Below are 144,179 nucleotides of genomic sequence, written 5' to 3' on the forward strand. Positions count from 1 at the left end.
TGGAAACTACTGCAAGCAGTGCCATCCCCATGATCGATGCAGTCAGCGATTTGATTAGAAGAAGAGAAAACGAGCAGCCAACACCCTTGCCTACCAAAGGGGCGACAATGAAGCCTGATGCACTCCCCCAAAGAAAGCAGAAGAAAGAGGACAGTAAGCTGGCTCACGACAGAAAGAGCACATCCAAGGAAGATACGAGTCCTGCCAGAGCCGGACGCACCCATGCTAACAAGGGAACAGGGTCATCTCAACTACCACCTCTTAGCTCCAGAGCTAAGCCCGTACCATCCACATTCCTGAAGGGCCTGTTCGTGGAGACGAAAGTAAATGGGAAGGAGGTGATGTTTCTCATAGACAGTGGCTCATCTCAGTCATATATCTCAGAAGCGGTGTACCTTCAGATGAGACCGGAGCGAAGAACGCCACTTGAAGCAGTAACAAACATTGTCTGCCAAGCAGATGGGTCTCAGCTAAAGACAAAAGGGCACGCAACAATGGAATTACAGCTGGGCTCCTACATCTTCCATGTGAACTTGGTGGTGGCTGATATTAAAGCTGATGGTATACTAGGCCTAGATCTGTTGATGGGTCTGCGAACCACGTTGGACTTCCACGCCATGCAACTGCACACACCATGGGTATCCCTCCCGTGTGTAAGCGAGGAGAGCCAGCACCACAGCTTCTGTTGTCGCATTGCTGTCAGCGAGACAAGCACCATACCCCCCTGTCACGAAGCAATACTCTTAGGGTTCCCAGCAAAACACAACAAAAGTATCCCCGAGGGCTTCGCATTATTGGAGCCACCAGACAACCCAACTGAGTTACTGCAAAAAGGCTTATTGGTTGCTCGGGCAGTTATCTCGACTGACTCGGGAATTCTACCAGTCCGGGTGTACAACCCAACAACGACGGCACTGACGTTGCCAACAGGAACAGTGGTTGCCAACCTAACCAGCATTGCCGCGAATGACGTGGAGGCCAATCCTTCCAAAGAAGGCATATCCCAGGGTTGTGTTCCCACACATTTGGAAGACTTGTGCCAACGCAGTCTGGTGGAGATACCTCCAGAAAAACATCACTCGGTATGTGAGCTTCTGAGGGAATACTCAGATGTGTTCTCTACAGGCCCAGCAGATCTAGGAAGGACAACCTTCGTGCAGCATACCATCAACACAGGTGATGCTAGGCCAATCCGCCAGGCTTCAAGACGCCATGCTCCCGGACAACGAGAAGAGATAGCCAGACAGGTTGACGACATGCTGACACAAGGTATCATCGAACCCACTGCCAGTCCCTGGGCATCAAATGTTGTTCTGGTCACGAAGAAGGATGGTAGTAAACGGTTCTGTGTAGACTACCGGCAGTTAAATGCAGTAACCGTAAAGGATGTATATCCTCTGCCACGCATCGACGACACGTTGGACGCCCTGAGCGAAGCCAAATGGTTTTCCACATTGGATTTAGCTAGTGGATACTGGCAAGTCCAGTTAGATGAAGATGCCAAGCAGAAATCGGCCTTCATTGCCAACGGTGGGTTATATGCCTGGCGAGTGATGCCCTTCGGACTTACAAACGCCCCGGCAACCTTCGAGCGACTGATGGATCGGGTTCTGGCAGGGCTGACTTGGGAGGTCCTTCTCGTGTACCTAGATGACGTTATCGTCTATGGAAGAACTGTCGACGAGGAGGTGGCAAGGCTTAGGATTGTTTTCGAACGACTACAAAAGGCAGGCCTGAAGTTAAAGCCATCAAAATGTCATCTGTTTCAGAGAAGTGTCAACTACCTCGGCCATGTCGTGTCAGCTGACGGAGTTAGCACCGACTCCAACAAGACGAAGGTCATAAAGGAGTGGCCTACCCCTACGACGACAAAGGAGGTGAGGAGTTTCATCGGCCTGGTGTCTTACTATCGTCGCTTCGTCCAAGGATTCGCAACCATTGCCAAGCCTCTGCATGAGCTAATGCAGAAAAACAGACAGTTTCACTGGACCGATGCATGCCAGTCTGCATTCGAAGAACTGAAGATGAGACTGACATCTCCACCAGTCTTGGCATACCCTAACCCAGATGGTCCCTACATACTTGACACGGATGCAAGTGACACCGGTGTCGGAGCCATACTTTCCCAGGTACAAGGGGGCGTAGAAAAGGTCATTGCCTACGCGAGTCGCAGCCTACACAAAGAAGAAAAGAATTACTGTGTAACAAGAAAGGAACTACTGGCGGTAGTATACTCCCTGCGACAATTTAGGCAATACCTCTATGGACGACATGTAACCATCCGGACAGACCACGGTTCCCTCCAATGGCTGGTTCACTTTAAGGATCCACGGGGCCAGCTTGCTCGCTGGCTTGAACAAATTTCAGAGTATGACATTGACATCCAGCATCGACAGGGCCGCAGCCATGGGAACGCAGACAGTTTGTCCCGTCGCCCATGCAAGCAATGTGGGCGTGTAGAACCAGATGGACAACCTGAAGTAAGGGTGCTTACTGCTAGGCCGACGGACAAACCTGTTGGTAACTTACAACAAGAGGACTGTGACATTGCCCCAATATACAAGGCAAAGCAGGCGGGCCTCCTTCCTACTTCTCAGGAGGCTGCAGCATGGTCGGAACCAGCAAGAAGACTACTGGATCATTGGGAGGCCCTAGAGATCCATGATGATACTCTCTATCGCCGCTGGGAATCATCGGACGGAAAGGAAACAACCAAACAATTGATCCTTCCAAAGCCCTTGAAGGCCGAGGTAGTGTCCACTATCCACTCAAGTGGCCACTTTGGGTTGTCCAAGTGTCTGGGGAAAGCAAAACAGAAATACTACTGGGTTGGCATGGCTGCTGACTTCAGATCAGAACTGAGAGAGTGCAATATTTGTGCCAGAAGGAAGTCCCCTGCAAAAAGTGTCAAGGCCCCATTGCAGCAACGCATCAGTGGTTCACCTATGGAGAGGATTGCATTAGACATACTCGGACCACTGCCAGTCACCACCAATGGAAACAAGTATGTCCTCGTCATCGGGGATTATTTTACCAAATGGTGTGAAGCCTACGCCATCCCAGACGAAAAGGCAGAAACAGTAGCAGAACGCATGGTGACAGAGTTCATCTGTCGGTATGGCGTACCAAGGCACATTCATTCTGACCAAGGAAGGAATTTCATTTCTGAAGTCTTTACCGAAGTCTGCCGGCTGCTAGGAGTAAAAAAAACTCGTACAACAGCATATAACCCGAAGTCAGACGGACTGGTGGAGAGGTTTAACCGTACACTCCTTGGCGTGCTGGCAACTCTCCTCGATGCAGAAAACCACGAACGGGACTGGGACCAACTCCTTCCTTTTGCAACTGCGGCATACAGGAGCTGTCCTCAAGCATCGACCGGCGAAACCCCAAATATGTTGATGCTGGGACGAGAGGTTCTCTCCTTGCTGGATGTAGCGTTGCTTTCCCCCGGAGAAGTGGCTCCAGAAAAGACAGAGTATGCTTCTGCGTTACGGAGACGCATGGATCAGACACATGAACGTGTGAGACTGAAGCTGAGCACAGCGGGACGACACCAGAAACGTTATTATGACAGGAAGGCTGTGCCCGCCAGTCCTGAAGTAGGGACCTTTGTGTGGTTACGGAAGAAAACACGTCAGAAAGGACAATGCCCAAAGCTGCAAGTCCGTTGGCTAGGACCATACCTTGTCGTATCACGACTTTCTGCAGTGACATTCCGCGTCCAACGTTCCCCCCGTGCCAAGTGTGTGGTAGTACATGTAGACAGACTTAAGCCTTACATAGGAAAACAGCTAGAAACCTGGACATATCCTGAGTCACACGATAATACTGAACAATAGTAATGCGTCCTTCATGTGAACTTGAAATACAACATATCTGATGAAACTAATGAACTGTTAATATTTATGTTTTTCAGGCATTCAGGATGTCTCAGAGAGAAGCATATCAGTGCGGACTGTGTGACAAAGCATACAGCAAAATAGCCTCGCTCAAAAGACACGTGACTGAGGCACATGAGAAAAAGTTCCGGTGTGACCAGTGTAGTTTTACGACGGGTAGGAAGACTACTCTTGAGAAGCATGCCGGGACCCACGCCACAGCGCCATCACGGGTCTACAACCACACACCCGTGTTCTCGGGAAACGCTAATGGCCCACGGTATCCACGTCCTTTCAATAATTCGCACAACCGTTCCCCTCCGAGATGCTCCCGGGACCCAAGGAGGTCTGCCAGTCCTCCTCGCTCTTCTCCAAGACCACCTGCCAGTCCTTCTCGTCCTTCTCCCCGACCGCCTATCAGCTCCTCGAAATATACATCTCCTCGTACCCAGAGCCCCTCACCAGTGCGACGTACCCGGTCTCCGGAGAGACCATCCAACCACCAACCTCGATCCCGGAGCCGCTCCCCTTCGAGGCATGATCGTCCCCCGCGTACTCGGAATCATTCGGGCACTCCGTGTCTGGATGAGAGGGAAGACTTTCCCCATGTCAGCTTCTCTGCATCCAAGGGGCAGCCCGGACCGAGTAGCAGCAGGGAAGAAGCACCATCCACCGCTATTACACCGGCGTTGGAGGTGATAGACCTTTGCACATCGGCCCGACCGCGTCGCCCGCAGAGTCCACCGCCTGTCCAGAAGCATTGCACCGTGGCCACACAGACCCCTCCGGAGGGAATGCTGCGGCACTACATAAACGGAGTCCGCAAAGATTGCAGGGAGGATATGCAGGAGACGAGAGCAGAAGTATTCACCCTTCGACCAGGCTACCGGCTCCTCCGCACGACAGAGAGACTGTTCGCTCCACATGGGGAGATTGTGGAGGTCATCAAAGAGGAATTCGTTATGGACAAGTAGTCATATTGGACAGCTTGACAAAGAAAAACTGTAGCTGTAACATTGTCATATGACTGTACCTAGACTTGTAGTTACCAAACCCACAATTGATCTCGTAGTTATACGTTCCTGATATCTGTTCTATATTTCTCTTAAATTCGGCTCCAGGGACGAAGCCTGCATGGGGAGGGCAGCCATGTAACAAAATTTGGTTGAATCGATTGTTATTAATTGCTTCCAACTACAACTTGTTAAAATCGATTGTAATTAATTGTTTCCAATTACAACTTGTTAAAATCGATTGTACGTTTAACAGTAAAAGAGGGCGTCCTATTTATTTCAACAGTAGTGCCGTATACCGTACTCTCAATAGTCGTTGTTATGGGATAATTAATTATCATGATTTAAACATTGATGTTAAATAATTAGTTATACTGTTGGAAATTTATGAGTTGGCACCATCGTAGTATTTACATGTTTGTTTTAGCCGTCGGTACATACCGTTAGATGGAACGATGAACCCCAAATATGTTTAGAATCAATAATTATGTCGAATTTACTAACCATGACATGATAATAGGTTATTTGATCGATATCCGGAGGATTCGCTCTGCACTATAAGGCCGTGCGGGATTGCATCCTCTATCCTTCTTCTTAAGGAAAGGAAGCATATAAACTGGCCGCTGTCCGACTACGTCGCCAGCAAGTAGCCCGTAGCACTAACAGTACAGTAAGTGTTTGCATGAGTTCATTTGCTTTTGTTTCATTGCTGCTTGGAAGCACCAAGTAAACTGTTTATACATTCATTCAACGTTTGACTCTTTAGACTCTTTCTTTGAGTTTGACTTATAAAGCAAGTAGTACTTAGTGGTGGCACAAGCAGTGGAGTTCTACCAGCAAGCAGCATTGGATTTCGGGTAGTGGTAATGTGACTTGTCGCATAGTCCGTACCCAATCCAAGTGCCAGTCGTCGCCGTTGGATTTCGGGTATAATGGTAATGTGACTTGTCGCATAGTCCGTACCCAATCCAAGTTCCAGTCGTCGCTATTGGATTTCGGGAATAGTGGTAATGTGACTTGTCGCATATGCCCGTGCCCAATCCAAGGTCCAGTCATCACATTACCTTGTGCCACCACATAGTTGTGAAATGTGTTCCACGAGTTGGTAGCAGAACATGGTAGCACAACATGGTAGCAGAACTTGGTAGCAAACTTTGGTAGTAGAACTTGGTAGCAAATGTTGGTAACAAAAATAGGTGTACCAATTTAACATCCTCAACAAGAGACGCTTGGGAGTGAGATACGTTAAGTGATGATGAACTTGTATGTATGCCGCTTGTGTTGGTGAACTGCTTCTGACCCAACATGTTACATGGTAGACATAGACTAGTAGTTTTAGTAATTTAAAAGGGATCGTTGTAAACTGCAACAAAACGAACCCCGCCTACTCGGCCATCCTGACACGGCTCGCGGAGACATTTGTACAAACAGGCAAATACACTCTCTTAATTCACGACAAGAAGGCGAGTTCGTCACAATATATATATATATATATATATATATATATACATATAATCATGATTTCTTGAATGTATTGCACTAGATTTTTGTTCTTTTTTTTCATTTCAAATGCACGGAAGAGTTTGTGCCATTTTTATTAGTAAGTGTATTTATACAATAACATCGAGTTGTCGTTGTTTTGGCTATACAGGGGGTTTTCCGTGGAAGAATTAAAGAGCATGGTTCACGACTGTGAACTACAGTGTATAGTTAACTCAGTGATTGTCACGTGGTGCCTATGCGAGAAATCTTGCTGTAAAATCAAAAATACACAATTTACTATAATAACGTTTGTGTTTAAATGTGATTCAGCGTTAAACATTTCCATTCTTCAACTCACCTCTAATAGCAATAGTATAATTATGATTTATTGAAAATTCGTTTACAGCCATGCAGATGGCTATATTGCAGAATTTTATACATTCCCATTGAGTGTATAACATACATCATACATCTTCGTCAATCTTTCTTTATTCGTTATCGTATTATGTCATACACAGCCTGAACTTACATCGGACGTCTCTGATGACCACGCCATGAGCGGAGTTTTTCGTCCCACCACATCAGTGTGTTATGGCGGTGAGTTTCATAATTATACACCCCGACCCGTTCGTGTAGTTCAGTCTCTCTTTCCTGGTGAATGCTCTGCTATTCTACAGGAGGACAATCCACAGGGCGTAGGGGTCATACAAGACTCGATTTACTTGTCGTTGGCTCACAGCCGTGACATTTGACGACCTTGGCGAAAGGAAGTACCCCTGATTTCCCACAGAGCTGGTCACGAGCTTTCAGTTCGATGAATAAAAGAATATAGACAAATTAACGTATGAATACACAAGCACACTCTGACCCATGTGGCGAAACGGGCAAGTGTAATCAAACGTGATCCCACATGTGACAGATCGTGAAATATATACAGGAACGACGAGTATAATATAAGAGGACTGCTTGTATCAAAATACATGTATTCAGTAAAACAGACATGCGAACGAATTTCGGAAAATGTCTCAGACATCACCGACGCACAGGACTCTGCCTAATTTGCCTCAATATTCGATTCATGGGTCATAAAGGTAAGACATTCTGTCTGGCCGACAAAGTCAACAGTGGCGATCTTTATTTCCACCCTCGCAGTTGAATGAAACTTTTATATTGTAATGAATTTGGAATTTCTTTTTTAAATGCGTAATTTCAAGAATGCAACCTCTGTTTTCTTGAAATGTTAATTTAAAAAAAAATAGACATTATGCCTTGTCATGCGCTTGCTGGACTAGCAGGGGCAGAGCACAATACGTTTGCTTGAGTGTGAGGAGTGGTGTGCATGTATGTACGGCTATCTGAAAGATGACAATGTGAACATAATATAAGTCAATCTACATTCATTCATTCCTGTTATATTTTCATTTTCAAAAAATATGGGTAACACAAACGTCAAAATTATTGTATATACTTATAACATAGTATCACATAAGTACTGAGTACAGATATCTGTCAAAAAAATGCTAGCTGAGTTAAAACTTTTCAAGTTCATGATGATGATGATGATGATGATGACAGCAATAAGAACGACAATGATGGTAATGATAATGATGATGGTAATAAATATGGTAATCTTATCGATAATGATAATGATAACAATAATCATCAATATTGACAGTGATAACAATAATGATAGAATAGTGGTTATTTTGAGCTCTTTAAACTGCTGGGGCATAGGACAGTAAGACAGTAAGAACAAGCAGTATAGGTTATGACACTAAAGGGCTTTTTAAAGTTTTCCATTGAGGGCCCATACTGCATTGGTTAATATACGTCAAATCTTTATATGACAACCCCTCTGTTACGCCCAGTAGGTATATGAATTGAACCCAGCATTACAGTAGGCCTATAAAAGATATCTGAGTGCATAAAGAAACGTTTTGTGATAATGATAATGATAATGATAATGATTACAGCGGGTATTTACAACGAACTGATTTATCTCGTTCACATTGCACATTCCTTTTTATGGACGGCAAAGCTCAGCATTATAGCTGCAAGGTCGCACAGTATTGTCTAACCTGCATTGACCCCCACTTTGGTTGGTTGGGCACTGTAAGAATATACGAGTGGTCAAAACAATCACTATAACGTTAGGATTTATGGGGCACATCTAATGACTAGTTGACTGTTTAATTAACTGTACGATCGGTTGGTTATAGGGTTGTCCTTGCTCATGATTGCAAAGGGTTTAGTCTTTCATATTAACAATCATGACATTTAGTCACTATACTTTATAATCTGTTGAGAAGATAAACACTTTGTGCATCATGTTTGCGTAAAAGAAGTACATGTAGTAGGAATTACCATCAACTTTCCTTTTCTTAATTGTCTTTGAGTGTGCTTATGCGCGGTTTCCAGTTAGGTCTATCAGATGGTGCAATAATTCATAAAACTTTTGTGAAGACAATATGCGATAAAATAATAACCAAGTAAACTCTTGGTTATTAAAATCCATCGGTGAGACTCAACGTGGGGTTTTTTTTTTCAATCTTTATACGCAAGACACGAAGGCCCTTAGAAGGCTTTCCGCTTAATGAAATCGGTGCTTTGTCGTCTCTTCCTCGGCGTAGTGTCGGGGAAACTTACTCTGAGCAATCCCAGGGGCTGGCCTTGAAACGACAGCCACAGAAATTAGTATTCCATCAATCGATTCAGAGCAGTGCGTTTCAACTCTTCAGGCATATAACGCACATACACAGAAACACACGGGTGGGGCACTGATGTATTGTCGGGTTGTGTCTGCCTATATTATACGACCTACACGTTCTCATTAGCCGGGACTGGTTTCGTGTGACAAATTCATCTGTGCGTGTTATAGAAGAGTTCCAGCGCCATGCCGCTTGCACGTCTGCAACCCTGGCGCGAGAGAAACTTTAATTTTGCAAAGGAGACAACAATATTCTCCATCTGAGACTTGGGAAAAGAGAGAAATATGCCCCTCCTTAAAGGGAGAAATCACTCTTTTATCAAGTTGATTTGTAATGGAAATAGAAAAATGTCAAACAAATTTTGGTAGACGTTTTCGTCAAAACGAGAAATGTAATGAGGAACATATGGAATATCAAAATTTCAAAGGCAACATTGTTGGTCTCAACTTAAAAATCACGCCAAGCACATGAGGTAATGGTATCATTGGCCCACAACTTCTACTTTGTTTGTAAACAGACGATATCATAAAACAAATTTGTGTCTTTTAATATGACAACTATTCAAATTAAAGTGTGACGTCATCACACATCTAGAATAATTTGATGAGTGATTTTTTTCTTTTTTTATTCATTCAAAAGAGGATTTGTATGGAAGATTTTTGTGCAGGTCAGTGAGAGGCGACGAATAAATAATGTTTAACTCATCTGATTTCCAAGTTTGTTTGTGACCGATGTTACTGTTCACTGAAAACAGGTGCAACTTTGATATTTCTGAATTTTATTAGGGCTTATATTTTTGCATCTATTCAAGGGCATTTTCGTTGTGCTAACTGATTGCTTATGGGCCTACTCAGTTTCGTATAAGTCAGCTAGAACAAGGCGCAGGGTTGTAGTCAAAGCGAAGCAAATGGCCAAGAACACAACTGTACGAAGTAAATTTTAACCATGCCGCGCTTGAAAGTAGGTGCTTGCATTGCTCTTTGACATGTTTGTTAGACGAATTATTTCGCCGGTCCGGCCATAACGCCCCCGTCAAGCCCCCCGCCTAAAAATGTCCCAGTGGTTAACTCCCGAAGCGCCTCGTTAGACGGGAAAAATCGAATCGCATTTCTTCGTGCGGCTCTCGAATCCTCGCTGTGTTCATGTTACAGCACGCACAAGCAGGGGGCATTCTTGCACATGGTCCCTGAGGGCGCCACTTAAGGCTGCTTTTTATAGCGCGTGTAAACAGTCATCATTTTCTTAGGCGGCAAAAAGTTCACACTGCTCCGGGTGAAGAGTCTTGTCCGTGGAGTCCAACCCCGCCTTGAAGCCTTCCAGCTAACATTAATGCCAACTGAAGTGACATTCGGGTAAGGAGGGCGAGGAGAGGTCAAGCAAGGGGGCCGGAGCCAGGCTGGTTTTCAGAAGGCGTCACCGAGATATAGTAGTATTCTCTCCAGTCCACGTACGCTCCAACATTTCGTGCAACGGTCATGGCGGTATAAAGTTGTTTGTGAGTTGTTTCACAAACCACTTGACGGCCTATGCATACATACATTGTAAACGTTATTTGCTGATGGATATGATATTATTTTCTTTGAGTGTAATCCTGTTCAGATGAGTGTCTGGCACTGATTACAGTTTGGTACAAATCTTTTGACATTATTGACTCACATTATAGGCCTATATCCATGAATCATCAGCTGGTCGAGCATGATATTCAATTCCACTTTTCATATCAATATGGCATCATGGCAGTGGAGATAATATTGCCTGATGGTATAAAGGGAAGTTGAGCAGAAGATAGATAGATGATAGATAGATAGATATATAGATAGAGATAGATAGATAGATAGATAGTTAGAGATAGATAGATAGATAGATAGATAGATAGATAGATAGATAGATAGATAGATAGAGATAGATAGATAGATAGATAGATAGATAGATAGATAGATAGAGATAGATAGATAGATAGGCCTGGATAGATAGATAGATGGAAATCGAGAGGGACAAAGTGAGATATATATTTCAATAAAGCGAGATTGTTTGTGGGCAACATATCAACAGTCAATACCTCTATCGATGCTGACAAAAGGACAGGAAGACGAAGAGCTGCTATTTGAATGTTTGAGAGATGCCTTCAGCCTGTGACGTCACTTGCTGCGGAAGTAATGTGTCTTTCTTAGGGCTGGAGGTCATACGTAATGTCACTGTCCTGTGTAGAGTCAGGATGAAATTTGTTTTCCTTATACCTGAGTCTTCCCTTTGCGGCTTCAAATTCGATGAACAATATGAGTGACATTACAGACACATGTTTTTGTGTTTTGCTGTTGTCATTGTTGTTGCTGTCGAAGTGGCCTCAGTAAAATTTGTAAGAAGACTGTCTTGTTGACATTCATGACTTTTCTTACTAGTTGTGCGTATATTTTGATTGTTCCATCGCTATCAGGGGATGCGTGTATTCAAACTCTCCTTCCTGTTTGTTATTATGGCACCTCATTTTTTCTTTGTGTGTGTGTGTGTGTGTGTGTGTGTGTGTGTGTGTGTGTACTGCGCTGCGTGACGTAAACCAAACATTGAATGTTGACAGGCACCATCAGGCTTAGGCTGCGTTCATGCGAAACTAGAATTGCGTTTCTAAACACGTTTAGTCGCTAAACGTGTTTAGTTGCGTTGCGTTCATGCGATTTTTTCCATTTAAACGCGTTTCAAAACGCCGATCTGAAACGCGGAAAATAGGGCGTTTTGAATCATGATTCAGCCAGAATCACGATCGCAGAAACCGCATGAACGCAACCGTGATTTCAATCATGATTCTATGACGTCATTGTGCGTTGTGCGCATGCGTGTCTCGAGGGGTATCCCACAGCTTCTTGCTCTGTTCGCGTGCTTGTGTACGTCTTATGAATCGTGTGTTTCGGTACCATACTTGCACTTATTTGTTTACATCAACGCCATACACCGATTCTATGCTAGTATCTAACGTTAGCTGTTTAATATGATAATACATGTAATTACTCTCCGATTGAGTTGATAAAAGTAATGCCTGCAGCGCTGTGTCTACCTAGGGAAACGATTGGAGAGACGAAGAATTAGGATTATTCCCTTCTGTGGGCAGAGCCTGAATGCCACACCTTAGTATCGGAAAGTATTCACTGAAATTAAAACGTAAAGGCCTATAATAACTGACTGATCAGTTGGCATAAGGAGGTCTGGCTCGAGTTGCAGAAACTGCGCAGTGCGCTGCGCAATGGCAAAGGATGAGCAGAGCCAGAATCAGCATTGCGAAAGCCCGCATGAACGCTCTTCCGCTGAGACCGTGATTTGAAACGCCGTTTTGAATCATGATTCATGTTTGTGATTCTGGCTACGAAATTCGCATGAACGCGGCCTTAGTGTTTGGCGAATATCTACTGCGTTGTTGTATCAGTGCTAAACAGAGCTCCAAAGGGATTCGTGTTATGTGCGTCTCGAGGTATAAATAGCACTTCAGCCAATACATCGCGTAAAATGTCTCTATATACTACGTATTAAAGCCCACACAAAACCGCGTAGATATGATAGCAAACAAGTGACTGCCTTAATGAAGTTGACTACACAGCCATACACACACAAACACAAACAAACAAACAAACAAACAAACAAACAAACAAACAAACAAACAAACAAAAAGAAAGGTAGACAAAGTAAAGGGGATAAGGGGAATAGATCTAAGCAAAAGTCCCCCCCCCCCCAATTAGGATATGTAGCATTGTATACAATATCGCAAAATGTAAATGAAAAGCAATGAACTGTCGTGACTCATAACATCGTTAAGAGTCAAGACAGTGACAAAAGATGCGTAATACAACAAAAGTTGTTTAATAACACGAAAAACAGAGAAATGAGGCCAGGAAAAAAAAAGGATCAAATAAAGTCTATTCAAGTGACCTTAATAGAATTTTTGCATAGTCTTGGAAACATTGTGGAAGATGTATATAAAAATGATAGAAACATGTGCAGAAGAATGTGATTTGATGATTTCATGTTGGTTCGTGAAGAAGGGCATGCTACAGAAAAAAAAAGAAAGGATTATATCCCATGTTTGTCGATACGTCATTCCAGCATTGCCATGGGAAGCTAGCTACCTCCAGCGAACACATTTAATCAGATTACAGCCCTTGTTTATACGTAATAGCATTATGGAAAACCGAGAACTAGCATTTTTACTATTGTGTTATCTTAAGGAGGGCACGAAGCATGTTTCCTCTTGGCCTTTGAAAACTGAAGAAAAAAAAACACGCGGAAATTTCTACTAGTATGTAATTTGCATTCCTAGAGTAATTTCCCTAGTATCGCGGGAAGTATATTAGGAGAAATGCTGCTCCTTTGGAATAATTGTTATTTTCTCCTACGTAATTTGCGTCGCTTTGCAGCGGTGCCGGCGGCGGAATCATGTACTGAGTATGATGATTCAGCTGCAGCGAAATGATACAAGATGAGGGAGAAAAGAGGGGGGAGGGATGAAAGACAAGCAGACAGGCAGACAGAAAGGACAAGAAAAAGATAACAACCACTGACAGTAGAAAAGACAAAAGGACCAAACTGTGAGTGTGCAAAAGCATTGTGCAACCAACAAAAATGATCGTTTTTGTTTTACCAAGTATGTATAACAACATCAATTTTCGTATCTTTTAACGAATATGACGCCCTTTTGATACAAACACTGCGATTTTTGAAATCTCACGTTTTATAGCTTGTTAAACTGGCATTGGTCGTTTAATTTTGCGTGTTATCATTGTGACCGTATAATTCTATTATCACCATTATCTTTATTACCACCATCATCATTCTTTTCATTATCAGAATTATTATGTACTTACTCATTTTTTTTTTCTGAATTTGTTTTTTAATAGGCCCGACGTTCTCCGGATGCTCAGAGCGTCCTTGGGTTTGTATTACAAATATGAGAATGCTAAACTTAAGTAAAGTTATTTTTAAAGAAATCATCATTATCATCATCATCTAACAATGATAATAACAACAACAACAACGACGACGACAACAACAACAACAGCAGCAACAGCAGCAGCAGCAACAACAACAACAGCAAAGACTTTTGCATACACCATTGGAACGCACGACGAGTGGAGCCGGCGACACCACCAGTGCCCAGGCATATCGTCCGCTGTGGTCTCCGTCCGGTGGGAGCTGTTGACCTACAATCTCTGACCTGTCAGCCAACGTTCAGGCACTGAGTCTAATCACAATCACTTTGCTCAGTATAAGCCGAGAAACAATTGTCTCACATCAACATTTGGATATCATCTTTTCCTTGGCGTTTTTACCTCGTAAAGGCATAATATTGTGTGCAAGAATTTGAGACTTAAAGAAGCACGTAAGCGTGTATTCACATACTGCTTTGTAAGGACTCAAGGAAGCATGCAGCTGTATGGTATGTCTTAGTACTCATCTTTATCCCTCAACCTCCTCGATTTTGATAAATGACGATGATGACGATGATGATAACCGTAAGTAAAAAACAAGTAATAACAATGAGCTTGGTATGTATACATAAATATATATATATATATATATATATATATATATATATATATATACATATATATATTATATATATATATATATATATTATATATAGCGCATATCACCCCTTTGAAGTCTCCATGTGCAAGGACAACTTGGAAAATATTTTAAATTAATCCAATTATCTCTGGTTAACAACAATGATAATTATGGGAATAAATCCCCGATATATCTACACTGATTTGTTTGTATTCAATCGTGATGTGTCTCTTTCTCTCTACCAGTGATGACGTGGTATAGAAGAATGTCGGTCGACGTGCGACCCGCAGAGAGGAAACCATCATGTGTGGGCACATCAAATTAAATTTTCGTCTCCCACAAACTTCTTAATTCAATAGCAAACTTCATCGATTGGCCCTCACACGTGATTGGGGATATTGCTCAAACAGAAAAAGGAAAGGAAAAAGGTGGGGTTTTTCCAAATTAATGATTATTATGTCGAGTTGTTTTCCATTGCAACTGATTTACAATTGCCCTTCATCGACGTAAATAAACACCGATTATTCAGTGTTTGAGTAATGGCCATGATCAAAAAATCATGGGCTCGCGTAGGACCCAATCCACGACCTCCTGATTTTTAGACTTGCGTCATATCCACTAAATAGACTATAGGTTCTTTCCTGAGCTCCCGCCCGATATAGCTAGCCAGTGATGAATCTAATTTCTTATAGCAGCAGGCAATGTGTGATTTATTCAAATTAATGATTTTTGCATCGAGTCGAGTTGTTTTTTGCCATGGAGATTTGGCAGGCGACGTCAATGGTGACGGATATTTATGTCAGTCTTATATAGCATCTAAACAAGAACGATAATTGATTCCATTTTTTGTATGAGCAACCTTTTTGTATCTAGAAAATAATTCAACACCAACGATATTTAAAAAAAAAGAAAGCTAATTATATCAACTTAATTACAAAAAGATTTTGATCTGAATGGAGAAATATGGTGGAATTAAAAGCGTGCTGATTCATTGTTTTATACTAAATCCCCCATTGGTTGATACATAAGTATATGGAACAGTGTTATACAAGTCACGTTTATGGTCGAAAACACTCCCTCTCCTATACGTAAAGACGATGATTGTTATAAAAATGCTACAATGAATAAAAATAGGAAGCATGCATATTTTTCTATATCGTCCGAAAAGAAATAAAAAAAAAAAAAAAACATTCACTGGCCAATGATATCACCACATCATCTAATGTGAAAAGACGGTTTCAACTAGTATAACGCAACTTTTTGAAAATATTCTTAAGTCCGATATCTCATTGAAACTTTTACGATTCGGTTTATTTGATTTCACTCTTATACAGTCAACTTCAACTTCAACAAACACACAAACAAACAAACAAACAAACCAAAGAGGGCTTTTCTGCAGTTTAAGGGGCGATAAATGAGACAATTACGTCGTCATCACATTTTATTTGCATGTGGGATTCGACCTGTTGTTTTACTCTCTCCATCATATGAAATTGCGAAATTTCTTATTTTTGCGTTAAATCTTCATCCGATTTAAGTAGATATTTTTAGGTCCTTGATTTTTGTTTTGATATTATTCGTAAAAGTCTATACTTAAGGGAGTTTCTGTTGATTTTTATTGTGGCGAAGTGAAATAGAACCAAAAAATCTATACCCATGAGTACTAGTACTCATAATAAATGCATTTAGTGTAACGTAATATCACAATGACGAACAATACTGTATGCCTATCACATATACGGACTTCAAAGCTCCCCTCAATCACAAAAGATATCGTGCAATTCGAAAAACGAGTTCAAAAAAGTGAAATGACCCCATGCTTAAAAGATCATATTCCTGTTTTCTCTAAAAGGTGTTATGGGGCTTTCTGTGTGTAGTTCCTCGTAAACATATACCTGTTGACGCACTGAGCAATGCTCAGCAAAGCTTCCCGCAGTGATTACTTGTAATCTTCTGACGAATCATTTGAAGCGAAATTGGGAGACTGAGTTTCAGGAAGAGAAGAAGGGGATGAAAACTCAGGGGAGAGTGAAAAAGCAGCACAGAAAAAAAAATATGGAAGAAAGAAAGGGTGGGGGACGGAGGGGAGAATGGGTATTATAGAACTTTTCAAAAGAAAAGTGCGATACCAAAAACTATCCTACACTTGGAATGAAGTCGTAATCCTCCTAAGGTTCACTGGGTAGCTTTCAAATACTTAATCCAGTTTCCTAAGTAGTTAAAGCGATCTTGATTTCGTGTAAAAAAAATCAAAAAACAAACAAACAAAAATAGCCACGGGATAAAAGACTGTAAGAAGGGCCGAGGGAGAAGCGTAAGTTCATTAAAGGGCGACTTTTTGATGGTAAATGACAATACGTATAAAGTGCCTCTAGGCCGATTTTCCTCCAAAGCGAGAGTACTTCAAGGCATGGAGGGTCAATTATGTATGTCGGGCAGGAAACGTGTAGGACTTCGAACACTCCTCTCTCTCTCTCTCTCTCTCTCTCTCTCTCTCCATTCATGCCCATTTTTCAATTTAATCTCTCTTAATGGGTCAAAATTGGGCATAAACAACACACATAAGCACACACAGTCCACTGCAAAACAATAAGGAGATGCGGAAATCTCAGGTAGCCTTTAAACAAATGCGTTAATAATGATTATACATATATATATATATATATATATATATATATATATATATATAAGTATATATATATATATGTATATATATATGTGTATGTATATATATATAAATATATACATATATATATATATATATAATCATTATATATATATATACATAATACGGAATGACACAATATAGAAATGCATTGATTGCCAGTTGGTATTCATCAAAATTCCAAATTTTTGGGGGCTTCCCCTTTGGTCAGGGATGAAAATGCTATCTTCACAGCGATATTAACAATGACATTAACATCATTCTTTCTACTACTAGTACTGCCGATACGCGGATCAAATGAAATGTTAAATGTATATACAACGTACATACATATATATATATATATGTATATATATATATATAAATATATATATATAATGATACTTGTAGTCCGCGTGTTGGTACCAGTATAGAAAAGATGACGAAGTAGAGTGGTAATGCATTTTGACATTCCAAAAGTGCTATTTATTCAGACCTAATTTTCGACGAATACATTCGTCTTCCTCAGGGTCATTGTCATTGTCATTGTCATTGTCATTGTCGACCCCGAGGAAGACGAAGGTATTCGTCGAAAATTTGGTCTGAATACATAGCACTGTTGGGCTGTCAAAATGCATTACCACTCTACTTCGTCATCTTATATATATATATATATATATATATATATATATATATATATATATATATATATATTTGTGTGTGTGTGTGTGTGTAGGGAGAGAGAAAGAGAGAAATTAAAGTAAAACCATCCGCTGGATGAATTTCATATTAGTTGACAATGTTTCGTCTACCACCCCTTTCTATCTCAATACTGAATATTGAATGTCAACGTTGAAATTAACACAAACATTATAAAAGAATGTGGTTCGCAGACTAAAATGATAGAACATTGATTCACCAAGCATATTACTTCACGAAAATACTCTATATTCTTGTCCATGCTCACTGATTTCTCATTTTAGAGATGAAGTGTACGGATGTTCTTTTTCTTCGAAATACTAAATTTGAGTGATGCACGATTAGAATTATTGTATAAGCAGACTCTTACTGCCCTGGAATTGATAGAAAGTCAAAGAAGTGAAGACACGCTTTGTGAAATGATAACGATGTGTAAAAGCGAGACAGAGACAGACATTGATAAAGACGTGAGAAGGGAGAGAAGGGGAGACGGTGAATGATAATGAACCTGGTGAACCTGATTATTCTTGATTGTTGGATTTGGATTGCAATGACGCGCGTGTTTCTAACCACAGGATCGCATACAGATCTCGATAATTCATGAGCAAAATATATATATTATATATATGCAGCGATCTATGACGATTATAGCTGCCTCGTTACTAACCCGCCTGCGCCGACTGGACGCAACGTTTAAGTTGGCCGCGCTGCGTCGCACATGCTGATGTTGTCTAGTTCGGGGGGGGGGGGGGGTAAGAAAGCTTGCCTGTTTAACCCCATCTATGCGAGTTCTGTCAGCTCTGGTCCCCAAGTCACCTCTGCGGGCTGTTCGAAAATCCCCCAGTGGGACAGGAGCGAGGAGGCGAGCGAGAATATTAAGAGCTCTATAGTCGAGGCTTGCGCGATGCTCCACTGGGTTAATTTACGGCGCCGTGCGCAGATGGTGCTCGGTACCGCTTGCTACGATACTCTCCGTAAGCCTCCCGCGATTCGCTGCAAAGGACGGTGTCACTGGCTTTACAGAAGGTCGATATTTGTTTGAGGGTGTGTGTGTACAGTCTGTGTCTCTCACAAGAGTATCAAGTATCATACGTGCATCATACACATAACTATATCTAGCGAAAGAGAGGGACATATCCTCTCTACAAGTATAATACATATAGCATGCATGTATGTTTCAAAATAACTTTTATTTTTGGATGATCCTATCGCCTGTGGACATTTGCTTTATATCGGGATTGTATGCATTTCACTACAATTTGCTCCTTGAAATAAGACGGCCAAGGGAGATTTCGTGCTGCGTGTGTTCAAATCCAGTCGCATCGAGGTCGCCAGCGGGAGAGCGGGGTAACCCCAGGGCGGTGGTGCAGGACCGGACGGGAGGTCGACGGCAGATGTTGAACGGTAGGCTTAATGAACTTTCTAATTGGCGTGTACATACATGATGAGGTTTGCAGCATGTACCTCGGCCGTCAAAGTTACGGCTCCAGTGGCTTCGTTATTGCATGCCACCTACGGACGCATGATTGATGATGTGCATTGGTGTCTCTTTGAAGCAAAACCAATCTTCGGCCGACCGATCGGCTTTCATGATCGACTTAAATTACAAAAATAGTAACGATATAAAAAAATACACGAGCAAATGGTATTTATAGATAAGTAGAAGAGAGAGGAGAAAATGGGCGAGCTAAAAAGAAAGAAATGACTGTCAGACGTACGTTTAAATGTAACAGATTGTACTACAGTGTATATCGAAAAGATTTAATTGGCGTGTCCTCATCACAAACGCCTGGCAGGTGAATCCCCCGGTTTCGTTGGCGTTTAATTATGATGAACTCACCTGTCTCAACTGTGACTGTAGCTCTTGTGGGAATACTGGTGGGAATATTATAGTGTTATCTCGTTCTGCATCCGTTCATATCAGTGCTGTCAATAACTCGATAGCGTGGCGACACGTGGAATCTGTGCACAAATTTCACCGCAAAGCTCGTTATGAAACAAAATTTCACCCCCAGTTTCTATTTATAAACGTAACCCCCCTTCCGTTTCTTATTCTATAATGACGTCGCGCCATATAGGTTGATCGGGAGACGATATCCAACATAACCAAAGAGCTAGATTATTATATATATATATATATATATATATATATATATATATATACATATATAGCAATAATAATGTCACACCAGAGGAATGCATTAAATGCCAATCTTGATTTTAATCAAAAATCCGAATTTTCGGGGGTCCTCCCCCTTCGTTAGGGATGACAGTGCGAATGAATTTTCACGACAATATTTGTTAGTTATATATGTATGTTTTTTTTTGTGAAGAGTATCAGCAGATTTCTACATAAACCGAATAACATACAATCTATATTTGGGTTGCCGTAAGAGGGCTGTTTGCTACGGTATTAGAAATAATATTTGTTTTTATCAAATGGTAATATGAGGCTCAGGCTCCGTGTCCCTTCTTACCCTAGTTTCGTTTTCTTCCACAAGAATATTCTTACCTTAATCCTATTGCATTTTTTCTGTCATTTGATATCATGTCTTTATATAATTATTAGTAATATATATGAAATATATACGTACATACATATATACAAAGATGTAATATATATACTTATGCATTATGTATCCATTTATGTTTGATACCAGCATAAATCATGAAAACATACAAGTCACTACAGCCTAAAAGACCACCAAACATGTACGTTTGTGTGAGTCTATTGACACACTAGAAATTTCAGCACAACAAAATTTAGTATGAAATTGCGATTGCATATGATATGCATATTGTCCTTTAACCTTGACTGACCATTATTGAATATTACACACACACAACTGAGATAATTATTATAAACATGCAGTATACGTACACAGATCTACCTAATGTTAATGTGAGCAAACACACATATTGTACTAGTATGCGTGCTTCGATCTGGGTTTCCAACCCCTTATAATGCGGCCTCATGCTGTCGTTCAGTACTTATTAATTCGATCATATCCATTAGGCGGGAAACGATACGGGATTATATTGCAGTCCTCGCGCTTGCTTCGCGGCAGCCTATGGGATTTTCTGGTAAGCCCTTATTGTTAAGCCTTAAATATTACAAGCAGTCGCGGAACGTGTAGCCTCTGTAAAGCTTTCAAATTATTTGTCCATTCTTTTTTTTTCTCTCTCTCTCTCTGCACGAAGCGCGTTTTTGTCTCTGTCAACCATTAAGGATTATTGTGCCAGGTCAAGTTTGCATCTTTTAGCTTCCCTGTTCGTGCTTACCAGAGGATTTTCAAATTTTCGTGAGAACGTGAAAGGCGATTTTTTTCAAAACATTAAACGACACTCGCCATGTTGTGCCTTAGGAACACAGTTCCTTGCTATGCATAACGATGCTAAGTTTGGCAGGCGTGATATGTAGGCCTATGACGGGACCTTGGAATGTTGAAATTCTACAATAATAACTTCAAATGAATGTGATACCAAAGCGATAGCTCATCAGGTTTAAGAGTGCTGTTGCATTTTAGCTTCAATCATAATTTTGTAACAATGATAATGCTGATAATATCAATAACTATTAATGATGATTGAAATTATAATAAATGTATTTCCAAAGGGCATAATGTATAGTGTTCCTTAGCAACAACTTACGTAAAAGAAACGCATACGCAGTACTTCGGGCAATTAATTTGAACGATATAGTGAAAAAGAAGGTCACAATTTGTATGAGTTTATAATAAAAACAGCAAGTCATTTTGTAGGATTTTACTGGCTCCAATATCGAATTATTGAAAGAAAAAAAAAAACAACTGTTCGTTGTTTCGGTCAGTTGCACATAACTAGCTAACAACATGGCTAACGGATAAGGTACATGTACATGGTCGTATATATGAGTGTGGAACATTGTGTGTGTGTGTGTGTGTGTGTGTATGTGTGTGTGTGTGTGTGTGTGTGTGTGTGTGTGTGTTTCCTTTCGTTTCGTTTCGTTTACTCATTTAAGCACGGCAACAAGATTCAGCCAAAGGATATTTTTAAACATGTCCTTGCACGGATATAAACATATTGTAATATACAATACAAAAAAAAAAAAAGAGTGAGAAGAATAAAAAAAAACCTAATCAGATAAAACAAACAAATTCAGGAAATGGTGTGCGTGGCAGCATTATACATTGTGATGATTAAAAAAAGAGACAAAATAACAAAATAGCCCATTAAGTAATACAATGAGAAAAAATATTAACTTGTGGGTACCAAATATTAATAACAAAGTAATTGTTTAAATTCTGTCTAAAACTTTCATATGTGGGTTTTAGCTTAGGATCAGTACGTAAATCGTTCCATGGTTTTCCCCCGTAATAATGCTACTTTAAACATGTATTATACAACCGAGGTAATGAAAAGATTTGCAAATCGTTTCATAAATAATATGGAAAACATTTCCGCTTAAATTTACTATTGATATACGATGGTGCTAAATTCGCGACTATTTTATACGTCAAACATAAACATGTGTCAAAACAGGGCATATCAAAGCACAACCAATTATGACAAAGCCAGCTCTGATGCTATCTCGGCATCGTGTCTTCCTAAAGTAAAATGCTTGAAAATAAACAAATAAAGAAAAAAAACACGCTAGAGATTTGTTTTTGAACGCGTCAGGTACGTCAAAACCTTCTAACTAACCCTTCTCTAATCACACCTAGCAACGTGAACACGCCTATGTTGATCTGCTCTACTGCACCCCGAAAACACCCCCTCAGAATAAAGCGATAGGATCAAAAAGATTATCTCTTGAAAACAGCCAAAACATTGTTTCTATGCCGTTTATTGTGCGTCACCCCTTAGAAAGACTTCCCTTGTGTAGGTACATTATACATTAAACCTTTCAGGGGAACCTTTCAAGTGGCTGTGACTGATTTTGTATGTTTCATTTCCATGCAACTCACTAAGATCTATCAGTCACTGTTTTCTTAAATAACCTCTCTTACATTTTTGAAGGAAGATAGCGCAAAATAAAACGAGGAGGCACCGCAAAGAATGTAAACGAGTAAACGTTTGATGATATGGTATTGGAGTATACAGTATGCTTCTTGCGCTGTGACCGACGGGAAATATATTCACCACCCTCCACCGGGCTATATCGAAGATGATGGGATGGCAAAGATATGGTTAATCATGGAACATTCTGGAAGATTAACGTGACGATAGTAGGACAGAGTGTCTTTAGATTTCCAAGTTCCGCCCACGAAAGCTAACTGGGCAGCATCATGACACAATGACTTTTCACTTGTAGGCTCAGTCTATCATTGGATAAACCACGAGACCTACCTGACAATATGCATCGTGCTCTCTTTTCCAACTCTATCCGAATCTGGAACATTCATGTCACCGCTGAGTCGCTTTTAATTAATTATTTTCCTTTCCAGGTCAGACTTCCTTCTGCCAATGTCTGCTTATTCAGACGAATCGAACTACAATATCAGTGAGTGTGAAGACGTAAGTTTCTTAGTTTTGATTCATCGTAATTCCCCGTAGAATACTTCTGTAAACCAGTAGGGATAAGAGTAGATTAGAAGGAGTGTTGGCTCAAGTCGGGATGCTAGAGTACACCGATGTCATCAGAGAAAGTTCGAATGGTTGAAAGAAATATCGCCTGATGTGGAGAGATGAATCCGCCATTGTGGCGTCATAATGCTAATCCTCGATTTCATTTCGTATGTTTCTCCACCAGTCTCTCTCTCTCTCTCTCTCTCTCTCTCTGTTTCTCTCTCTCTCTCTCTGTGTGTGTGTGTGTGTGTGTGTGTGTGTGTGTGTGTCCCTCTCTGTCTTACCTTTTCTTTGAGGGATGGATGGAAGAAAGCGGAGGCGACTTGAGTGCTTCCACCTGCAAAATGTAACCTTTAATTCGACTCGTTGTGAGCTTCAAAGGAATACGATACGATTGAATAAAATGAATACAAACTGGATTCGAACAAACTCTCCAGTATTTTGTTGATGATTAAAATAAACAAGCAAAAAAGAATCGATTCGCAATTGCCTATTCTGTTGTCATAAAAAAATTGGAGCTAAAGATAAAGGATTCAATAAAATGTTCTTGTGTTAACGGTTATAATGCTTTACAATAGTTTGAAGGTTGTCAAAGGGTTTCACATGACGCTACACAGCAGACCTTATGTATTGTATCATTAACCATCGTTGCTGGTCATAAACAATGAATAAACAAACAAGCAAACAGACAAAACACTGGTAATGGCATACTATCTGCACACTGCATCAATAACCACTGTAAGCCGATCAACGCAACAACTACCAGATACATACGACAGTCGGTGTTAGACAGCCCTGTTAAACAACATCGATTTCATGATGTAAAGCAGCTTGAACTCTCAAGGGCAAAGCTCTTATTGAATTATTACCGTTAGAAAAATGACAAGGACAAAGTATGCACCTTGATGAACATTCAATACCAGTAGATATGCAATTCGAAGGAAAGAAGCTCTAGGTCTAATATAATTATGCATTATTTGCTGCGGCTCAATTTGAGGTAGATAATGATGATTAAAAATAACGAGTCATGTTCTCTGTACCATAAGCTTATATAATGCATCAGGTGATTAGTATACCCTTGGATATCATGATATAGAACTACCGCACGTACCCTACAGAGCAGCCAGTGATGTTTAAAGGGAAGACTGACACCAGAAAAATCTCGTCTAGGTTCTACACTGTAAAAACATGGGTGTTAGATTTAACACCACGGGTGTTAAATCTAACACCGATCAAACTTCAATAAAGGACCACACCCACAGGTGTTAAAAATGCACTGTGATGGTGCTGAAAAGTGTTCACCTGACACTTCGTGGTGTTAATTTGACACTGTACCTGGTGTTATTTTGACACTGTACTGGTGTTAATTCAAAAATGACACCACATGGTGTTGATTTGATATTTGTTGGTGTTAATATCAATGGTTTAACACCCGTCCAGCTTCAATAAGGGACCACACCAGCTGGTGTTACTTTGGTGTAAATTTATTTTCACATTTTTTCAAAAATCTAGTATTTTAATGTAAAATTCTTGATCGTCTTGTTTAAATTAAAAATCAACAAGAAGTGCAGTTACTAAGAAACTCTTCAAAAACAGTTCAAAATTTGGAAATGACACCCGGGGGTGTTAATTTAACACCATAAATGAGCACCGAAAATTTAACACCAGCTCGGTGTTCACTATTTAACACCGGACTTTTTGCAGTGTATTATCTCCTCACACGTTTCCTCAATGAGTCTGCTTGCAGCCTTGTTTAATGGTTATTGTGATGACAACTTTGCAAATTAGAATCAATCACGGAATTTCATGTGATAAAAGATGATGATAATTCGGTCCTCTTTATCCAGGATGGCCTTTTCAGTGTTGCCACTGTTCAACAAGAGGGCCCTGCCATTATTATAACCCTATAGAGTAAACGTTGCCGGATACCCATTTATACACCTGGGTCGAGAGGGACATTTGTGGGTAAAAACATCTATAGTCCAAGGACGTAAGCACTGGGCGGGAATCGAACTTGGGTCGTCCGATTGGGAGTCGGGAGTCTTATCCACTATGCCACAGCATCCCCGCTGGCAATGCTTTCGTTTTGCGAAAACTGTAACTGCCAGTAGAATATGCGCAAGAAGGAGGAGGAGGAGAAGAAAAGAGAGAGAGAGAGATAAAGATAGAATGAATTTTAGTTCCATTGAGAAAAGTAGATACTCTTTTAGGTGAGAGCCGATAAAGACATTCAGTGAGTATGTAGATAAAGTGGGAATTTCTCCTAGTGTCCTGTTCATAGTCAGAGCAGGAGACACTTAAAAGTCAAGAAGGTTTTACCCAAATATCATGCAGCTCAGCGCGGCTGAAGATCTTCTCTCAAGTGTTAAATGCACTGATAGCATTTGTCTAGAACAATCCCATAATACTTATATAGGTAACAGCAAAAGGAGGGGACAGTGTGTGTGTTTGTGTGTGTGTGTGTGTGTGTGTGTGTGTGTGGTGTGTGTGTGTGTGTGTGTGTGTGTGTGTGTGTGTGTGTGTGTGTGTGTGTGATATCAGAAAGCTGCCACCGTCACGTACACTACAATGCCATTTAAACTGCTTAACTGCTGCATATCGCTACGTATTTTTGTCACCCCCCCCCCCCCCCCCCCTTACGTCTTTGTGAGCATTATTCAGGGATAATCCCGCATTACAACTCGGTTGCAATCACTGAGCCTTTAATACCTGGATCGGCGACTGAATAATTTCAGGGAAAAACTAACCTACTTCGAGATAAAGGTTGCTGGAAGATTAGTCACGAAAAATGGAGAAGTCCACTGAGGTCCAAGCTAAGCTTTCAATACAGAGTAAAGAGAATCAGAGCCCTATCATGAACCCATCAGACATCTGATGGAACCTTGCTATAGAAATTATAATCTTCTAATCATTAACTTGGCCCTTCTGAATTTCGCTTCATGAAAAATAATGAAGGGAAATTACCTATATGCAACTTCTTATATTCAGTGAATCTGCGCGAAATCACGAAAACACCTATTCAAAAATTTGCAAATTTGCGAGAGAAACCAAATCTCACTCAGTCAGTCATAAAAAGAAGTGTTGTAAACTTTAGAACTTCTGCAATTGAAGTAATCATTAAAATCAAAATGTGGACAAGAAAGGGTAGAAATGACAAAGACTAATCAGTTTTTAGGCTGTATACACCTACATTACCTACTAACTCTACTTAAGAATTGTGATCCAAACAGCACCAAAGCCTATGCATATAGACATTTTTTTTTTATTTGAGACTTGATGGTGTTTCTTGGGACTCTCTCATATAATATCAACCACTCTTGTTTTTATCTGTCGTGTTAGTGGAGCTCGTTTTAATTGTACTCGTTTTAACGACGATATCATTGTATGATTTTCTTCTCTTTTTTTTTGGGGGGGGGGGGTCCTTTTATGTAACCATGTACACAGACATCTCAGCGGTAGCACCCGATGATTTTCTATCTCAGAATGATAATAGCGATTAAATTTCGTTAGCCACTATCCGCTTTTTTTTAACTAGTCGCATTAGTAATTCGGAATAACATGGTTCCGGATAATGCAACTAACATGATTACATGCTCCCACGGGGTGATCGAACTAAGAAAAGTATACAATATATATGCAAAAGAAAAGCACTCGAGTTCGCCCCAAAAGGGCTAAACAGACAACAAAGACTTCGAATCCCGTATTTTCACATAAAGTGTATGACACATAATATCACGCGATGAACGTTGATATCCGAATTAATTAATTGTTTCTATCCCTTTGGATGTATGAATAATCTAATTTTGTGACATGTTTCTTTTCCCACACAACTCGGAAGTTTGCTGCAAATAACTCTGTCAAAGAAGATGCGCTGATGTTTACTATTGAAACGAAACTAAAGCAAAACCGAACAGAACATGTTAGTAAGATGAGGAATTGGTTGAAGACCGAAGTTGGAGGGCTTTCAAGGCCCACTGAGCCGTTCACTATTCAATCCTCTTTAGATGCTTTGATGCGACCAGCTGCCTTGGAGTTTGGTAGCGAAGTGACAGGGGCGGAACTCTGACTTTTCAGAATTTGTGTTTGGATGTGAACGTCGCTCACATCAGAACTTGTGATAAGTAATATTTCATAAGACGTTTTGAGGTGACTAAAAAGGGTGATGTCTGGGCAATGCAGGCATCAAATTCAGGTCTACGCGCTCGACCGCTAAGATCATTGTCATCCTACCTTAATAATTCTAAACATAAATGCGCAACTTCGTGTAAAAAAACACTGCATGTGATATAGAGAAGATGGCTTTTATGTCACATGAACACTTCTGAATATTTCTAGGACGACTATTCAGGGTATGGCACTGTTTATCATCCACATCACAGTATGTACAGGATAAGGCGACAGCCTAATGACACCTCCATCACCATTAGCACTATCTTTTGCTTTCAGGGCAACCCCATAGAAAATTTTTGCAATGAAAATTGAATGACGGCGAACTCTCTCAGTACCCTATTCTACCTCGTCTTTTTGCTATGCGCGCGAGTCTGCCGCCTTTTCACTGTGTTTAATGTAGCATTCAGCGCTTTTGTTACACACAAACGGATTTCGCACCGAATGTTCTCGCTCCTGACCCCCCCCCCCCATTCTCTCTGTATGTCTGCTCCCCCCCCCCCCTTCTCTCCCTCTCTTACATTAATCTCGTTTTCGCGTGACAGACCTGCTGTTAGCATGGCGTGCACATGGGAGACGAAACAGCTGTTTCGGCCATGTCGACTATTGACGAGCATGCTGAGAACTCGACGTATGCATTCGAAAAAGCAAAGGGAAAATACAACATCATGTAAAATCACCCTTGTAATCAATACAGCAAACACGCAGTCCCGTGCGCTGCATGGCGTAGGGACTTGTAAGTAGCCCACCGTACGAGAGGAGAGACGCACAATTCTGTAATGAAATTTGTGCCCCAGCCCGCCCCCCTCCCCCTTCTTTTTTACGTTCAAATCAAATATGTAGGAAAGAAAAAATTGATTTTTGGCATATTTATTGTCGACGCGAACCCCCACTCGGAGGTTTGCACTACTTCCGCCTCCTGCGCGTATTAACCATTACAATTTTGCCGTCGGAGTGCGCTGGAAATCACACGTTGGCGGACTGGCGAAGGTCAAAACATGGCGCTTATTGATAGTCATTATCAAGCGAAAGACTGACTCAACACTAATGTTGGTAAGTTCGAGTGTTGAATACAAATACAAACAATGGAAAACACATACACATGGATTCCCTGCATAGTCTATTATAGTGTACCGTCTGGTGTACGTGCAGAGTTATCATTTCAGTGACTTTGAAAAAAAGTTGCAATATTTGCACGTTTCTGTGCATTCACTTGAGACAATCAACATAAACGCTTTGTGTCTCCGTACAAGTTATGTCGTTTGCATTTTGCACCCTACTCCTGTACAGCCTCCTGTATAGCGCTGAAACTGACTGATACTACTCTCTAAAAAAATCGAGTGAAAATATTCACTCTTAAAGGAGTGAATATGAAAAAGAGTGAATTTAGAGTGAAATTGGAGTGAATTTTGAGTGAAAATGTTCATTTTCACTCATTTTGGAGTGACCTCAGGGATCACTCGAAGATTTTGGAGTGATCCCTGAGGTCACTCTAAAACGAGTGAAAATGAACAATTTCACTCAAATTTCACACCAAATTCACTCTAAATTCACTCTTTTTTGTATTCACTCCTTTAAGAGTGAATATTTTCACTCGATTTTTTTTTAGAGAGTAAGTATTCGCTATTGAAAATGAACTTGTGTAAAGTGCGTACAGCCTCTCCAACATTCAATTGTTCAATGTATAAAGTTCCTCAATCAAGTACAAAACGAACTACGCTGACCGAGAAAAGGAGATAGAACGTTCGCAGCAAATATCTGAAGTGCAGCGGAATATAAATGAGGAAGGAGGTAAGACGGCGACAAATACGGTTGCAAACTGATAACTCTATCTCCGACAAACAGTGTGGTACAAAATAAAGACGCAGAGTCTTAGATTGTATTGCTCTCACTACATGTAATACGTCTTTACTCCCTAGGACTGCACTTACAAACGCGCTGACACAAAAGTCGCTATAAAGAGGATACCGTCCTGTATAAGTAGCAGCGACAGTTTTCGCTCCAAGAGTGCACGGCACAGCATTAAATTTACAAAATGATACATACCAACGATACCATATAAGATTCCAACCATGTGACGTCTCACTTGCCTTTTTTTCATTCGTTTCAAACTATTTATGCCGCTCTCATGTATTTTACGCCAAAAGCACAATGCAGGCAGTTACTTCCTAGGTCACAGGAAGTTAGATTAATGGTAGCAGAGTCTGCATACGTTATAGCTCTTTGTATAACTTTAACGAATAAATTTAAGCAGGTCTATGTAGGAGAGTAGTGAGTACATAATAGGGTATGTTTTAATGTAAATGCCTTTGAGTTTCAAACGGAATTAACGCTTCAATACAGCCAAGGACGCTAATTTGCATGAGGGGGTACTACACATACTCTTTAAATTTCATTCTTCGTCTGATAGTTGTCGGTTAACCGTGTGACGTAGTTCGCGTTATTTTTGTCCAACGGCATGCATGCGACTTTTCCCCCACCTCCCCTTCTCTCTTCGAGAGTGGTAAACAGTGACACTAAGTGATCCACCTTTACATGTGAGAAAGAAATCGTTGTTTCGTTGTTGTTTTGTTTTTGTCTATCATCAAGCCAACCCAGAATATTCTTTATCCTTACCATATCCTACACTCTACAGTATTTATTCTCTTGATGTATCATCCTGGGGTTATTGATTGTTAAACTCATATCCCCATATTCTAGTTATCGGATCTCGACCATAAAAATGGGACAAAGTGATAATGTGACGGTAATCTAATTTTCTCAGTCTCTTAGCTCTTCACACTTGCGGTACGTCTCATCTCAGAAGACCCTTCATGTCGTTATCCTAAAGGCCCATTTCATAATTTCTTTACACATTATGCTTGTCTACGGAACGGATACAATCGGCCATGCAATAATCTAAAACGGAACCTATAATCGCTTACTTTCACTCATGTTGTGGCAGGTGGAATTTTGGATGTGAACTGGCCCCATGCGATTTAAAGTGACGAATCGAATCTTCTCTCACCCATCCGTGTGAACGACAGTCACTCCTGATGTGATTTCATATGCAGATGTTGTCCTTGATTCTGAATGAGCAATGTGTCACACATTTCCTCTCCGACATGTAGTAGACGCTGTAATGATGACAGCGAACGGTGTATGATGAAGAAACCAGAGTCGTTGGAAGACATGAGGACAGAGTAAGTGAGCGAGATGGTCGCGGTGATAACTGGAAATCCACTCCATGTACCCGCTGACATTGCGACGACATTGGCTGACATTGATAACTGAAGCAGCATCAAGCAAACATATGGCAGTAGCTTCACTAAATTAAAAAAGAAGAAGACAAAAGATGCATAAAAAAAGAGTGTGAAATTTTGAAGTTAGATGAGAAGTAATCCTGTCATTCTACCTCCCAAGTTTCTCGTTATCTTGTACACAAATCACAGCTTAACTGCATCTCCTGTGAATATGAAATTGAGAGGAATATTATGCTGTTTATCCTTCGCATCACGTGGACGCGCAGTTGTAATGGCTTCGCATAGAAGATAACATAAAGGCGAAGGGCTTGTAGTTTCGAAATCATCCAAAAACGTGTTTTTTTATAGATTTTTAATGCACAATTTAAAAGGAAATTTGTTCGACGACGAAGAATACATCTCAGTCTCTTTCCATGATAGTATTTGACTTCGACCAATTATCACTGGTTCGCTATAAATTTCAAAGCTGTACATCGTCATGTATTTTTTAAGAAAATGTAATATATATTGTTTGACTTCATCCTTTATTTTGCTTTGTCTAGCAAAGTCAACTCAAACTCAGAGACTATATATTTCATTTTAAGGCTCTCTGTGAAATGAGGCATGTATATCAGCAAATAAAGTTAATTGGTCGCTTGAAGGACAGAAATACGCTATAATTGACATCGAGCAGTCAGCATGCATTGGAGGGGACTTCGTGACTCCACGAAGAGAGAAAAAAAAAACCCCGCACGACAGAGCTTTGTATTTCTTGCTTTCAACTGGGGCAGAATACCGTGAGACAGTCAGGTCGATTAACCTCTGATAAAAGGTTAGCTACACTTTGCGTAGTAATATCCATATCCCACTGATCTGTGCGAATCTTTGGAAGAAATTAAGATACCCCGATAACAGAAGAGTTTCTCTATTTTCGGAAGGGGGCTGCTGCAACAAAAAGGTAACTACGTCATTTAGTTGTCACTCTGCTCGTTGCCGACTTGTCCTAGTTTTCATTTCTTCGTCACACGGGGATCATTAGTCAAAATGGCTGCTGAAATGCCACATGGCATCGGTCTTTGAGCTATGATCAGGTGTTTTGTGAAAGTGATTTCCCGCGCGTGGCCTTGACGGAGAATACGTGACAGAATGTCGGATACAGTCACATACTAAAAACTTTCAAACTGTCGATTGTTCCAGTGGTATATAACAGATAAATTGGCCTTTTATGAGAGCAGCTAGGCTGACCATTACCTTTTCTTCAAAATATCCGGTCATTGTGAAAAAGAAGAAGAAAGAAATGCTGATGAGTAACTTGAGGAATATGAGGAAAACAATAGGGTAATGATAATGGCAGGGCCCTCTGGTAGAGCAGTGGCAACTCTGCAGAGGTTACTGTTTCCCCGGATAAAGAAGGCCTTATTATTATTATTATTATTATTATTATTATTATTATTATTATTATTATTATCATTATTATTATCATCATCATTACTATTATTATTATTATTATCATCATCATTATTATTATCATCGTTATCATTATCATCATCATCATCCTCATAATCATCATCATTGGTATTATTATTATAATCATTATGATGATGGTGGTGATGATTTTTAATATATAATTGCTGTAGGAATACTGACAAGCAGTGAACAGCACTTACGCATAATTACGTGCATATTCAGTTTTATCATACACAACAACAACAACAGCAACGACAACAACATGATAGCAGCCCCACAGTATACTAGTTGCATAGGGGCCTGATCTTTAGACAAGATGCTTTTACCTCGATGTCTGTTTTCGACCATGATGTGTGCATTGATTGCTGCTTGGTGACGCTAAGGTAATAATAATGCCGGGGTCTATTCAGGAGAGCATTGCTTATATTAATTACACTGGATACCCTGGAAGCTTGAGACCATCATAACCATCACCCCAGCTCTTTATCATCATTATAGATTATAGCTATCATTACCGATATGCCTATGATGCTGACTATTCCTATATAACTTTTGCTGGTATTAATATTATTGTTATTGGCTGTATTATTATCAGTATGGTTATCATTATAATCATCATCTTCAGTAGTAGTTGTTGTTGTTTTGATAGTATTGATGAGGAATGGATGTTGTGTCTGGATAATCTACTTATTGGCATTCTGTGATGTAGTAAACGAAAATCCCCCGAACTAATTTCATTTCGGCTCCCTGAAAGGAGACTACGCCGGGAAATGAAAGTTTCCCAAGTCCCCGACTCTCGTCTGTAGAATGAAGTGCCGAATTATTCAAACCAAGATATGAGCTTCTGCATGAGAAATGACGTTGCAGTAAGTGTCTGGGAAAATGTATTTGGAGGTTTTTGTTTTCTACCGGCTTCAAGAGAGGACTGATAGATGTGAGGTCTTTATTTGTGGAGCCATCAGTCACTGCAATAAATAACTTCAGCCCGAAGTGCAGGAAAACGCTTTTCAATTTATCATGCGGGCCTTTCATGTTATTCCCGGCGTGAGGACAATATATAATTTCTTCATATCCTTTACGAAGAAATCGCTGTTCTGCATAACATTTAAAACGAACAAAAGATGGCAATAGACACAATACGAACGTTCGAACGGAAGAGAAGAAAGTGAGAGGAATAATTTTACGATTTTATCTTGTACGATGGCTACAAGATGCTGAAGAAAATATGGAGGGGAGGGGGGGGGGAGGGTTCACGTCAAGCTTGTTATTTAAGTATAGGCCACTCTTCGCTTCATGTGTTCTTTAATTGACTGAGAAATAGTTTTTATTGCTCGCTCTCTTCTTGTTCGTCTGTGCCTGTATTGCGAAGGTCTGTTCCAAGGTGGTGTTATTGCTCGATGCCTTGGTCATTCAGATGAGATTTTGTCCTCGCCATTTACCATCGGTTCAATCTCCCGGTTTTTTCCTCTCCTTTTTTTGTGTGTATTTTTTCCCTTGTATTTCAGCAGGAGTGCAGCGATATTGTTTTGATACAAAACACGCATCACGCCCCATTTCACGCTCGCAGACTGATGTATTCATATTTGTTCTTCTGGCTCTCTCCCCTGCTTCACGTAAACGTGCGTGTTATTTGATACTTTGGTTGACATACCGAAGTTGTGCGTTTGCGGTGAATGTTGGCCGGAACATTCTGTTGACGTATTGATCACACACACAGAAACACACACACACACACACACACACACACACAAACACACACACACACACACACACACACACACACACACACACACACACACACATAAAACAGATCAAAACAAACAGAAACAACCCAGTAGGAAACTAAATGTAAATTCATGAAGTATACAGAGAAATCATTTTTCTCTTTTCCCCGGGCGGGAAAAAAAAAAAGAATCAAAATGAACTAAATAACAGGGCATTCCTATGATATTTAAGGGGATCGTATAGTTTTGGTTGAGACCTAATTTCAGGTTTCTAAAATTTTTGGTGAGATAATGAGAAACCTCCTATGAAATACAAATTCTATGAGCATGATAATTCTATGAGTGTGGGACCCACAATTTATTACGAACTTTGTTTTTCGATGTTTCAGTCATTCCAAACCAGATTTTCATCAAATAAACTTTGAATTCCTCTTAAAATGGTATGCTCTCTACTATATCATAAGTGTTTTCTTGGTATCTCGCAAAAAGTTGAAAACCCAATTCTCATCTCCACCAATACTGTATACCATCCCTTTAAAGTTCCTTTCCTCATCATCACGATAATGATAGAATATAATTGTCTCCAACACACAGAAAATGTACCTCCCGTGGTCGATATTTAAATGTTAAATATATATGAATATATATATATATATATACATATACATATATATATATGTATGTATATCCATGAAAATTCTCAACAGCGCCATATCAAAATGCTGATGAGTTTGTGTACAGACAGGACTCTGTTGGAAATAAAACAATTACTAGTATTCCATGTAACAACTGGAATTGTACCCTCGCAGAAACGCCACTGTTAATCAAAGTTGAAAGTTGAAAGTTCAAAGTTCAAGATAAATTTGAACTATGAACTTTGAGCTATGAATAACAGTGGCGTTTCTGCGAGAGTAATTCCAGTGGACTGGTTAAGGCGAGGGGCCTTGCTGCAAACTTTTATCAGTTAGAGTAGGTGTGTTCATATTCAATTCCGATCCACCACAGACCGTAGTCAGAAGACGATTTTCTGTTTTATTCACACCTGCCTTGCCTTTGAGAGAAAATAACCCGAACTCATACATTTCAGTAATCGGTACCCATCGCAGGTAGACGGTAACGTTTAACAAGTATTTCACTGGGGTTTTGGCGACATCTCGTAGTAAATAGTTCAATCTAAAACGTAGTTTGCGCTCTCTTGAATTGGTACCACGAGACTTACATTTACATTCGTTGTTTTTATTATAGCACAATCATGTCGTGCATGAAATAATCATGAATGTCATGTGGGGGGTTTTCATTATAGCACAATCATCGACAATAGATATTTACACTATATTCTTTAAGGAAACTTTTGCCGCGAATGCTCCGTCATGCACTTTTCTAGGCTATGAACTCAGAATGTTAATCTTAGCTCTCACGTAACTGTACTTTTGATATGAGTTTGTCGTGCATTTAAGATCAATTTCAGCATGATTGAGATGGCGAGTCATACATTTAGTAGCAAGAAAAGAAGTAAATTGTTTCAATTGGCTGGTTTTAGTGCTACCATCCAGTCACGTGCCTCATGTTGTCAGCTTTGATTCTTTGTTGTTATTGTGTGTGTGTGTGTGTGTGTGTGTGTGTGTTTGGGGGTGATTCCTAACTCGGCTTTCATTCACAGTGGTGTTTACCTAGGTGATAACTCTATCACAGTTATTTTATCCCTTATGTGTATGTTTGTCCTTTTATTTCATGCTTTTGTAAAAAAAAAAGATACAATTTTGTATCTGATTGCTAACGCTACTATCATTTTTATTGATTAACAACAGCGTGTTTGTATCACTTAGTAAATATCGATATTGATGTGGCCTGCCTCGCGTAAACAGGGTATGATGAGGCACTTAACAACCGCGGTAGTATATTCAGCACCACTCATGCATTGGTAATAGGTCTTTTCAGGCAGAGAATGTTTGTCTGTACAAAGATAGGGGTGAACTCGGCAGGCACGATACCTTGTCAGAGTCTGAAGACAAGAATTGCCTATTTATGGATAGCTATAGCAGCTCCCTTCTGGGAGGAAGACGTATATTGATTCTGCAAGGTCTTTTCTCGTCTCTATTTGAGAAAAAAAAAAGTATGAGTTGCAGCAATACAAGGATTAAGAGGTGCCCAAAATGGAACATCTGTGCGTTTATGTTCCCCAACGAAGGAGAGGAAAAACACGTACAGTCGTGACGCTATCTAGGAACTACAGATACTGAAGTAATGGGTATACTGTAAATGGTAAAGTCTTTGGACCTGGAGACAGGCGATTCCGGGTTCAAATCGTGCAAAGTACAAAATGAACTTCCAACTAGGATGTCTTCACCCTTTTGTCTCTCTGGTCTCACATATTTATATAATATAAATCGGTAATTGGGTATAATGAAGGTGATTGCAGCGTCAGGGGCCTCTGGGAAAGACTCAGTTAAACTATATAATCATGTAAATATATAATTGAGAGGATCCCTTCTCGCACTTTGTCTAAAATGATTATCATTAATTCTATTTCATCATTGTTATTATCATTATTTATTTTACTTACTTCTATTATTGTTGTTATGACCACTATAATTACCATCCTTGCGATCATTATTAGCATCACCGTGACTTTCTTGCGATGAAACTATTTCCATGGAGATGTGACATGCTTCGCTTCGCATTAAAACATGTAGCTGCAAGTAATAGCTTTCGAGAGAGAATCGCTGCATTATTGGTACTTAGCAACTATTTAGATAACATTATGTTAGTTACTTCTGATCTTTTGAGAAATCAGTTCTTTCATCCATTGAGCTTCAGTAGCTCCATGCTTCATCCAAGGGTCATAAAGTGCTGTTGCCATGGTACTCCAGTTACGTAGAAGAAATCAGTTTGGTGCAGGTTGGAGTTATGAGGATAGGACTATTTAATGGTAAGAGCCTATTTTACACTAATCGCCTAGATATGACTACTTAGAATGTGAGCCGGTAGTAATCTATATAATAGTCTCTACCTTGAATGAGACTGCGACAGCTAACATTAAAAAGAAGGGACTAGTTTTGTAGAATAGTACGCCGTCCTCGGAACCAGTGCTAGTACTTGCAGTGTAGATTACAGGACATAAACTGCACACAGGGATATTGTAGTCCTGCAAAGGACACCCCGCCAGCCCTTGCTTGTACCATAGCTTGCGACTACACTGTAATTTGCAATTACAATGCTGTCTGATCAAGTCCACACACCGTGTTCCTGTCGAAAATTATCGAATGTGAGGCCAGGAATACGCCGGCGGGGGCGAAACTTGCCACACGTTCGGCCGAAAAACCTCCGATCGAAACTCGTGCACACAAAATACGTTCAGTAATAAAGAAGAGTTACTCATGCACGCGAGGCTAATTTTCGCATATCCAAAATGATCCCTGAGCTATATTTTGCGCGCGTTGATGCACTGATCGACGGAGAGCATTGGTGTTCTCACAGCATAGGTAATGTTAGAAATAAAAATTTAAGCTTTTTCCTTACACGCACATCACCACATTTATGTTAAACACATACACACACACACACACACACACACACGCACACACACATACACACACACACACACACACACACACATATATATATATATATATATATATATATATATATATATATATAATCATACGCCTATATACCGGTATAGGGGCCTATCACAGTTGTCGATAGTAGCGGTGGCCCGGGGCAACTAAGAATTGATATCGGGCCTCCAAATTTCCGAAGAAGTTAAGGCGTATCTTTTGTGGCACGATCGAACAGCTACTGTTCAAAATGAATTTTTGTATTTCATTTTATTTGATGCATGTATTTATCGTATTTGTGTGTGTGCGTGCGTATGTGTATGTGTATTTGTAAAATTAATATTTGTATGTATGCATGTGATCATATGAAGTGTACAACCCTTGTACGAACATACAGTATTAACGTGTAACACATGAGTGCATACACACCTATATTCACATAAGGCCTACCATTTTTTGTTTTAAATTTGTGCTTGTCCCTACCATAAGGCAGGTCGATTGCTCTCTCGACTGCACTTTTTTAGATTTTTGAAAACAAATCCAGCGTGGGCGCAGAGCGACAACGTGTTCATAACCTTCAGTCGAGCGAGACTCACCTGAGAGATTTCCCGCCAATGTTAAATCATCCCAGTTTTGCTCCATGTGTCGCCGCGTAAGGGATGCCCTATATCTGTGGTGGGAAGGAAGGAAGGAGGGGGGGGGGGGGGGATATAAAGAAGTTGATTTGCCCTTTCGCTCACCCATATGCACCCCCTGGGGGAACGCCGGTATGAGCTCAACCGAAAGCCCATCGCAGCTGGTAGGCTTATCACGCATCGTGGTATTGGATGGGTACAATGGACCTGAACTTGAATAGCATACTCAGTTTTATGGGATGGGGTGGTGAGGGGGAGGGGAGGAGGTTTGGGAAGCTAAAATAACGTGGAGTTCCTGTTTTCTTATCTTTTCCGAAGATAAGGAATTTACAAAGATACACTCATCCAAAGTACATTGTTGACTACTGCAGGAAAAAAAAAAAGCTTGAATTAATATTGCACCAATTATTAGAAGACGCGATAATAAACACAAACAAGCAAGCACGCACGCACGCACGCACGCACAAACAAACAAACAAAGAAGGCTAATGATGATAATATAGATGTTTGACCTTTATTGAGCACATTCGACATAAATGTGTGTTATCTTAAAGTTGCATCAAGCATCACTTACGTAGATTGAAAACTTCGAAGGAAAGTCATCATTTTCTTTTCCTGTATCAGAATGACACATTTCAGTTGTTTCATTTCATTTCATTTCATTTCATTGATTGAATGCGAATAACTGACCACAATAATTATATCCAAATCATGCAAAGAACCCAACATAAATGTCTCAAGCACTGATCTTCACAAGATATGGTTAGCGTTTCTCCTCTCATGGTTAATTTTTAAAGGCGATTCTCTTGAAGACTTCTGATGGGGTCTCCCTACAGTGAAATCATGCACGCGTGTTTGACTGAAACAGGAATCTATACTAACGGTAATTTCAGTGGCGGGCAGTGTACCCCACTACTAGCGGTGAATTCCGTGCCGGTTCTCCCGTGACGTCACGTCTATTAGGGGATGCAAGAAGCACCTCGGGATTTCAAATTTAGACTGTCTATTGATTCATGCATGGAAAACTATTTCGAGATGACGTACAATCGCAGTATTCATTCATCATCTGTGATCGATGTTGTAACAGAGACGCGTTCAGGCATTTTCTTCTTTTTAACTTCGAAATTATGCATGACTGAGTATACTTCCTGCATGCAGAAGACTATTTCTGTTCAACTGCAAATAAAGTAAACGAATTAACTGAATATCATTAAGCACTCTGAGATGCATATTGAAAAGTACACCTCGACTACGATGATAAAATAATTGATGTTAGATAATTTCATTGGTATGTTTGTCCTACTCTTTATCTTCATAACCATAATTATGTGTACACACACAAGCATAGACATTCATCTCTATCTCTCTCTCTCTCTCTCTCTCCATATGCCCTCTATAAACCTCTCTCTCACAAACACACACACACACACACACACACACACACACACACACAACCTCTCTCTCTCTCTCTCTCTCTCTCTCTCTCTATATATATATATATATATATATATCTTTCTATCTATCTACAACATATTTTACCCGATGTAAATATATGAAAAATATGTATTCATAAGATTATGTATAGGCCTATATACGCGTAGTTACTGGAATTATCTTGTAGCAACAGACATTTACTATCCACAGTTTGACACAAGCGTAATGTCCCAGCCTTATCAGTATAAACCAATGCATGGCATACTCTGCTTCATGGAAGCCATTTCATTTGAGCGTATTCTGTTTTGGCAGTACCCATGATAATATTTTGGTTGAACTTACAACCGAAGTCACATTCTGCAGGCATAGGAATAAAAGGATACTACCGGGAACGAAGGGAAAACGAAGAATCGACCCGAAGGCTTAATTAGAGATGACCGACTTGTCACTGCCAGTGACAACAAATCAAGTCTGAAAGTAGAAGAACAGGGTAACAATATTAAAAGTGATCATCAAACACTGCCGAAAAAGGGGGAAAGGGATAACAAAAGAAATGAAAAAAAAAGAACAGAGACAGCAGATAAACATCTGCAGCTTATAGACTTGTTCAGAGAAATCAATTTCTCAATGTTTTCGTTGTCTTGATGCTATCCGCAAGTCCCTTATTTTTCCGATAGAGCACTAGTAACACGAATCCTTTGAACGATTTACTGTCAACTTAAAAAACAGCCGGTACAAGTATGTAAACAGAAAACGCGGGAACGCGAATGTGTCTGAAGAGATGAAAAAAATAAATGTCTACGCGATGGAAGCATCACCGGCAGAATAATCACACAAACCCTCAAAATGTACTTCATTGTTAGCCCCATGGATTCAATGCTCAGATGATCGAAATCGATTTACTGTTCTAGTTCTTGATAAAACGCATAATACCCTAAATGAAATGTCACAAAGTGTCTCCCAAAATGTCATATTCCAGTTGTTTATAGGTTCTTGACATAAGTGTCTTACTTGCCGAGTTCCTATTCCTGTATTTTATTCAAACTCATTTGCGTCAAAAGGATCACTTTTATCTCGACGCTTTCTCTCTGACTTCTTTAAGGCTTTATTTTGCCGCGTAGAAGCTTGCGTAGTTTCAACTTCCTACGTACAAAATGTCATAGAAATGCAGAAAGTAAAGAGAAGCTGGATTTAGGCCTACCTGAGAGCCATTAATGTTTCGTGTGTCTCAGTTTCTTCACGTAATAGGTAAAATCTGAACTTCTTACCAGACCTTTTTGAGTTTGATAGCATAGAAAAAAAAATCATCAGGACACATTGACCAGGAGAGATAGAGCAAATATTGTCAATGATTGAACAACAGGGAAACAGCCTTTAGAATCTACAGTCATCTGAAGGAATCGTGCCTCGGAACGACAGAATGAAAAAAAAAGGAGATGGCGAGAGAGAATGACATATTTAATAAATATTTTGATAAGTTTTACATATATTTATATTATATCTATTTGGTCATGAAAATATCCAACGAAATTTGATTGCTGCATAATAAGGTCATGAAATGTGTGTTTCAATCTGAAAAATGAAATGATTTTTGGGAACAGATACAAGCAGATGAGGACAAGTTATATGCTGAGGGACTGGTGTGAAGTGGTCAAACCCATAGAGAAATTCCGCACTCAGTGGTCATTAATGCATAATTCATATCCAGTGGTCACCACAAGTCGGGGATCATTTTAAAAACAAGAGAGAACAAGAGAGAAAGGGAGGGGGTGCAGAGAGACGTAATCGTTTGCTCGCATAGAAAAAAAAAATCTATCTTCTAATCCAGATGCCTTCTTGCGTCACGAATGATTATTATGAAATATTAGATCCGCCTCGGCAAATTCTGAAATTAGATCCGCTCTGATGTATTCTCACCACTCGATTGCATAGCTAAAAAACAGAATTAAAAAAACAAACAAACAAATCAGGCTGTGTAGCCGGGTTCTTATACGAACTGACATGAGTAGGCATACGGATTATTGGCCCTATCATGATTCTTGGGCGTGAAACTAATAGCACCGAGTCAGTTCTTAATAACCTAGATGCTGTGAACGAGAGACAAAGAATAATTTCATGTAAGCTGCTGGTTAGATTAATAAAAAAAGCTGGCAAAGGAGCCAGAGAACATGTCAAGTAAAGAAGATTTCAGATTACTCCAGGATATCGATGAAATGCGAGACTTCATTATACTACAGCTGAAACAGCATGCCATTCAAAATCCTCGATCTCATAAATTGTTCGGCAGGACACTAACCGCAAATGGCGTTGGTAAGTAAAATACAGTCAGTGACTTTCAAAAATCCAGAGCTTGTATTTGTTATATTATATAGCCCATCCCCCTGTCATGCCTGTAGTACTCTGCAAAGTCTCATGAATGCCAAACACTTTTCTGTTTATTTTGCTTCCTTGCCTTTTGTTGATATTTTCTGGTGATATTTAAGTTTGATTTCGCAAAGACACAGGTTCAGACAGTCTAAAAAAGTGCCAACGCGTCTTCACCGACAACTCCATGATCGAAAAAGACAGTAGGGCCTACTATTATCCACATAGCGATGATCAGTTTGCCATTTCGTGGAAGGTGGCATAAATACTTTAGAAATTAGTTTTATTACGGAAATCCTTGACATCTTCATCGATGATTACTGCTTTACGTAATGCAATCACGAGGGATAAGGTGCTGTATCACTAAGTCCAATTTCGCAGTAATTTTAGGAATATTGCAAGGAACCTGTAAAAGAGCTCGCCATGCAACTGTTTTCTTATTCTTTCTATTTTTTTTTTTGAAGGGGGAGGGATATTAACTAGACACTCGTTTACCAAACTTTAAACATGTTTCATGCAATATCAAAGCTTTTCATTAGTTTGTCATCCACGTAAGTGACTAGCTAGAAAGCTCAACCTTGAACTGCAGCTTTTGCGGCGGCTCCTTTGCTACTTTAAAGAGCAAAGCAAAAGTAACCCACTCTCTCAATCTTCATCGTAATCCAATTCATCGAGTCAAACTACATTTGCGACTTCAGATGCATATAACGCGATTAAACTCTGGAAGGGAAGATCGGCCGGTATAACACTGGAGACTTAAATAGGTTTTGACTTTCGTGCAGGTATGTGATTCGCGTGCGTATACCTGTACCTGTACACAGCGGCAGGCTATGCATTTGTATGTGACATTTAGAGAAACGTTAATTTATTTCTTTCCACCACGAGCTGATCCGCAATTGACGTAGATGTCTTGCCTCACACCGGAGTCAAGGTATTCTGAGTTCATCAGCGAGAGGTATGTCACCTTTAACGGACTCATTTTCCCCAGCGGGTGGCTATACGGCGCAACCTTGATTCTTGCGCCTCTTCCAAGTCCCCCGCTCCGGCTAAAGTCGCCGTCAAATGCAATATTTGTATTCCGGGCTGGAAATACCGATATACGGGAGGCACGCGTATCGATTCGAAGGATATTTAGCGGCTATGACGTCATCGTTAAATCCACACATTACGTCGCTCACAGCGCAGGTCCCTGTCGAAGCAGTGTGTATAGAGTAGAGTGGCTCTAGGGAAAGAGAGATACTTTTCGCTACCTGGGCAACATGAAGCATCTGAAATTTAAGTCGCCCTGGAATTCTACGCATTGTATCTGTCTGGGCCGAGCGCGCTCTTTCAATCAAACTGTGTCTAACCTTTTGTCTCTGATTGAATCAAGCCATTCCTGCGGGAACCTTTTGCGCTGATTTAAGTTGCTCTATCCAGAGGCGTATGGTAGTTTAGCTCTCGCATCTTATTTTTCAGGAGACATTACGTGCAGCCAGAAGCCTCCAGGGTAAATCAGAGAAAATTATGTCCACAGAAGACAGAAAGACATAGGTAACCTTATAACTTATGTCTTGTTTTATGCGAGAAGGCATCGTGAGTTGCTTCTACTTTGCAGTCATTTTTTTTTTTAGATAAGAACAAAGTTTCCGCCCAATCTTTCCCAAGTTCCTGTTAATAAAACAGTCCAAAGAAAAGAATCGCCCTGTTCTTCTTATGACAATTTTTCATGAGCGTTAATATTGGGTGCGTGAATGTCTGTGATTTTGTCTGTGTGTGTGTGTGTGTGTGTGTGTGTTTGCGTGTGTGTATTCTCGCGTGTGTGCGTTCAATATTTCCATCTCCCAAGTAGCCTAAGGTAGGCGTATGCAATGAGAAAGAAAAGCATATCAGTTTGAAGCTAAGCATCTTTGAATCTTGATTATTTAACCAAGATGCAGTGGAAGGAATGATGCAACAAGGAAAAAGAATGAATTACAAACAAAAGAAAAAAAAGTAATGATTCGGCCTTCACATATAAGGAAAGTTGCAACACATTAAAAATACGTCTGTGATGTCATCATCATGTGACCGATAAGAACCTTGCAAAGGATCCCTTTAAACTTCGTGTGAAAACCGCATATCCAGTAAATACGAACAATTGTGATAAATTTGTTCATTTTTTTTCACTAAATGGTTGCCTCTCATCCGTTGCTTTAGTGTCAGTAAAATAAAAAAAAAAATGTAACAAACGTTTTCTTGAAAATACTATCTTCTTGGCATTTGGTTTGATGAGTTCTGTATGCAGGCATATATAAGAAGCGCCATAAGTGACGTCACTCTGCTTCCGTGACCAATCGAACATGGTCTCGCAAATAGTCTATACGGACTGTTAGTATGCTAATTCGTGTGACATCTATAAAGCACAATGTCATACGCGGAGCAAAGGTTACAAGCGCGTAGTGCGTCACACACAAGCTTTTGAGAAATATGCCCAACTTGGATACATCAGGCATGGGGAGCAGAAAGGGGGGGGGGGGGGGGGAGGGGGGGAGTGCTCATCCAGGGCGGGTAAAACCTATTAGCTCCGCATCTTCCAGAAGGAAATCAATTTGTAGGCATAATGCGATAAGACGTATACGTCAAAGAAATGTGTATAGACCAGTTAAAATTTCAAGGAAAGAAGATACTTAACAGGTGACCCTCCACCGTGTACTGCTTTGGTGAGAAAGAAGAATTGATTAGATTCCTCTCGTGCGGTTTGCCAGGCTCGTCTGAATTTCAGTCGATAATCAAGTTCATATGATTAAGGAAGTTTATCCTTCAGCGTGTCAGCTCTACCTTTTCTCTGGGGGCCTGCAATTATTGTTAGCCCAACATTGCATACTACACGCGCCTGTACTTCCGGGTTAATGTTGGAGGTGGCAGGTCAACGCTCAGTTCACGAGTACCAAGCCAACGGGAGTTAATCCCTTGTGACACTACCAAGAACTCGAGCACAATAATATTTTATCGCGATGTGATATCTGGGAACTTTCGCGCAATAACATTTTATCTCGATGTGATATCTGGGAACTTTCGCGCGTCTTTGTGGACAGTCTGTGAAATGGAACAAGGGGAAAAAACAAAAACAGAGAGAAAGCGAGTGTTTACTTCATTTGTTCTCGAGCGCGGGCAAATGGGCTGTAAGTAGGCCAAGATCGGAGAGCGCGATAACATGGTCTAGTCGAACCTAAACAGGTCAAAGGATTCTGAACGTAGGCGCATTTCATTTTGTACTTTAATACTCGGCGTTTCTCGCCTTTGCTCTCGCGCTCTCATGGTTTTCTTCACGAGCGACAGTAATCTTTAATGTAATTACTAACCCTAGCGTGATTAAATCAATACCAGAACTCTTGACAGCCACTTCGACGTGGGAATGATATTTACTTGACGCTCGCGTCTGGGAGAGCTGGTGTTTCCTTTCCAGCTTCTCCGCGGATCGTATTCCTCGTGTTTTCCGCCGATCTTCGCCAGGTTTGCCGCCATGGCTCGATCGCCTTGGCTGCGTATCAATAAGAGCGATTGGAATCGCGCGTGCTCCGCGTGATTGGAGAAGAATATTAATCATATTTAGTAGCGATCAGCTGGACACGAAGCAGGACTGAAATGTGTCAATCGAAACCAGTATTCCAACCTTTCCGGATAGATTGCTCGCATGATGGCACTTTAAGCCCAGAGAGCGCCGATACTGATCTTGAGTGGCGGCTAATCGAAACCGTTTTTGCTGATTTCATTAGAGACGAGAATTTTCATTTTCCCTTGTTCTTCACTCATCAAGCAAGGTTGTCGAGCAGTGTAAAATGACGTCAAAACCAGGAGTGGATAACCACAGTGGGTAATAGCACACATCATATCAACACAAACGCAGACGAATGGTGCGGAAAAAACAAACATGGAGTCAAAGGGGCTCAGCTTTCGACTCTTGCGGAAACTTTGTCACGTGCTAAATGACAACCAAGCAGTGAAAGCAATCACATATCAATATTAGGACTACATACGGAAAAATCCTCAATTTGCTGTACAACTAGCTGACTCTAGCGTGAATACATATATCTGACAATTAAATTTATCCAATCAAGAACAAAACGCAATACTGTTACTGAAGCGAAATGCCGAATCCACAACTCTCTTGTTACTTATATCTCTACCTGAATATCTAGACGAAAATTATGCGAACAAAGACTTATTGGAAACAAAAGCAACAAAAATTAGAGGAAAAGAAAAAAAACACACACAGACGACATCGCGTCATGCGTTATTCATGCCAACGAGTCTGATGTGGTGCGGCGTCACACAGGCTGTGGAATACATGTGCATTGATTGTATGTTGGTAGCGACTTTAAAGTAACACCATGTAGAACACTGGTAAGCAGCACATTTTGTACAAAGTGTATGTCTTTTTTAAACGATATTGGTTTCCTGTTTTCGTTTACAACCCGTTGACGTAGCTAGGTGTTGAAAAGGTGACCGCAACACCAGACGATATTATATTCGTTCATTCTGCCTGTTGGTTTTAAGTGAAAGGCCCATCATTAACTCCATTTAAACGAGGAAATGTGGTTTGTTTGTTACCATACCCTTACGAAGTGGCAGAAGAACTGAAACTAAGGATGGTGTGTGTGTGTGTGTGTGTGTGTGTGGGTGAAAGACAGAGAGAGAGAGAGAGAGAGAGAGAGTAGGGGGGCTTTTTGAATAATTGTATCTGACACAGGGATACATAGCCATGCACTCAAAATTTGACAATCGGACATAATTTGAAAAAAAGAGAAATCTCTGGCGATTTAATCGGAAACGTCTGTGAATATTACATAAGAATGACATTCTGTCCCATTTGAAATGTCAGTCGTCAGCAAAATAAGAGTGACAAAGTGGCAAACGAATTAATGTATTCAGAGCATTTGTGTGCAGATTCGATTTGCATTTTTTTCTTCGAAAAACGAAGTTGCCAGATTAATATCTATTCTAAGGCATTTAGGGTGGCACATCAGTAACAGCACATTTTTGTTACTTTTGCAGTTGGTGTTCCTAGACAATTCTCGGGTTATCGGAGTGAGTTTTCCTATCAGTAGGTGCATTGTGGTACAGAAGGTTTTACCAAACATTGAGATTTGTTAGAATATCGTTAACACCGTTAACAAGATAAATATTGCCCTTAATCAAAATCATCATAATGATATGTAGGCCTACTTATGAGTTCATGTACCTGTTCAAAATTGTTTTCATCGTTTACGCATGTTGTTGCTTACTTAGTATTTGGATCTTGTTACAGTTGATGCAGCTGCATGAGTGTAGTTCTTGTGACCAGCATTACTTTTACTTCAATGACTAAATTCTTAAATTCGTAATCTTTATGAGTAGCTGCGGAAAAGTGATTTCGTCATTGTTTATCCGACTTGAACAGATCGAAACCTTCTAATAAGTTCCTATCTACGGTAGATAACTGGTAGACCTAGATAGGTGTGTATACAATAATACCGAATTATAGCAAGTATTGTCTTATTAATGATTGAATTAAAGTAAATCAGACAAATGCAATTACACAATCACACAAACACAGACAAATATTTACACACACATACACACAACACATACACAGAGTATATGCATAATCAATGTGTGTGTATGTGTGTGTGTTGAGAGATCACAAAACGAATATTTCGAGAGATAATCACTTATATTTGAACATTATATAAATTAATTCATTTGTGTGTGGGTGCAAAAGAACAAAATCCAGTCCATGCCAACAATACTGGATCAATCGACTGTGAGAGAGACTAACCGGCTCTTCATCGATTGACGATTTCGCGCCACGTCCGAGTCCGTGCGTGTGATATGCACGATCATGTCCCTTCTTCAGAGTCCGATGAAAATAAGCAATTCTGACTTTTAATCTCCCGCGTCAGCCGAAACTCTTTGAGGTTGGGTTTCCTCTCCACGTTATTGTTGCCTATTGGCACGTTCGCTGGCTGCTGTTGACCGAGTAATTGGATTCCCACGGCGTCTCCAGCCTATCATATAGATATGAACATTTACTGTATATGTTAGTTGTTATTGTGTTTGTGTAAGTAGATCTTTATATAATGTAACATATTATAGTGTGTACATGTATGTACACTTCCGCGAGCGATTATTTACCTATGTTTGAGTATTGTTTGTGTTATTTAATCGACTTCGGAATTTCATTATGGTATTGCCTTTACAGCACTGTTACACTCACTAATCTGCTGGGAATTAAATCAATTCAACCGTCATCTGGTCTCGATCGTCTTATTGTTGGCGTGCAAACTGATCTTTTACAGAACTTTTTTAAGACGCTTTACAAGGCATCGAAAGCTTTTCACTGCATAAACTGTGTAATCTTTTTATTCTATAAGTTTCGTGTGCTGCAACACCAAGAAAAGTCTATTTCTCTCTTTGATGGTAAGGTTCACGAACTTTCTCCACATACAAAAGCAGTTCGGAAAAAAGACATGGGGAGATTGTGAGCGAACTGCTCTTTCGGTTTCCACCCTATCTTGCAGTGTCTGTTCCGTCTCGGAACTACTTGAAACAGTGTTCAGAACGTAATCATTTTAATAAACGAAAATTGCTCTTGGGGAAATGCACACGTACCCTTCGCCACTAACGTGGAAAGATTACTGACAAGGATCAAACGACTTCTTGTCCGACGAGGGTTTTTTTTTTTTCCAGGGTGGTTGAAAGGTTGAAAATGTCTATGTTATCACTTACATTTAAGAAGTGTAAATTTAAAATGCACATGTGTAGACTGTATGACGATAGAGGGGTATTTTTAGTCTGCTTGGGGTCTGTTGTGTTTATCAGATTCGGTTTCACACGCTAATCACAGCTATCCCTGAACAGGGAACCTCGAAACGTGTGCATTCTCACACTTCACTCGCTCGGCCGACCTCTCGCATTTCGGCCCTGAGTTCCCAACCTTGTGTGCATCACGGAAATGCGATATTCTCTGATAGTTTCTTCATATTGGTCGAGCGGATGACATTTTGCAAGATCCAAACACGCTGTGCCTCCCCCCCCCCCCACCCCCTCTCTCTCTTCCTTTCTCCCTTCTCCTCTCTCCCCTCTCTCTTTATCTTTGTCTGTTTCTGGAGTTGTTTTTCTTTCTACCATCTTTCCTCACCACACTCAACCATCGATCCCTTCTCGAGCTATTTTTCAGTTAATATTGTCAAGAGGAAAAAAAAAAGCATAGTTTCGCACAACAGCCTCAACATACTGGTATTACACGTTCGAATTTAGGAAGTAGCTTATCCGCACCAAATTTAACTGTTTCCGTTAATCTAGTGAAGGGGGAAGGGGAGAGATGTCTTGCTACAGTAATTCCTCACGGAGCTTTCCGGAAGCATTGCTATACACGGAAGCAATATCTGCCTATAAGAATGTGGATGCCTGGGTTCACATTGAACCCGAAGAGCGGTCTCAATTTTAAACATTAAGTGTAAGCATGCCTGTGGGAATAAAGACATGTCTGGATTGTAGTTAGAACAAGCACAACCAGGCGAGAACATGCAAACAGTCTGCACCATTCCTAGGTCGGGGGAGTGGCGATGTGGGGACTGAGAAGGGCGATGTGGGGACTGAGAAGGGAGTTCGATTTCTTGAAGCGGCTGAAGGAGCGGTTTTCAATATGCAGCTCTTGGCTACACCGAGCCTGCATGCCAGCTCCGATGATTAACAGCGCGTCAGTGACTTAATGGCGCCGAACACGCTGACACACCGTCCCTCTGATTTTTTTGGGGGGGGGGGGAACTTTGCATAATGAAGCTATATGTTTTCATTAAATAAAAAACAATTAGTAATACAGTGACGTAGTGGCGACCTTCTGAAATACATTTAAGTTCCGTTTCTTTTTGTTTCCTTTTTGAATTTCCGTCAGCTCTATGTTACCAATGAAATGCTGGTTTCCGGAAATGCGATTACAAACCAAATTCACAGTATTAATTCACCGGATAGTTGTTCACGCATACAAAGTAACCCGAAACACAAGCAGAAGGAGACAATTTTAGTTTTTTTCATATCAGATAATTATATGGCTGTTAATATGTATGTTTTATATATATATATATATATATATATATATATATATATATATATATATATATATATCCAGCTTCTTCTGTTGTTCTCCATTAGATTCCTGGATTTAATATGAAATAAATGTATTAGATTATTAGAAAGCAAAATTCAAATAAACTGAAATATCTTGTTATCCATTTCGTCAATGATATCATGATAATAACGGCAGGGCCCTCTGGTAGAGCTGTGGCAATACTGAAGAGGCTACAGTGCATAAAGAAGACCACATCATTATCATATTATGTATATTTTTGTTTTCAAAGAATCAGTATAGATCTTTCATTCTAAAGTGTGTTATATCAACACAACTTATTCCGGGGCAATTAAATACTTTACGGTAGCAATTACACGGTAAGCGCTCGTTTCGGCGACCTCTTTATACAAGGCGTATAGACAGTGATAGAAAGTCATTTATTTTGACTCTAAAAATGCAAATAACTCATTTCTCTTACTTCACTCTGACTTTCGATGAAATTTGCGCTTCGATTTTGTTTTCCCACTCCAACATAATATGCAATATATCAAAAATACCTCTCAAAGCGATTTCAATGATATCTTGTTTAGTGTGTCGATGCAAGCAAGACCGTCATGAAGTTAGGTGTGCATTTATATCTTAATAATGGCACGTTGAGGTAATCAACTATACCCTATTCCCTAAGAACTCGCAGTTGTCAAATTTCGGTGAAGATGAAAAGTGCATAGTGCACTGAACCGTTATGTTTAACAGAGAAAACGAATGTTATTGTGGGAATGGTGGTGTTTCCGTTTCTCATGCTAACAGTATGCCATTTTTGCTTTGCGAGTTCCTCGATGCTCATGGTGTATTAAAATGGCGGCCAATTATTCCGGGGTGGGATCTTGCAGATCATCCCTACGGCATGGTGAATTATTATAGGCCTACGTGTAGTGTTCCCAGTACCAGCCGCATATTAGAGGCCACGGAGGAGTAAATTCATCATATACGTGTGTATCCCCTACAAAAAGTACACTGAGGGTTGAAATTCTCCTGCAAGCATGTATTATTTCAGACTTGTATCAACTCCAACAATCAAGTGGTTGTAAGTTCCGCATTGTTATTATCACCTCTATTTTTGCGTCATTAGCATAACTGGGAGAGTGAAAAAAAAAATACGGAATGCCGTGTACCCTCAATAGGCAAATAAAGATAGGGAAATTACAGGAAACATTTTTATGGCATAATGAATCACATAAGCATGGTAGGCATAATGAAATAAGATAGTGAAATCACAAGACGTGATAGAGCTTATCTAGGGGTGTCAAGTTGTCGTTATAACACGTATAAACGTTATGCTCGTGTTGTAAAGATATACTGACGTGAACATTGTTTCAAATGGCTTTTCATAGCGGCAAGTGAGTGCGGCTCTGTACGGCTGTGTATTATAGCCAAATGTTATCGCGGAGGAGGTGACGATAGTAGGGTGTTAATGTATTTGGCATCCCTCACATTACCCGTGAGCGACCGGTGAGGCGTGGGTGTTGGATTTGGAGAGAAATAAGATAGACAAAACACGTACTAATCTCGTAGGGAAAACGCAATGTTAAAAGCAGATATTCTAAAAATGGCAAATGGGATAAAGAAAAGATAAATCAGGTAACTGTTGAGACCAGTAATATTTTTTTTTTCACACATAAAATGTGTATGTATGAATGTATGTGTGTATACGTGCGTGCATCAAATTTTCGATTTTCGAACGAGCGAAATATTTCACTTTTGAATTTAATCAGCTCATGCTGTAAGTGTCTTGGCTTTACTACGCTAGGCGATTTTTTCAGCACAACGTGGTGAAAAGCCAAATTTGTAGACCTTATTGCTGCTGAGGAAAAGATGGCTTGCAAAGTGTTCTCTTGAAATGTCTGCCTTGTTAAATCCTCACAGCAATCAGAAAATTACGTAAAGGGTTTCTGTAGACATTGGGGTCGTCTTTTTTTTCAGCTGTCTCGTTTCTCGTTGATGATGAATCAGGTATAGATTGAAAAAGGAAAATCCAACAGTTTGGCAGTATTCGACGATCGCCGTGTCATTTCATGCGGGAGAATCGAGTTTCTCCCGCATCTCTTGTTGCACTGCGGTGCGTCTGCTGGGAAAATGTTTTGACGATGTATTTCAGGCATGAAATCATACCGGCCAGATGCTGTATGCTCATGAGGCTCTTGGTGGTGAAATCCCCCATCGATTGCGCGGGGTAGTTATTATCTCATTATCGGCACAGTGCTATTATACTCCGGCGAGGTCGGAGCACTTCGTTACGTGTCCTGGGTGCGCATGCCAACCACGGCCTGCGTCATACGAGATGTCTCGGGGCATCCCTACCCATCATCAAAACACTGCAAATTACATTCCACGCGGCCTGCTGGGGATAACTTCGCAGATTGTACATGAGGACATGGGTATGCACACCAAAAGAACCGGCGCACGCATCCTTGCATTGAGATGCTGAACTTGAACCGTCTCCTATCAAAGAGACATCAGCGCCCGGGTGTGAAATGCACGGAAGGGGTGTCGAGATGTTGTGGCCTGTTTGATTGAGTGCGCCGAGTCGTTTGTTTCCCCGGACATCGTGTGACGTCAGCTCCCCCTCTCAACTCTCTTATGTTGTTCCGCTTTCTCTGCTCCGGTAATCCGAGTGATGGCTTCCTAGTCGACCATCTGACCTAGCCTCTTATGTTGCTCCATTATCTATCTTTTTGGGAAGAAACTATTGACATTGCTGATTTGGTTGTGAAGCACGTGGGGAAATCTAGTCAAGGTTGACTGGTGAAAGAGAAAAACAGGCTATGACACCTCTCGGCTTGGTCTCCAAAGTGAAGAAGGTACATGACGTCACCTGTCAATCGTGTGTATTAGGTCCCCTACCTCCTCTTTACCTGACGTGAACCGCGTTTCCCGCTGTTGGTTTCCACCACTGTCCAAAAACGAACAGATCACGGTGTCCCTTGCTCCCCCTTCAACTCCCCCCCCCCTTTTTTTCCCTCTCCCTCTCTCCCTCTCTCCTCTCCCTGCGGGTGGCCTCCCCCTTCTCACTCTCTCACTCTTCTTCTTCTTCTCTCTCTCTCTCTCTCTTCTTTCCTCTATTTATGTAAGCAACTGGAAATGAAAATAATCTGTTGTGGGAGAGGACGGGTGCAAGAATCATGAATAACCACTAGTTCTGTAGACATTTTGAATGAGTCTTCTCACACACTGCGTCGAGCCTCCTGGATTTTGTTTAATTGACCAAGGTCAATACATGAAGATTATGTGAAAAAACCCACAATTAATATCCACTTTTCTATCTGAACGTGAGCGTTGAACAGCATTAACAATTCTTAAAATTTTTACCTGTATTTCTAGTGAGAACCTTTATAGGGAGGTGGTGAATTACCCTACATCATTGACTTTGCGGAAATCGCGGCGCATTGACAGTGACGGTAAGTTGCGTTGTAGTTTATAAATATTACGATAGATCGAATACGCCAGACAGTTTGCTAAGAAAGTGTCTCATGTACAAATTAATGGTGTAGACAGCTTTTCTGATGCGAGTAAACGTAGTTCCCTCAAGATGCTGAAATTCACAATGTGAAAAAAAGGGACCACGAACTTCAACGGCGCTCTCGAGTCACGTCTTACGGAGGGTGTTTTTTTTTTTTTTTTTTTTTTGGCGGGGTGAAAAAGTTTGTAGGAAAATGAAACACTTTATTTTTGAAAGTGTGTGTGTGTGTGTGTGTGTGTGTGTGTGTGTGTGTGTGTTGATTTATAACACTGTGGTAGATGACAATCTAACGCCACTCTGTGCTTTTCCAATCATGGGCTCCATATTGCTTCAGGTTACTTCGTGTAAGCCATGCATGACTTCTAATCAACGCTAGGTAGTCTCCGACACAATCCACTTTCCTATTTTTTTCTTTTCTGCCATGAAACGCTCTTGTAATGACAGCCAAAGCTACCTCTCTTTCCGAAAGAGACACTATGTGTTTATAATAATGTATCGGAAACCCAAATTCCTTGCTCATAATATTCTGGGGACTACTCGTGAACTGGACAGACGCAGACGATAGTTAGAAAAAAAAACCATAAAGACAAAGCTGTGAGTGTATCATCCACTATCCACCTTGCGTTCCTCAATGACATCATTAATGAGGCCTTTATCGTTTGGTGATAAAATGTTTGGCTTGGACTGTAGACTAGCAAGTGTTCATGACAAGAAAATTGAGTCTGTTTAAATCACGGGGATAAATTACCAAGACGCCCTATAGTCACATCGGGCTCCATCTCATACAGGCGCCCTTGGATTATTATTTTTCATTGATGGAAATCTGCCAGAAATATTCGAGGTATAAGGTATCTTTGGGAGGCTACAAATAGTCCCTCGACTTCTAGAAGGAGTGCATGTAAGTAAGAACAAAAGTCAATTATTATAATCTTGTTATCTTTCTGTGATTAATTAAATTAATCCAAAATAGGCATCGCTTTTTTTAAATTCTTGTTCTCCTTACGGGGAATAATCCTGCATGTCCTGAGTGCTGTTAAACCAGACGTCTCAACCCGTTCGCTACGTAATTCGGAATCCTTTTGAACATTGTACATGACTTTTGTTCCCGTAGCTGTTGGGTCGATTTGTCTTCAGTGTAATCACATTTGATGAAAACTTTGATATGTTCCAAAGAGCGTATTATATAATATACAAAATATTCATTTATGATGTGAATTCAAACCGTTTATCAATATCGTTTAGGTCTCCACTTGTTGATTCCTTTGTTCATTTTATATATTATTAATCCACATAGAGTTATGCTTCAGTCAGTTTACTATAAACTTCAGCTGATTTACCCCACGTTCTCGCAGCGGAGCTTATTAATTCACGCTATTTTCGCTAGTTTGCTTTTGTTTTTTGTTTTCCATGAGGACGTAAGCGAAGAATTCATACAGTAAGACGTTATAGATTTACTGCCAGAATATTGATCAGACAAGATAATTTGGGAAAAATGTATTGTGATAAACGCAAAATAAAAAAGAGAGTGAAATATATAAGGACAGTGGTTTCATCCATTCTTCGTCTGTATTTTTGTTTAACCTGCAAATATGGCGATCGGAAGCTACAGATGAAAACAGTATTTGCAAAATTAAAAAATATCAATTCAGTGAATTTTGTCAGGCTACTTGTATATTATCCTAAACATCCAATGTTCGGCATGCTTTTATTGTTTCAAAGAAATAATGTACGGATAAGAACGCCTTTCAATGTGTATTGCTGCTGGTAATGTTACTGTCGTAGCAACTACATAGTTTACCTAACAACGAAATAAGGAAATCAAACGAACCATGAGATATTCGTTTCTTGACAAGACTTTGATTACAAAAAGCTACCATGTCATCAAATTCCTTTAAGATTGTTGTTATTATCACTGTTCTCATAATTATGTAAGTTTTGAACGACGGGACAGAGTAGTTGCCCTGTAGCGATATTTCCCATTTCATATCACTATGCGAGGGGTAACTAAAACAAGAAATAGTCATCGTCAATGATAATAATTGCGTTTGAGAATAATTTCGCGTGGCAGTCAATAGTGACATTATTTCCGCATGAAAAGGTCATTATCGGTCAGGGCATCGAGACTTCAAAAACTAACCGGCAAAATCGGCCCCCGTCTAGCCCCCAGGACACGCGAGAACTGACCACGCATGGTCGATCCATAAAGTTTCAGCAAGGTTCCCCTCTCATGGTTTCCTTTGCCGCTTAACTCGCTTTTCGTGGAAGTGTAGATGTGGTTTATTATCTTTGATAATGGCTCCGGACACTGTCCTTTCTTCATTAATCAGTGTCTACTGTCTAGTGATTTAATACGTTTGCATGTACCTCCTCTCGTGAGAACACTGTCCGCTCGCTCGTTGTGGGTTCATCTACTTAAAGGCCCCTGTAAGTCCTTTATTTTTCCACTGAAAACAGCACAAAAGATGAAAACGTCTTCTTTGGTGATGACTTGTGAGACAAGATGAGACTCGAACACAACCTGTCAGGCTGATCACAGCGTGCAAATCAGACTTCAGACTCCGATGACAGGCGTTCTTTAATGCGCAAGAGAGGAACATGGTTGATCACCGAATTTAGTCACGCCAGATTGCTGTGTTAGAAATCAAGTCACGTTATAAATCATCTCCGATGGTCCTGTGGCCCGGCGGCCCTTTGGGCCTAGGCCACTAAAACTGATGTCAGGTTACCAAATTTTTCCTTTGCCGGCCCGATAGGGCATCTAAAATCCAAGATGATTTTTTTTTTTAATTTCCTATCATTTCGGACCACTATTACACATTTCTTTTTCAGGCCACTATATTTCTAATTCAAAGATCTTAGTGCCCAAACGGGCCACCCGAGAGAAAAGTAGTTTGTGTCGAATCCTCAATGGAAGAGAGAGAAAAGGATTAGTCGAATTCAAACTACTGACTTCTACGCATTACGTCAATATCAAATCTTTGCTTTTACATCCTCCCACTCAATGCCACAACACTGTAGCTGGGTTTAATTGAAGCCACTGTTGGCAGTCTTGTTGCAGGGGGGATAATTATGCATGTACGGCCTAGTTTCGTATGGGGAAGCAAACGTAGTCCAAATGCAGTGGATTTGTCTGTGGGCGATATCCAGAGTATTTTATTCCGTTCAAGTAATGCATCGCTAGGGTTACCAGGGCTTCGTAAAATACGTGAATCAGACGAGACCTGCGTCTATAAGAGCAGTGTATCAAAACGATTGCCAAATTATACAGATGAGAATTCTCAAGTTCGAACGTTTTATCTTTCGTTTTGAATATCAGTGCAATGAGTAACTGATGTGGCAGAGAATACTGAATGAGGACTGTTATAGATAAAAGAGAGGAGAAAAGATGGGGAATATATCAAAGATATTTCTCAGAATCGACTAATTTTGAAACCTTGGTATATTGCTGGTATGGTATTTGAGATGTGGGCAGATGGAGTTCAGAGTGAATAATATCATGTTCTCTCTGGCTTCGACATAAATTGTACTTTCATCACCTGGATAGAACTATTCTAATAAAACATGTGAAATCTTGTGAGAACTTTGCGAGTGTGATACAACATCTGTGGACCTGTTTAGATTTGTTTAAATCTGTCAAAGGTCAACATGAACGTTTCCTTTAGTCTCCCTTTAACGCTGGCTAGACATGGAGAAACTCTCCAAGACAAGGCGACGTTCCTCGTTGGCAGTAGTAGCTAGCTACAAGGAAGGGCCTGTCGGAGGTGATCTTTACTTGTCATGCATGTTCGAACGTGCGGCTTCACCCTTTTCCGTTCATGAATGCATGTTATATGCTGACAGGGAAGAAACATTCTGTTCTTCGGAGAGAATATCAAATGGAGTTCCCTCGGGGAGTAGAGGCACTAGTCTGGCCGAGGTAGGGACTCTCCAGGTCTCTCTTTTTTTTTATGCTGATGTCAATTAACATCAAGAAAGGGTGGATTCTAATACCGCGGCCACGCCAACGCCGGCACTGTGAATGCGGAACGTGAATGAAATTCTGATGTTCCCCTTTTTATTAGTAATTCAGCTGTCGAGGAGTAGTCTGTTGATAAATCCCTGTAAGTTATACTATGTGAACTTGATTTAATGTGGAATTTTTATGACACGACAATTATTATTTAACTTTTATTTAACTATTATCAATTAAACATAGAACATATCGCTCGTGCCTTCCTTACACACACTAGGAAATGTCCCATTAAAAATTCATATGCATGATACTTTTGTTTTTACTTTATATGGATCAGTAAAAATATCCTTCAATAAAAGACTAATTATGCTAAAGAAAAAAAAATATATATATATAGAGAGAGAGAGGACCGAAGATACAGAAAAAAGATGCAGTGAAAAGTAAAATGGAAAAAAGAGAAACGTCTTACAAGCACAACATTGAAAATTTGATCAAAATCGGATTTGTATTAGAGAAGTTAGGATATGAAATTTCGCTAATTTTCACAGAACATTATCTGTTCTTAAACAGCAGATATGAATAATTATGCAACTTGCCGTAGATACACAAACTTGTGACATTTCCGGTATTCCCAATTTCTATCCCAATTATTTCCTAACTTTCAATCCTAATGTATATGACTGATCATTATAAAGAAGACATTCAGCCGGAAATGTCATTATGTTTAACATTTTTATAACAGAAAAACTGAATTTTCGTCAGGTTTTTTGTTCTGTTGTATTTGCAGGCGATCAATGGAGAATCGTGTGACAAAGACATCATCAGCTCACTCATTTTCTAGTTTCATATCATCCATTCGAGAACCATTTGTCAAAAAATAGTTAATATCTTACATTTCATAACTTTGTTATTCTTCATTCAATTTCGATTAAGTTTTCACTGTTGCTGTGCCCTTGAATTGTAATCTCTTTTTGAAATCAGGCTATTTTAGATATTGTACATGATTTTCCTTAATAAGACTTGGTTCCTGGAAAGAAACACTCGCCTGTTTGTTTTTGCCTGGCCACCAATTGCGTGAATGACCGATCAAGTTAAATGAGGTCATCTGGAAGAAATTAAAAAGATGAAGGTTACTCATATCGGCGCCACAAAGGGATCGCGTTTATCTAGCCTAGTTCGGATATTCATCCCTTCTTTTTTTTTTCTGCGCCAATATTGCTTTCTTCACATTCCCTTCAGAGGTGTTTATTTGAAAGATAAGAAGGAGCCGGGCATGAAAGGTCAGGAGTTCTGCATCGCCAGGAGTGGGTAAAGAATTGTTCTCTCGAGTTTTCTCGCGTGCCTAGCGGTAAAGCGGCACCCCTAAAAGGTGTGGATAATGCTGTCCACTCCAATTCTCTTCCTGCAATTTTCTATACGTGATTACGTCTAACTAGAACGTCAGAAAATTGCTCGAGTTTTTATTTGAAGGACATCTTGAATGATTTAATCTGAAAAAAAAAGAAACAAAGTAGAGCAATGATGTTAAAGAGGTGTGAGTGTGTAGTCACGATATTTGAGTTGACTTAGCCTTTGGTAATACAGGAAATTACTCCGTATTACCCTATATATTGGGACAATTTCTAAACCATCACCGATATTTTCAGTTCGGGGAACGGGGGAGGGGATGGCGGGTGTGAGAGGTTTCATGGGAATAATTCTCAAGTAGCGTGTGTTTGGGTGCGTATATGTTGAAGGTGTGTGCATGTCTAGGCGCTCGTTGGCGAGTAAGTATTTTGCCGACTGCTTAAAGGCATAATTTACCATTTGCAGATTAAACAAAATCCAGATTTAGCACTTCAAAATAGTTCTAAAATGTGAGTTAGGGATAGAAACAACCAATGTAAAAGTCTTAATCATTATAATCCACGTTAAGTATTGCTATGTGAACAATAGTTTTGATAAGTTGTTTCTAGACTATACCGTCTACAGTCATGGTTTAGTAAGAAAATAGTGATATCTCCTTATATTTTAGGCGTTTAATTGCAAGATTTTTATGTGATAGGATGTTTTGTGATGCAACTGACCTACACATTATTCATCACATGTGATAACTAGAGCAGGTTTTAAATCACTGCTCCCAATGTTAAACGGTACCTCTAAGAAATATTGACCCTGAAGAAAATGGTATTTTCATCGGGAGCAGCGAAACAAAAGATTTACTTCATGAAGAATGGAATCAGGTAAAAAGGTTAAGAGGTTCTAGACATTAAACATTTCAAAAACTTTGCTTACGAGCTCACTCAGATTTAAATTCTCAGATTTCTTTTTGCAATTGGTTAGTATCTACGAATACTCCACATCGTATATACATGTATATATATACGTACATGTATATATATATATATATATATATATATAGAGAGAGAGAGAGAGAGAGAGAGAGAGAGAGAGAGAGAGCACCACTGCTACTCGCGACTTCACCTTGCACGTTTGTTCTTACGCGAGTCACATATCAGACTCAGCTAAATTTTCATGCAAATAAAAATGGAACGTTAATTGCAGTAACTCAGAAAGTGACGTCAAAACACATGACCAAGGCCAACTTTTTGTGTGTATCCCTTTGAAGCAGTATTATGCTTACGGACAGGCAGATGAGGCGAAGTTTTGTATCATCTTGTTAAATTGTTTTAAGATGTCACTGATCCCTTTGCTTTCTCTTTAAGGACTTTTGTTTAATTCAAAGTGATTGCAACAGACTGAGAGTAGATTTCGTACTGAAAATGAAGTATCAATACATCTCTAAAGATAAAGTTTTAGCTACGTTAATGGTTACTGGGTTGATAAAGTTTCAAATTGCGCGTGCGTAATGTGTCACACACACACACACACACACACACACACACACACACACACACACACACATATATATATATATATATATATATATATATATATATATATATAATATATGGAGAGGGAGGGAGCAATGTTCCAAAAACTACAGAAGACAAAAGTACTGTAGATATTTTGTAAGTTATGGGGACCATGAGAGTTGTACATAATGGTACATAATTATAGAGTAAGAGCAAGACATGGTGAAAAGACATAATTACCATTATTTCCTTGAGACAAAAAAAAATCTAGGAATAAAGAAGTTCATCGTAGAAAGTGGGAGGCAGGGAGCAAGTGAGAAAGGGGAAGAAAAGGAGCGGGGCGGGGGGGGGGGGGTGGTGGTGGAGAGAGGAAGACGGGAGAAAGGGTTCCAGTAATCTAGAGAGATCGGGGTTAATCAGTGTTGAGATGTCTTCCTTTCTCTGCTCTTCCGTGCCATCTCTGTTTTTCTTCAAGAAGATATGACGTGTGCCGAGCGAGCCCTTCTCTCGCTGTTGCCCCGCTGCTCTTATTTTTCTTTCTTCCGCAGCGTCGCCACGATGAAGGAATAATTCCCGCTGGTTCCATTTCGAGACATTTTGGCATCTGGCTCGGCAATATTTTTTCTGCTCTTTATTATTCGTTATCCCTCCAAAACATATAGATAACGCAGAGGGAAGAGATCATTCGTTTATATGGAATACTTTCTTTGGAGTAGATTCGATTGCGTATCTGCAGCTTTTTCTGGATGGGTAGGCCCCTACTTCCAAATATGTTCTAAAATCACCACTCATTTTCCCCTCTCAACATGTAAGGTTATGTTCACATACCTTTTGTTTCCCATATTATCTGATGAATAGAATGTAAAAGGCGCTAAATAGCTAGAACTGGATTTTTTAACGGAAAGTAAAGGCAATAGGTTTTAGCTTGGTGTTCTGCCCCAACTTTGGCACCGTAGTGGCCGTCAAAGAAGCGATTCGCATTACACTTCAAAACGCTGGGTTGTGGATAGGGAGATTCTTCCGCTTTAGCATTTAACGATAATAAGGAAAATGGACGAGTCTTCGCCATCACACTTGCGTGCACATTTTGCAGCAAGTTAAACTCGTCAAAGCTTGCGGCAGATTTGGGAGGTCGCTGAAGATGACATTTGAGACTGCAAATCGGCTGAGCGAGAAATAGATCAGGAAGATACAATTAATTGGTGGCAAGTGAGGTTCAGTCTTATAACCCTGTCGTTTTAGAGAAATCAGAGATTAACATGACATTACGAAAGGACAGCTAACGTTATTTCGGTATTAAACGCCTCCGCGTTTGTTTGTTTTTTTTTTTTTGTCTTTTTTGCTATATTGTTGAAATAACCTGAATAATCACGTTGGGTATTTTTCTGTTATTTCTCATTTCAAGCTTGAAATACACGAAGGTTTACCTTCGTCGGACAAGACTTTTCCATGTTTTTATGCCAAAAATCATTGACATAGTTGCGTAGATTAATCCTCCTTGCATGCCTAGAGAAAAGAACCAGAAAGAGTGCGAGAGAGAGAGCAAGAAAAGAAAAGACAAACAAAACGACCTCATTCTCAGTGTTCTCTTAGCTATAGTGATTATTTAAGAAGAATAAGTTGGATCGATTCTTTTTAGAGCACTTCGCTATTAAAAAAAGGATTCTTCAAGTTACGGCCTCATAAGATGCTATAGTTTCTAGATGTAGCTCAAGCGTCAGTAGTGCAAGTAATTGTCCATACAACAAGGAAAAGAAAATAACGAAAAGATTTAGATTTACTGTTGGATTGATCAGATTAAATCAGATTCTTCATTTTTCAAGCATATGATATTTGCCTATTAATCGTCTCCAACTTAACTCTTTCTGAAAAGCAACTGAAATATTAACGAAATTATTCTAAATTAATTAATTTTGTTATCATTTTTACTCTCCCCTCACGGGAAGGATTACCCTGTCAGCAATAGCTATACAAAGAACTGATTGTTATAGGGGGTCCTCGTTCAGTTTGATGTTACGTTTCAGACGTACATTAAAGGGATGGTATAGTTCTGGTTGAAATGGGGATTCAGATTGTCACTTTTTCAGAGATAATTAGAAATCAATTATATGAAATAGTAAAGGGGCATACATTTCTAGGAGGAATTCAAAACTTATTTGATGAAAGTCGGTTTTGAAATTGTTCAGCCATTTCAAAACCGATTTTCACCAAATAAACTTTTGAATTCCTCTTGGGCTTTTTCAAATTTCAAAAAGTTAAAACATGAATCCCCATCTCAACCAAAACTATACCATCCCTTTAAGATAGCCATCTTCGAATATAAAATTGCACATAATATCTTGCCCTTACAAAACAAGCAGTGTGTAGTTCTACACGTGAAGGAATCGCATATATTTAACGAATTAAACTACAATTCACGTGTGTAGTTCGCACTTTTGCTAGAAAGAGCTTTTATGACATTCCGAATCAAAATTTACAAAACACGCGTGGGTGGGACAGGAAATGCCTCAGGCTGTTTACATAATATCACTGGCTCCATTTCACATTAGTCTTAAATCTCAGAGCTGGCTGGCTGCATGGTTATAACGTACATGCACATTTGAATGACCCACAGTTGATCCTTTACTTTATGGGATAAGATCGTCCCTTCCTGATTAATGTCGATTTGCCCGTCTCTAAGGAAAGATTAAGACATGCAGAAAAATTAACTTGAAACTGCATAACCTGCGTGGGTAGCAGTCAATCGTGCATTGGTTTAAGGTAGCGTGTCAACAATGAATATACCGTAGATGTGACGATCTCAGTAGGTAAAATTGTACAAAATTCAAATTGGTAAGAGAATGCGATACATGAATCTCTAAGAGTGTGGGTTGTTTTTGTACGTAGGTGTTCTTTCGATGCTTCATACTAAAAGATCGAAATTACCCAAATCCTGTCGCTTCAGGTCAAACGTCTTGATATAAATTATACGAAGATATATTGGGAAAAAATACTAACACCTTCTTGTTTCTTATGATATCAGCACACTAACCACGAGATAATAACTTATTGTATCTAGAATTTCAATTAAAGAAGAAAGAGTTTTATGAATTCCATGTTACATAGTTGCACAAGTATATACGATGATTAAAAAAGATACAATTTAGAATCTTTCAAATAATGGGAAATATTATTCGTAGGTTCTTTTTATTTGATCAGTTGACAATTTCATTGTCTACTCAGTGTAGATATTTTCTCAGATAATAACCCCTACAGAGAGTGTGTAATGTACACTGTACTTTATTGTCTTAAAAGTCTGAGACTTTTCACCGTAAAATTTCACAAAACTCGGCTTTGATAAGCAGTAAAACAGAAGAGAATACTGCAGCTTTCCTCAATTTTAGACCTAGAATAAAACTAAGACATTTTTTGTCTTCCCAAGCAAAAATCATACCCGTTACTTTCTGACAAATTATGATATACCTCGTAATTTTCCTCTCGATCTGCACATAATTCGTAATTCAATTCCACTTGACTGGAAAGCAACAAGAATAATTCAAATCAATTTCAGTTCAATTCATTTTCACATTTCTCACAATGGATTAAATTGTAAAAAGTATAAGCAAAAATTACAGAACTTTTTCAAGCATAAACAGACAAAAACAAATACATAGTACAGTTTTATAATCAAAACACCATCTGTTCAATGTAGAAATTATGATTAGGGTGGTAACGTATTAGAGAAATATGATGGGACCTATGATAATTATACACAACAAGCTCATTTAAGTGTAAGCCCAGAATTATCGGCAGTCGTGAAACGACTAAAAATGTTTAGACCAAATCGGATTGTAATACCAAGTAAAAAATATGAAAGAAGATGATAAGGTGTAACAGGATACAATAGAAGATACAGCCTATATGCATCAAACTACTATCGTCTTGAAGTACATCATCGCCCGGCCACTGAGATGATTTAAACAACATTTTAGTATCCAAAACCATTGAAAATTTAGGAGATGACGATGATATAGCCTCTTCTATTTTGCGTTTATAGTCTTGATAGTTGCGACTGATACTATACATATCGGTTACAGTACATTAATTTTTTTATTCACTTTAATTCGATTTGAATCCTCTTCTGGTATTTTTTTCTCTCTCTTTTTATCAAAGTTAGTCAGAACATATTGTGAAATTTCCACAACAACAGATGGAATTAGACAATGTAGGAATCAACTCCTCTGCACTAACAAGACGCAATCGTTACATCACCTCTTTTAAAGCACTGTTTAAACAGGGAATTGGGGTGCCTCTCAGGTTTAAATCAAAGTTTGGTCCTCAATCTTATGGTATCTACATGTAGAACTTGGGTCTAGCACCGCTATGACTACTATCAGAAGGTTTCCTGTACTGATGTATGCCTTAGCAAATAATTCCATTCCTTTTGATTTTGCTATACAGTTTTCCCGGATTGATCGCTAGCCACGACCTAAGAAAGAAGAAACCTAGGAACAGTTACCAGGTCATTACACTCACGGGTAAGTACATTCGATATTACAATGATACGCTTTTTTTTGGTTTGTTTTTGTTTTTGAGAGATGACAATACAAGACAAGAAAAACAACAATTTGTGATGGATGGATTAATGATATTGAAGAAATTCAATTCGAAAATAAAATTTCATCGTCAATCCATTCCGGATGCAGCTTGCTACGTTGAGTGATTTGCAAGCACGTGACTGCTCGTACAATACAATACACCAGGGAATCAGTCCTTGTCCGTATCAAGTGACAGACAATACGTCTTCCAATTTTATAAAAATGGATGATTCTCTTCCATTAGCGCACAGGCAAGATGACCGAAATTACCGTGGGGAACCAGCTGCAAATGCATTCTGACGGAAAACAGCATACGCAGGAAAAAAAAAATAACAAAAAAAAAACCAAACCCGGAAATACATATATTTTGTTGTGGACATGTTTGTAAGGGACTTTCGTTTTCTGCAGTAAGTGCAACAGAACAGAAGCTGAGTTCATGAATTGAGAATTGATCCAGAGAAAATTGGAAAGGAAAGAGAGAAAGAAATAAAGAAAGACAGACAGAAAAGACAGACAAACAAACAAACAAACAGAAAGGACGAGAATAAGAAGAAAAGAGAGAGAGAGAGAGAGAGAGAGAGAGAGCAGAGATAAACGGCCTTGTTTTTTGTGCTAACCTGTCTTGGTGGTACTCCGAGACTTTCCGTATCCGGGCAATGACATTTAAACTCGTCAGAGGTCCGGAAGTCACCTCTATCTAAAACGATCAAAACAAGCTCGCTGCACTTTTTGAGACATTCATCTATCTCTGCATCCCGCTCCACGAAACTTTGATATGCTATTAAAAAGCGAACAGGAAATGATCCTCATAACATGTGGAAATGGACACGACTTTTGACAGACAAAAAAGAGCGTTGTGCAAGTAGCCGGGACATGAAACAAAAAACAAAGAATGAACCCGGAAGCTTTGATAAACGCAAGCAGATAGGAAAACCAGTAACATGATATCTATCTATCTATCTATCTATCTATCTATCTATCAACATGTCTTTCTACTTCTCTCTCTATACATATACAAGACGCACACACACACGCACGCACGCACACACACAACACAAACATAAACACATACACGTGACATGCATAAAGATCTTGTAGGCCTATAGTTAGTGTGTGTGTTTGTGTGTGTGTGTGTGTCTGTGTGTATGTGTTTGTGTATGTGAAACGAGATAGAGAGAATGAGTGAGTGAAGGAAGAAGACGAGAATAAGATGAATGAAAGACGGAGTGGAATGGCCAGTCCCATGTATGTTCTTCAGACATTGCTGACGTTGTAACCCTTTTTATATGTGCGAGGTATCGCAAGCTTGTTACAACGCATTTTCTCTTGCGCGAAGAAGTCTTGATTGCAGTCGCTCATAAGAAGCGCGCTCCCAGCTTAGCTTGACGATGATATAACAGAAACCATGAAAGCACATCAAATCATATTGAAATTGTGCTAGAAGATCAAAGAGGAAAGAATAGTTAGAGAAAAGAATTTTCCTGTGAATGTTGAGTGGGCGTTGAATCAGTGGGAACTGGACAAAGAGATAGAACGACAGCGACAGGGAGAAAGAGGAAGAGATACGGGGAGCTGGAGAAGGAGAGGGCCTATGAGCGGTAAGCGGAAAGTGGTGCTCCGTCATCTTTACTAATAATTAATGAGTGATCATCCAGGGCATTGTAGCACAGGTCGAAACTTGGATGTAAACATCTGCGTCAGGGCATCACGCTACACCACTCACGCTGACACATGTTAAACAGTGACTTCACATCTGAAGTAGATCAAAGCGGTGATCCACATGTGCCAAGTTTATCTTTCTCTCTCCCACTCCCTACCGCTCTCTCCCTCTGTCTCTTTCTTTCTTTCTCTCTCTCTATCTCTCTCCCGCTGCCCCTGATCCTTAACTATCTTCTCATGTGCTGTAAATTCCAGTCCTACCAGCGCGTGTTGCATGTTTGACGTCCGTTGAAAAGAGGGTGTAATGTATATAGGTCGAGCTGACAGAAAATCGTTCTTCCGCCTTCGATCTGTGCCGCTACAGAGCTGGGCCGGCGCATAAACTTGCCACTGTTCATCTGGCCTTGCCATCCATCGCTCAGGTATTCCGCCCCGTGCGCACAGACAGCAGCGGAGCGGTCCCGCCGCCGCACGCTGGGATGGATTCGAGTTCACCTGTTGTGAAGAATCCATCACAGGGAACCAGGTTTGATTGCCTTGGTCTTATCAAAACAGTGGCCGGCTGGTCGCGGGTAGAAGTGGAGGTAAATTTAACGCGTCGCCAAGAGCGCAACAGGATGACGAAAAGCAAAAAACAAAAACCAACACCCTCCACGTCACGTATTAAACCAAATACAGTAGGCCACTTTGGAAAAATGACACATTGGATAAGAGGTCAGTAAACTTTAATAGAATCGATTCGGTATACGGAGTTCAACTTCATTTACGGCTATCTAAAAATAGCAAATTTTGTGTACAGTTTACCCTCTCTCGCCAAAGACAGTTTGAGTTTAGCTAGCGGTATCTACATCCATTCCAGGAGTCAGCCAATTATGCAAATCAGTGCGATAAAAACAACTCAGAGCAAGCGCATTACATTTGCTCGCCTAAGCGAAATAACCTTTTTTTTTTCTGTCTGGTATCCGTATTTTTTTTCTTGACGGATTGGTTTATATTTATTCGAACATTATGCATAAAACAGCAATTAATTTTTTGCAGGCATTTGTTTCTACAATGGAAGTAGTAATAAACAGAGAATTGATACACAACTGTTTTCTCCGTTAAAGGTACTGTTTACCATTGGGAACAGTGATTTTAAAATTGTTCAAGTTATCACTTTTGATGCATATGTGTAGGTCAGTTGTATCACAAAACATCCTACCATGTAAGAGAGTCACAATAAAGCCTAAGATACAAGGAGTTATCACTATTTTTCTCACTAAACCATAACTGTAGCCGGTTTAGTCCAGAAACATTTTTATTATAATCATTGTTCACATTTTGTTTATTTAACAACACCTAACATTAAAGTGTACTGATTCAAATTTTTACATTGGTTATATCTATCCCTAACTCACAATTTAGAACTATTTTGAAGCACTAAATGTGGGTTTTTGTTTTATCTGTAAATGGTAGATGTATAATGCTTTTAACTTCATAGTTATAGTGAAATGAACAAGGAAACAGTTTTTATTTCATTTTATTTTAATTCGTACTCAGGCTCGGTTGAAAAAGAAAGAGAAAAATCCTGGATGGAACATCGGTAACACAAAGATACGTGCTTCCTGATTCATATTTATTTTAAAGGCTGATGCTAAAGGTACTAGCGGATTTACATAATCCACGTGGGATGAGGGAAATACGCTGTGGGGTATTGTGTTGAGAAACCAAAATGAGTCGCCCTGAGTAAGTGCATGGGACCCCCCCCCCCCCCCCCCCTCCCTGAGACAAGGATGGAAAACAGTGAAGAAAGTCACATGACAGTAGGAGGAAGAGAGAGAGAGAGAGAGAGAGAGAGAGAGAAAGGGGCAAAGATAGAGGGATGGAGAGAGAGAAAGAGAGAGAGAAAGAGAAAGAGAGAGAGCATGGATAGAGAGTATTGTGAAAATCTCTCTCAGGCGAATCCAACACAATCTGGATAACAGTCCATACAACATGATGCTGTTGACAGATACTGCATGGCATCTAAGATATCCATGTACTTTAGTAGGGACAGTTCAGAGCACACGTACAAGACGCAAACATGCACATCTTTAAAAAAAAACACCTTTTTAGAATTCATTCATTTTGCCTGTTTATCTACATATCTATCTATCTCCTTATCTATATATCTATCTCTCGTGTCTGTCTATGTATCTGTATTTCTGTTATTAATATGGGCATAGTCGTTCATGGGGTATGATTAAACATAAGTATACAAAAACATCCATATGGTTTCATACGCACGATTAAATTAACTGTTATGATAGAAAAGACTTAGAAAGAATATATTTGAAGCAACATAATTATGTGCATCAGATATAACTACCATTAAGAGATAATTATGTACGGTCACTTACACGCTCTTACCTGATACAATTACCTACATAACAGTCGTGATTATATTTTCACAGCTGAGTCATATTGTGAGGGCAGATAATTGTCATCTCTCGGGAGGGACAGACAAGGGGGAAGGGGGAAGAGAATTACCTCCCCTGGTCAGACGTACACTGGCAAAGATCCGAGTAGAGATGAGATATGAACGAATTGTTAAGAAAAAAAAAAACACTCTAGCAAATAAATTAAGGGGTTGCATGCACATGAATAGTTGTGTGTACATGTGTTGGTGCGTTAATGTCTATTGGCTTGCATGTGTGAGTGCGTTTGCCACCTACGACAAGCCCATTCTAATTCTGACATTAATGTACGACGGATGGATATTGTCTTTGTTGGTGTCGATACCGTCTTTTAAATGTCAGGTATTTAGCTTTAATGTATGACAATAGAGTCATTGTAGCCGAAATCATTTCACTCTATGAAAAAACGGTGGAGTTGTTTTTGTTGTAGATGTTTCCTAGTTATCCCCGGAAATGAATTTCCTTTCGAGTGAACTTAATAAGGAACTATTAAAAAACAGAAAAGAAGAAAGAACCTAAAGGTGTGTCTTTAAAGGAGACCTCCGGGTGATTCTCAGATTTTTACATTTGTACAACTATAAATTAGTTATACTGAGGACAGAGTTTCAGAATTTGTGATAATTGGGATGAAGAAAAAGAGTATTTTCAAAAAAAAAATAGAACAAATTGCAATGAACAAGGATGATGACATGGCAGAGTCACCATAAGAATGCATAAGTTGGGGCTCAAAGCAGAACAAAAGAAGAAGGCATGCATAGATTGTAGACAGATGAACTCGCAAGCAAGCGGTATTGTTATGGAATTACACTGCTCTCATTTCTGAAATATGTGAACCTTCTATGTCATCATCCTTGTTCAGTGTAATTTGTTTGGTTTTTCAAAGAATTGTTTCTCTGCTCAAGAACCACAATAAATTCCACAAATCTATACAGGGAGTTGTCGATTTATGTACTACATGATGTGAAATTATGAAAAGCGTCTGGAATATCCCTTTAAAGGTCTCCTATAACCAGAATATCGGTAATTGTTAAGTTGCAATAACTCCCATGGTAAGCCTACGTCATTAGAAAAAAAAAGTCATACATTTTCTATAAAACGGGAATTCCATGTTTCAAGGTTTGAAACTGATCGGAATTGAATAGATCATTATCACTATGATGACACAATAGGGCATTATTGCTTGGTTGGCGACATGACGTCATTACTGCATCAGCATTCTGTTGGAAATGAATGTCTTTTAGGAAATATGAAGAACGTTCCATGACCCTGAAGTGTGGTAGTAAAGAAATCGAATGACAATCCACTTCCATATTGCTGAACACTATTATGCCGAAAGTGACATTATCATAATTTTAACCACGAGACTGTACGGAAATGGTGACAATACGGATGGGAAAGAGAGAGAGAAATATAATGACAATATTAAGCTTTTTGTCTCTGTCTCAATTCCTCACTCTTGCTGAATAGTTGTTGACCTTAGATAGAGAAGAGGTAGATATTTTGCTAAAGACATTTTCATATACTCTTACTTGGTTATTTTTCAATAAAGCTGATGGCAAAAATTGTAGCTGACGATGATTCGGTATAGGTTCAGTATCGCTTCCGTTATTGAAGTAAGATGAAACGTATTTCCGTGCAATGCAGAGGCGGTTGACACGTGTTTCTGCTTTAACATGATCAAAGTGTAGTGTGCAAGTGTTGGTGATGAATATTGCCATGGAGATGAAATCATTCGGATGTAGGCATGGTGATATGGGCGTAAAATGGCATTGCTTTTCCTTTTTGATGCTCTGGTGAGCGTGACGGTGTTACCGACTCACATCAATTGATTATGACGTATAGGCGTTGTGTTCCTTCTGCAGAACATTTGCATAAAATGTTTGATTGAGCTTTTATTTATCTATTTCTTTTTTTTTGGAAGGGGGAATGGGTTCTCCATGTAGTCAGGAGTTAAAGTTATTGTGAGAAAGAGCTCAATATTCTGCCAAATCAGACATAATGCAGACTATAAAATGCTTTCCGAGCAAGTATCTAACTTGCCATGTCAGTTAGAATAATCCCGTTTTCTTTTTTCAAATCAAAGTACAGCATATTAGGAATGGTAAATTTTGACTGAATTCGATTGTCGTCGAAGTGAATAAATCCGTAGTAAGTGGTATTGGTATTCGCCTTGAGTGGTATTGTGTGTATGCATTTGGGTATTTGTGGGTTTCCTTCTCTTACTTCTCCGCTAATTCACTTGCCTATCAGTCTGTCTTGCTGACTGTCTGCCTATCTGTCTGTCCGTCTGCTTTCTCTCTCGTCATCACACTTTACACTTGCAATCTTTCACCGTTCTTTTTCACATAAAATCTGAGCCCTGGGCACACAGGGCTACTTTAAACTTCCCCTAGAACCTCGTTTTGGGAGGCAATATTTGTTTCTTTGCCGAAAGAGGAGGCATTTTTGACGAGCTGTGCAAGAAACGTTTATTGGATTCGCTCTCCGTCAACGCCGCTTATTAGTCGTGATGTGCACTGCCTGACATTTACAAACAAGCGCGCAGTGCACCCCCGAGAGTTAAAGGCGCAACGGTCCCGAGTTGACGGAGTCTTCGCTTGCGTAGTCGTAAATAATAGAGTTCTGTACCGCGCGCTAAATCAGTTCAACTATATAATGTCACATTTTAACTCGCCACTCAACAGGGCATACTGGTTGCCTGTCACGACCACATCTGAAAACCACTCACGTCATATTTACTGACCTAACCCTTGTCACAAGGTTACACTTTATCGACGGAGATGTCAGAACATAAAACACTCTCAAGAAGAAGAAGTAGGTCAATGGATCGTAATGAAAGCTTCAACGTCAACAGATTCCTACGACAGAAATCACAGTGTATCTAGACAAAGCTTGCAGCTGCAGCAAACCAGAAGGAGGACGAGACTGATGATGATGACGAAGGAGAGCGTTTTTTTTAAATAATACCATCGAATATTTACTTCGTCATTATGAGCGTGAGCTGTTTTCAAATTTGTTTGTATGATAATGTGTACAAAGTATATTTGTTTGACTATGTGAGTAATTAGAAATTATTCGGTAAATGCACACAAAATGTGTATTTTTCTTGCTTTAATAAAGTAGATTCCATTAAAGTAACACAGCCATTGACAACGGGGGAAGTTAAAGAGGGCTCGTTTTGTCAATCTAATCGGTGGCGCCGGCTGCTTCAAAAGACTAGTTCTTTAAAGAGGATCGGGTCTTGTGGTTGAGGTCATGGAACCAAAACGGCGACAGTTAGTGAACAGCCGCCGAATATCAAGCAGGGGGTTAATGGGAGTGCATAGCAGGCAAAATGGCTGAAATGTGACGATGAGGTTGGATCATATCGAGTACCGACTTTCACGGGGAGTTTCCGCTTGTATACGACGGAATGTGGTGAACTTGGTCGTCAACGCAAGTTACTACTGCTTGGCGACTTTAAAAATCATTCAACAGGCCCGACGTAGAACCAGTTGGCCTTTTTGTTTGTTTGTTTTGTGTGTGCGTCTGTGTTTGTGTGTGAGAGAGATGGATAGAAAACTTGAAGATGAAATATAGACAAGTGGCAGAGATAGAAAGAGAAGAGAAAGGAATGGAGAGGAAGAAAGAGGCCCAAGGCTTGCTGGCGGAGCTGGACGACAAGAGAGTAAGGTAATGGAGTGGACTTCTCTTAAAGGAAACGCGGTACCGTAAGCAGCTATTCCTAGAAATATGTCAAAATCCATGCGATTACTGTTAAAATACTTTCTAAATTAAATCCGTCATTCCTTACTCTTGGTCGTGCTTCATATCAAGTGTATGAGGAATTACAACACAGATAAGTTAAGAAAATCTTCTTCAGTTTTACATGTTGCATCTTTTTTTTTTTCAAGATTGGCCCTCTTCTTTTCCGATTTCAGTGATCAATAGTTCAAGACGATAGAATGGTATTCTCTGAGTACCTAGGTTATGACATTTTGTTGTAAAGAAATATTAATGATTTTTTTTTTTTTGTAATATAGAACTCCTGGGTCTTGGTAATAATTATGTTATGTTTTTTTTTCTAAAACAGATGATATGCCCACGACTCTACCAATTCTTTGCCAGTTATCTAAAGCTGAGTAAAGTCCTTCTCTAAATTGCAGAGAAGCCTTGAGTACGGTATTCAAAATTCATGGGTTGTGTTGGATAACCTTGACGGTATACGAATATACAGATTGTACACCCGAAGCTATCAGCATTTGAAAGACAGTTGAGGGGTTAAACTGACCTTGCCTAATTGGCTTTCCAGAAGAAGCCAGATTCGTTCTGCTGTCTTGTTTTTCTTTTATTTCCCTCTCCTCTTCTATGACGATGGAAAGGTTAATGCGTGTTGGAATCACAAGGGATATTTCAAATATGACGGCGATTATCAGGCAATTACAAGAGCTGCGCAATGACAGGGTTTGTCATTAGGGAAGGTCCAAATGAGCATCATCGGCAGATTGTAGAAAAATGATCCGAAGAATATTTTTACAATTTATTTGTTTGTCGTAAGATCGCTCTCCTTTAGAAAGGCCATTATAAACTCTGCATCTCTAAAAGGGGGAGAAAAGGAGAAAAAGAAAAGGCTAAGAGAGAGAGAGAGAGAGGGGGGGGGGAGGAAAGAGAGTGAGTGCGTGTGTGTGTGTGGGGGGGGGGGCGTATCAACCACGAGGTGTAAACTTAAATAGTTGAGATCATGTTGTGTACAACATTTCAAACATTCTTGCACAATCTTATACATAAGATTAGATTACGAATCAGCGATTTCATAAACTTTATCATGTAATTGTGGAACGTATTCATATTCGTCAAAATATTTTGCAATGTACCTCCCATGGATGGAAGAGCACAAATTCACGAAAACACATTGCATAGGATAACTAACGATAAAACAATGGTATATTAGCGCAGGCGATGAAATTTTAATTACCGACGTATTCGTATTGAACGTTTATGCGACAGTTAAACTAGACGAATCTGGATATTTACACAATCACGATGAATCCAAGGGCGAAAATGATGTCCCTATGTGATTTTTCACGGAGTAGTATTCGATTTCACCAAATTTCCCAAATGTCGCAGAAATCACAAAGTTTCGTATTTCTAGTTCTAGTTGACATAAAAGTCACCTTAAAGGTCCTGTTGACCTTTGGGAGCAGTGATTTAAAAATATTCAAGATATCACTTTTGATGCATACTGGGTAGATGTAGGTCAGTTGTATCACAAAACATGCTACCATACAAGATTTTTGCTATAAAGCCTAAAATAGAATGAGATATCACTATTTTTCTCATTAAACCATAACTGTAGACGGTTTAGTCTGGGAACATTTTTATTATAACTATTGTTCACATTTTGCATATTTAACAACACTTAACATCAATTATGCTGGTTCAAATTTTTACATTGGTTGTTTCTATCCCTAACTCACATTTAAAAACTATTTGAAGCACTCACGCGGGTTTTTGTTTCATCTGCAAAAGGCAAATTATGCCTTTAACCCTCAGCATACACATCATTAACTATTTGCATAATTGCTCACAGCAGTTCCTGTTGCTGTTGTTGTTTTTTTTTTCTACACAAGCTGGTGCGACTAGCTGGACACAGTTTGTCATAAATGTTTGTCGCGTACAGATGCCATTTGCAGATAGGAACTTGCAGAATTATCTGATCGGTGTCATTCTCTTTTGTATGTAGAATGTGCTGATTGAGCAAAGATAATAATTTCACACCTGATGGCCCAATGGTCTTCGTACCACCATCCTAAAAAAAAAAAAAAAATCATATATCGCTTCTATGGCAACATGATGGGAGTTACAGTACAATATAAGGAGTAAGGACGGCATCGTTTCTATTGATCGCGAACTCGTTGAAGTCTAGCCAAGCGTATAGAGAAGCAAGAGCGGGTGAAAGTTAATGGGCGAGGAAGGCAGATTATCGCTTCTGATCAATTAACCCTTTCCCTTCGGGATATTCACAAGTCCCGAATATGCTCTTCGCGGGATCTATCAGATTTCGTGGGCAAGGGATGCCGTCGCCGGTCGGGGACTTGCGCTGCTTGAATACAAGTCATTAAACATGGCTCCCTGATGACTTTATCCTTGATCGGGCACTCGTGGCGTCTTTAACTCTGTGTAGCAATCAACTTGGAGCACACTAATGCATCCAAGGAAAGCGCCTACTTTAAAGGTACTCTATAAGCCACCACAATCTCTGCTGCTCTGACATTGTGCAAACATGAAGCTATGAAAATTTAGGGTTGAAAATTGACGCGGGCTTTTGCGACTGACCTACTCGACCGTGCTCAATAGTTTACATACTGTAGGAGGCAGTGCAAAATAATATAAACCATACAGTGAATGTTTCACTACCGTGATGGTGATATTTTTTAAAAGGTTTCTTGATAAAAACATTATGATCATGATTCTGAATATTTTTAATGCTGTTTGTGTGTGTGTGTGTGTGTGTGTGTGTGTTTGCGTATTTTAATATCATACAACTCTGTCAGTTATATAGTTAGACAGTGCCTTGCATATTCAAAGTCACGGGTGCAATTTAATGCAACTTCTATGAACCCAAGGAGATTCGAGAGATAAAGTCACAATAGTCTTATTTCCTTTGATCATAATCATGTTTAATGACGCCACTCAAAAATAATCGAAGAATGTGTCAAACAAAGTGGACTTTCCCCAAAGATGGGAAGACAATGGATTTGAGTCTCATTGCATAGTGATCCGCCACTCTATTGGGAAGAACTTTTTTGTGATGGTAATTACTTTTTTGCTATCCGTATTTTAAAGATGAGCGGTACATAATGGTAAAGACGAGGGGATTTGCGAACAGAAATTCAGATTGCACAAACAGATGGCGGCATCAAACGGCAAGATCAAATGCACGAAATGCACCTGTGGAATTCTTTTGAGCATCCGTAGAAAACTGACAGCTCAGCTGTTTGAATGGTTATAGCCTGTTGGACCTCCATCTCCTGAACCTCCTTGGTAAACTATTGAAAACAAGTTTAGGAGCAAGATCTTCAAAAGGGGGTCTACAACTCTAAGTACAAAGAATTAAAGTTCCAAAAGAGGGAATGGACTCTTCGTAAGGGTCATAGTGAATGACTATAGATCTCTTGGAATTCAAACATCAGACACACACGTAACTTGGCGATTTACTAATGTGAACCCATCATTGTGTGATGTACAGTTCATTTTCTAGTACGGTTTCCAGTGTATGTCTGTTTTGTTTGTCTGTTTGTTTTTGGTTCTTACTTTTGTTTTGCCGTTCTTTTTCCGTTCTTTTCTTTTGAAACGCAACCCGACTAGTAATGTTTTATTCAGTACAGATTACTGAAAAGTTCACTTTACAGGCTCCTTACTCCATTCCTCGATGTAGATTAGTACATGTCGAGTAGCGTCTCTCCCACACTGATTACCTTGTTCTGATTCGTCCTGAACATTAACGTCCAACGGCGTCATTCGCGCCAAATAGGAGAATAGCATGGGCGAAGGCAAAATGCATGATGGGAAGGCAGAGCATGTATCAAATGTCGCACCTCGCCGGATGTAACAAAGGTCTGCCCTCTAATAAAATAATCGGCAAACACTCTAGGGGTAGTTTTCTTCGGCAAGCATCCTTGGAGGATACCGTAGCCTATCTTCTGATCTTCCCTGACGAGGTCGCACATACTTTTCTGCGCGGCTGCCGTGAAATGGGAGCCTCTTCCCGCCAAAACGCCAACGGTAGTCATGACAACGATCCCACACTCCTCGTCCTAAGCATCGACTTGAAATCTGAGAGACGGGGAAATATGCGAGATCGTGTTTCCATCAACTTCGAATTTCTGGGTTCCAGAATATCCATAGCTCTTGGCAATGGCCTTTTCGTTGACGTGGGAAAAAAATGAACAGTAATGTTTTATTACGAAATGGCACAGACAAACAAGCTCTGGTAGGAGTCTGAACAAATAAGAAAGAAGATTCACATTACATATGGGGATACTTACCATCAATCATGAGAAAATGGTGGGAAAAATAAGGATCCGCATTTGACAAACATCTAGTGGGTGTTATCCAACGTCTAGCAAAATGAGACATTCAAAACTACTGCAAAAAGAAATATTTTTCAAGAAACTTGTTTCGTATAACTCAAAACGGACAATCATGAATTGGCGACAATGTGCTGAGATTCACCAATACACTGGTTGGAAATAAGTAATGAGGGGCATAGCGCTTTGTCGGCGGAAATGTCAACCTCAATCTGAGAAGAACTGTCCTTGAAAGTTTTCTTCAAAGTAGTTTGTTTGGATCAACGGGATGTCATATGCAAACTCTTACACCCATCTTTTGTTGTCTGTACAGAAGGGATTTCCTGGACGTATTGGAAAGGGCATGTTGCAATTCTTGGTCATTCTCGCAGATAGGTGAATTTTATGGGAAGTCAGCGATGAGTTTGGGCTTCGTAATCCCGTAGGATGCTTCGAGGGATTTTCCTTCATTTTGAAAGACGTTTTTCGACCATTGCGCCTGAACCATTGAGTAAGTCCATGTAAGGTCATGAAAGAAGGCGTCCATTATCTTAATGCTGGGACTGCAGGACAAACATTTACCAACCAAATACTTACCCATAAAACAAAATGTAGAGGAGCAGCGGGACTCTATCTTTTTTCCCCCACTCGAGGGGTGACCTTTTTGGATTTGAATGGTATGAGCATAGATATAGATGTCCTTCAAATTTAAACCTTTAACATTTTCGCATCGCAGCGGTAAGTGTACCTGAAGTATCTCCGATTCAGAAGCAGACTACATAGTGGATTCTGATAACAGAGGTTGGAGTTCGTCGTCGATGAAATATTCAACCCTTAAGTAATGCAGATTTCAAAGATTAACAAATATATGGAAGCTACGGTTGCAAAAAACAACCAAACAAACAACCTAGATGCAGCTGATTACATGAGAAAATGTTGTGTGAAATGTAAATTTTGCATTACAATATCTTACATATATGTATATGTACCGTCTCCATTTACATCGTTGCAATATTAGTTTTGGAACCATAAATGATTAAGAGTGTCATCATTACAATTGATGTTATTGATGGCTTAATACAGCAATATTTCGATAGAGATATCACTGTATTATAATATCTTCACTTCTATGAGATGGTGTGAGTAAGATAGATGGCGAGGGCGTGTGGGTGTTTGAAATGGAGGAAAACCGACCATGTCACCTACTAAGTCCGCAAAGAAGCTTTGGAGCTTTTGACACGCCACGATGTCATGTCAGCCGACAGATTGTATCCATCTCTACCCTATTTATGTTTGTCTACCGGATTCACCTCGGAGGAAGATTCCTCCTTATTCAGCCTTATTGGATGAGGGAAGCTTTACACGACTCTTCAATACCCAGCACATGTGGGTCACCATGGCAATGAGCTTGTTCATCGATCGTCTCCTTCTCCCAGAGAACCGGGAAGGCGTCAAGGGAGAAAATTAAAGAACACGAAGGAAGAATCAGATAGAGGCGGAAAATGCTGTCGGTTGAGATTAAGAACGAGAGAGAGTGAGAGAAAGAAAAAAAGGAGGGAGCGGGAGAGAGAGGGAGAGAGGGAAAGAGAGGATTGGTTGGCTGTTTGTATGTGTTTCATAATTCATCATGATATACAGAAAAGCATATGGTTTTTGCGAGAGATAGAGATAGATGAAAAAGATAGGGGTTGGTTCGCCATGAATAAGTGGATATGTAAATATTTTGGTTTATAGGCTTGTGAATGTATGATTGTTTAAAAGGACGAAGGAAGAAGGAAAAGAGATAGAGAAAGAAATAGAGAGGGAGAGAGGAAGAGGAGATGAGTAATGTGAAAGCAACAGCTGTATAGTTCATCAGCTGCCGGTCAGGATCTGGAGGCGAGCGATAGCAATTTAGGTCTTTCTTGCTTGCTTCAGAATAACACAACGCCAAGTACACCATTTGTAAGGTACCCCCAAAACCTTCAATTTACTATATTATCATGAAAATACTTGCCTCAGGGGAGTGAAGCGGAGCAAAAGTACACTTTCAATTTCCAATATCAGGCAAAAGATACGTGTTTTCGAAATATAAGGCATGCTTGTTGCTCACTCTTATATCAGAGTTCTATAAAAGTGGCACTTAGTATAATGCGTCTTAACCATGTCGATTTTGAAAATATGACATATTATTCGAGAGAGTAACAGGTGGAGATTTTGAGGCCGAAATGGAATGTCTTTACATTTAAATGGTAGCAGTGAATCTGGCATGTCATATTGTAAATACAAGTCATTGCACGTCTGTTGAAAATCAAGACGTCTCAAGAATCTACACCATGCATGGTCCCTTATTTTAGTTGATATATTTACACGTACACCTGCTCTCCTTTAACGTGCATTAAGATGATCTTAAAAGTATTGTCTCTATAACTGAATACGGCTGCCTTTTCCAAATTGTTCTTTCCTCTTTCTAACAATACATGAATAACACAATATACATGTAGGTAGTCGCAAATTCCAATCCATGTGCGAAATCGCACACCGCGCTGCAACAGTTCTAAGTTCGTGACGCCTCATAACCATATCATGCATGCTCATTTATAATGTGGCATAGGAGATGGAGGGGGCGGAGTGTAACATTTATCAATATTTTAGCTTGGATAGCCCTTTGCCATTTATAAATTATATCTGTAATCCTAATGCCACGGTAACGATACACTGTTGTGAAAGACATCCACATGGAAATGTATGGAGAATCGATCTTCTGAAAAAGATGACGATAAGTACGGAGGCGTTATCTGAACAAGAACGAACGAGATACGTGACCACGGGTTAAACTAGAAAGATGAAAAGTTATGCATGCAAACACACAGCCATACATTGACAGACAGACAGACAAACAGACAGACAAACAGACAGACAAACAGACAGGCAGACAGATAGACAGATGGACGGACAGACAAACAGACAAACAAGGGCAATTTCTGCTGTAATGACTCAGTTTATCAGCTCCTGTCAAGGGGATCCTCTGAAGCATTCAATTGATTTTTCGTCACGAGACAGCCGCTTCCCCGAAACATGATCGAGTATATCTCAAAGCCGCGAGATCTTCTCAACAATTATGTCCCCTTCATAAAAAAGAAAAAAAGGTCGTTTGAAATCGAAGGCGGTATACAATGCTTATCTTAACACAACTTATCTTGATCACACTGTACTGGGTAGATGTTGTAGGCCTACATGACTGACATTTCAAAAAAATGTTCATTATTTTTATCAACTTCATCCATCATCTCTATATAGATTAATTGGTTACAGTCGATTGATTTATTGATTGATTGATTGATTGATTGATTAATTAATTAATTGATTGATTGATTGATTGATTGATTGATTGATTGATTGATTGATTGATTGATTGATTGATTGATTAATTCGTCGTTTTATTCAATTACCAGTAATATGTTATCTAAGTATGTATAAGCAAACAAAGTTAGGCTTTAGTTATGATGCCTGGTAAATATATCAACAAACAGACAATTCATATTAATGTTAGATAACCGCAACTTGCTTTAGAACTTTGGTGAACCACAACTTGTTTGAACGTGGCTCTCATGAGAGAACTGAAATTGGCTCCCCAAGCAATTGCCGAGCAAGACTTACATAAATTCTGACGGTTGATAAGCTAATTGCTTGGAAATAGGCTGCGTTGGGATTCAACTTAGGTTTCTCGAAATCGACACGTAATTCATCAGATTGAATTAACCTGTCAGGGAAGAAAAGTAGCTGGTACCGTGATATACATTTCGGTTTCGATTTCGTTTTAGCTACTGGGGAAGAACTACGAAGGAAAGGTCTGCTATCTCTGTTGAATGCTTGTGTGAGATTCTTGTCTCTATCATGTCTATAGCATCGCTGCCGATACCGTAGTAGCCGAGATGCGTAGCAGTGTGTGGGTACGTGTGTGTGCGTGTGCGTGTGTGTGTATGTGTGCGCGCGTGTGTGTTTTTTTATGTTATTGTTCAAAGAGATTACAAAATCTCTTTGTTATTGTTATAGTCGTAGCTTTCGTTACTCACTCATTGACATGTGTTACCCGCATCCATTTTAAAGCGTCAAGCTTTTGAGTACAATGTTTATTGTATAGTGCATGAAGACCAGATCTTTCTCACAACAGAAAGGATGTGTGTGTGATTTGATTAGCAGTGTGTGAATCATTTCAGAGATCTCGTACTGTTAAGTAATCCTACATTTTGAGAGATAGAAGAGAATCGATATCTCACTGTTCCAGCGTTCAATTATCTTCTTTTATGTCTCTGAGGTTAAGCTAAAAAAAAAGACTGTTCGTCAGATTTAGCTCCAAGTTTAGCAGAAATGTCTCGCTAATTTCCAGGATCGTTTCTCTATGAAAGGTGATATTTCTTTCTATATTTCTTTCATTGTTTCTTTGTCTCTTTCTTTCTTTCCTCTGTACTGGAGCCAAGCACCCTCGTTTAAAGCCCTGAAATGTAAGCTTTGATAATTATGTTCAGACATAAAGGTTTGAAAAATAAGCGATTCTCTGCTCTTAACGACTATCACTGTCGTGCTTGTCATGTTTGTTGGCGGGTAGCGGAAATACATTGCTACTCATTCTACACTTATTGCAAGCGTCTTTTCCAAAAGCTGCCATAAAAAAAGGGGGGGGTAACGGTACTTGCGTTTACGAAATTACACAATTTGGAAATGTAAATGAGAATAATGAGGAATGAGGATCGACAAGTCAAGACGCCATCCTTTCGTGTCGGGGAGATTGCGCCTAAACACGAATCTCTCGCCTCCATTCGTGCTCGTTCATTCGGCTTTGGGCGAAGGGGACACAGTTTACATATATATTTTTCTCATTCTTCTCTTTCCTTCTTTTTTTTTTTCACGTTGGTGGCTCCGATGTAACGATCAAGAGCCCATTGATATTATTCATTTATTCATGACTGCCGCCTGTAAAGATCAATATTCGGGGTCGACCCAACTTGACCAGGCTCAAATTTTATTTCCTGTAAATATCCATCGGCAATTTGACTGTGCATGTGTGTGTGTGTGTGTTTTTTCTGTTGTGTATGTCTGTGCGTGTGTATAAAAGAGAGCGAGAGAGAAAAAAAGGACAGAGAAGGAACGATGTCTTCGTTCGTTTACGATAGTTATGAACAATAATAATAATAACTATTTTTTTTTATAGCGCAGTTCGAACTTGGTAAGGATTTCGATGCGTTTTACAGACTATTAATAACCCCGGTCACTGAATACATTATTTCCAACCAGCAACATAGAGTGCTCACTCTCCACTCTCTGGGGAAGATTCCAGCCAGTCGCCATTTTACAGGCGCGCACAATATATGCTGATTAACCAACATATACGTTCTCATCCTACCGGGTACCCATTTATGCTCTTAGGTGGAGAGCAGCAATGTGGACAATATTAATGCCTTGCTGAAGGGCAAAGGTGTGAGGCATCGTGGGGCTCGAACCCACAAACCCGGACCACGCTCATGTGAATCAGAGACGAGTTCTCTTGTATTCACTCTGCCACTTCACCTCCAAGCATTGCCTTTAAAATGGTCGTCGATCGTCACAATGCACTAGTACGTGGTCACTTTTTTTTCAATAATATCTATTCACTTCCATGCCAAAAACAGGAAATCAGTTTGGTAAATTGATTTACACCGAAACAAAAATAGTTATTTTTAATAAAACATTTCCGCACTTGGAAATAGAAATTAACAAAGGTAATTGAGACACAGTTGTAACAAATGGAATGAAATTGGTTCAGCAAACTACCAACCAACCAACCTCCCCCCCCCCCAAAAAAAAAGAAACTAAATTAAAAAAAAACTAAATAAATACTATACTATCTAAAGACACACATTCATACACACAGACACAGACAGACAGACAGACAGACAGATAGACAGACATACACACACACGCACACACACATTTAAGTGCACATGTTCCCACGTGATACATGCGTAATCGCTAACTACGTGAATATTTGTGATAATAAAATAAAACTGAAACTAGAACTGTTTCAGGTTCTTTTCTTTTCGTCACTGTCGTTGCTGGGACAACTGAGTTTGAAAGATGGCCGGGGTGTTGCTGATGATTGGACCATACTGCACTCTACGTCCGATTCTTGAAAACTCACCATGGTTCTTCATTAGAAAATAATGCCTCGAGCAAAAACAGCGTTGTCGCGCAATATGAAGATGATAATATATATCAAACATCATGCGAACTTTTTTTTTCTCCGGTTTTGTTGGATACAACTATTTTCGTCGCTCCTTTTTAGGCCTACATCTTTCCTGGAATCAGTCTATGAGTTTTGGCCGTCGTGTCTTGTCTGTGACCTCTGGTAATGGGAACGATGTTATTATCCCTTTCGTCTTGTTGTTCTTCTTCACCATCTCCTTCTTCTCCTACTTCTTCATCATCTCCTTTTTTTTCTCCTACTTCTTCCTCGTCTCATCCTCTTCCTTCTCCTTCTTCTTCTTTTTCTTATTCTTCCTCTTCTTCTTCTTCTTCTTTTTCTTCTTTTTCTTATCCCCTCCTTTTTCGTTAACGTAGCGCAGCAAAGTTATATTTTTTGACCGCTTGTATCCTTCCTTCTTATGAAGCTGAGTATAAATCTTGACGTAGGTTGTTATAGAAACGAGCCAATATAAGATGTTTTCCCTCCAGAACTTTTGCCGTCCCACGTATTAAAATTGCGGCCCTCGTTGGCAAAAAACCTGAGACATAATCTTGCTCTCAGAGGAATTTTCCGGATTGATTATGGGCGGGGGCGACATCGAATTTGATTTGACTGTTGGGGTGGTCGACCAGCTCTCTCTTCGTCAGAGGAAAATACACTAAAGTCAGTAAACTCGACTGCTGGAATGCGATGATTGCCCCCATGGGGAGCTACATAACCCCCATCACTTTAATCACAGATAGGCTCCGCAGACACCACAATGTCGTGAGCTTGGGAGGAACGAGAGACTCGCAATTTGGTTATTCGTAAAGTGGCGATCAATCCACGATATACGATTTCAAGAGCTGTCGTGTTCTAGGACCTAAAACCGCACATATTCGTCATATCTTTCGCAGTGATATTTGCAAAATCGCATAAGCGTTTCGTGTTTCATCGGAGTTTGCATCAAGTCGCGAGCTCATTTCAATGGATGGCATGCACTGTCACGTGATTATCAGCCACAGCCATCGACGCAATCATGCTCCAAATATCCTGTCCGCACACCCAATAATGCTCTCCGAAGTAGCAAGATAAAAAAAAACCTCTCTGAAACATTCGTCCCAAGTTTGCTGTTCCTTGTAGGGTACGCTACACTGCATATTTAGTAAATGATGAATGAATGAACGAATAAATGAATAAAAGATAAGTTCCGGCAATCTATAACGAATTCATGAATAAACATATATATTTCAAGAACAGAGAAGAATGCGTAGTTGAAAACTGGGCTAACATAGAACTGTGGCAAAATTAAGTGATGAATACAATTGACCTGAAATTCAACCCGTCAAAGTAATAATATACTAAGCAATCGTATTCCTCCTCTCTCTTTCTTTCTCTCTCTGTAAATATATAATATAATATAATATGATGTAATATAACATAATATAATATGATATAATATAACATAATATAATATAATATAATATAATATAATATTATATAATATAATATGATATGATATGATATAATATGATATGATATGATATGATATGATATAGTATAATATAATATAATATATCATAATATAATATAATGTGCGTGTGCGAAAGACTGAAAAGAAAAAATGCATTATCTCTTATAACTGAAGCTTTTATCTATTTTCAGGTATACCTTAGGCATTACATAGAAATGTTGCTGATGAACTAAACGAGAATAATGAATGCAACAGATGATTGTGGTGAATCAGAAGCAGTGCCGCGAAACATGAGTACTCCAGAGACTTCACGATGACGACCACATGTTGCATAGTTAAAGAGAAATGGCATCCTCGACATGCTTGCTTTCACGTATAGTTGTTTCTTTTTCCCGCGAGATTCTGTATTCAACGTAGACTTTTTCAAGGCATACTGGTGAGAGTGTAATCTAACGCAGCAGAAACCTAATGTGCGCTAATTCAGCTAATTAAGGAACTCGTAACCGGTTGCGCGTGCAGCAGGAAGAACCTTGACATTTTGCTATCATGCATCGTGGTATTAAAGCTATTTAGATTGCGGAATATCTCATCATAGAATATAGACCATTCTCGTTGAGCCCTTACGTTGATGAATTGAGCAAGAAACATGATTTTAACACCAATCTGTCAAAGAAGGGCAGGCAAATAGTCCTACTAGAAAGAAATCAGTTCTTTATTTTGTTCCTTAAATATTTCTGATATAAAAATTTAAGTTTCAAGGGTATTCCTTGCTCTAATTAGTTTCGATGTTCACTTTGTTCATTCTTGTTTTTATGTACGTTTGTGTGTGTGTTTTTTTTTCGATGCAAAAATTCAAAGCGTTTGTCTTCAGTGGATACGTTTCAAAGTTCTAAAGGGAATTCTATTCTGATATTCTGTAGCCTTGTATGAAAACAAATGTCTTCAGATATATTCTAGATAATTGCGTAATCAGGGTAATATATCTTTGCGTGTCTCCTCAGCGGTTGGGTATTCTCTGTGCCTATCAGATATTTGAGAGAAAAAAAAAGAAAATTAGCGAATGTGTGTGTGTGGATCATATGGAGAGTTGCTAGTAAAATGCTTAGATCACAGTCAATTAATTTGTCTTATTTTTTTAGCGTTTACAGTAACATTCATAATTATTTTCACGTGTCAGATTTTTCCCCTCCAAATGTTCACTATTTTCACGTGTCAGATTTTCCCCCTCCAAATTTTCACTAATCTACTCCTCTAATTGTTCTTAAAAATTTAACATCATAGGATGGAATTTCTAGTTAAGGTGGGAATTCATTGTGAGACATGAAGCATACGAAAACAATCTTTAACACAATACACGCTGATGAAACTCTCCCGTTTGGCCATTTAGATCGTTTCCCAATTCTACAATTTCCGCCGTAAATCATTCGAAGATAAACCCATCGTTAAATATTTACATTAGGCCTATTACAATGGAGCAACGATGTCGTCTGCGCAGCGCTAGCAAACGTCTAATGCACAATATACAATTACAAAGCGCATGTCAAAAGACATAGCCCATTTATCAAAATAATCATAGGTTATGTTCTGATACATGTTTAAGCATAAATTGTGGGCGATCAGTTTGGCATGTTGATATCGGAGGACGAAAAATAATCACGACATTTCGTTCCTATGGAAAATAAAAGTGAAGCGTTTCCTTTCAGTGTTGTCTTTGATTTGGCACTTCCTTCGGGGTAGTCATGAAGAGGCTTCGAAAGGTCAACACAGCCAGAGCTGAAAATGGAAATGATCATAATTTGGTCATCTTGAAACGCCTCGCACCTGAGTGGTAGATCGACTTGATAAATGAATCTGCCTCCATCACCATGACAACTGTCAGTGAGGATGTCATCCTTCGGGTTGTTTTTTTTTTCTTTTTGTACACGTGGCAATCAAGTTCGCTCTTCCTGTGATGTAAATGGAGTAAAAGCAGGGAAGACGAAACGAAATATCTAGAGCGGAAATGAATTATAGTCGCAGAAATTAAAATGAGCCAGCGAGTGCTTAAAAAGTTTGGAATTCCAGATGATATGAACCAGAGTGATGCCATAGTGACATAGAATTCGAATGTGTAAAACTAAAAACACCGTGAAAATGGAGGATGGAATGATAATTGCAAATGAGGATATTAAAGAGGAAAATAGTGAAAAGGAGAGTGACGACTGCACAATACGAGCACTAAAACTGGTTAACAATATCTACGCATGTATCAGCACAAGAGAAATATCCAGCTAACAATACAAGATAAATGGACGAGTAATGTCAGTACACTACTGAAGAGTGAAGACCCGTCATTTCGTCGGTCATTGGTCACAATGTTGGTGCACTGGCGCGCGCACCTCACTTGCTTAGAAACAGCCAGTGCGCAACTGCTCTGCCAGAGTGACGGACGAACTCCGCAGATGCTGGTGGTGCATGCAAGCGTACTGTCCTAAACCACTGATACACCTTGTACTTCAGTGGGTACCTTCACAATCTCAACTCTCTGTGCTAGCACCCTCTTTGTAGTTCACTGCCCTTAAAGGATTAGTGTAAAAGGAACGGCCAACGGATTTCGCAGGGTAAGTGAAATACAGACAATGTTTGCATCGCATTAAAGATGGTCAGAAACCCGTTTCTCAAACATAACCTGAAATTTTGCGTAGATATCTTTGGAGTTATGACCCTTTGAAGTGACTAAATGTAGTTGTCAAGAGGTCGTAGTTATTGTGTGTATTGTATGTATTTCATGCACAGCCGTACATTTGAAGTGACAACAGATGCTTTAGCAGTCGACCTCTACCCTGGCTCACCGTCCTGGCTCACCATCCTGGCTCCTTACCAACCTTTACTTTCCATAACTTTGTTGTCTTTGTATCTTCAATGAATAATTTGTAAATGACAATTCTGAAAGACGCAGTTACTGACAAAGAAAATTCAAATTTGTACTTAAAGTGAAGTGGTGTCTATCTATTCCAACGTTTTTAACGTTTTTGTAGTTCGTCTTAACTTTGTACATAATGTGTGTGTGTGTGGTGTGTGTGTGTGTGTATTTGAGATACAGATGAGACATGGAACATAATTATGTTTTATATTGCTTCGATATGCCACACAAGAGGAGAATGAATATAGTTGAAGTTGATGTTTTGTCCGATTTTGTAGAACAAACTAATTGTTCACATGAACACCAAGATGATTTGCGTCTTCTAAACTGTAGGCGAACTACCCAGAGTTCTCGTGCTAACGTCAATTTTCAGTTTCCTTTTTTAACTCCCAGCAAGAGTGTTCAGCGGCTATAGAATCTCTTGAATTTACAGCAAAAGTGAAGCAAAAGACGATCATTTTTTCCTTTTTTTCTGCAAAAGTGTCGCGGTCAGAAATTGATGGTGATGGTCAGAATGTGGCTTTTAAAAAGATTTGTGGTCTAAGGCTAGCTTAGCTAGGTTTTTAATGTAATCCTCCAGCGACACAACAAACTTTATGACTATCTGCTTTTTACACTTTCCATTCACTTGAATATACTTTATTTCCATCCAACAAAAGGTGTATACACAACACAAAGTATACGTTTGACATATATTGTTTAAACAATTTGTAAGAAGTGAAAGTCATAAAGTAATATACAAAATACATATGTAAAGATAGATATGTAATGAGAGAAACTATTAATATATTTTGCCAAATAACAAAGAACTAATCGTAATGATTGCAGAGAGTAGTGATCTACCAAAAACTTGCAGAAGTGGATTACTCGAAAAACAATATGCACATAACATATTCATTCAAAATCTATGTACTCTAGAGCATTCTTCAACTGATATGCATGTGGTAATAGCATAATTATATACACTTCACAGCGTTGACGAGATTCTGTGTACAGGAAGAAGGTATAATTTTTGTTTTCTGCTTTTCGTGAGGGAAGCTGAAAATAAACAATATGATGCTTTCATATTTTTTTTCCTCTTAGTCAATGAGTTTAAGGTAACCAAATCCAGCAGTGGATGAAATAATGGTATGCGTATTTTTTTAATAAAGAACAAAACAAACAAAACAGACAAACAAACAAACAAACAAACAGAATCTCACACTCGTGTGTTTATCTTGGGATAGGAGTTAGCAGATATCGTATTTAGGCATAAACAGTGATAGATGTAAGAGGATATAATGTGTGTCATTTAATACACATTAATGGTTTACTGTGGGTATGTGCCCGTGTGTGTTGCACTACGATATATTTTGATATTTACAATGATCTATGTTATCAACTTTAATTCTTCTTGCCGTAGCCAAAATTCCAGCAGCTGTTGTAATTTCTGTGAGTGACGTTCATAAAGAGTAATTATAATTATATGCTTTAAGGCATTACGTTTTCAACAGGTACATTCTTGTAGACATCCGTAAGCCGTCTGGTGCTGCTTCAGGTTATAATGTCTCCCTTGTGAGTTTGGTCAGTCTGGATAAACTGTGATTCTAAAAGAGCGCGTATGATGGATTTGCTCTCCCAAATTAAGTATGATAAATTTGTTACAACGAGAGAGAGAGAGAGACAGAAACAGAGACAGAGACAGAGAGAGAAAAAGAGAGAGAGAGACGTTTCCGTATTATATTTAAATCGCGGCCTTCCAATAGCAGCTGGGCAATTCTTCAAATGACGTATTTAATCAAAGAATGTCTACTCATTAGCAAAACCAGCATTGTTCCTGCATGCTGATCAGCTTTAATAGGAAGAAAGATAATTACCAATCCTCCGCAAATAAATCACATTCATCATCACAGGATTTGTGCTGCGGAGGCGACACCATGCATATGATAAACCAAGCTCCTTATGACAAGATTAAAGTCTAATTCTGCGTGGGGTGTATATGGTATGCTCTCTCCCGCGAAAGTTTTGTACTTCTTGGCGGGCACATGTTGTCCTGATTACCACAGCATTACCATGCATCCATCACACACCTTGGTCAAGGAGGATATAGTAGGTGGAACAACTTGTGGAAGAATTCACGCCATGAGGCAGAATTCAACCCAGAATGATTTATTCTGATGTAGAATCTAAATCTTTATTCACCACGACACAGTGCACCCACTGAACGAGATGGTTCACGTTATTGTTCTAGCACTATTAAAAAAATGTGAAAAAAAAGATGCGGCAAACACATTGTGTTTGTATTGAAGTGTCGGATGAAAACAAATGAGAAAAAACCCACGCCTCCCTATCACGCACAACTACCCCCACACACATACACACACACCAAAAGAAAAGAAAAAAAAAACATAAACGTCGAATGGACCTATCTGCCTATTGCAAATCTTGTATAACAAAGTAGAAAATACATACTGTGAGGAAAGAACGATGAAAGCATTACAAAAACCATATCAAAATCAGATTAGATGCACTTGAAATGATACGACAAATCGATCGTTGAACGCATCATAAACAAAGTATCTTATACTGTATAGTAGGAGCCATCCTTCGTTATCATAAAAGGAAAATTTGGTCATGGGTTTGTTTGGATATAAGAAAAGACCAACCCGCCTCTGCCGCATTGCTTACATTTTGTTCTCGAAATGTTCAACATAATAATTTGTGAGCTGAACTTTATCCCCTCTCATCACCTCTACAGACCCGAATGCGGAAGATATTTGTATTCTAAATGTCCAGGGTGGATGCAAGCGAGCTAGTCATTTTGTCGGCCACGCGTTGAACGCAAACAATCCGTGCGAGCGACGTCGTATTGGCTTTCATGGTAAAACTGACTTCCGACACCGTACGTTGTCTGCTTCGCAAAGAAAAACAAGCGAAGGGGCGCGGAGCAACGTAAACAGTGACTATCGAGCGAGCCGGTTCGTGTTACTGCATCATAATAGTGAACATTAATGTTTAAGCGATGGTACAAACAGCACGGATGTACTAGGCTTAAGGGTGGGCCACATGTATGTATGTGGCCCTGAAAATGGCCACATATATTCCCAAGAAAGAATAATTATGTGGCCATGAAAAGGGTCACATATATACCCAAGAAAGAATATGTGGCATGCACATCGTTAAGCCTTCTACAACCCAACTTTCTACAGCCACGGAAGAATTCAAAGATTTCTGCGGGTTTACTAGTAGTCCATTTTACAGTTAAGCGACTTGTTCCTAAGGAGACTGGAAATTATTTAAATTGTTAGTAATGAGTACAGCTACACTGCACCACAGCAAACAAGCAAACTATACTCAACATTGATTGCGAACCATTACCATGGCACTTTCACGAATTGCAAGATGACTGCACTGTACATGGAACAGAGCCGTCCGTGTTTCAAGCCTAAAATAGAAGTTTTTTCCACACCTTTTTAGTAACTTTCTTCAGCCATTCACGACTAGCATAAAACCCGCCAAATGTTTAGTTTTACCTTTCATCCTTACCCTTTTTTCCCCGCATGCCATAGTAGCCTTCCTATCCAATGTGACCCCTAAAAGTTATCATGGCAATCATTCAACATAAATCTAACAGAACATCTAATACATTACGCACTTGATATAATATCATATACAAAATAAATACACATTAATCAATGCATTAAACGGAATTGATTTATACAATATTCTTGTATAAATCCCTTACAGAATAATATGAAATCATTTACGTTCTACCGTTGACAAACATATTACAACAAGGTATACGAGAAGAAGTCGTTATCTAAAATATTATCCAGAGGTAGAATGCACCTTGAGCCACGAGTCTTACATAAATACTTTTTACCGTCAGCTTCACCTACGCAAACAGGAATAAATTATAAAAAACGTACTTACTTCTCTTTTTGTATAAGATTTGTTATTCATAGAAACAGCGTCGGGACGTGCATTAGATCAATCATCTCGATAAAAGATCTCCCTTACATATTCCTCCACTAATAAGGACTGCGTTCCGTCTTCTCTCTCTCTCTCTCTTCGTCACGATTTGCCAACCGTCGAAAACGCAGTAATACATTCTTTGCTCCTGCCGCATGACCTCGTATTGCGCTTAACACATGCCCGTCTTCAGTTGGTATCCTCAATTCCGGGAAAAGTCCGATACGGAGACTCGTATTGCCCTAAGATCCGTTCGTATCGTAAAACCAATGGGGGCGCTGTGTAATGTAGCTCAAATTTTCAAACAATGCCAGTCGTTATGGTGCTGAAAATGTTTAGCTTTTAAAGTGACTTTTTGTCGCGTTTTCTACAAAAAAAAACAAACAAACAAACACGTTTTTCGACCCCTTACACAAGTGTCGAGTAACAAATAAAAATGATAATGAAAAAAATTAGTTGGAATGACGTATATACCAAGCTGATAACAGTTATCGAATATTTTCAATTTTCTCATAGTTTCAAAGAACAAAGAATGTAAGTATGCATATGCAATTCGTTATATTGAAACTACTGTTGCATTCAGAATAAACGAGTGCGAATAAAATCAGGGTTTTTTTTTCTTTGGAGACAAAAGAAGAGAAAAATTCGAGTACTATATTAAGGATGTAGGACCGTGTAGCGACAGCAGCGATGTCGAAGATCCCGACCCGACAACTGGCCAGCTCTAGCGGGAACCTGAGTAGGGTACTTGTCCCTCCCAAGTCTTGCCGGTAAGACTCTAGTCAAGCTCGACCGCATCCCCAACGATTCTCGAGACCTCTGGCACAAGATCGAGAAATCCACACGCGCTCTTCTCCAGAAGCGCTGGAAGTTGACCGTATTTTCCTCGAATGTTTGTTTGTGGTGTTCGCACTTTCGTTTTTTCCGAACACGCGATCGATTTGTTTTTGCTTGTATAGTCTTGTTCGAATACTCTTATGTGGAAATAAACCACTTCATGTGTGTCAGTGATATTCTAGCATTGCTTTCGACTGGGCAGTGTCAGGTGAAAGAAACAGAGATGACGTGGTAGATGCGACATACAGATAGAGAAAAAAGTATATTAGAAAGAGGAGAAGTAGAATAGAAATAGAAGATGTTAACAGAGAATGAGCAACTGGCTTAAATTACTTGCAGGACTAGCCTAGAATAGCGTTATCTACTCTATGTCTTTGAACTGAAAAGTTAAAATCGACGGTGAACCTTCAAATCTCCTCGAAATAAAAGAGCAAACTCCTTCATGTTCATCACGTTTTTACCCCGGCAGGTTCTTACCTATTCAATTACAGTGTGAGACACCGGTTTCGTCTTGGTTCGCAGTTACTATCAGTAGTAAGAATTACAGTTGCTTTGGCAATTTGGTGACAAGTATGATATAACCAAGCATCTGTGAGTGTAATCGAATTCTTTTTCAAGTAGTTAAAATGCAATTTGAATAACTAAAATCAGTATCATGAAACGGGTTTCTGCAGAGTATAGTTCGCGAAATTCCTGCCGCGTAGAAATATTGTGTGCAATTGAGTTACAAGAAATCACGAAAAAGGGGCTTTAATCCTCTAGACTGAATAAATTGTGTTTGACCTTTCAAATGCTACATTCCTAATATTACTATTGTTATCATCGTTACCCCGTCCCCATGCACACACACTCACACACACACACACACACACATTGCCAAAACGTTGTATATTGAGATCCCTGACATCATTATAGATGTCTTACATTTCTCAGCATTATTATGACGTGTGGATGATGATGGCTACGTCATAAATAGCCGCTCCTCCCCCATAGCAAACTGAGAACTGGCGATCTAAACAGATTGACAGCGGCTGCCGGACCGTCTCGTTGGGTCTCTGCCGTGATTCCCAAACAAATCACGTGACGTGTGTTTGATGTCTAGACCGACCCCGTTCCCCGCTGGTATAAACACATCCCGTCCACCCAAACGAATTGCATGACGAGATCGCTCACGAAACGCCACTGATCTAGCCACCAACGTCATCATTCATTCCTGTTTATCGGCCCGTATAGGGCAGTTAAATGGACACGATCGAATTGATAAGTCTTGGTCGCTTATTGACTTCTGCCGTCCACGTAAACAAGCCTGCGCTACGTGAACGAATACCCGGTGACTACACTGTTTATTTAAAACCTGGTCATACTTTGCATGTAACAAAGCAACAGTGACATTTCATTTTGCCTTATTAATTTGCTTTCAATGTTATATCACATAATGTATTTTCGTATAATGCTTCAATCGCGTCGACTGACCTATGTCACTGTGAGAAAAGTGTATATAGTCTGTGCATTTGTTGAAATGTTGTCGTAAAAAGTCGAGTTTAAACCATTTAGGGGAAGTACAGTCACTGACAGTGGTATAATGGCTTTGGACTCTCAAAGCTAAAATTCGTTGTTTGGACTTCTACCCAGGAGAGCATCTCTGGACTATAATACCAGACGAGACGTTCAGGAGGTATAACGGTGAAGGACCTTGCGGTACAGGGCATAGCCGGGTAACCCACGTTTTTACCTACTTCGGTCCTCCTAGCCGGGTATTAAAAATGGACTTGTCATTATATCTTTTTTTTTTTTTACGTTTCTGCTTCACAATCATGGAAACCGAGCCATCGTTGTGTATGATGATCAGCAAAGCGCGAGTACTTATCGCGTGACGGGAAGTAAAGGTCGGGGAGCCGGTCCCGATTTTGCTGCACGCATGTCTCTCCACAAAATGGCAAAATCGTGACAAACCGGAAAAGGTCATATCAGTATCTCTAAAGACTTGAGCACTCAGCTGAAAGCGTAACATGACAAAGAGAACCAATCTGAGCGAGGCGAAGGGTAATTTAGAGGCGAAGGATACTTTAGAAGCGAAGAAAATATTTGCTCTTATGTCTCTCCGCTCCCCGTTAGTGTTTCCTCGCTCGACTGGATTCCTTTTCTCGGTTTCCTTTTCCGGCCTTGGTCTTTACCCAGCCTCCTAAAAAAATCCTGTATTTATTGAAATGGCTTTGGTGTTCTGTTTCAGATGGCTTTGTGCATTCTATTTCACCATCAGGTCATATCTATGTGGATGTAGCATTTCCGCGTTACGAAAATTCCTTTTTTGATCAATCAAATACATGAATTTATAGGTATCTGCACTTATAGCATTCCATCCGCCCCCATCTCTCCCCTTCACTTCTTCACCCATGCTTTCTTTCCTTTTTCTAAGCATTCTTATAGACTCAGTCTCAGACGGCGTCTCTCAACTATTCATATTGCTATGGCTGAAGTGCGGACTTAAATTAGCCGCGCGACTGGAGAGGGGCAAACTGTCCACCAGAGCAGCATTACTTACCTACGTCACTTGTTGTTACCCTTGTTCTAAGCCTTGGATGCAACGTGTCGCAAACCACATGCATGCACCGGAAGCACTTAAGTTGGGTCGTTTGCCCTTTAGCCATCTCTCGTTAAAATTGTCGATGCCTTTCCACCTGCTGCCTTTAAAAGTCGCGTGTCGTTAAATGCCTGCTATACATCTTGCGCACAGAAGGTCAAAGAGGACGAAATAAAATATTTCCCCGGGATCTGGGAACTACTATATTTATATGCATAAAAAAGGCAGCATTTATTATATGTAAGCGTTATTCGCAATCATTTGTATTTGTGGGGTTTTATATGTGTGTTTTCTTTTTTTATGTCGGGTTCGTTCTGCTGCTGATTTTTTTTTCTTCTTTTATTCTCATTGTCATTTCCCCAGACTTTCAAATGTCGAATTTCGCCATTAGGCATTACTCTAGCAATGAAGCATTATAAAGAATATATCTTTAGGCATCATCCCCCGCTTTAAAAAGGCGTATATCATCAATCAGCAACGCTATTAAGAGTCCCACAGTGTCATGTCATATCCGCATCCATTCAATATGAATAAAACGCATTAAATCTTATGGCAGGTCGAAATGCAAACATATACAAAAAGGTTGCTCGAATTCTTATGTGAGAAAAGATGTCTTGAGGTCGTCCCAGATATCTGGTAGTGAGATCAGCCTGCAAATACAAGGGGAAAACTGAACCCATTAAAAAAACCGTTCTTCTACGCTTGTGTTTTGGACTGTAGAATCATGTTTGATACGTCCATTTTCATGAATGACTAAGGATTCCACCTTCTTGATCTGACATGAAGTTACACGTTATGGTATCTGCTCCCCAAACCGTTTCCATGGAAATAATGTGACGCGTCTTTTTTTTTTCTGTAGTCAATTAGACCATTTTTTTTTTTGCTCAATTCGGTAGGAGTATACTTCATTACCGATATTGCTTATTTTCTATACATTGTATGATGAACTTTACAGACATAAAGATGTCTATTATATCATCTATAATAGCATGAACAATTTGTTCTCAATACATGAAAAGGTGTGTAGGACCTACTCTACAGTCAAGATAGTACGCTGTGATGTACAAAACTACCCCCTCACACACACACACACACACACACACACACACACACACACACACACATATATATATATATATATATATATATATATATATATATATATACAGACACACACAGACACACACAGACATCTACACACTGCTCTACAGTAGTTGTGTCAGTTTCTATATACTTCTTTTATTCTCCATCTCCTATTAATGCTCTTCTTCTTTTTTTCTCCTATACTCGCATGCAGGTGCAACTTTAGTGCGTCCATTTTTTTGTCGGTAGTGTCACCCTCTGTTGGCGGGCGGGCCTCTCCATCAATCAAAGGCTCCTTATAAGTCTCGCGTGCACACAAGTCCACTCCAAACGAGGGGAAAGGGAGAGAGACGGAGGGGGGAAAAGAACTAAGCGGTGAGTAGCCAACCTCTCTCTCCATCACTTTACCACTATCACTTGTCTGGTCAGGAAAGGCTTCGAGAGCATTGCCAGAGATCGCTCAATATTGGACTCGCCTAAACGGTTTCTGCCAGCCGCAACTAAACTGTGGCTGTGACAATTTATTCTGTACCATTCATCGTCTCTCTTTTTGTACCCCCTGTCTCATTCTCTCTTTCTGTGTTCCTAGCATTCTGGGAAAGCCATTTCATGCATTCGTTTGAGAGTGTTTATACCTTAATAGGGCATTTTGTTACTGGTTGATATACTTATGGGCCTTAGAAAATGTACATACATCTAATGATATACATATCCACACTTACGTAGTTATATGATAGTGAAAAATACCCTTAAAAGACGCTGTCAAACTAATCATTTTTTTTTAAACCAAGTCATTATTCTAGTCATATATTCACTCCTGTGTATAATAATGATGATGATGATGATGATGATGATGATGATGATAATAATAATAATAATAATAATAATAATGATAATAATAATGATGATTATAATAATAACAATATATGATAGAATCCGCTGACCATTGTATTGATGTAAACGTGCCTAAAACATATGTTTACATACACTCGAACACCGGAGCTTTCTAATTTCCTGCGTTCGCGTGTTATTGTTGTCTTGGCCGGTGAATATCGGGGCGGAGTGACCTTAAAATGTAAACTACCCAACGCTCGCAGGTTCACAGGTTCACAAGTTTGTGTATGGCAGGTCTCTCTCTCTCTCCCTCCCTCCCTCCCTCCCTCTCTCTCTCTCTCTCTCTCTCTCTCTCTCTCTCTCTCTGTTCTCTTATTTTAGTGCTGTGATATGCATAAACTATGTGTGTCTGTGCGCATCAGATGTCATACCACAAACGTTTGTGAATTGAATGCCCATAAATCCATCCACTGGCTCCCCTACATCAACGTATCGCCTTTAAATTCTTCCTCATTGTTTATAAGATATGTAATGATCATGCCCTATCTTATCTCAAAGACTTGATTTCTCTCCGCTATTCAACTTCAACCCGTTCTCTCCGTTCTTCCTCCACCCTCCAATTATCACATGGCCTCCGCACCTGTACCCGTTATGGTGACGGGGCTTTGTCTATTATTTCTCCATCTCTTTGGAACAAACTCTCTTTATATCCTAAATGCTGAAAGCGTTTATAAGTTTAAATCATTGCTGAAAACTTGTCTATTTATTCAATCTTAATTTTTGTTGTTATATATGTATGTAATTTTGTATTTGAATTTGATATTTTTCCGTATTGTGCTCTTAGAAACGTCAATATGAAGCGCTATATAAGTGTTAGTTATCATGATGATGATGATCATTATCATTATCATTATGATTAAGATGATGATTATTATTTTGATTATTATTATCAAATCCAACAAAAACAAAATGATATGAATTTTATTTTTATTTATTTATTCATTTCCATTCATAGGGTGGATAGCCCTTTCAGCTCAAGACTGATTTCCAAAGGGGTCCACATACATGTAAAAATACAACGTATACAAAACAGTGAACAAATACAAACGTATGATAACTCTATAACAGCAAACTGGGAAAAAACAAGATATATAAGATTTTGCACAGTGGTCAAATGGGAACAAAGAAATTAACAAATAGATTAGACAAAATAAATGTAAAAATATAGTCTGAAACATTAAATGAAGAAATAAATCATACAATAGTTTACCAATTGTTAATCTAATATAGTAATAATAATCTAACAGATTTAGGAAATACAAAAACGATAAATAAAACAATAACTGAAACATTTTTTTGAAAATTTATACGGTAGTATACTGAATCATTTGATTAAATTAAATCATATTTATTAAAAGTATAATCAATCAATAATCAATTAAAAACATAAGTAAAATAGACATATGAAAATAAACATATGAAAATAAGTATGATACGAGCGAGAGGAAGGGATGGTGACGGGGAGGGGAATAGATAAGAAATATTCTAATTTAAAATCACATCATTATTCGGATTTGTTTATCAATGATCAGGCGGATATAGAACACATGCTTGAATGCTCATCACCTACGCCCACAGCCAATAAAGATTTGTTTTCCTATTTTCCCACAAAGATGAGCGGAAAAAAAATATATATAGCCTGAAACTCATTTTTCTGATTGGTATTCACGCCTTTCTGTGTCGACATCTTCCCCGTTGCCTAGAAACCCCTCCGGTCACCTTCCGTATAGCATGATATTTCAATACACACCGTTGAGTACTCACCTTGAGGCATTTTCGTTTTTACTCGCTATCCATTGAGCTACTCTGCCCTTTTCTGCGGTCTCCTATCGTGATCCATTCTCCTCTCAATACCGAGTTCATGTCTATATCCCCATCCAGGGTATAGCGTTGGCTGTAAGCCTTTTGGGGATATTGTATGCATGCGAGATATGAAAAAGGTATTTTCACTACAGTGTTTTTTTTTGCATCTGAACTAATATACATAGATTTCAGCTATCCCTCCCCGCACGGGCATCGCTGGGTCTTTTTGTTTATTTTCGCAAGTGAGTTATAGAGATGGTAATGACGTGGGCGAATAAAGAAAGTGATATTCATAGTACTACACATGATAATGATTGTTACTAATGACTTTTAGAAATGGCAATGACGATAATTGAAAAATAATGATACTCGATCACATGATCTTTCTGCCATGCAAGCTTTTGTCCCCCGCTCCAGCCCATGATATTTTCTTTTGGCTTCACTAGTTTAGACTACTTTGTGCACAGCGGCAATTATATGCAAAACAAAAACAATCCAAAAACGAAAACAACCAAGTAATCCTGCCCGCTAGATTAAGGTATATTTATTCAATTACCAAATAGAGAGAGAGAGAAATAATAAAAAAAACCCAGAAACGACAATCCCGCGGTATATATCCAGCATTCTCTTCAGATTAAACGAGCGGTCAAAAACAAGTACGTTGACTTCATGGTCGACCCACACCAATCTTTTTCAATAAAGATATTCGCGGTTTTTGTGCCGTATCAGCGCCAATATCGTACCAATAGCACCAATAAAAGTATCAAGAGGAGTATAGCAGTGGTTGTAGCGCTCGCAGAAGGAGGGGAAGGATGGGAGGAGAAAAAATGAAGGAGGGGGAGGAGAAGAAGGAGGAGGAGGAGGATTTGGAGGAGGAGGCGGAGGAGGAGGGGGAGGGGAGGAGTCATTGCATGAGGCTGTAGGTATAATTTTGAACTTGTTGCGCAATGTCAAAATACAGCAATGCTCTACGTGATTTGAAAGCATTGTCGCTGACATCCATTACGGTGTCTATTTGTAAGATTTTCTTGCATTTTTATACTATGCGGCATTGAAAAGTGAGTGAGAAATACGCAGAAAGAATGCTTGGACATCAAAAAAAAAAATGTAGGCCTACTATATGAAACATCAGCATACAAAAGAAGGCAAAGCAATCACTTCTTCCATTATGTAAGAAGAATTGTGCCAGAATAAACCTGATATGCCAACTGAAAATTGCTCGTCGCATCTACGCTTGCTATTCAGAATTAACTCCTCACTGGTATTGAAGGGAAGGTCAGGCAGAGGAAAACTCGTTCCCTAGACATTCCTGATTAGATGCCCCCATTCACACAACGCCCTTGTGGTTCGACGTTGGCTACTGTACTCTCACGGTTTAAACAAATTACTCGTCTTGCTGTACTGCTGACAAAAGTCCGAAAAAATGTTTAAAAAAAACCAAAACAAACAAATCGCTTTTAACATGACTCACTAATTGGGTTAAGGAGGCCTTGTGTTGGAATAGAAGCAAGAAATAAAGCTCATTTTACCCCAACGGGATAATCATAATTGCCTCGACTGTAGACACTTCTGCCTTGTCGCTATTTATTTTGGCGTTTGTTCTTGAGGTTGCGTTGATGTTGTTGTTGTTTCTCTTGTTGGGGTCTCTTCTTGTATGCTTATCATTTCTGACTTTCCATCCCACCTACTAAAAACAAACAAACAACCAAACAAAGCAGAAAAAATATGTCAAAACCCAATGTTTCTGTGGGTGATTTAGAAACCAGTATTTATGTACACTGTATCATGATTGAATAGTGTGCGCAGTGTTGCTGAATATGTAATAACAATAATGGCATTTGATAATTATCGTCTACCTGCGACTGTTATCATGGACGCCTTTAATTTGAACGTGTGAGTTTTGTCATATTTGTCATGTTTGTGTGTGTGTGTGCATGTCGTTTGTCACTGTTTGTGTGTATGATTCGTTTGTGTGTGTATATGCGTGTGATGTGTTTATGTTTGTGCATGCATTAGTGAGAGAGAGGGAAGGAGAAGGACGATAAAGAGAGGAATTAAATGTATGATGTATCGTGACATTGCCGTATTCTTGTCATGTTTTTCTCTTGACCGCCGCATTATGCATGATGCACTTTACCTGTCATGGCCTGACAAAACCTCTCTAATCGAGTCAGCGACAGACGTGCCAATCACGCTATACGACCACCTTCCTCCTTTCGTATTCCTCTTCTACTCAGACCCCCCCCCCCTCTCTCTCCATCTCTTTCTCCAGCTATCTATCTATTTCACGCACACACACGCACACGCGCTAGCGCACACACACACGCACACAATTAGTTTATACTGTACAGTTGTGTTTCGTCAGTTTTTTTCCTCGTTTGTGTATATACTTCAAGTATTTAATTATTTGGATTGTTTTGTTTTTCATTTTTTTAACTCAATCTCATATTGTAACAGTGTCTTGAACTCAATACAGATAACAATTATCATGATTATGCTAATAAACGTGTTGCCTAGCAGAAATTTCGATCAATATAAGATTGTCCTTTTAAACCCATCTGCATATTTGGATAGATTTATGAACCACGTACATCATACTCATTCAAGATTTTTATTCATACCATAAATGCACCTTATCTATAGTTGCTTTTACTGTTGGTTGTAAATAATGTAAGTAGTTTATCAACCATATTTTGTTCAAGATGTATCTATCGTGCTTTCCTGTTCATTTGTAAATAATGTAAATAGTAGTTGTATTTTCTTTTCTCAATTCGTGTTATCACACTGTACCATGATTTGATTTTCCCCAATACCCTATATTTGGGTGACATGGGAAAATGAAAAAAAAAACCAAAAAAACATTGTCATTGTTCATTGTCATTACAAACACAATATGCAAACTTTCCGTCCACTGTTTTAGAGCAATTAAACTTTCAAGTAATACATCATCGGGTGTCAACGAATCTCTCCAGTCTCCCCACCCAGATCATAGGCTGGAACATGGAACAAAAACGAAATAAAGTTGTGTCTTGTTGGTAGCTATGTTCGTACCATTCTAATACAGTAGATGTACTCCATAGCAATTTATGCTGGTTTTCATCTCACCTCCATACAATCCGGTATCTAGTCGGTAATTCTTCGCTTTGTTTTGTCTTTATACCAAAACGCCAATGTATAAATTGCAAATAATTATGTGGATGTATGAAATGGAGTGGAATGTAACTGTGATAATTTACCAACGTTTCATTATGTTTATGTGCATGGACGTTGAGAAATGGACTTCACTGTTGCGTTCCCTTTATCCTTAACTGACACACACACACACACACACACACACACACACACACACACACATACACATGCCAGCACAAACAGACACGCACACACGAACACATATTCTTTAAAACTCTCAGCGCATAACACAAAGCTGCCATCTGATATGAATAAAATCCAGGGGTTTTGCCACGTAATGAATAATTTAATGAAGCGCAGGTATAGGGCGGGTCCATGCCATGCAAAATTCATATCTCGGACAAGGATTCTGTGTTTTTGCACAAGACTCGGAAAAGAAATTTCCTCCCTATCTCCGTCACACACATACACACACACACACACACACCCACCCACACTCCCAAGTGGGTACGTGTTTTCACAGCGAATCACTGCGTTCTTAATCAATTCCTATTGGACCTACGATGTGTGGACAATGTTTGTGGTTCACAATTAAACATAGTGGTTTCAAGCGAGAAAAAATGTAGATTTGTGGTATTTGGTAAATAGAATATCTCATGAGCGGGAATCTTTGGAGACTATGGCAACATCACATAATATTTTGGAGAGAAAAGTTGAAACACAGATACAAAACAGAATAGGAAGCTGAGAGGAAAAACTCGCTGACGTGTAGGTTGTCTCTGAAAGGAACGTATGCTTGTTTTCTCTTAACTCCTATGCCGCTTTTTCTCAGTGTCACCTAGGCGTTTAGTAGTAGTTGGCTTAACATTGAGGGCCTTTGGCTTCAATTGCTGTCTGTCGTGTCACCTGCATCTTTACAGTCAAGTCGAGTCGTCTTGTAAATACCCCCTTTTCACGATCCAAACCGCGTGTTCACTGCAGAGTCAGCATTTTACTTGATAAATCTCGTTATCGAGCGGTCGAATCTCGTTATGCGGAAACTTCACTTTGTATAAAATCAGATGTGACAGGTGGAATCAGATTTTGTGTACTTGCGCTTCAGGCCAAACATGGCTGAAAAACAGGTTTTTGAGAGAACACATCAGCAAGATCGCTATGATGGCCTGAAGTACACTCGGGTGTAAAAACTCGGGGAAGTTGACACATTAGCACGCGTGCGTTGACAAACGAAACGTGACACGGACAGTACGCGAGGGGAATAGTCGTGGGGCAGATGAGATGAAGTGTGTGCAGACAACATGTCAATGATAATGGGCGGGAAATGAAGGGATGGCGGGAAAGAGGATGGCGCGGATGAGAGTCACAGGTCTGACACTTCCTTATGACTTTGATGTTTGTTGAGCTTTAAATTGTTGACAGAGTCTATATTCGATCAAATAAGACATAGAATGACGCCTCTGACTGCAGAAGAGACGCACACGGGCACGTCCTTTGCAGTATAACATCTGCTTGTTAAACAAGAAATATCAAACAAGAGGTCTGTTGATTCCTATGGGAGCTAGAGAAGCTGAAGTGTCGTAAAAGCACTTCGCTAAACGTCACGCAGTGTTTAAAGAACCTGCGAAAGATTGCTTGTGGCAAGATGTTTATCTAAAAGCCCGAAACAGTCATGTAGCATATTAAACGCCTGTTCTTTGAGCTCTGCCCATTTTCAGAGCCAGCAGCTTCTCATCAAGCCATAAAGAACCAATCCATTTTATTGCGACAAAATATGACAAAATTGACGATTTAGAGCTAAATTTGACCTGAACAAAAAAAGAAGATACGAACATATCATGAATCAAAGGCTTGTCGCTGGCTGGTTATGAATCGGCCTGTTCACTGATGTTTTGAACCCCATGGAATATGGGCTATCCAGCCGTTGTCTTTAATACACAAAATCAAATCAAATCAAAATCAAATCAAATCATATCAAATCAAATCAAATCAAATCATATCGTATCATATATCATATATCATATCAAATCAAATCAAATCAAATCAAATCAAATCAAATCAAATCAATCCATCAATCAATCAATCAATCATTCAATTGATCAGTTAGTCAATCAATCAACCAATTAATCAATCAATCAATGCTTTCTTCTTTTTTTCCTTAACAAATTCAATTCAAATTGACAAAATAAATTGACAATTCAATGCACTGTCACAAACTAGGGTGAAGAAAGAAAGTTATTTATTCTTTTGTATTCTTTTCACACGTTGTAGTTTCCTAGCACCTGGCATACTGTGTTACAGTGTGTCGCCATCCTCATAGAAAAACTTCACTGCATCCAAAGCGCGAGGAAACTCTCACATCCTTCTACCTGTGAGAACATCTGCTGCCAAGATGTACAATGTACACGTGTGCTCTTGTTCAGTGAATGATAACGCATAAGCGTCAACGTTGCATTCGAATCGCCTCCGAGTGTCGCAAAAATGTACAGCAGAGATACACTGCATTATGAACATTGATATTATAAAGCATGTCTTTATAACAAGTCATTGTATTAGTCCAAAAATTCTAAATCTATTCGGATTTTTTTTTGTGTGTGCTACCATTGCCTTAAAGTAACAAAATCCCTCGTCCCAGACGGTTTAACAAGTCTACTGAAATAGCAGTTGTCACTTATAAATTGACTGATGTAGTTACGTTTAATATTAGGACAAGTTTGAGCTTTGAACATCTGACAGTGCGATTGCGATTCGCAATTTTCTTTTTTTTTAGCAGAAACACGCACTCATTAAATTCACTGATCATTTTATGCTACAAGCAGATGTGAACTATGCTTACCAAAATATTTCAAATATCATATACTTTTCGTGTTCTGGAGAGTATCTTACCTACATCATTCGGCCATTAAAACATCAGGACGGGTTGCATGGTTAGACACTGGAGTGGAATCAAATACTGAATCTAAGTTGATAGTTAGTGAATACTGTGTAAAAAGGAAACTAAATGAGGGAAAAATAATTTTAAAAATGCGAATAGGGAAGTACTCTTGATTTCAAATTTTGGCATATTGCAGAGAGCAAAAGCTTTAAGTTTATGTTGAAGATTCAAAATGAAACAACGCCAATTTGTAATAACATTATCAGGCAGCAGCTGCAACGACCGGGTCAATGATCAGTGAAAATGTATTTTGCAGGCTTTTTCACCACCAGACTATTTAATCCCAGATGATGGGACTCTTTCCTCTTCTCTCATCGAAGGCATAATGTCGAGCACCCAGAAGCTGCAATTTGCCGGGGTGGTCCTTTGCGACTTGATAATGTTAAAAGCTACAAGGGCGAAAAATCAATGTTCGTCGTGTCTCGTGGCAACTTCGACGCAAGACACCGGATTCTCTCTCCCATTACCCTTAAATGAAATCCGATCCCTCTCGGCTAACCCTCTGCATTGTCTCACACTCATCATAGGCTGACATTGGGTAACTACAGCCGCGATATCGCGTTCCGAGCAGGCATCACCGGTCTTAATGGGGGGCTGGGCGGGAATTCGGAAAGACGCAAAGTACAGAAATCGCCTACAGGTCTGAGCGGCCCAGAAAGATTGAACATTTTCTTCACTATCATCTACGTATCTCTTTTCTTTGGGTATTTTGTCATCCCTTTCCCCTACCTGTCATCGCTCCGCTGGGCTTGCCACTGATTGAAAGGGCATTCTGCAAAGAGATGTTTTCAGACTTAATACATTAATAGCAGATATCCCCCATGGGAACATGTTTCAATCTTATCACGACCCATTTAAGGTGTACAAGAAAAGCGAAGATACTTTAGAAAGTTTTGGGGTTACATTTCTATTTCTGCATGAGAGATTAATGTCTTCGGGTGTGATGATATTCTGTTCACCATTTTGCTCCGTCAGAGTTTGAAAACCACTACTTCACTTCGATGTCGATGACACAAAAACAACAGAAAAAGTGTTGTTTAAGCAAGCTTCAGTTTCAAGAAAACATACCTCATCAGAATCAGATGCACGGTATTCATTCTTTCTTTGCCAAAGTGGTAAATCTTATTTTTGTTTAAGACACTTATATAATATAGACTTTTATTTAATATTTAAAGAGAAGGAAAAAAATGAACATAGAAGCAAATCCAAACGACATGCCCCATTGACACAGATGAGTATGTGCGTGTATGTGTGTGTGTGTGTGTGTGTATGTGCGTGTGGGGGATTTAACAGTCAATTGTGCGTGACGTAGAGTCGATTTTTGTAGTAGTTGTTGTTTTAATATGACATTGCTTGTCTACGTGACGTCCTCGCGTGCTCGCAGCGCAATCTTAACGAGCGTTCAAACGACAGGCTTTACCGCCAACTGGCGGCCCTACCCTGGGAGCCTGCCAACCCATCAATATCCTTCCACTTTCCCTTTCTTTGAGGCGTTTAATGCTGCGGCGGAAAAGACGAAGAAGAGTGCTCATGAATTATTCATGTCAAGCCAGCTACGGCTATCCGCCCATCACTAAGGAGAGACCATGGCAGGTCGCCTGATAGGGTACTCGGCAAGGGCGGAGTGGGACATTTGACGGGAAGGGGGACGGAGGAAGTAAGGGAAAAGACCCACTTTAATCGAGCAGCTCCTCTGGTAATGTCACGTTTTCTTTGATACTCACAGCGGGATCCTTTACAACTAGGTGATGTTCTTAAATTTTCTCACATTTTTCAGATCTCTCTAGCATTCCCAAAATCGCAAGATAGGACGTGACCCGATGGCTTGCTCGTTTCATATCTACTGAAGATGGTAATGACGCCGTGATAATCTGAACTTTATTATGCTGGGTAGAGGGCGTGCTTGAAAAAGGCAATGCAAGTGTCGTCAACAATCAAGAATGTTATCCTTCCCACTCTGTAATGAGTAAAAGGGTAGACGTGAGTCTTAGACCTCTTGATATCATAAAACCTCTTCTTTTTATTACACACATCTGAGACACAGGGGAAAAAATGTGATCTTCGACCTCGAGACTTGGCTTTATTTTCCCAGATATGCAATGCTTTCTATCGTAAATACATGGGAATTCTACTGATAGGAGACATGTTTTGCAATAGCAACCCCATCTCTTTCTCGTGTCTTAAATTAGTACTTTGAAATAAACAGATATAATGTTGGTAATATTAGACACAATGAAATACTCTCATCTTTCTCCTGCTTACTTCTTAGAAACTTTTTTCCTTGATGTTTCATTTTTCATTCGTGTCCCCCTCCTCAAAAGATTTGAGAACCGTCACAAACTGTAAGTCGGTTTGTCTGTATAACCTGCAGCTCTCATTGATTCTCCAGTGCTCTTCCTCTATCTACCGCTTTATCCATTTTATATACACACACACGCGCGCGCGCACACACACACGCACACACACACACACTATCTGCCTCCCTCTTATATTTCTTAATATACCAGTTGTGTGAACAGTAAGCGAGAAAGCAGCTATTACCACTGGTTGATAGAGTTTGGGGCTGATGAGATGCAGAAGTGGGTGTCGATTCCAACGCGCACGTCACTCCAAAGTCTCCCTCGGCCCTCTGCTTGGTGCCACAGATAAGCGGAGAGAATGCGTAGATGAATTACCCCCCCCCCCCCCCCCCCCGTTAACTGGGCCAGAGAGAGGAATAGTGAGAGTGGAAGATCTTTATCATTGGGAGCCGAGTGCTGTACAATCATATTTCGCGCCGTTCACACCTCTCCGAGGTGTGAGCTGACGCAGAAAGCAGACGGCAGGTCGATCAACAGATTCCCATCAGATCCTTTCCCCGACAAAACGTGATACAAAGTCGATTCGAGGCAAAGCGCTGACTGTCTTAGTTACAGTCAGCTATGTATGGGGAAACTGCACACTGTTGACATGGTAGTTTCTGCTTCATAACGATATTGGAGTAATTTAGCCAATGAGAATTTGAGAACGCTATTTAAGAAATCGACGTCGTAAACATACACATAGTATCATACATGTAGTAACTTTAACGCGCTCTGCAGATGCAGTTTATACTGACGGACTTGTAGCCGTCTAGTTCTCGGAAAAAAACTCTCTCAAAAATGATCACGTGTTTAAATCTAATTTTACCTCTTACAGATAGTGATGACACAATGGGAACTCTGCAGTTCTCACATACGACGCAACTGTATTTCACCCCTCTAATCTGAGTTTTTTTTCCTGCATATAATTCTTTTTCAGCTTAGAATGTTGCAACAGAAGTCATATAACGATTGCCTCTCTACCATGTAGGCCTATACTGCAGACTAACTCGGACTTTCACAACTGCATAATTATTATGCCGACAAACGCGCCGCATTACGCACCGGACCTGGGTCCAGTATACCACAAAGATCGGCATGTAATTCCCTTTGAAATTAACTACTCCACCTTACTCTGTTACATTACCCATGGATCTTTCTTCGGTCTGACCATGCTCCGTACTCAACCCGTGGAAGGTTCGCCAATTTCTTCCCTTAGCTTCTTTCTATTCCATCACCCCCACCCCTCCCCCTTTTCCGGTTTGCCTTCTTGTTTCTGTGTCTCTTCGTCTACCAGCTTTGTTCCACATTCCCACCGTTCGACTTGAATCGACCTGGCGGGGCCATTTCTAGCGAGCAAGTTCATGAGTTTCCGCGAGACAAGGTAATTACATACCCCCCGTATGCAGCAGGTGCGAGATCGGAGCGGGCGTGAATCGACCGGGATTAATTGCCACTTAGACCTCGGAAATGCCGCGTTCTGTCCGTATTGTACACCAGCGAGCAGGGCGTTAGTGATGAGGGATGGGGCGAGATGATGCAGGGCGAGATGATGGGGTAGCGATCAAAGGGAAAACTTGGCTAGAGTTAAGGCGCTGCAATTTATAGAGAAGAAGAAGGTTAGCAGGACACATGAAAGAAAGATGGAGAGAGGGACGGACAGGACGGAGATTAGAAAGAAGGGGATGTGAGAAAAGTTAAATGACAGGAAAGTGTTAACAGGTGGAGAACTCACGTGAGGAGCATCATACAAGTTTTATTCCAGTATGTCCCACTTTTTAGCCGTGCGAAGCGTACAGCTACAAAGTCACTGCATCACTGATGATTCAAACATAACGTACCCTCACTCTTACCAGGTCCTAACAAACCAACTTCCATAAAGGAGGCATTCCTCTCCTCTGTTTTCCCAACCTGCATTCCCCACAGAAACAAACCTCATGGCGGGGCAACTCTTACGATTCTTAACATTGTGGGCTAACTCTTTTACCCTCGTGAGGGTAACTCTTAAGATTATCAACCTTACTGGCCTTATGGGGTAGGCATAGCTCGTATGATCCTGCATTCATTATAAAACAAACCTCACGAGTTTAAGGGGTAACTCATGGGGCAACTTTCTGATTTTTAACATTAGCATATGGGGTAACTCATAGGGTAACTTTAAATTTCTCATTCTTAACATTATGGGGTAACTGATGGGGTAACTTTTCTCATTCTTAACATTACGGGGTAACTCGTGGGGTACATTTTCTGATTCTTAACAGTTTACAAATGATGCACAGGATAGAGTGCGTTAGTGTAGGCGTATAGTGCACTCGAGGGTATTTACAATTGTGAAACATGCACTACATCGTGGCGTTAGTGAAGGTGCGGCTCACTCTCGAGTATTGACAACGGTTGCAAACATGCACTCGGCTGCGCCTCGTGCATGTCGCACCATTGTCAATACTCTCGTGCGCGCAGCACCTTCACTAACACACTCTATCCTGTGCATCATTTGTTTTATAAAATGGGTCGAAAACTAACAGCATTATTCACGTACCTTTGTGGGTCAATACCAGTCAGCTACATGTAGCACTCGCTCAAAAGTCAAGATGTCCGAAGATGTTCGTCCCAAACATTTACGCACGTCGCACTCGGAAATCCCGCACATAAGTACTGTACGTACGTATAAGAGTATACGTACGCCACGTGTTATGCACAAGAAAGGCCGCCGGCCGTTGTGGCAGCCCGAACTAGAAGTTGTTTACAGGATTGACAGCGCGTATAGTAGCGCGTGACGCACTTGTAACAACTGATTGAGTGCGCACTGCTAGTGTAAACATTGTGACGTACGTCAGGCCCCGGCCGTGCATTTACTAAGAAATTAATGCACGCACACGTGACTCATTTCAGCGCTTCCAATTGGCTACATTCTTGAACCCATTTTATACAAATGATGCACAGGATAGAGTGCGTTAGTGTAGGCGTATAGTGCACTCGAGGGTATTTACAATTGTGAAACATGCACGAGGCGAAGCCGAGTGCATGTTGCACTACATTGTAAATACCCGAAAGTGAGCTACGCCTCCACTAACGCCACGAAATAATCCTGTGCATCATTTGTTTTATAAAATGGGTCGAAAATTTGAAAACTAACAGCATTTTTCAGCGTTTTTCACATACCTTTGTGGGTCAAGACGTCCGAAGATGTTCGTCCCAAACATTTACGCACGTCGCACTCGGAAATCCCGCACATACAGTATGATGGGGGGTTGGGTTTCCGGACACTTAAGTTCCCGCATGAAAACTTACTTATTTTACATAGAATATGCACCCTTTACCTTAAAGACTTGATATAGACTCCTCATATAGGTCTACTAGACAACATACTCTGAAAACGGCGTGAGAATTAACCTGCTAAATCGTTGGATTTGCCCTTCAAAGTGACTCCATGTACGCGTCCGGTCCCACAACGCTTGGTCTACTGTGTACAAAGTGTACGTAAGTAGAGTATACGTACGCCAAACCTGCGCCACACATTGTTATGCACAAGGGAAGAAAAGTGTGTTTACAGGATTGACAGCGCGTATGCATGCAATTCAAAGGAGCCGCCGCGCGCACAGACGATCGGCAATAGGATTTAACACGCAGTGCAATGGGACTGAGTAACCAAGGCACAAGTCACTCATTTCAGCGCTTCCTATTGGCTACATTCTTGAACCCATTTTATAATATACAAATGATGCACAGGATAGAGTGCGTTAGTGTAGGCGTAGTGCACTCGAGGGTATTTACAATTGTGAAACATGCACGAGGCGAAGCCGAGTGCATGTTGCACTACATTGTAAATACCCGAGAGTGAGCTACGCCTACACTAACGCCACGAAATAATCCTGTGCATCATTTGTTTTATAAAATGGGTCGAAAATTCGAAAACTAACATCATTTTTCAGCGTTTTTCACGTACCTTTGTGGGTCAAGACGTCCGAAGATGTTCGTCCCAAACTTTTACGCACGTCGCACTCGCGGAAGTCCCGCACATACAGTATAAGTATATGGGGGGTTGGGTTTCCGGACACCCGCATGAAAACTTACTTATTTTACATAGAATATGCACCCTTTACCTTAAAGACTTGATATAGACTCCTCATATAGGCCTACTAGACAACATACTCTGAAAACGGCGTGAGAATTAACCTGCTAAATCGTTGGATTTGCTCTTCAAAGTGACTCCATGTACGCGTCCGGTCCCATAACGCTTGGTCTACTGTACTGTACAAAGTGTACGTATAGTACAGTATACGTACGTACGCCACATATGTTATGCACAAGGGAAGACAGGCCGGCCGGCCGGCAGCCCGAACTAGAAGTTGTTTACAGGATTGACAGCGCGTACGCGTATGCATGCAATTCATCAAAGGAGCCGCCGCGCGCACAGACGATCGGCAATCTACCATAGGATTACAGGCAGTGCAGTTGTACTGAAGTAAAGGAAGGAGGTGTGTCTCATTTCAGCGCTTCCTATTGGCTACATTCTTGAACCCATTTTATAATATGGGATAACTCTTACGGTGGATGGGTGTACTCATGGGTTACTTTTTCGCAACACGTTTCCTACGGAATCCTTCTTGGTTTTCTGTTTTTCTTGGTTCTGTTAGTGAATACCGAGCTGGTGTTAAATTTTCTGTGCTCATTTATGGTGTTAAATTAACACATCCCGGTGTCATTTCCAAATATAAAACTGTTTTTTGAAGAGTTTCTTAGTAACTGCACTTCTTGTTGATTTTTAGTTTAAACAAGACGATCAAGAATTTTACATTAAAATACTAGATTTTTGAAAAAAATGTGAAAATAAATTTACACTACAGTAACACCAGCTAGTGTGGTCTCTTATTGAAGCTGGACGGGTGTTAAACCATTGATATTAACACCAATAAATATCAAATCAACACCATGTGGTGTCATTTTTGAATTAACACCAGTACAGTGTCAAAATATCACCAGGTACAGTGTCAAATTAACACCACGAAGTGTCAAGTGAACACTTTTCAACACCATCACAGCACATTTTCTACACCTGTGGGTGTGGTCCTCTATTAACACTTGATCGGTGATAAATTTAACACCCATGGTGTTAAATCTAACACCGATGTCTTTACAGTGTGTGCAGAGTCGATAGAGAATTCTCAGGATCTTGTATCAAACGGGTCAACTTTATTTAATAGCGTTGATTCCTATTTCTTTGTATGTTTGATAAGAGTATAATATCATATATCACGTAACACCAGCAGATTTCCGTGTCTGATCATGATGCAATATGAGCCCTCTAGGAAGACTCTTGATCTGACGGCATTCCAGACAAAGAATTGAGCATTATGAGAATAATAGGAAAAACAAGGACAAGTAAATCCAAGATAGCAGAAGCCGTAGTCCTTTGAACTAACATGCAGTTTTATTTTCATACTTGTACATCATGTTCAAACAACATCATCTTTAGAGTGGGATGACTCTGTGCTTTTTCATCTTTCTTGTATACTCTTAGACAAAAATCTCCATATTCATGTCTTTATGAACTAATTGCTTTAGATCATCAAAATTAAGGTCGTTTAACATGTATGATCTAATTCGTGCAATTTAGTAGATGGATCGCATCGTTTTTACCTAAAAACGTTACACATAATTTACCTCCTGTCCTGGCTGCCTGATTTAAAATACGACAGTAGTCATCAATTGATGTGTTTGTTTAATGTACTCATGCATTGTTCTTTGTCTGGAAGTTACTTTCTGCTATGGTTTAATATGTCTCATGTACTCTGCGACACACACACACACACACACACATACACCCCCACACACAAACAAGCACACAAACATACGGAGGACAGAAAAAAGAACACCTCAGGATCGATAAGGCCCCTGGGTGGAAACATTTTCCCTGTTTTATCAGCGTCCTGTCTGATCACTGCTTGTTTGGCGTTGTAATGCTGTCATCGGGTAGCCGTTGGCGATTATTCTCAAGACGTGCATAGAATAGAATGCATCCAGTGGGGTAGCCGTCTACTGGCTGGTGTTGTCGTTACTATGAATATCAGAAGGACGTAGGTTTCAGACTATATAATATACGGAGTTATCATCAACACTCCATAATTATCATCATCCATACTTCAAGCATGCAAGTGTCATTTATTTTTGATGTGATTTTTCTAATGGTCTCTCGAGGGACCACAGAATCATCGAGTAATGTCGAAGAAGAATATCAAGAGCTCAAATCACGAAGACAAAAACAAGAACCCGAACGAACAAAAACCCTTGTTTGCTCTACAGTCTAGTACCTACTTCAAATACATTGGAGGAAGAGGAGAAAGAAAGAGACAGATTGTTCGGAGGAGAAAGGGGAGAGAGAAATAGAAAGAGAGAGAGAGAGAGAGATGGAGAGATTGTAATGCGACAGAACTGACATGCCGCAAGGAATATGAGGAATGCGCACCTTATAAAGAGCATCTTTTGAACCGACCGATAGCTCCTAGCAGTAAAACGGACAGAGAAGGTCCCAAACGTGATTAAGAAATTGCAAATGTATGTCATGTAATCCATGGTGTTGAATGAATGTTCACCACGGAAAAAAAGAACCACACGAGGACGTTAAATTTGCTATATATTTCAAATGTTGGAATGAATAAGAAACCTGTTACTCAAAATGACTAATTTCTCAGGAGGAACGACATAAATGTTTTAAACTCATTAGTAAATTGACATAATCTGTTAGTCTTATGCTCTCATAAGAAGTCTTTTCTCCTTCGGGAAAAAAAAATGGGTTGAAATGTGCAATACTTTGTGAATGCAGTAGTGCAGAAGCTGACTCGAGATGGCGTCTTGTCCATTCCAGTCGCCCCTCTCCCATTAAAAAATAAAACCTCTTTGTAATCTTTATTTGTCATAATCTTCGTTGTACATTCCTCTCTTAGTTTAACCTTTTCGTGGCAGTAGTCTTTAGCCAACGCAGTCTGGACGTATATCTCGTTTATGTCTGAATTGAGACTAATCGCGATACAACAACGATCACATCCAGAGGCCCAGACCGCCCAGACCGCGCGCGAGGCCTTGTCCAGCGGCTACGTGTCAGGGACTTGAGACAGTGTGTACAATACTATTTGATTCTCTGCGCCAATCGGTATTCCCAACACACAAAGGGTTAAGACTTATAAATACAATATGTCATTGAAAAGATGCAGCCCGCCCTCTGTTTACCACCATTACATTCCGCGAGTTGTCTCCTACAGTGTAATTCTTCGCCATTTTTACTCAAGTTTAAAAGATGAGAATTTGTTACTGATGGAAACAAGATCGTTACTACTGTTTGTCTGGCAAGCACAATTTGTATCTCTTTTAATTTCCTACAAAATATGAGCAGAAATTACAACAGTGAAACGAAACTGCAATGTGAAAAGCTTCGTGAATCGTCTATGTACATGCATAGTGTGCACTAGGGTATTGCATGCCGTCTTGGTTCGTCGAATGACGATGAAATTTTTACAAACAAAACCGTGCTTTATAGAAATTGCGATTTCTCACCAGAGACGGCAAAAACACCAGTACGATTCTGCAGTTCTGTTGTGCGAAGCAACGCCCGCTAGAAATAAATAATATTGCCACAATTTTTCGTGGAACGGACACGTGCTTAAAGATAAAGGTACAGTGTGATGGAATGAAAAGAGAACAGCCACCGACTGACCGAGCCCTGAAGACTTGTGTGTAACAGATAGTTTCTTTTGCCGCCATTTCAACCGTGGTACAAATCCTCGGTAAGCTCCAATTAGTCGATACTTTCAGGCCAAGGCGTAATACGACACTCTACAAAACAGACATCATTTGGCGCACTACAGAGTGTGGAACGAACTGGGGAGACCGTGGTGATAACGAGCAAACGCTCCCCTGAGCTCTCCGAAAACCAAACCGAGTGTCATTCAACCCTATAGTTCTAATTAACACTGATCCCTACCTGAGTCTTACGAACAGCATCTCTTGCCCCTGTCGAGTCGAGTTTCTCCCCAGTCCCTTGAGTAACCGATATTTTGTGTCGTCCCTCAGTCTTCTCTTTGAAATTTAAAGCATCCATTGTAATCTTCCTTGCAGCGAAGGCAAATCTTGAGAGAATGTAACCCGTGCAATTCTCGCGACAGCCGTAGGCATGATCCACATTCAGATTTGAAGCACGCAAATAAAGAGTATAAGAGAGAAAAAAAATAAAGAGAAATAAAAGTGCTACTCCGTACAGATGACAATCGTTGAATGAGTGAGTGGTTGGACATCTAGCAAAATGACTTGTTGCATTTGATTTTTGTTAAAGTTTTCTCACTATTCTCGACTTGTAAGCTACCATACAAATATGATATATACAACCCTAGTCATGTCAGTTTTTAGTATGAATAAAATTGCTAATAGTTATCACGATGATGATTATGGTGACGCAGTATAATGCCATTACAGATGGTGACATTATATCATAATGGTTTGAGTGTGTGCGTCTGTGTATGTGGTGTTTGACATAATTATTTTGCCAAGTTGTTCTACTTTCCCGAAACATATAGCAAGACTAATATACTGTTGGGTGGATTTCCTAATAATGCTACGTTTCCTTTTCTTTCTCTTCTCTATTATTCTACTTCTACAGACATCAAAGCTCTCTTACGTAACCATCGGCAGAGCGACATACAAGCATCGAACGCTTGCCTACAATATCGGGTGACGACAAGTTGGATGTCAACGCGCATTTCGGCGACATGTGACTTGTTGTCCAGCTCTCCATCAACTTTCGCCAGGAGTGACATATAAACAGGAGTTTTAACATAGTACCTGTTCACGAGGCATTTCATGGACTGCCTTTCATGAAGTTTGAGTGAAGAGCGGCTTTCCGTCCACAGCGTCGCTGCGACAAGCTAGATATGTAGCACGAAGCAGTAGAGACGGGGGTGTCCTCGTATGATACGATATCCAGCAAGCCCATCGGTAGATGAGGCTAGTGCTTTTGCCACAATGAAGCTTAGTGTGGCCCGGTGTGTTGGATGGGTGTCTCTAGCTTTAGCAATTCTGGCTCCTTTCTTGCAGACAGCCGTGGCGCGGATCTCGAAAATCTTTCCGTGTCCGGAAAGCTGCGATTGTGACATTGTGACGCAGCGTGTGGATTGCTCGGACAATGGCCTCTCCAGGCTTCCATCAAGCCTGCCAGTCAGCACGCGAATTCTGCTCTTCAGGGGAAACAACTTAGAAGATAATCTCACCCTGAAATGCTTCAATATCACGTCCCTCACGCGGCTGCGACAACTTTCTTTGGCGAACAACTCTTTGATCGCGGTGCATGATGATGTTTTATCCCACCAAGAAAGGATCATCAAACTGGACATGAGTTTTAACCATCTGCAGAGCATTCCGGAGACCATTCGTACCATGCGTTTCTTAAAACACCTCTACCTTAGCTCCAATCACATTTCCTACATCACAAACGCTGACTTTTCCCAAAAGAACTGCATGATCGAACAACTTCACTTAAGTCGCAACGAAATCAGTATCATACAAGAGGGTGCCTTCAATTCTCTGGGTCAGCTTAAAAAGCTCTACCTAGGCAGTAACCTTATCAGCAATATATCTAGTGGACTCTTCGACAGACTATCATTGTTACAACAACTCGATTTGTCTCACAATAGATTAGGAGCTGATCTAGATTTACAGTCAGAACTTCGCGGGGATGATATTCCCACTCCAAAGACGGTGGAGCTCGTTCCTGGACCCGAGTTAATGTACGGGCTCCCGGTAAACTGTAGTGACTGGTTCCATTCCCACGGTGCCCCAGCCTTAACTCACCTGAATCTGGCTGGTAACATTATCAAAATAATCGCCGACAATGCCTTCATTCATTTCCCATTAGTAACGTCGCTAAATCTTAGCGAAAATGAGATCGTGACATTACCTGTGACTTTGTTTCACAACATGAGCTATCTTGTCGAGTTAGATATGAGTGGAAATAATCTGACGACGTTGCACGGCCAGCAATTCCGGGGAAATCCCTCTTTACAGTTTTTGAACTTGAATCGGAATCAACTCCAGGAGTTACCAGATGACCTATTCAATTGGAGCGAAGATATGTCGTACCTGGACATGTCTCATAACAACCTTAGAGATGTAAACTTCCTTGGCGTGAAAATGCGATCCCTCGTAAACCTACACATGTCTTACAATGCTCTTGAGGTTGTCAGTAGCATTGGCTTCACCAGTCTGGTCAGTATAGAGTTTTTGAACCTACAAAACAGCATGCTTGGGGAGATTCCCAACGTCCGAAACCTAACCAAACTCCGAGAGATCGACCTGTCTTCAAATGCCATAACATCCATTCCATACGATGCCTTTGATGGAGATATCGCCTTGGAGACGATCTTACTTCAGGGAAACGGGATTTTGACCATCCGCGAGGAAGTCTTCAGCGGGCTACCTGCGCTTACAACGCTTAACGCCGAGGACAACCCCGTCCACTGCGATTGCAATGTCAAATGGCTAGCGGCAGAATATGACTACAGTTCAAGTGCTGGTGCCGATGGCGGTGACTATGCCATGTTTAGTGACATTCCTTCGGACGTCTCTGCGGATTACAGCGCACCGGTTGACTGGAGGGACGCGCTCCGCGCGAGTGTGGTGTGTGTCAAACCGCCCATTGCAGAAGGGATGTATATCAAAGAAGCCATCAACTATTATTCCGCTGACTTGATCTGCAATCATTTCGCCAATCCACACAGCATAATGATTCTAATTCTCACGTGGTTCCTTATCATCATGGTGTTTCTTATCCTATTCTGGAGCCGGACCTTCTGGATGGCGCGAAAGCAGCTCGGTTTCATGCGCCCTCACAAGTCGAAGGGTAAGCTAACTGAGGAGACTTGCTATGTCATATCGTCGAAGAAGGCAGGGAATGGACAGTACCAACTCATCCCAGATAAGAACGAGACTGATCCTTTGATGTTTCTTCATAACCACAAGGACGAATCATGCAAGATGAGAACGTTTGACCGGAGTAGTGAGCTATTCATTGAAACGACTGTGTGAGAGATTATGAAAGCAAATGGAGTTCTCTTGGATTCTGGTACTCCCGTGTATTTTTTATATCATTCGCAAAGATAAAAGAATACAAGAAACTATCTTCTTTTTTTTTCGATACGACATCGGACATCTCTGTCTATTTTCCAAAGAGAGAGATTAAAAACACAGAAAGTTATAGTGTCATTTCATTACAGGTGTAGAGTCATTTATATTTTATTGAAACAAAAGCAGATACAATGTGTGCTTATTTGTTATTTTCAAGACATCGCTTTAATGAGACTTTTACTGTACGGAAGCCATCGCGTTTATTGTTCGTTATTAAAAGAGAGGTACTGCTGAAAATAGTTCTTGCTGTACGTTATTTGTCCAATCTCTGCGATATTTGCAACGAGGCACTTCAAAAAACACATCCGCACGACACGCAGTACAACAATATCAACACATTGTTTACAGATCCTATATTTTATGTGCATCGTGTTTATATCGGATATCGTATCACAGGTGTTGGTGGTATGGTGGGGGGGGGGGGGGGGAGGGGGTTATGAGTCCAGGTAGGGATAGCTTTTCTGTACATCACATATTCCTCTCATTCTTTCGTGAGACACAACAGCTACAATGTATTATGTATGACTTTTGCTGTTAAGGGAATTTCTTTTCAAGCCATCGTATCGCGATAGGCAAGGTTTACATCCACAGGTGGATCAAGACCGGGATTTTGATTCCTGAACGATATGCTGTGCATTTTGATCACTAACGCCGCACCAGCAAGGCGGTGTAAAGATCGAAGCTTCCAGAGATGCAAGCTGGCATTAAACCGGCAGCATCTAGTGGTACATTGTACAGTGCACTCCCGTTATGACCAGGGAATAAAGAATACGGTTATAACGAAATTCCGGTTACAACGGAATAAAAGTTCAGGCCGCAACGTTACCCACACTATGTATTTTTATTGTTTATTCGTCCGGTTATTTAGAACGAAATATCGATATAACGAAAGAAAACTGCCAGTCACGAGGACTGCGTTATAACGGGAGTCCATTGTTTACTGTTCAAAGTGATACATTGTATTGGGTGTCATGGGGTACGGGGCAGGACCAGAAGCCTCCTCCGCGCCGTTTCTCCCTGTCTGAAGGGTGTTAACGTTTAAGCCGCAAAAGAATGCCGCGTGTCGGGAGAAGGGGGGGGGGGGGGATAGGCGCTGTCGACCAAGTGAAACAGGTGTGTGGTGGTCCAACTGTGTCTTTTTCAACCAATGTCAAAATAAGTTCCTGTCTGCCGAAGACTGCAGAACAGACGGCAGCAAAACCCGTAAGGACAGTCAGGACTTCAGCCCCTGTGTTGAACGTAGACAGGCACTAACACGCCTCTGACAGCACGATTTCACCACTTAAAGATAATATAAAGTTTTGGTACCTCAAAAGTTTCCCTGAATTTCCTTGTCTTAGTTTGTGTTTCAGGTTAAAGTACCTTTCATATAACTAACACTGTGAGACTTACTCGCCCAAAAGTGCTCTCATGTCTTAGTAATCATGCAATCCAGAGCCGTTTACTAGTATGCGACGGCGAGGTAGTACACGTATTGTACGAAACCATTATTGCATGATAACTGCGACCAGCAGCCCCATACGCACAGCTAAATGGGGCTTCGCATTGTAGCATTCAGGATCATGACAGATTTAGTATCGCGGGTAAATATCAACTTAAAATCCAAAAATGTCTTCAATTTGAAGACTTACCAATTAAGTTGAAGTATTGAAAACAGGCTTCGGGCAACGTTTGGTTTTGCCAATAGTCCCTTTCTGTTTGATTTGATGAGTGAATATGACTCGGTCGAGAGGACCTTGGGAGAGCTACACTGAATTGACGGCCAGCGCATGCGCACACAGACATCTTATCCGTTCATGGATTTGAAATCTGTCTGCATGTGATGTGTGCGCATGCGCTGGCCGTAGTATTCAGTGTATGTAGCTCTCCAAAGGTCCTCTCGACCGAGTCACATTCAGTCAGTCAATTCGAACAGAAAGGGACTATTGGTAGAACCAAACGTTGCCCGAAGCCGGTTTTCATTACTTCAACTTAATTGGTAAGTCTTCAAATTGAAGACATTTTTTTATTTTAAGTTGATATTTACCCGCGATACAAAAATCTGTCATGATCCTGAATGCTACAATGCGAAGCTACATTACGCCATGCGTATGGGGCTGCTGGTCGCAGTTAATTGCATGATTACTAAGACATGAGAGCACTTTGGGGCGAGTAAGTCTCACAGTGTTAGTTATATGAAAGGTACTTTAACCTGAAACACAACTAAGACAAGGAAATCAGGGAAACTTTGAGGTACCAAAACTGTATATTATCTTTAATCATAACATTTCTACGGAAAGTCATGGTGTAGAAGAAAACATAGTAAGGGAACTATCAACCGGGGGGGGGGGGGGGGGGGGAGGGGAGTGAAACGCAAAATATTTTTCAATCACACAAGGGTACGAATGATTGATTTGTACTTCAACTCAACTGGTCGTTTACCCGTGGTAATTCAACCATTTGGGGGTTTACCCGTGGTAACATAACAGCTAGGACAGTCTGCATTCGTGATTGGTGGAAGCTCCGACATCAGTGGTCCTCATGTGATCAGTGTCTGTTGTGTGTCGGTAGTTGGAACAATTCTGGTCGAGGAGATTTCGAAGAGCTCAAATACCAACAAACTGCCCCCCCCCCCCCCCCCAAAAAAAAAAGGAATGCTATCATTTCTCGACTTTGAAATGTATGTTGAGTCCGCATGAAGGTCCCTTGCAATATAGAAGGGGTGATCTCGGCGCACACCGGGCACGGCAACGGCAACGGTCCCGTTTTTTGCTATGGTGCGCCAAAGGGAAATACATCTGGTTTTGTTACAATATCATTTCCCACTAATAAATTTGTTACAAAATGTATCTTAAACTGGTGATTTTGTTGCTCCTGCTTTTGACATAAGAGTAAGATTTTGGGTGATTTTGTACCAAAATTATTGATTTCTGAACAGAACCAGATATGATTCCTTTTGGTGCGCCATTGAAAAAAAAAAAAACACACGGACCGTTGCCATTACCGTGTTCGGCAGTGTTCGGTGTGCGGAGACCTTTAATCATCATGAGTGAAATGACACGTCCGATCAAAGTTCACTAACTTCAATCTGATGGAATCTACAGCGAAGGCAAAGCGGACACCTCATTGCCAGCATTGTATAGATCGAAGTGACTAATTCCTACTTTTAAAATAAAAGAGGGCCTTCAGATACGATAACTGTTATCGGTTTTATTTTGTCACCTTTTGTTTGTCACTTCTCACTGCGGTGTGTTACATAATCATGTCATTCAATAAGACGTATGCCCCAAGCATATATTTCCCATGTTTTTACAGTACAGTTAATACGATGCATTAGGTTTGATTGTGTGGGTTTGCATGTAACCATTGATTTGTAAAATGTTGTCGTGTATTAATAATTGGCAGTAGAGAAGCTCATTGTTATCTTGTTACCTGTAAAGCGTATTGTTGTACAGCTATGATATTCATGCTTTCAATTTGGCGACATTCCAACTCCCTGATTTATGTAAATTATACATGGGTATTTCTTTGTCAGTTACATGAAATAATTTTGTTTAAAAAATCTCTTCTTCTTTGAGAGATCTGTTTTCCTTCTTTTAGACTGGAAAGCATCCAGCTGAAGGTAAGAGCAGTAAAAATAGTGTACAAACAAAACAAAAACACCCGAGAGAACTGGCTGCAAAATAGATACTGGGTGTTACTTGCAGTGTTTGGCGCAGCTACCAAGCCATGGACTGAATAATCCTTGCAAATCAAAACCACGCGCACATAAACGTTATAGAGAATGTAAAGAGCATGAAAACTTCACTCAATGTATCATTAGACGTCAGGTCTAATATTTTGGTCGAAGTACATTAAAATGATAATTGCTTTAATAGCCGGACGCCTCACCTATACAGCTGTATAAGTTGTTGAGGACTAACAAAGAGACAACCGATCTGAGAACTATTCGGGAATAAGAGGAATTGGTATTTTCCATTTTCGTACACCCATAATGAAATAATATCTCAGTGCGAATGGGAACATGTAGTATATTGAAAATGATAGCATATATTTATATTTTAACACTAACAGAGTGTTTCATGATCATAGATGTCCATAATTATTGAGGCTTACTGCAACAAATTCATTTTTGCGATTTATTTGTATTTTGTTTCATCATCTCACTGAAATAGTTTCATTTATGACAAAAAACAAATACAGTTTCGACTTTGTGCTTACATACTTTGCTTTTCAAAGCGTATTCTCCCTTCAGTCAGAGTTCAAATGATTTTTGCTGATAGTTTGTTGGCGTCATGGATGGTGGTGTGTGAATGGGTGGTGGTGGTGGTGTGTGTATGCATATGAATGTGTGTGTGCGTGCGTGCACCGTAAGTATGTATTCAATACCATAATTGATTTCCTACTTCTCTCAGAAGCATCACATTTTTATTTTCTTTTTTGGTTTTTTTTCGGTTGCCACAGAAACCATGTACATAGTAATATGCATCGTCATGTACAATTCAGTATTTTTATCTATTAGTATATACAATTTATCTATATCTACGTGTGTGCATGTACATATATATATATATATATATACGAGGGGCGACTGAAAAGTTTTGAGCCTAACATAGAAAGGATTAAGATATGAAGGCCAAATTTGGTCCATGAAGTCTTCATTATATCTTAATCCTACCAACCAAATTTCTTGGTCATAAAAACTTTAATCCTTATTTTACAGGTTCTTGAACTTTCTGTATCAGGTGATTCATAAAAAATGGACAAAATGATCACAAAAGGTGTCTTGTTTCACCAGGACAATGCTCCAGCGCATTCATCAGCGGTTGCAATGGCAACCATTCATGACTGTGGGTTTCAACTAACTGTAGTTCCGCACCCATCGTATTCACCAGATCTAGCCCCATCGGACTTCCACTTCTTTCCAAACCTCAAAAAAGATTTGGCTGGACAACGCTTCACCACTGATGAGGAGGTCAATGATGCTGTTGACTCCTACCTGGAGGACCAACTAAAGAACTTCTACTGCAGCGGCAAAGAGGCACTACGTCACCTCTGGAGGAAGTGTGTGGACTCACAAGGGGACTATGTAGAAAAATAGAGCAATAAAGTACTTCTGCCTCTTACCATCTCTTGAAGGCTAAAAACTTATCAGTCGCCCCTCGTATATATATATATATATATATATATATATATATATATACATACAAAATATATATATATATATATATATATATATACATATATACATACATACATATACATACATGTGTAACTGAGAGTGACAGAGAGAGAGAGAGAGAGAGACTGAGAGATGATAGGTAAATACACTCAACCAAAAAAGTAAGTTCCCTCCTAGCATCTTTGGATATATCTCATTGGCTATATCTCAAAAAGTATCTTACCAATTTTCACAATTCAAACGGGAATGGATAGGGAATTTTATTACTCATAACATGAATTGCATATCATTGCCACCAGATTTCATTATTGGTGTGAAAAAAAAATGTCAAAATGCATGGAAAAAAAGTTGCACTTTAGTGATTTGCATTGACTTTTACACAAATAATCAAACAATCACTCATGATTCTGAACTTTTAAGCATGGTTTACTGCATATTTCTCTTTCTCTTCTTTTCATGAGCATACAGTGAAGTATTTAATAATTGATATGTCCACCATCCGCTTCAATGACCAGCCGGCATCTCTTCCTCATACTGTTAACTAAAGTTTGTCAATCTTGGCGCTGCTCAATGTTGGCCCATGCTCTCTGCAAGATGCGCTGAAATTGTCTGACAGATGTCACCCTTGGTCGGCCACTTCTTGGCAGATCTTTGACCTCCCCAGCTTCCTGAAACTTTGCTCAATAAATTTCCAAATGGCATTGGGCGAAACCCCTAGTCTCCTGGCCACCTCCTTAACCGGAAACCCAGCTTCAAGGAAAGCTGTAGCTCTACCTCTTTTAAAAATTTGCAGACGCGGCATGAAGCAAAATAGCCATTAGCACATTAATGTGATCAACCCAAATTGGAATTAAAAAGCACATGGCTTCGACCAACATGTTCATATTGAAAGGCCTATTGTTTAAAAAGTATGCATAACATCTGTTTAATAGGGAAGTACATTGTACCTGAGGAAATTCCTGAGAAATACATAACAATTTAAAAAGGTCATTTGCTAACGTGCATAGGAAATGTACACATTATGCTTCATATTATAACCTTAAGTGCAACTTTTTTTCCACGCATTTTGACATAAAATGCATTTTTTTTTTTACTCCAATAAGGATATCTGGTGGCAATGATATGCCACACTATACTTGGAAGTTAACTTACTTTAACCCTAACTAGGCCGGGGGGGGGGGGGGGGGGGGGGGCTCTCGACGTTTCGCACGATGTATGCTATCGCGAGAAGCTATCGCCGTGACGTTTCATGACTTTTTTCTTTCGAGTCTCCCGCATCTTTTGACATCAAATTTGCGATGCCCGGGCGCGCGGTTCCGAAGTTGCGCATAAATATGCAAGTGCATGTCTGACCAAAAATTGCTCAAAAACGTGAATTCGTGCACAATTTCAATGCAAACTGTGTTTACAGGCAAATTTCATAAAAGCATGATAATTTTGGGGTTATGTTGATCAAGAACATATTTTCTTGTTCGGAACAATGTCGCGGACAAATTTCATCGAAAAAACAATGAAAAACATAAAGTCGAAAAACAAAGAAATACATACGAAATTCAAAAAACAATTATTTCTCTTACATTTGCTAAAGAAAATTTACCCAAAAATGCACCTGTTTTGAGCTTTATTTAGTGATTTATACCAAATTGTCTGATTTCATGCATCATTATGCATAAATTAGCATAATTTAGTGTAAATTACAATTTTTGAAAAAATTAACTTAATGGTACTATAGATTGCATCATGGGCAATGTGTGTGCCGATTTTCGTCGCGATCGCGTAGTCGACGGCCGACATTTGGAGGGGGCCTGGGAGGCTCCCACAACTGTCATACTCTCTCCAGTTTTCTAGTCGGACATGTTACAGTATTAAAATCTTTTCACAATCATACTATTTAGGTTCACATAAGGTAGGACTGTGAAACAAATAACTTGTTTACAAAGAATGCTGCCAAAAAATGATACTGTTCATTTCAACTGTAATTGACACGTTGAATGTGCTGTGTGGTGTAAGTGAATATTCAGGTGGCAGATTAATTAAAAAAATCAATCATTTCTTTGTGTGCCAATACAATGGAAATCAACTAGCAAAACTTGTTTGTTTGTAATGTCATAGCTCTGCTACAAAGTGTTCAAGCTTTCGAACATGCACATGCACCTGTTATTGCACCTGGTATTTTTTTTTCTTTTGTTCTGTCCCTCACTGTAGCTGTTTACTAACAATGCAAAAAAGAAAACAGAAGCTTGAAATCATGCCTCAGTCTTGATCAATGACATAATATTTGACTTGACTTGATAAGGTGAATGAATTCTGCAAAGCGGCAAATTCTAAAGCTTTTACAGTATTCAGTTTGTGTTTATGCCTCTGGTTCTTCATTAAAACATTTTTTTTTTAAGTGCAATATGTGTTTGTTTGTTTTTTGTTAAGTTTCATTTAGCATGTTTTCCATGTCAAATTTTTTATCAAAATACAATTTTCCTGTCAAAATGTTTCTTACTGTTGCCAAATATGCTTTTTGATCTACAAAGGTTAGCAGCCCTATTTCAATCAGCTTCGAAATTTCAGCAGATAACAGACGAAACATCAGACTGCAAAATTAGATCAAAAACAGAAATTTGATAGTTTTGACCAATTTTGATAACCTGACTTCAAACTCGATTTTCTTGGCTCAGCCGCCAGCGACTTTCAGACCTTTTTGTTGTGGTGGGTAAAAAATGTATATAATACACTCATTTTCAACTTGGTAGTACTAGAAAAAAAATGCTATGTCAGGAATAAAAGAATAACCTGAGAACAAGTATCTGACAACACTTCACATAAAAAATCTTATACCAGCCAAAAACTGTATTGAAAAATAGCAATAAAAACCCCAACAATTTATTATTTATTTTCAGAGCTACATAATATAAAGCATAGTGGCAGACAACAATATGCTTGCAAATTACATGACAAGGTACTAGAATAGCATTTTCACCCAATATCATACTAGGCGCAATGACAGAAGAAGCCACCTAGTCTGTTTCAATATGCGATCGACCTCAAAAGCAGGACGACAATGCACATTCACTAGATTATTTATTTAAGTGCTAACAGGTTTTTGAACAACTCAACTTCCTTCACATTTTCAAAGAGAGAGCTTGCATTGGACCTAGAAAAAGTCAGCTTTCCAAACTTCCATATGAGACTTCTTCAAATTAAGGTCTCAGAGCCTCCTACCCAATGCAACCTATTACTCCAACCTCCTCAAAAACGAAGAAATAAAGAAAGACAAGGTACAATAATAATGATGGTCATGATATCCAGAAAATCCTGACATAACTGTAACTTGCAATTTAACATACGTGGGGATGAATTTTCTAACTCTGAAATACAGTGGGTCAAAATCATATTACCCCATTCCCTGTGAGAATGTGAAACTTATTCCACACCCACCTGACTTGTCCGGGCAATGGGTTACCTTTCCAAAAGTTGCTAAATCCATTTATAAGCAAATTTGGAGTTTTTGACAGTAAATGCATTCATTTTAGTACTCCCATACAGTAAACACTCTTCAAAGCATTGAAATTCCTGTGAGAAATTGGAGAAATCAGACAATGAAAATTGAATTTGGCTCTAAAAGATGCTAAATCCATCTGGAACCAATCAGAAGTTCATGTGCATGCTTGACCACACTTTGACCCCCAGAGGAAGGCCAAGCTTTCTAGTTTCCTGCTTTCCAGATGACCTACATACTGCATGATTATTGGCTGTGAAATGTTTTAGCTCTATTCATACTAATTCCTTAAAGAGATGGAGGAAACAGGAGAATGTGTAGAGAAAACAAATCATCCAAGCAAAATACAGAGAGATACAGAAACTAGTCAAAAACAATATTTACGTGTTGTATTTCACCATGCTAAAATGTCTCTTCCTAAAGGTGCTAAATCCACAAAATCCAAAAATATACCAGTTCTTTAAAAATCAGTGTTGATGCATATATTTCACTGATTATCTTATTATGTTTGACCATTATGAGACATAATGTCACTGAATGAAAACATTTAGAAACATGTGAAATAAGATTCAATGTTTTTGCTCCTCACCATCAGTAGTGGATTTAGCACCTTTTCCAAAGGAATTCTTCATAATGTACTGCATTGCTCTGTGTGTGATGGGAGACTTTGTCACTGGCTGTGAAATTTTTTCAGTTGTTGTGTTCCTCGTATGATATAATTTGGATTTACACATTATTGAAGCATGAGCGTGAAGGTAGGAATACAATTCAATTATCCATTCATTGGCTTTTTGAGGAGGTGGCTCAGCAGGCGGGGTAAGTTACATGTATGTAAAACAAGCGATGCATGCTTGCATTTGGGAGACGAATTGTAAATCATAAAAGCAGCGCTTAGACGCTTCTCTAATGCCAATCATCAAGCTGTGCTTCACAGGAAGGGAATATAGAATCAAAGGTGTTGTACAATGTAAGATTCGGTTTAATACGCCACTTCAAAATCCTATCTGGTTGCTTCGTCTCTTCAGGGAGTGAAAGTTTCTTGGAGTTTTTGTGCTGACCGATGGCATTGACCTTATCGCAGACTGGGATCTGACACCATTCCTGCTCTGACTGTCTGGTGTTCCCTGCCCAGGGAGCATCCCGGGGCTGCAGCCAGACCAAACTTGGCCTAAACCATCTGGAGGAAGGGGGACTTTCTTCAGCACCAAAGTGGGCATGCCCACCTGGGACACCCCCTTTGTGGGTAGAGCTGTGCTCTCCAATCCCTCATCTTCGGGCTGCTGTGGTGGGTTGACTTTTTTCCGAGATAAGGTGTTGGAAGGGGTAACAGCTGTGCGCCTCTTGATCGATGGGGTCTTCTTTGCACTTTTGGATGGTGATTCCAGAAGTTCCATTTTCTGGAGTTAAAGACATGCCATCAATGTTCTTATGCTGCTACTCATCTTGTTAAAACAGAAATTATTTTGTTTTGGTTGTTGTTGTCTGTTTCACTCTACCTTTAGTCAACATTAGATATGAAAGAACAAATAAGAAGAGATACAGTATTTTGTCTCATTCCAGTACAATGTACAACTGTATGGACTTCAGTCAAATTTCAGTTGTATAATCCACATGTACATGCTACAAAAGTTTTATGCAACATTTCACAAACATCTCTGGAAAATTTTGTGACAAAACAAAAGTTGCACTTTATCATCAGTGGCGGATCCAGGGAGGACCGCAACCGGCGCACGCCCCCCCCCCCCCCCCCCTTTATTTTTTGTTGAAACAAAAGAAATAAAAAGAAAAAAATGGGGAGGGGTGTGTGCGCCCCCCTTTAATTTTGTAAACGCGCCCCCTCTTTATGGAATTCCTGGATCCGCCCCTGATCATGAATGTACATTCACGTCATTTGAGGGTGAGAAGCAATATCAAGTGTGTATATGATCCTAGCATCCTACCTGGACACCAATTGCTGCTAAGCTGGACAAGCAGAAGGGATATCTCCCACATACCTTGGATGGTAACAGAAGTACATAAAGAGGTTTGACACTATGGACAACTATGTCTACCATTCACTGGGCTCTTATGACTTAAAAAGAGAAACAACAACTCTTCCTTCCCTCATCCTCCCTAGAATATTAGCATCAAACCAAGTAAAGGTACATGTACATTAAAGACAATAGACACAAACTCTACACCAAAAAGAATCTCTGTACCTCTGAGCATCAAGGTTCCAGGCTTCGAATCTCTACTACCATGATCTGTGATTATTGTGGCTGCCATAGCAACAGCTTGGCTGTGTTTGAATAATCTCCTGTTCAAATTTTACCATGGCAACTAAAATGATATCATAGTCATTCATGGTATGAAATTGGTTCTGTCCACTACCGGTATACCACATTAGAGATGATGATGATGATCATCATCATGATGACGCCGATGATCAATTATGACTATGTTGACAATAACAACAGTGAAAACGGCGCTGATGGCAACAATGATGAAGATGATAAGGATGACGATGATGACAATGATGGTGGTGATGATGATGAGGACGATGATAATGATGATGGTGATGGTGGTTGTTGTCATTCACAATGCAAAGAAAACCCAGATATCTAACTGATACAAATATGAAGGAGAGTTTACCTTTGACCAGCCATGTTCCCAGTGATCCCAAAGGCGATGCCCCAACAAACCGCGAATCTTGTATGACGCCATCAGTTTAGGGACTTTGGGTGACTTTACGTTTCCTTGAAGCTGAACATTGGAAACAAAGGAACGGGTGGCAGCAGTTATTGCACAGTGCATTGTTACACTCAGCATTCATTCATGTTGTCTCAAAACATACGATCAAACATTGCATGGACCAATAAATTGCATCTTCTATTGTCTATAGCACTTTGTCCAAGGGCAACACCATGGAAAATTGTGACATAATTTGAAAGCATTTTAAGTTTATGTGTTTGTGTGTCTTTCTTTGTCTTGTTCCTATCATCCCATGTATTACCAACCCTGCCATTAAATCCCCATTTATGTAGAATTGTGTGGCATGCAACGTTTCCTTCCGAGAAACTACTATGTGCTAAAGGGTTCAACACCATGAAGCTAGTTCAGTTACATGTTGTATGTACACCAGGTTGACCTGGGGAAGAGTTACATCTTGTCTGCTGAGTGAAGTTCTTACTTGTGCAGCTGTGAGGACAGTGTTGGGGTGAGTAGCAGCTGAGAGGTGTGTGCTGGCCTCTTCAGCACTCAAGCCACACCCAAGGCATGGAAGACAGGCATCCAGTCTGACTGTTTCGGCATCCTCTTCCATGTGGTTGTCATGGCGACACAGATGACACCCTTTCTCTTGGGAGCACTTCATTGCTGCATGGGTTCCATAAACACAACATGTAAAGATATAATCTAATATAATGTTACGTCACAATGATTTAAATGGTGTACTCTCAAGGGAGCTAATACTGCATTACCTATGGTAACTTTTGTTTTTAATTGCTGGATTATCGAGTAGGAGCTTTCACATGTTAAGTGATTTCATTGAATAATGACTGTAATTCTTTCTAGAGACCATGCCTCATGTTACTTACTACACTAGTTTACTACCACTTAATCCCCTGCTTACTTTCTAGGGATGCCAGTTTTATACATAGCATTTCAGTATTTTGAGGGGTGAAAATGCATATTTTCAGTGCAAACTCAGTACGTTTACCTTTCTTTGGGAAAAACAGTATTTTCAAGGAATTCTGCAGCATTTTCTAAAAAACAAATACTGCAAAGAGAGAGAGAGAGAGAGTAACAATTTGCATCACAGGAGGTTTGGCAGCTCTGTTAGGGGAGGGGGTAGGGATGTTCAGGGTGGGGTTGAAAAGACTCCTCAATACCTTCCATCACAGCTTTCGTCGTTTTCCTTTTCAGAGCCTTTCCAAGCAAGAGAGGTCGTGCCTCCGTGGAACTGTCTCTAGACTTCAGGACTTTCTCCACAAAATCCATGCACTGCCTTTCGACACGTGAGGGCAGCACGGCACTTCTGGGGCAGCCCTCACAATCGGACTTGTCTTCGATGCTAAAAACCTGGTGGTGTACATCGCCTACCTGAGACATCTTTGATTGGAATCAAAGACAAATACGGCTGTGACATAGATACGCAGACAGTGCATAGGTTTTAGAATCATGTTATTAATCACCACATGTAGTGCCAGAAACACTATTTCTGAGGTTTCTATTTATATATACATGTATCTTTTATCATTTATTGCTGCTATTTCACATGGTAGAATAAAAAACAAACAAATGATCAAGTGTGTGAGCAAATGTGTGTGTGGGTCAATAGATTATTCCCATTTTGAGGATAGATATCACATGATTACATTCTTCAGAGAAGGTTTGTGTAAATTTCTGAACTTTTGCCATCAAAAGTCAGTCTGCCATACTGACATAATATTCACATTTGTTGCAAAAAAACATTCTTCAAACGTTTAATGCTTTCACTCTTTCTTGACCAGTACTTTAAAATACCATATACTCACACACAAATGAGTAACTGCTAGTTACCGCAATACATTTAAAAGCCTATCTAAATTTACTTTGCTGATATGGTATTTTGATTTCACCAACTGAGCTTGAATACCTAATCTCCTGCCTGCTTTACAGTGTCTAAACTTTATTGTCCATGTTGCTCCAAATTGTTCATCCAAATAATGGCTGGCATTCATGCTGATTCTGTGGTACATTTTGTGAGCATAAAGCCTGACAAATTATACCAGTGTGCATGGAGTCTGGACAATTGAGAAAAAGAAAGACATATCATTAAAAAGAAAAAACAAAGACAAAAGACACACAAAAAAAAACTTTCACATGGCTTTCATGGGGATAGGCTTTATATGGTATTTTACCTGAAAGACAGTGATACTGTTGGAATGTTCTGTAGCCAGCTTTCCAGCACACATGCCTACCAGGGGGCTCTTTAGCCTGCTCCGTACTCCATCATACCCACGGCTAGGAACGGAAGGTAGCAAGTCCACCCAGCGACTACAAGAGATGAAACGTTCATGGAGATTGTATAACAGAATTGCTGTGGTTTGGTATAAAGGAACCATTTTGGTGCAGTGAACAAGATCATTAATTCTACATATTTTTGTTACAACAGACATTAACTTACTGCTTGGCATGAACAAGTAAACGGGGATGTACACGCTTTTTCTCGAAACATTTAAGTCCATATCGTATTTACAATGGTTTTAATACGTCATATCAAACAAAAAGAACTGCAGCAGATCTTTCATCTAAATTGCACCTAGAATAAGAATATGACAGAATCAAATTTTGTATTGTCATGAATCATTGATATTAATATGTGGTTGTGACCAGTATCATTATTTGGTGGCTGTTTATTTGCAATTCCAATCTTAAAAGTCCAATTTTGATGAAACATATACCACTACTTTCATCAGGTCTTTACATTGTTACTTTATCAAAGTCATTTTGAATATGGTGTAGAAATACCCTGTCATAAGAACCATGTCAGCATGCACAGAGCGACAAACACACACACAAACAAACAAAGTGCCAAAGACTACACATCCAATAATAGAGCGCCAGCTGAGTAAAACTGAGTAAAAAAACGACCTGAGCTTTCGACCCTAGCAAAATTTTCATCAGAGACAAAATGACAAACATAAAAAGTAGACATATACTTATAGACTACAGACATATCATATCAATGTAGCATGTACTATCTAAAAAGGATGGACATGGAACAATTACAACAAAAAGGGTAGTCCAAGTGTCAAAAGCAGGGAGCCAATAAGATATGGAAGGGGCATTAAAGCAATTGAGTCAGTTATTAAACATGCAGGGACAGTAATGAACAGCCAGTGATGATCCCTACACAGTTCATGAGTGGGTAACCTGTGAAGGATAAAGATAAAAAGCGAGGTGATACCGAACAAGAAACACAAACCAAGTGAGATTCTTACTCGTTATCCTCGATTTTCCATGGTCCTTTTCTTGTCACTGGCGCTTGACTAGCAGAACCTACATGAAGGGGAAAAAAGAACAGTTTACTGGTCATGCCTGAATTTTCAAAGCCTTGTTTGAAGAAACTACCAGATTACTACCATGTATATCAGTACTTAGGTCATTGTGATATTCAAGAGCAAATCATATTACAGCCTGTCCTGTTAAAAACTTTGACATAGCGGCTATCATTAAAATTCTAAATTTCTGAATATCTTTCAAATGAACTGCTCTTAAAGTACTCCTTGGCAAACCAGTCACTGTCAATCACATATATGCCAGTAATCCTTATGATGAATATACAAGTCTTCTACAAAAATCAAGCAGGAATGGTTTAGAGCATTATTCATATCCTGAAAACTTTCAAAACATCAATGAATGTATATTATACAGTTGTGACTGATTGTTTGTATTGTCCAAGAGAGCAAGAAGACTAAACCTGGTTTCCAGATGTATTCAAATCATCTAAAATTATCTATTATATACCTCATTTCTAGAATCCTCTCATCTGATTGGTTAAAAGGGGAGTCATTAAAATAGCTGTGCCCTATTTTTGAGTTACTGTGACCGGGGCCCGGGCACAGTTAGTAAATAGGTTTTAAAAACAGTCGCGACCCCGTACACATAGATCGCTCATATGTACGCACCAATGATACGACCGCCGCGCATTCGATCAGCGTGCTGTAAAAGAGACTAGCGGACTGGTTTGGAGACAGTCGGAACTTGCAACCCCGTACGTACATACACTGTGTACACATAGATGATCACTCATGTACGCACCAATGATACGAACGACCGCTGCGCTGTCGATCAGCATTGATTACAACTTACAAGTGCTGTAAAAGAGACTAGAATCTATATTTTCGGTATATAAAACAAATAATGACTGCTTGATATTCGGGGTACAGTTAAAATTATGTAGGCCCTCCGTGATGTGAAAACCTTAACCATGCCCTCAGCTTCGCTTCGGGCATGGTACGGTTTTCACATCACCTCGGGCCCATAATTTTAACTGTGCCCCTCATAGCAGTCATTATTTGTATAATAATTTCTCTTTGGTTAAGCAGCTTCATGACAAAACTTTCATCTTCAATTGCTGCAAAGTTAGAAAACTGCAATAAGGAGAATCTGTCTGATCAACATGAATGGTGTTTTTAACCCACTGAGGATGAACTGATTTTGCTATGGTGTACAACCCGCATTTCCCATAGACACCTGCCTGAGTATACTAGGGACTCGTCCTCAACAGGTTAACTGGCAAATCTGTTCCAATAATACAATTCCCTGTCTACAAGGCTCAGAGAGAAAATAGGCAAAATAGGCATACTGGTAGACGATTTCCACAAAGATACCTCTTGCTTGCATCATCCATTCTGGCATTGATACAGATCAAAGATGCCAGTAAAGAGTCTTCTTTATGGCGAGACACATGCCACATAATGTTATTTATTTCAGGCACTGGAGACCCTAGCTACTTTATCAATTACTTCACAAGCACATGTGGAATATATGTGGTTGATTATCTACTTGCATGAGAACTGAAAGCAGTGTGTCTCCCTTGAGAGCTGACTGGAGAGAAAGACAAAGTCTTCCGAGGACCCAAATGACTCTGACTCTGATGATGATGATGATGACGATGAGAACGATGTCTGCGCCGTTGAGGACGGCGATGTCATTGAGCTACCTCGGCTGATGTCAAGACAGATGGGCGGAGAAGACAAGAGGTGGGGCCATTGAAGTACCTGTTAAAGCATTAACCAATACTCATCAAAGTATCAACACACTGCAATTTTTGAAATGATGAAAGAGATGAATGACAATTATAGAGTTGTACCTGTCAAATTATGTACCTGCCAAATACCTGTCAAACCTGTCAACCAATCAATACACATTTAAGTATGAACGAACTGAAAATTTGAAATGATGAAAAGGATGGAAAAGCAATACATGGAGGTGTCTATGGGAAATGCGCGTTTATATAGCAAAATCAGTTCATCCTCAACTTGTCTACGTAACTGAAGATCCCTTCACAGTGGTTGTTTATTTTATTCTACTCCAAATGAAAGGTGTTTCAGTGCACTATTCAAATCAAATCCTCAACTACAAAGCCCCTTTTATCTCAAAATCCTTTACATGTCCAGGTTCTCTGAAAAGCATGAAATGTTTTTTTTTCATCAGTTTTCAGTACATTTCCCAAAACTTGTCCATATTATAAGTTGTAGTATGCCAACTGTAAAGCCACGGCTACACAATAGGGATTAAGAGCATTAGGTAGTCTCTATTCCATTTGCAGATGGCATCCAGACATCACAACCAAATGGCACAGAAAGCAAAGTAAAGGTTAAAGGGTGTGTACTGTTCTGGTTGAGGTGAGGATTTAGCTTTTAACATTTTGCAAGATATTCAGAAACCACTCTATGAGATGTCAAAGAGCATGCAATTCTAAGGGGTATCAAAAGTTTATTTGATGAAAATCGGTTTTCAAATGGCTGAGATATCAAAAAACAAGGTGAAACAAAGAGATCCTAATAAAAGGCGTGGCCTGTCGCCTTTTAAAATTATCATTTTTTTGGATATCTCAGCCATTTGAAAACCAATTTTCATCAAATAAACGTTGAATTCTTCTTAAAATTACATGTTCTTTCAAAGAGTTTTCTCGTTATCTCACTTAGGAATGTTCAAAACATGAATCCCCACCTCATCCAGTACTGTACAGTCCCTTTAAATATACTGTAAAGGTGGATAGTTTCGCGCGACTAATTTTTCATGCTTGGCCCGGTAAGAAGAATTTCGCGTGTTTTTAATGCCACCGAATCAAGACATCGACTACAGGAACACATGGCATGCAAAAATATTCGCATGCTTTTATTTTCGCGCTAGCTTCTGGTTGCGCGAAATGCGCGAAAATTTCCACTTTTACAGTAGCTATTTCACACATTTACTTTCCATTCCTTATTTTGGGAGGTTACAACATCCAATCTCACAGATGATCACTGTACAGCAGCGACTCTTCTTCATGGATTCGACCTTAACACAAAAATCTTGTCAAGCAACTTATTTGAGGGTTTTGTGTTACAGGGTCACATCAGTTTTGTTTCAATTTGTTTGTGTTTTTGTTTTCTCAGCTTGTGACCATGTGCTTTCACATGATGTAAGTCACTAAATACTGAAAGAAACATTGCAGAATATTAATGGCAAACATGCAATTCATGCAAGAGCTTCAAATGACAACAACACAATATCATTGAAAAACTAAAAGACAGAGTAAGTGGGCTGGATGTAGCATCCGATTATGAAGCTAATGTCAATCTCAGTCAAAAAGAGAAGGAAAATACCTGCTGTCACAAAGCAGATCATGAAAGCTTTCAGCTATATGGAATCTCTTCTCTATTCTTCCAGTACTCATCTAAATATGTGTAAAACTATTGTGCACAAGTCTACCATATAAATTATATCAAAAATGTGTAAAAAACAAAACAAAACAAAACAAAACAAACCTTGACACAGAGTACCTCTTTAAATATCACAGCATTTTGACATAATTACACAGCTTCATTTAGTAATTGTCAGTTGCAAAATTTTTTCCAAAAAAGATTCAGCACAAGATTACGTATGTATCCCAAAATATAATTATAGAAAAATTTCTGTCATCAAACATTCAATCAAGTAAATAAATAGATATTAACCTGCCCTTGTACATAATGACTATCAATAATTGTTTATCTGACAAATGCCACAATGTATGTGCTATCACATACTGAATAATCAATATGGCAGCACCTTTTGTGAAGAAGAAAAGTTTAAAGCATTAAGGTAGAAGACAACACTCTTACCACATGTCCAGGAAATCGTTCATCAACAAGAGTGAGGTAATGCTGGGTGGCAAGACAGTGGTAAAATGGGTTGCTTGTGTGTTGCCTAGCAACACAGAAGTACTGGTCGCTTGGAAGACAGCTGCTTGGTAGAGACAGGAGATGACTCTTGCTAGGGCTGGAGGATGAAATCTGGGGGGTGTTTCACAAAGAATTTATGTCCGTCGTTAAAGTTAAGATCAACTTAAGATTATGGTGCAACACTGGTTTTCCTCTTCAAGTCTATCAGCCATTCAGAACACCCTTCAAATTGTTAATATCAAAATTAAATACAGAAAAATTCCTTTTGTCACATATCTCAATTTCTGTATTAATGTTTAATACTGGCTGCACAAGAAAGTCTCCAAAACTCTCATTTCCCTTAGGAAGACAGGATACCATTAAAGGACAAGTTCACCTTCATAAACATAAGGATTGAGAGAATGAAGCAATATTAGTAGAACACATCATTGAAAGTTTGAGGAAAATCGGACAATCAGTTCAAAAGTTATGAATTTTTGAAGTTTTTGTGCAGTAACCGCTGGATGAGAAAACTACTGCAGTGTTTGAATAACTTAGATGTCACATGCGTACAACAATATAAGGAAAATATAAAGAGAATTTCACAAAATTTCATCTTTTGAAAAAAGTACACATTCGTCCGACTTGTTACCGACAAATGTTATGGGTAATATTATTCCCCCTGCCTTTCGAAAGAGGCAAGTCAAGTGCTCTTTTATTATGCGAAAAAAGTGAAAATATGTTGAATTTTCTTTATATTTTCTTTATACTGTTGTACGCATATGACTCACAAGCTGTAGTAGTCTCCTCATCCAGCGGTTCCAACACAAAAATTTTAAAAATTCATAACTTTTGCATCGATTGTCCAATTTTTCTCAAACTTTCACTGATGTGTTCTACTAATATTGTTGCATTCTCTCAATCTTTATGTTTATGAAGGTGAACTTGTCCTTTAAAGACACGCTAAGCCTGAACCATGAATTTTAACTTTTAGTCTTAACTTTTATGATTGACTTAAATTCTATGTGAAACACTCGCTACTATTAGCAGAAGCAAACAAACAGCAAATCAAGGATTCAGTTCTGGCACAGTTTCACCTGACCTCCCTGGTACATGTGTACATCTGCACAGGTAACAAACTCTGCGAAATCATCTTCTCGGGCCGAAAATTCTTTAAAATTGCTACACATGTGATGAGGTAAAATTGGTTATTATAGTAAATCATCGACATCATAATGACTATCATGGCTATTACCATGCATGTGGACTTTATTCCCTAATCTACATCAACTTATGCAACTTTCTTATATTTGCAAGTCATTTAACAATTCCAGCATTTGTCAAATATTGCTCACAGTTCCACTGGGGTATTGCTTTCATTTTAGAAAGATTACTATTGAAGAAAAATCTGTTAGAATCACTGCTATAAATCTTAAGGGAGGATTAGGTTCCAAACTGTTAGAAAAGATGGAAACTTGGGCCATGGAGGTTAAAAAAAAAATCTCTTCATAGAACGAAAATGGATGCTCACCCTAAAGTCAAGCTGATAGGCCTGTTCCCTTGTGTGCATGAAGAGAATACGAGGGTGAGCTGTGTAGTGGCCAAACACAGGCCTAGGTTCTCCCGATGGTCGGTAAGTCTGAGCAGCACTGGAACAACAAATGACCAACATTCAGCACATACTAATAAGAATCCCCAACAAACATCACATGACATGTACATATGTGACTGACACGACAAAAGGATCTGAAAGTCGCCGACGGCTGAGCCGATAACATCGAGTCTGAAGTCAGATCATCAAAATTGGTCACAACTATCAAATTTCTGTTTTTGGCCTAATGTTGTTGTCTAATATTTTGTCTGTTATCTGCCAACATTTTGAAGTGAAATGATCACAGGAAAGGCATGAAATTAGCGCTTTTCTCGTCTATGATTGACCGACTTACAATGGAATAGAAATGTGTCCGAAGATTTTGATTTACTGTCACAGATAGACTCCGCCCCTAGCAATGAGGGAGTGATCTTATTTGGTCAGTGCATGGCATCCTGGTTACTGAGTGGTAGTGCGTAGACCGCTGGCGCTAAGCTTGAATGAACATTGCGGAGGTTGCTATGGGCATACCTTCTATTGTCAAAAAGCAAAAAATTGTTTCACCTCTCCTTGATCACGTTTGTGTTGGAAGGAAAACTTTGAAGGCAGTTTTCTCAGAACAGGTTTCCTAGACCACTCAATATGGTCTCATAAAATCAACGATATCACCCCAGCAAGCAAGCACTTTTATTAGTTGTCTTTTATATGAAGTATCTGTAATCCTTTCCATTATCTTTGACCCCTTACCTTGTTTGATGGTGGCAGAGATGCACCTGTCCCCTTTCGTCTGAAAAGATGAATTCTCCGTATATGAAGGGACTGCACAGACAGAGCACATGGATACACAGATAGAATCAATGAACATGTTCAGGCAGACACCACAACCTAAATTCACAAAGGTGGTTTAAATTCAGAACACAGTTTAGATTTAAGCCATGGTCTATAATAAGCGTGAAATAGGCATTCCTTTAACATGTGCTTATCGACACGCGTTTGTTATTGGACGTCTGTTGGCACACGCAATTTGTCAATCATATTTATGCAGAAGAAATTTGCATGAACCAAAGTCTAAATTTAAAGTTTAAACCACCTTCGCGAATTCGGGCCCAAGAGGTAAAAAAGCAGAACAACAAAATACTGAATCATTCGATGGCCTAGATGGTCATGAGAGGAAAAATTTTCTTTTAGAATTGGTATGATGTAATCATATTTTTTATATTTTCCTGATGAACTGATACGATATATCTGAATGCAAGCTCTCTATTTTGCTTTTCAAAGCTTGCTGGTAACACTAAACTTCAATCAGCATGCATTACAGCTGTCTCGGCAATAACCAATGCTTTACTTTTCTCATAGATTATACTATAAGGTGTATCACATTTGCTCGTCACTGTTCAAAGGTAGAAATCAATGTACATCAATTACAGAAAATAGTGACTATTTGTGATGAACTTTTCCCCCTTAAATACCCATGAAGATGATCTGCAGGCTGATAAAAAAATGCACAATAGGGAGCTAGGGCCTGCAAAACAAACAAACAAACAAACAAACAAACAAACAAACTAACTAACTAACTAACTAACTAACTAACTAACTAACCAACCAACCAACCAACTAACTAACTAACTAACTAACAAACCACCCACAAAGATACTTGTCTAATGAAGTATATCAAGAACAGAATACCCAGAAATCATGATAATGATTATGTACCTGACAGCAAGGGATTTGATTCTGTGCTGGGAGTGAAGATCGCTTAGAAGATTATGCTTCACGCCACTGTTCAGCTCATATTCCAGCATATAGCACCTGTAGTCAGTTCGGACCCCTGCTAAGATTCCACCTGACACAGAATGACACAAAGAGCACAGAATCAGACAGCACGAAATATTCCAAATGGGAAGACCTGCCATTACGATGTATTCTCATTAACATCATTACTTCATCTACATTGAAATACCTGTAATGTATTTTGGTTACTTCACAAAAGTGAAACAGAAAACATTTTTACAATTATCTTGACTTTTATTTTCTCTTTCCCATGAATTGTCCGAACTTCTTAATCATAACAGAAACAAGAAAATAAAAAACATAAATTGAACATTGCGATATCCGTTAATGGGTGCTAACATCTTCAAATGACATTTACGCAAAAAAAAAGAAGAAAAAAAATAGTTTTCTTTGACTTCATCATCAGTTCTCATTTTCACAATATATTCCACTCGAGAGTTGCGCAATTCAATATGGATTACATAATAGGTAAGTTGAATTATTGTGACCTGACTGAATTTTTTAAGATAATTTAAAATAAAGATGTTGATCAGCACAATAGAAATATAGCAAAATGAGAAGCTGTCCCTCATTGAATCTCAACATCAGTCTTACATAGCTATGATAAGAAGTTTGGAAATGATCTTTCAGTGGGAGCAATGGGTTACCATTGAGGGTTCTGGGCCACAATGCAAGAAACACTGCATTGTCAAATGCATGTCAACCCTACAGCAATGGGGCCCTGGACCATTAATTTGAATCTTGCAAGGGATTGATACATCAACAGACAATACATTCTCTCAATTGTCCCATCTTCTTGTAAATATCATACAGTCTTACCATCATTAAGTTGTATGCATGTGATTACAAATAGATTGTTAGGAAGAATGGGGTGGGGGGTGGGGAGGGGGGATGTTGTTCTTGCACCTGCACTTCACAACCAAATTAACGTATACTTGACATGTTTCACAACCTCAATGACCCTTACTGTGCCATATGAGCAAATGAGCACATTCACTACAGTGGGTTCCTTTGCTGATTGGTACAGATATCAAGAAACTAATACTGTAAAATTGGATATTTTTGTGCGACTAATTTTTCGTGCTCGGCAGGGTAAGAAGAGTTCTGCGTGTTTTCAATTCCGCGAAATCAAGACATCAACTACTGGAACCTATGGCAAGCAAAAATATTCGCGTGCTTTTATTTTTGCGCTACTTTCGGGTTGCGCGAAATGTGCGAAAATTTCCACTTTTACAGTAGTCAATAAATAGAGATATTACCCAGCCCCTATCATATCAGCATGATCCTCTTGTAGGACTGAAACATTGTCACATCTGAGTAGGCTGTCTACCTTGGTAATGCTACAGAAGTTCTAGACGAATTGAACCAAATACTGGACCAGGTGAAGATGCTTCCGAAGTTACAGCTATGTATGCCACGGCATGAAAGTGTCGCACTATAAGATAACGATTTATTGGGACCACTTAAAGGGAAGCAGTCCTGAGATTTTCACTGTACTGATAATTAAGAAGAGTAAAATATATAACCTTTCACCAATTTATACGCGTGGACATCAAAAATTGTCTCCGTACGCGATTTTTAAAAGATTATTCCTGCAAGCGATCGTGTAAGAGCCTGCCAAAAGGTGCAACGTCATTGATGCCCTACTCTCAAGTTGACAGCCGTGCCTCAGAAAACCAATTTAAGTGTTCAAAATGATCATATCTGATTTTTTCATAAAATGTGACAATATGTGGTTTTATTATTTCAAACAAAATATTTCAAGCTTATTTATATATACAATTAATATAAAAATAAATAGTAAACATATATTTATAAATAACTAGGGATGACGAGCAGAACACCGCTGGAAAGAGTTGTGCATTGATGACGTATGACTCTCCGCCAAGACTTGCTCATTTGCAGAGTCACACTTTTTTAACCGAAATGTACGAGCATATTTGGTGATTTGAAAGTTTGTTTTTGATGAAAGTAGTTCATTGGAGGTACCAACAACAACATATTTTTTTAAATTTCGTGAGGACTGTGTCCCTTTAAAGAGACTGTACAGTACTGGGTGAGGTGAGGATTCAGCTTGTAATATTTTGCGAGATATTTAAAAACCACTCTGTGAAATGTGAAAAACATACAATTCTAAGGGGAATAAAATGTTTGTTTGATGAAAACAGGTTTTGAAATGGCTGAGATATCCAAAAACGAGGTAAAACAAAGAGATCCTAATCAAAGCTGTGGCCTGTCAATTTTATCAGGATCATTTTTTTTGTGGATATCTCAGCAATTTCAAGAACAATTTTCATCAAATAAACGTTGAATCCTTCTTGGAAATACATGCTCTTTCATATTTCATAAGAGCTTTCTCATTATCTCACCAAAAAAATGTTATAAACCTGAAGATAAGTCTCAACCAAAACTATACATTCCCTTTTCTTGGGGTGCACATATGAAGCAAACTTACTTCTGTGTGGGTCTTGGTAAGATTCCACCTGTCTGACACAACCTCCAACTTCCTTCTGGTGGACCAGAGGTGATGGTTTGGGGGCGGAAACCCCACCTTCCAAAGTCCCCACATCCAAGACATGAGCATCTGATTGGGCAAAAAGTCATTGTCATGGAAACATACCAGTAGAAGCACGCAGTCTCATCAGCATGAATCAATACACAGTATGATAATGCTGAGGAGTATATTATTAGAGAAGCAGCCGAGACCGAAACTCTCTTGCGTGAACATTCATCATGAAAGAACATAAAAAAAATAAATTATGCAATGCCAGAGTGCACATGCTACCACTACAGATGAATCATTCCTCCAATTTTTCAGAGAGTTTGATGTACTGGTTAGAGTGTGCTTGGATGGCTGGGCTAGTATGCACTTGTCAATTTGAACATTCTGTGCCTTTTGCTCTTTGCCCAATTACAAGAGTAAATGGCTCATTATATTGAGGTACAATAGAATAAACCATTCATACCTTTACAGATTAACTTTGCTTACTCTCATCTTAGTATGAATTACACAAAATGGTTAAGGCAGAAATTAATTTTATGCATTACTCAAGTTCAAGAAGGTAATAGTTTTGGAAAAAGATTTTTTTTAAATGCCACAGACATATTAATGGCGATTTGATCTCACTCCAGGCAATATATAAAAAAAAATGCTTGTCTTAGAAGTTGCACTTCCTGCTCAATGTACATGTATGTATTCTTGTTTTTGTTTTTCAAACATTTCTATAATGAGAAGACCACATAGCACACATCTGATAACATACAAAAATGTCTGAAAAACTGCCATTTGCAAATATATCAGCGTGTATGGTAATGACGACAAGATAACTTGGTTCACTTCATCGCGATGCAAGAGCATAGTATTTTTGTGTGCCAAACACTACCACAGCTTGTGGCACCTGTAAGACATGAAAGGATACTGACTCGGTCCAGCAGCTCTCCACTGGGGTAAAAGAGCAGACCACAGGGGTCTCCCGGTTCAGTGGTCATTGAAGAGAGGGTTGCATAGGACAGACATCCGCCATAGAGGGCGTCATTGCAGTACTGAAATGAAAACAATCATAAAGAAAGTGTAATTAAAGTGTCTCTCTCTTTTCATTTCACTGCTTGTTTTCATTGTTTGCTTGTTTTTATTTTTTTAAGGGGTAAACTGAGAGGGATGCGCATGTACATGTCGGCTATTACAGGACTGATGAAGATCTAGACAAGGAGGATATAGTGGCTAGTATGAGGGCACGACTGCTACTACCAGCAGACTTGAACCAGGGACCTCACTATTGAGATTCT

At 39.7% G+C, this 144,179-nt stretch overlaps 3 protein-coding genes and 1 long non-coding RNA gene across 5 annotated transcripts in view; 1 reads left to right on the forward strand and 3 right to left on the reverse strand.

Annotated features, from left to right (window-relative positions):
• The first annotated feature begins 19,063 nt into the window (after window positions 1–19,063).
• Window positions 19,064–118,744, forward strand: LOC139726495 (uncharacterized). Of its 2 annotated transcripts, XM_071637448.1 has the most exons (4): window positions 19,064–19,381; window positions 64,929–65,005; window positions 96,431–96,591; window positions 115,967–118,744. In XM_071637448.1, the coding sequence occupies exon 4, from the start codon at window positions 116,275–116,277 to the stop codon at window positions 118,384–118,386; it is 2,112 nt and encodes a 703-aa protein (XP_071493549.1). In that variant the 5' UTR covers window positions 19,064–19,381; window positions 64,929–65,005; window positions 96,431–96,591; window positions 115,967–116,274; the 3' UTR covers window positions 118,387–118,744. The 2 variants fall into 2 exon arrangements, with proteins under 2 accessions (XP_071493549.1, XP_071493550.1); XM_071637449.1 differs by lacking the exons at window positions 19,064–19,381; window positions 64,929–65,005 and adding an exon at window positions 87,378–87,462.
• Window positions 118,745–128,128: 9,384 nt separating this feature from the next.
• LOC139726478 (uncharacterized) lies at window positions 128,129–134,511 on the reverse strand. The gene is made up of 8 exons (XM_071637433.1): window positions 134,499–134,511; window positions 133,100–133,157; window positions 132,017–132,152; window positions 131,006–131,225; window positions 130,306–130,490; window positions 129,768–129,878; window positions 129,077–129,130; window positions 128,129–128,533 (listed from the first exon to the last, which is right to left on the reverse strand). The coding sequence occupies exons 1-8, from the start codon at window positions 134,509–134,511 to the stop codon at window positions 128,129–128,131; spliced, it is 1,182 nt and encodes a 393-aa protein (XP_071493534.1).
• Window positions 134,512–134,675: 164 nt separating this feature from the next.
• Window positions 134,676–138,636, reverse strand: LOC139726496 (uncharacterized). The gene is made up of 3 exons (XR_011710707.1): window positions 138,543–138,636; window positions 136,973–137,143; window positions 134,676–134,881 (listed from the first exon to the last, which is right to left on the reverse strand). It is a non-coding gene; the product is annotated as an uncharacterized lncRNA (long non-coding RNA).
• A 709-nt stretch (window positions 138,637–139,345) lies between these two features.
• LOC139726479 (uncharacterized) overlaps window positions 139,346–144,179 on the reverse strand; it is an 8,634-nt gene continuing 3,800 nt past the window's right edge. Inside the window, exons 5-8 of the mRNA XM_071637434.1 lie at window positions 143,813–143,936; window positions 142,849–142,977; window positions 140,316–140,445; window positions 139,346–139,421 (exon numbers count right to left, since the gene is read on the reverse strand). Of these exons, the coding sequence (XP_071493535.1) occupies window positions 139,346–139,421; window positions 140,316–140,445; window positions 142,849–142,977; window positions 143,813–143,936 (459 nt within the window). The remainder of the gene's footprint in view (window positions 139,422–140,315; window positions 140,446–142,848; window positions 142,978–143,812; window positions 143,937–144,179) is intronic.

The sequence above is a fragment of the Diadema antillarum genome, unplaced genomic scaffold, assembly GCF_040938485.1.
Source record: "Diadema antillarum isolate AM-2024a unplaced genomic scaffold, OU_Dant_1.0 seq00000085_RagTag, whole genome shotgun sequence".
NCBI lineage: Eukaryota > Metazoa > Echinodermata > Echinoidea > Diadematoida > Diadematidae > Diadema > Diadema antillarum.

What these genes read in the sequence shown, in the direction of transcription:
- LOC139726495 (XM_071637448.1), top strand. Translation starts at nt 116,275, where the DNA reads ATGATACGATATCCAGCAAGCCCATCGGTAGATGAGGCTAGTGCTTTT.
- LOC139726478 (XM_071637433.1), bottom strand. An exon ending in GACGAAAGCTGTGATGGAAG is followed by an intron (nt 130,491 to 131,005) that starts GTATTGAGGAGT and finishes GAACCCATGCAG; the next exon opens with CAATGAAGTGCTCCCAAGAG. An exon ending in GGGAACATGGCTGGTCAAAG is followed by an intron (nt 129,131 to 129,767) that starts GTAAACTCTCCT and finishes TTACCATCCAAG; the next exon opens with GTATGTGGGAGATATCCCTT.